Source organism: Mytilus galloprovincialis, chromosome 10 (assembly GCF_965363235.1).
Source record: "Mytilus galloprovincialis chromosome 10, xbMytGall1.hap1.1, whole genome shotgun sequence".
NCBI classification, from domain to species: Eukaryota; Metazoa; Mollusca; class Bivalvia; order Mytilida; family Mytilidae; genus Mytilus; species Mytilus galloprovincialis.
Genome location: NC_134847.1, coordinates 38,222,521 through 38,346,004, shown reverse-complemented (window position 1 = coordinate 38,346,004; position 123,484 = coordinate 38,222,521). Strand labels below are relative to the sequence as shown.

The following is a 123,484-nucleotide window of genomic DNA, read 5'->3' as shown; positions in this document are numbered from 1 at the left end:
CATCAGTGATAACAATGTTAGGTACTTACTTTGCCTGACTACATTCCTGGCTGATTCTGTTTACGTCCTTGAGATTGTAGATACCAGAGAATTTAATCGCCAGCATCAGTGATATCAAGGTTAGGTACTTACTTTGCCTGACTACAAGCCTGACTGATTCTGTATTATATGTCCTATCATTGTAGAACCAAGATCTCAGTGATATGGAGGTTAGATTCTTATTTTGCCTCACTACAAGCATATAATTCCCAGCGTTATGATTTTAATTAGTTCTTACAAGTTAAGGCATATAAACTGATTCTGTGTACGTCCTGTCATTGTATATACCAGAGAATATAATCTCCTGCATCAGTGATATCAAGGTTAGGTTCGTACTTTACCTGACTACAAGTTAAGGCCTATGAAATTGATCTAGTAATATTGATCTTCTCGTACCAGTTTTGAGGTTTGGACATTTGTTAGGCTGAGTACACGTGACAGCAGATTTTTTTTTATGTCCGGCTGCCATTGCAATACAATGGATTTTGCGATCGTGAAGATCAGAGTTTCATTTGTTATACCTATAATTGTATTTGCAGTACTGATATCAATTAATACAGTCTTAATATATAACATGAAGTGGTGATACTATTTAACTTTTTGTCAAATTACGATAAAATTATCTATAGACATAGCCTATAAGAAGATGTGGTATGAGTGCCAATGAGACAACTCTCCATCCAAGTCACAATTTGTAAAAGAAAAACCATTATAAGTCAAAGTACGGTCTTCAACACAGAGCCTTGGCTCACACAGAACAGAAAGCTAAAGGCAGCCTAAAAAAATACTAGTGTAGGGAAACCAACGGTCTAATCTATATAAAAAGAAACGAGAAACGAGAAGCAACATGTATTTGTGTGTACAACACATATCGCGTTCTTATAGACAGTAGTTACAAGTGGTACGAAGTCTTAACATATATACCCCTTATAGATTGCAGTACTGTCATTTATGAATCCATGGAGTAGGTTTTTGCATTGCATAAATGTGCCCATGCAGATTTTTCTATTAATTATGCATAAGATAAAGTCTAAGGATGACATGTAGTATGGTATGATATATTAGTTGATTTTTCATGCATTTTGATTTCAAACACCACATGATCCCTTTCCTATATTCATGTACATATATATAATGAAAACGAAAGAAAATACAAGTAGCGTTGTGATCAAAAGAAGAGTCTTCATTGTGAACATGATGAATAAAATTGAAAATGGAAATGTGTAATGAGACATTTCATGTCGAAAATGTATTAATATAATCTGAAAGTTTGCTCTGCTTTTGAGTTTTAATGCAACATTCAGTTCATTCCCCAACTCTAGAATATTAATTCAAGAAACTCTAGAATGTTATATAAAGAAAATCTAGAACGTTATATCAAGCAACTCTAGAATGTTATATCAAGCAACTCTAGAATGTTATATCAAGCAAATTTAGAATGTTATATCAAGCAACTTTAGAATGTTATATAAAGAAACTCTAGAACGTTATATCAAGCAACTCTAGAATGTTATATCAAGAAACTTTAGAATGTTATATCAAGCAAATTTATAATGTTATATCAAGCAACTTTAGAATGTTATATCAAGCAACTCTAGAATGTTATATCAAGAAACTCTAGAATGTTATATCAAGAAACTCTAGAATGTTATATCAAGCAACTTTAGAATGTTATATCAAGCAACTCTAGAATGTTATATCAAGCAACTCTAGAATGTTAATTCAAGCAACTCTAGAATGTTATATCAAGCAACTCTAGAATGTTATATCAAGCAACTCTAGAATGTTATATCAAGCAACTCTAGAATGTTAATTCAAGCAACTCTAGAATGTTATATCAAGCAACTCTAGAATGTTATATCAAGAAACTTTAGAATGTTATATCAAGAAACTTTAGAATGTTATATCAAGCAACTCTAGAATGTTAATTAAAGAAACTTTAGAATGTTATATCAAGCAACTCTAGAATGTTATATGAAGAAACTCTAGAATGTTATAACAAGAAACTCTAGAATGTTACTCTAGAATGTTAATTCAAGAAACTTTAGAATGTTATATCAAGCAACTCTAGAATGTTACTGTAGAATGTTAATTCAAGAAACTTTAGAATGTTATATCAAGCAACTCTAGAATGTTATATTAAGAAACTCTAGAATGTTATATCAAGAAACCCTAGAATGTTATATCAAGAAATTCTAGAATGTTATATCAAGAAACTCTAGAATGTTATATCAAGCAACTCTAGAATGTTATATCAAGAAACTCTAGAATGTTATATCAAGCAACTCTAGAATGTTACTCTAGAATGTTAATTCAAGAAACTTTAGAATGTTATATAAAGCAACTCTAGAATGTTATATTAAGAAACCCTAGAATGTTATATCAAGAAACTCTAGAATGTTATATCAAGCAACTTTAGAATGTTATATCAAGCAACTCTAGAATGTTATATCAAGAAACTCTAGAATGTTATATCAAGAAACTCTAGAATGTTATATCAAGCAACTTTAGAATGTTATATCAAGCAACTCTAGAATGTTATATCAAGCAACTCTAGAATGTTAATTCAAGCAACTCTAGAATGTTATATCAAGCAACTCTAGAATGTTATATCAAGCAACTCTAGAATGTTATATCAAGCAACTCTAGAATGTTAATTCAAGCAACTCTAGAATGTTATATCAAGCAACTCTAGAATGTTATATCAAGAAACTTTAGAATGTTATATCAAGAAACTTTAGAATGTTATATCAAGCAACTCTAGAATGTTAATTAAAGAAACTTTAGAATGTTATATCAAGCAACTCTAGAATGTTATATGAAGAAACTCTAGAATGTTATAACAAGAAACTCTAGAATGTTACTCTAGAATGTTAATTCAAGAAACTTTAGAATGTTATATCAAGCAACTCTAGAATGTTACTGTAGAATGTTAATTCAAGAAACTTTAGAATGTTATATCAAGCAACTCTAGAATGTTATATTAAGAAACTCTAGAATGTTATATCAAGAAACCCTAGAATGTTATATCAAGAAATTCTAGAATGTTATATCAAGAAACTCTAGAATGTTATATCAAGCAACTCTAGAATGTTATATCAAGAAACTCTAGAATGTTATATCAAGCAACTCTAGAATGTTACTCTAGAATGTTAATTCAAGAAACTTTAGAATGTTATATAAAGCAACTCTAGAATGTTATATTAAGAAACCCTAGAATGTTATATCAAGAAACCCTAGAATGTTATATCAAGAAACTCTAGAATGTTATATCAAGAAACTCTAGAATGTTATATCAAGAAACTCTAGAATGTTATATCAAGCAACCCTAGAATGTTATATCAAGAAACCCTAGAATGTTATATCAAGAAACTCTAGAATGTTATATCAAGAAACTCTAGAATGTTATATCAAGAAACTCTAGAATGTTATATCAAGCAACTCTAGAATGTTAATTCAAGAAACTTTAGAATGTTATATCAAGCAACTCTAGAATGTTATATTAAGAAACTCTAGAATGTTATATCAAGAAACTCTAGAATGTTATATCAAGCAAATCTAGAATGTTATATCAAGAAACTCTAGAATGTTATATCAAGAAACCCTAGAATGTTATATTAAGCAACTCTAGAATGTTATATCAAGAAACTCTAGAATGTTATATCAAGAAACCCTAGAATGTTATATCAAGAAACTCTAGAATGTTATATCAAGAAACCCTAGAATGTTATATCAAGAAACTCTAGAATGTTATATCAAGAAACTCTAGAATGTTAATTCAAGAAACTCTAGAATGTTATATCAAGCAACTCTAGAATGTTACTCTAGAATGTTAATTCAAGAAACTTTAGAATGTTATATCAAGCAACTCTAGAATGTTATATTAAGAAACTCTAGAAGATAAGATAAGATAATTTTATTAACCAATCATGGTGCCCAAAATTTGAGCTATACAATCAAATGAATTACAAAATAAAGCACAGAAAATGATTAGAATGATTAAAGTACATTTAAACAAAAAACCACATGAATACACATTTACACTAATTAACCTGATATAAATCAAGTTATTGACAAAACATAGTTATGGGTGCCACTGTGACCTGGAGAAATTACATAAATCTTTATAGTTCTAGGTCTATGGGAGACAACTCCTGATCAATTTTATTTCCTATATATATATATATATATCTATAAATATTTTTTCTTCTATTTTTTTTTTCTTTTTCAAACAACAATATTTTCTATAATTTTCTTTCGTTCTTCAAAAAGGGAGTGTAATAAATTAGATAAGTTTGAAGTAACAAACAAATCTTCAGATGAAAGAATCCAAACAAATTTCATTTCATCAGATAATCTTGAAAAATTTTTGAATTTTGAATTTAAATTAGATAGATGTTGAGATCGAGTATCTTTTAGAACAGGACATTTTAAAAGAAAATGTAGTTCGTCTTCAACTGCGTTCTTACATAGCTTACACTTTCTGTCTTCAGCTTTAATTCCAATATACCTCCCTCTTTCGATTTCAAGATCATGACAGCTAGTTCTAAATCTTGTGATTATTTGCCTGTCTTTTTTTGAATTCATTTTTAAATATGGTTCAAACATAAAAATATTTTTAAATTTTCTGTAAGTTCTTAATTTATTACCAGATTGTAAATTAGTACACTTCCCAGAATTGCTTTCTAAACTAGCTAACCAGCTTTCTTTAAATTTAATAGTTAAAGATGTTTTTACTTTTTTTAGAATATGGTTTTGTTTAAAGTTTGACTGGTTAACAAATAGATATTCTAAGTCTAGAAATTTAAATATATGTTTAATGCTTCCTATCCAAGATTCCTGGTTATGTTTGTCCATAGAATGAGATAGATTTATGGCTTCCCTTAGAATAATATTTGAAGGTTCAATATCTTTCATAAGATGGATCCAATATTTTACCATATTCATTATTACATAATACAGTGTAGGGAGTGAACCTAATTCTCCTCTACATGCCATATTTGATGTTTTTATATTAACTCCAAGTGAAAATTTACAAAGCTTAGTATGAATTTTCTCTAGTACAAGATAATCAGTTTCTTTTGATATAAAGTTATCCAAATGTATTTGTTTCTTATGTGGTATATAACCCCAAATTTCAGATCCATACAACAAGATTGGTCGGATTGTATGGTTATAGATGTGTAATAAAGTACTAGGTTTTGGGCTTTCCACTGAAAAGGTCTTCCTTAATTTGAAATATGCTTTCATTCCTTTGTTATAAAGTTCTTTCTTTGCTATTTGGAAACTCCCAGACGATGAAAAATTTATACCTAAGTATGTGTAGTTCTGTACACATTCTAAAGTCTGGTTTCCTAATGATATTTTAATATTTTTAAGTCTTCCTGATTTGTTAAATACAAGAACCTTGGTCTTTTTTGTGTTAACTGTCATTTTATAATCAACTGTAAATTTATTTAATTTGTTAACACAATTTTGAAGTCCTTGCTCTGATGATGATAAAAGAACTACATCATCAGCATACATTAAAATATTTAAGGGATGTGTATTTAATGGGATTGGGTCACATGTTTGGTCAAAATAGGTTGGCAAATCATTTAAATATATATTAAAGAGACAGGGACTGAGATTATCCCCTTGTCTTACTCCTATATTTGATTTAAAAAGGTTTGTCCTGTGTTGGTCTATTTTTACACAAGTTTCTGTGTTTTCATACATACATTTTATAATGTCATAAAATTTTGTTCCAACACCTATACATTTAAGTTTATAAAAAAGGTGGAGATGTGAAACTGAATCAAATGCACGCTTAAAATCTACAAAGCATGCATACACAGGCTTCGAATTATTTTTCACAAATTTTTGAATGATGGTATTTAACACATACATATGGTCTGTTGTGCGACATCCTTTAGTAAAACCAATTTGCTCACTTCTAATTATATTTCTAGTTTTTAAAAATTTTGTCAACCTGTTATTTAGAATTGAATTAAATAACTTGCCTATGTTATCTGCAATAGTAATGCCCCTGTAGTTTGATGGATCATGATTAGATCCAGACTTGTGAAGGGGGGTGATAAAGCCTTGGCCCCATAATTTTGGGTAAATACTACTTGAAAATACTAAGTTAAAGAGTTTTTGTATTAGAGGGATACAAACGGTTTGGCTATATTTTATCATTTCATTCGAGATCATGCTGAATCCACTCGATTTAGAATTCTTAAGACTTTTTATTGCTTTTTCTATTTCCTCAGGTGTTATCAAGTAGTCAAGTTCATTAAAAACATTTTCATTATGGAATGATTCAAGTTTCTTCTTAATCAAATCATCACTATATTGTTCATTCTTATTTAATTTTTGAAAGTATTCTTGCCATTCAGATGGGTCGATAGTATTCTCAGATTTGTTTTGACTATTATTTGAGATATTTTTAATTTTATCTAGTAGTTGCCAATAGGCTTTGGGATTTTGATCATATAAATTATCGAGTTTATTCATGATGTCTTGTTTGAATTTTCTTATTTTTGCTCTTCTTTGTTTTCGATACGATTTCAGGCATTTAAAAAAGGACCCTCGTACATAAGGATCTGTGTTGTGATTTTGCATTAATTTGTATTTTCGATATAAGTTTTGTTTTAGATTTATTATATCTTGATCTTGCCATTCTCTATTCTTTTTAATTTTCTTCTTCTTGCTTTTTTTTGGTTTTCTAATAATTTTCTTTAGTGATAAATCTGCGGCTTTTAGAAAAATCTTATTTAAATCTTCTGCGGCATTATTAATTGAATCTTGGTCATAAATTTTATCTTTATACTGTCTAATAAAATTTTTGATTTCATTTGAATTTATGGCATCTTGAAATGCTGAGACTGAGTTATCATCCCATATATATTTATCTGGCATTAAAGCTAGATTTAAGTTTCTTTCATAAATTTTTGTGTTGCATTTTAACATGCATGAGATCTGACAATGATCTGAGAAATCAGGTAAAAAATTATGAGTGTGAAAATATGTGAAATTTGGTAAGAGTTCCTCAGATGCTAAAAAATAATCGACAACACTACTTCCTAAAGGTTGGAAGCAAGTGTGTGCACCCATTAAATCACCCATTGTTCTGCCATTAAGGATACGCAATGATGAAGATATACATAGAGATAGGAGTTGTCTGCCCCTAGTGTTAATAGAACTATCTTTACTTTTTCTTTGAATTAGACTAGAATCACATTTGTAATTGTCAAATAATGGAATATGTTTGTCTGAATCCATTTGGATATGATCAATTTCACAAGCAGTTCTTGCATTTAAATCTCCTGCTATCATGATTTTTCCTGATTGGGAATATTTTACTATATCATTTTCAATCATTTCAAGAATATTATAATTCAATTTTCTATAGTAGGAAGAATTTTCAGGTGGATTGTATACAAAACAAATGTATAAATCTTCCTGAAACCCGAAGAATGTTCTGTCTAACTTTAACCATATAAAATCATTTGTGGCATGTTCTAAAAATTTAACACCCGGTCTTATTGTATTAAGTATATATACTGACAAGCCACCATGTCTTTTCCCACTAGGTTTGGTTCTAGGTCTTATAAGATGAACCGGTCTTTGAAAATTTGGAAGTTCTAAACAATTATCCAGATCACAGTGGGTTTCTTGCAAGCAAAAAATGTCTTGCTGTAAAAGATTGTCAACAAATATATCATCTTCAAATTTGTTAAATCCCTTACTAATATAACCATTGATATTCCATGTTGAAATTTTCAAGTTTTTTTTTGTATAAATCATGTGTGCTTACAATGATCAATAAAATAAGCATACACTAAAACCAGTAAATATAAGTCATAAAAATATGAGTTGCATGTAACTGTGTACTACAGAGATTTGTGATGTATAAAATAAAGTACATATACATTTGTTTATATTCATAAAAATTGTACATTTTCTTAGGAAATGTATACATATATCAGTTGTTGCATGTGTGTACATACATGTATTTCTATAATTTATAGACTCGCACAATATTTATGTCTGAAGATATTGTAGACAGACTCTCTCTGTAGAGGAGAAGAGTTAATAATAAAAATAAAAAAAAAAAAAAAAATTTACTTATGATTATATACATTTATAATATAATTATTTTTTTTTCTTTCTTTAAAATCTAGTTCTCATTCATGTATCTTTTAACATGTTTTACAAATAAAAAGTCAGTGTCATGATGATCTTTTTAACTAACTTTATCTGTCCTGATTTTAATATTTTTAACTTTTGTATTACCACATATCATTTGCACCAGTGTTTTGAGTCTTTAATCTCACATTAAAAAATTAAATAATAATCCATATACAGATCATAAAAACAGTGACCATGGTACTTAAATTCTTAACTAGAGAAGTACATGTATATGTAGGAAACTATAAGTATATAAACATCTATAATAGTGCAAAAATAATAAACAATTTAAAGTCTTGTTACATTTTTACATATATGTGCCTATTCAATCATATTATCTAAAGTATGGATAATTCCAGTCATAATTGTTTTGATCTGATATCCAACTACCTTGAGTGTTTCTATTTCTCTTAATATTAAGTGCTTTATATAATGCATATTTGAGGTTTGTGACAAACACTTTGGTTCCTTCAAAGTTGAGGTGTACCTTGTCAAAATTTAGAAATCTATAGTTTGCATTGCCTCTGTACCCCAAGGAAGAATTATCACAAAGGTGTATGTACTTTTTATGCATGAATATGTGCTGCAAGATTATATTGCATTCTTGTATTTTTTGGTTCAAGATATAAGAGTCTCCTCGACATATTCCCAATGAGACTACTATAGAAGCAGATGGCCATTTTACATGTATGCCATCAACTAGTGAAGCGAATTCTCCACAGGCGTTCTCCATGTTTTCTTTGTTTCTTACATCATTTGTGAAGAGGTGCAAGGCTATACAATCAAATACCTCAGTACAAGATTTAATATATGATTTGGTGTTTTCAATTGTGTAACATAACTGTTTTCTTACTGAGTAGCCTCTAATAAACTCATTTGTTCTAATTGGTCTTAGGTAAGAGTTTCCTAACAATAAAATCTTTTTTTGTGTGTTTTTTTTGTTGATGCTACCTCTTTTATTGGTTTGTCTATCTATACTCTGCCTTGTGTGATCAGGGTTTTTTGTTGTTTGACTACTTTGGCCTGAAATTCTGTTTTGTGTGTTGCCCTTTGGTGAATTACCTACAGAAGAATGTTATATCAAGAAACCCTAGAATGTTATATCAAGAAACCCTAGAATGTTATATCAAGAAACTCTAGAATGTTATATCAAGAAACCCTAGAATGTTATATTAAGCAACTCTAGAATGTTATATCAAGAAACTCTAGAATGTTATATCAAGAAACCCTAGAATGTTATATCAAGAAACTCTAGAATGTTATATCAAGCAACTCTAGAATGTTACTCTAGAATGTTAATTCAAGAAACTTTAGAATGTTATATCAAGCAACTCTAGAATGTTATATTAAGAAACTCTAGAATGTTATATCAAGAAACCCTAGAATGTTATATCAAGAAACCCTAGAATGTTATATCAAGAAACTCTAGAATGTTATATCAAGAAACCCTAGAATGTTATATTAAGCAACTCTAGAATGTTATATCAAGAAACTCTAGAATGTTATATCAAGAAACCCTAGAATGTTATATCAAGAAACTCTAGAATGTTATATCAAGAAACCCTAGAATGTTATATCAAGAAACTCTAGAATGTTATATCAAGAAACTCTAGAATGTTAATTCAAGAAACTCTAGAATGTTATATCAAGCAACTCTAGAATGTTACTCTAGAATGTTAATTCAAGAAACTTTAGAATGTTATATCAAGCAACTCTAGAATGTTATATTAAGAAACTCTAGAATGTTATATCAAGAAACCCTAGAATGTTATATCAAGAAACCCTAGAATGTTATATCAAGAAACTCTAGAATGTTATATCAAGAAACCCTAGAATGTTATATCAAGAAACTCTAGAATGTTATATCAAGAAACCCTAGAATGTTATATCAAGAAACTCTAGAATGTTATATCAAGAAACTCTAGAATGTTAATTCAAGAAACTCTAGAATGTTATATCAAGCAACTCTAGAATGTTACTCTAGAATGTTAATTCAAGAAACTTTAGAATGTTATATCAAGCAACTCTAGAATGTTATATTAAGAAACTCTAGAATGTTATATCAAGAAACCCTAGAATGTTATATCAAGAAACCCTAGAATGTTATATCAAGAAACTCTAGAATGTTATATCAAGAAACTCTAGAATGTTATATCAAGAAACTCTAGAATGTTAATTCAAGAAACTTTAGAATGTTATATCAAGCAACTCTAGAATGTTATATTAAGAAACTCTAGAATGTTATATCAAGAAACCCTAGAATGTTATATCAAGAAACCCTAGAATGTTATATCAAGAAACTCTAGAATGTTATATCAAGAAACTCTAGAATGTTATATCAAGAAACTCTAGAATGTTATATCAAGCAACTCTAGAATGTTACTCTAGAATGTTAATTCAAGAAACTTTAGAATGTTATATCAAGCAACTCTAGAATGTTATATTAAGAAACTCTAGAATGTTATATCAAGAAACCCTAGAATGTTATATCAAGAAACTCTAGAATGTTATATCAAGAAACTCTAGAATTTTATATCAAGAAACTCTAGAATGTTATATCAAGAAACTCTAGAATGTTAATTCAAGAAACTTTAGAATGTTATATCAAGCGGGTTCGACGACTTACAGAAAAGAGCGACGATTTACAGAAAAGAACCGAAAAGGACCGAAAAGGACCAAAAAGAACCGAAAAGGACCGAAAAGAACCGAAAAGAATATCGATTTTTTTTGTAATAGAAGGAAATAAGCAAATTGCATTTAATCATTAAAAACCTTATACTGTGACAGGACTAATTTTAACTCACATGTATTTGGAAACAACAGGTAGGGTCGGATGCCTATCTTATAGAATAGAAAAATAGAAAAGATTTTGTTTATTCACCAAATAAGGGCCTCTAGGAGGGCATATAGCATACAAACAATAACATATGCAATACACAGACAATAGATATGTAATATAAGTAATAAAAAAAAATACTGCAGGAAACACGCAACAAAATAATAGCAATATACTATAATTCAATTAATACTAGTCTTGACATTGACTAATGTGCTCCAGGTTTATTAGTGTATTTTACCTATATAAATGAAAAACATGAAGCATAAGTAGTTAGTGCTGAGAAATATATCTACACATATAAATACATTAAATTACACACCGTTTGTTTTTGAAATAAATTTACTGCACACATTGGCGTTTTATCGTAGTTGTCCTATCAGCCAGTTTCCTTTTCCTCTGACCTTTCTTCTTTCCTTTCGACCTAGCTTCATTGACCACTCGTCTGCCATCTGTTGACTTAACCAATTTGGTCTTCATACGGTATCGGCGGAACCTGGCAAAATATTTGTACCTTTCCATTAAAGTTTTGTTTGCCCAAACATGCCTGTCAATCTGAAAATGTTCGTGTGTGCTCGCAAGCGTATAAGGTCCTCTCCCTATCACTGCTCTCCGTAAATCTTTATAGTTTGCCTCTACCATGTCTGTCATCTTTATTACAAAGTCAACTAATGACTGAGGCTTCCAATCAACAGCTATCTTCAGAACATGATTGTACGATTCACTATTGTTGTTAGTCCACTCTCTTTCAATTCTTCCCGCATTTTGCGGCTCATATATTTTCCCTTTAAGGACTGGCTTCAAAACCGTTGAAAAGTAGCCTTTCAATGATGGAAATTTCTCCTTACAGAATTCTTCGACTTCTTCACACTTTTCTTCAAAAACGGCACTATCGTCTGCATTAGATATGCCATTTCTTCCAAAAATGCGTTGCTCGATATCTAATCTGTCCTTTCTGTGCATCCCAACTCCATTTTTCATCTTTTCTGAAAGGTTTAGTTTCAAATGCCGTGTACATAATACATCAGTGACATATTATATGGTTCTGTCTACATGTACATGTATTACCTTATAATATTGCAAGATAAAATTTTCATTGTCGATATACAAGTGAATAAGAAATATTAATTTATGACTGTCCAACAATTGTTCTACATGAATTATATTTTATAAATTATAAAACATGCACTGTTTTGTTCAATCTCGGTCGCTAATTTTATTAGTTGGAACATTTCAACAATTCCTTATAAAGTTTTGCGAATGAGTATATTTTTTTTTTTTTTTTTTTTTTATCTAAAATCCGATTTATTGCACTATTGCTGTTATAATTAATACCATGTCTACAGCATTTGACAGGGCATCCCTGAAGCGTTAGTTTTACTGAACAAACAGGGAGATTGTTCAGTAAATTATTAATAATAATAATAAATGGTTAGATTTACATGTTACAATATTGTGTATACAGATTATACAGATTACTACAGAAATTATTTTCCGGAAAAAAATACATTCGTGAACCGCTTTGACTCTGTATATATGCTAGTTGACCTGGTCATGACCTATTGATCAAGGATTACACGATGGAGGCAAATTAACAGTCGAAGCAGTTTGTTGTATATTAATTATGTAGGTGAACATACTTGGTTACGAATTGAAGTACATTATATAAGTATATTTATTTATGAGTATGTGATATATTAAATGAAGGATGCGTCAGAATAGTAGGGGTTTAATCTTTATCACTGATCATGATCATGACGAAGTCTACAACACGTGGTTTTAAGATTAACTAATATAGAGACACATGTATTGCTGAATAAATTAGCATATAGCATATATGCGAGAATAATAATTACATGTATAAGCTTATTTCTTTCAAAATTTTACCATGTTTACCACCTGAAAGTGTCGAAATATTTAAGTAGTTCAAAAAATCTTTTTTGAACAGGGCATACACATCAAAATTTGTAGTTTTATAATTTGAACTGTGAGTGCACTTGTGGATAGAAAATGTAATGAGTGTCACCAACAGATTTATATCATAATAATTGATATCACCGATTTTATATCCTATAATGAGATTTCTGTAGTTTAGGATATGATGACCTATTTTAACTTTATTTAATAGTATTTTGATCTTTTCCCAAAAAGTTTTAAAGTAACGACATTCTAGGAAAAAATGTTTATAATCTTCTGTTACATTACATAAGTCGCATTTACTGTCTTCTTTTATCTTCCATTGAAAAAGCAATTGTTTGCAAGGAAGGATATGATGCAGCAATTTCCATTTAAATATTTTTAATCTGTTATCTTTTAAATAAGTAAATATAAAGTTAAGCATTGATTTAATTGGAATTAACGAATCTAAATTTAGGACACGTTTCCATTTAAAGAAACCTGGAGGCGTGTCTTCATTTCCACTATTAATGTGTGTGTATATCTGTTTTGTTTCCATTACTTGTAAAATTATTATCTTATTTTTTTCTTTTGTATTGATGCAAAGGTTAAGTTTATTTTTTACTTTTGATTTTATTGATTTTTCTGATTTAAGTACCTTGAGCCATTCATTTGGTAAGGCATAATTAAGTTTTGAAATTTCAAACATTAAATTGGATTTTGAGGATATTTTATTAGATATTATTTCTTGAGAGATATTACCATTTTGGTCTATTATATCGTTAACGTATATAATACCTTCTTTTATCCAATTTATAAAAACTAAACACTTTCCTTGAAATTTTATCAGTTTGTTTCCCCATAAGATTTGTTGTCTAATGTTTTTAAAATTCATATTGAGTTTGGTATTATTTAAATTTTGTACTTTGAACCAAGACTTTACAATTTCTAAGTAGAATTTTGGTAAAGTTTTATGTAGGTTTTGTATTGAGTAAATGTTGTCTAGATTCATGTAAAGTAGCATGAAATTAGCACCAAATTTATTAAAGTAAAATGTCGGAATTACTTTCCAGTTAGCAAAATCATCTGCAGTAAGTCTTTTTATCCATGCTATTTGTAGTGCAGTTATATAATTGTCTATATCTGTCATTTTAAGCCCTCCCTCAGTAGTATTTTTGCTAAGGGTGGTTCGTTTGACCTTTTCTCGTTTACCATCCCATATAAAATTGTAGATAATAGTTTTAAACTGTTGAATAAATTCATGTGGTAGGTTTGTGACTGAAGCTAAATATGTAAGGTTAGGTATAAGAAGAGATTTTACAACTGTTATTTTACCTATCATTGTAAGATTTCTTTTTTTCCAATTACTTATTAATTTGTCACATTTCTGTATTATTTTTTCAGTATTCAGCTTATCACATTCAGCTCGATCTGTTCCAAAATAAACTCCTAGACTTTTTATTGGTCCTTTATTCCATGTTATATTTTCAAACTTATCTTTACAATGTTTTAATTTTCCTAACCAAATGCCCTCAGTTTTTGATCTATTTAATTTTAAACCTGATAGCGTTCCAAAGATTTCAATAATATTAAGAGTGTGACGTACTTCATCTTTTGATTTTAGAAAAAGTGTTGTGTCGTCAGCTAATTGAGAAATCTTTAAACTGTGTGTTTTAGTATCTAGCTTAATTTGAAAACCTTTGATGTTGTTGTCTTGTCTTATTCTGCAGGACAAAATTTCTACAGCAATAACAAAAATCAGGGAACTTAACGGGCAGCCTTGTCTAATACCGCGTTTAATGTTATATGGTGATGAGACCCACCCATTGTTTAACATACACCCCGTTATGTCTTTGTACAGAGTTTTAACCCATTTGATAAAAGGATTTGGAAGGCCGAATTTCTTGAGTGCTTCATACATAAATGGCCATTCCAATGAGTCAAAGGCCTTGGAAAAATCTATGAAGAGCAATGCTCCTTCAATATTAAAGTATTCTGCATGGTCTATTATGTCTTGAATTTGACGAATGTTGAAACCTATATATCTATTTTTTATGTAACCATTTTGGTCACTATGGATGATTTTAGTTAGTATTGGTTTAAGACGTTGTGCTAAAGAATATGCCATAAGCTTTGTATCAACATTGAGTAAAGTAATTGGTCTATAGTTGTCTAAAAGAAGTGGGTTTCCCTTTTTATATAATAAAGAGACTACTCCTATTTTTTGTAGTGTGCTCATTTCTTCCTTTTGATAGCATGTGTTAAAAACTTTAACAACAATTTCTTTTAAATTTGTCCAGAAGGTTTGATAAAATTCTACACTGATCCCGTCGATGCCCGGTGATTTATTTAATTTCATAGATTTAATAGCTTCTGTACATTCTTTTATGGTAAGCTCCCCTTCTAGATTTTGAGTTTCCTCATGAGAAAGAGTTTTATCTACTTTTGTTTCTGTTATATATTTTTTTATTTCATTTTCATTAGGATTTGTACTTTTATATAAATTTTCATAGAAGTTTTTTTCTAACTTTAAAATTTCAGATGAATCTGTTATAATTTCTCCTTTTTCATTCGTAAGTGCAGAAATATTTTTATGAGTTTGTCTGGATTTTTCAAGGCCTATAAAAAATTTTGTGTTTTTTTCTCCTTCTTCTGTCCATTTTACACGTGATCTAACCTGAGCTCCCTTTGCTTCATTTATGTAAAGGTTCTCTAGTTTTTTCTCAGCATTGTTTATTCTATTTTGAACATTATTATCCTGTAAGTTTTCTGCATTTTCGTTCAATTTTTTTAATGACAGTTCTAATTTAATTATTTCATTTTTATTTTCAGCTTGTTTTTGCCTACAGTATTTAATGGTTATGTCTCTTACTTCAGCTTTAAAAACGTCCCACTTAACTCGAGGATCTACAGCCGTAGTAAGTATTTTTTGTTTATAAGTTTGAATTAAGTTATTAATGAGATTTTGATATTTTGTGTCATTCAATATACTGTTATTAATTTTAAAGAAACCTCGGCCTCTACTGTGTGCTTTGTGTCTTAGCTTTAATGAAATTGCCTGATGATCAGTGTAAGAAATAGCAGCGGGTCTAATATCTGCTGCTGTAATATGTGGTCTTATATCAGAGCTAATAAGAAAATAATCTATTCTGCTTGCTATGTTAAAGTTATTTTTCCTTCTCCAGGTGAACTGTCTTTTGTTTGGGTTAATTTCTCTCCATATATCAACTAACTTATGTTTTTTTATTAATTGTTTCAAACTATTTACAGGTTTATTAAATTTTTGTGTACTTGTACTTTTTCTGTCGTTTTCAGTCAGACTTTCATTTATATCCCCTCCAAGTATTAAAATGCCTAATCTATTATTTTCAATTAAGTTGTTTATTTTTTTGAAGAAAGAATTTCTATTTCTTTGTATATTTGGTGCATAAACATTAACTAAAGTGAAGATGTTATTATCAAGTTCTACATTAATTAGAATAAACCTGCCCTCCTCATCTTTTATTTCATTTATTATTTTGTGATTTATGTTTTCTTTAATTAAAATTGAAACACCTCTGGATAGGGAATTGCCAAAGCTATGGTATATCTTACATTTAGTTTCACTATTTATTACATTTATGTTTTTATCGGTGAAATGGGACTCTTGAATAAACAAGATGTCACATTTTTGATTTTCACACCAAATATATAGTCTGTCTCGCTTTTCTTTTTTTCCTAGCCCTTGGCAGTTCAAGGAGCAAATATTTAAATTATTACTCATCTAAATAATGAACTATACATGTATTAGCAAAGATTACTACAGAGATATACATCATAACAAACTGTTTTAATTTGTTGTATACAATACAACTATGACTAAACGTATAATAGTAGTAATGCATGAGTATATATCATATATATGTATCATTATAATATGTGTTTTTTACAATAATACAGTTTTGTACTTGTGCCTGTATGTAAATGTATATAGGAGCTTGATTTTCAGAAATTACTTTTTCTATTTTCAGATATTTGAATTGTTCAATAAGGAGTGTTCGAGTGCTCAACAACATTATAACTGTGATCAAATGAAATATATTCTCAACAGTTTTTGATGACGTCTTAAATTTTCCATACATTTGAACCTGGAAATGATATCTTTTTGTGTAGAATTCTTTGGAGATTTTTAAATGTTCACTTAACGCTGCTGTACATGTGTGTATCATGTGTTTTAATAAGATATGGATCTGTACTTCAAGTGAATATACTGCGTCAAAATGATTAGCATAGCTGGTTGTGGAATATGTGTGTCTTGATAGTATGGTGCAAAAATATATGAGTGCAATTTGTTTCGTACTTCCTGTGTGTGATGCGGTATATGGTGATATACTACATATAGTTGCGTACCATATTTGCAATTTCGTAGGAATATGAAGTGGTTGGTATATTTTCCGATTATTCTTGTTTGAGTTGCAGAAAAAAGAAGATTTGTTTGTACAATCAGTGCTTACGTGTAATAAAAGCATTTTGGTGATGAACCGAATTAAACAAATGCAGCCTAATGACGTGGATAGTAGAACTAGTGATCGTTTCATTTTGTTAACTAGTGAATAAAAGTTTTTTCTTTTTGTTGGTTTAATGCTTGTATTAAAATTATCTGTTTCTTTCAGACATATGTTTTTGTTGGTATTTTGTGAATAAACATACATATAAGATAAATTACATATTACACTGTTTTCTATTTCTACATCATCATGATCATCAATTGAGAACATATGATCTAGTTTTGTGTCATATTTCTCTTTTTGATTGGTTAATATACATGTACTACTCTTATCAACACAAATACAATATACAATATGTATAGAGGATAAGTAGTTTTCATTTTCGATATCATTATTCAAACACATATAATCTAAATTATATCGTATTTTTTTTTTTTTTTTTTTTTTTTAACATAATGAATAAAAGTCATGAAAAAACATAAAATGAGAACATTGTTTATGTTTACCATAACATCAGTTGGACACATACAATCTATTATTACAAAGAGTTCTTTTTTTTGTTTGTATTTTACACTATAAATAAAAACACAGAAAAAAAGTAAATATATACAAATGTTCATGGAAATAGGTATATAATTTTACTATTTAATGCTTATAAAATTTATATACATTTAGTTGAGCTGGATGATAGTTAGGGTCCCTTTGGTTTCTGAATATTTGATGTTCGTTCGTGAATTTGGTCAGTTGATGTTGTTGCTGCGCGTTTGTCTTTGCGTCCATCAGGGGTTCCAACATTGTTGTTTCCTTGGAAGTGAAAGAACAATGTTGATTGATTAGGATTGTCCTCGTTGTCTTTATTAAGTTGTTGTGTACCGGTTTTTTTGCCAGACTTTTTTTTAGCTTTTGCCTTTTTAATTTCATTGTTATGTTTGGATGCTGAAATGCCTTGGTGTTCAGGTTCGTTCATAATGAGAGCTGCATCCTTTTTATTTGAAGCATTATAGCTGAAACTTGCGCTTGTCACATTGAAATTTTGCATAAAAGACGGAGACTGGTTGGTGGTTCCCATCTTTTCAGTATTTGTTTTAAGTTCAGATGTATTTTCATTTTCACTTGTTGAATCTTCAGATTCATGCATGCTAGCATTATTGACGTTGACTGGATGTTCTTGAGCGTGGGCAATAACAGTCTCGAAATTTGGACATTCAGCTTTCTTATGTCCTGGGTTGTTGCATGTTGTACATACCCACTCATTTGGGCATTCTCTGAGCACGTGCCCAGTTTGTAGACATTTGTTACATGTGAGCTGAGATAAATCAGTTTTCTGTTCTTTGTGTAACAAAACGGCCATATATTTACCAATTTTAAGAGTTCTAGGCAAGACCTTTTCCATGGGTTCACAGTATAATATCCTGTCTCCTGTTTGGCAGTTAGTGAGTAAACCGTCCACTCTGAGTCGCTCTCTGTCTAATGAGTGGACTGTCCCTCCAAGATTTTCTACTGCCCTCATAATCTGTCCATCCTCAGCAGAGCATGGGATGTTCTTGACCCTAACACGCCAGTGATGAGGATTGTCATGATCGTATACCTTTGAATTAGGATTGCGGGTATAGATTTTCAAAAGTTTTTTCCTTAAAACCAGTCCCTTTGTTATTAAGGTGTCTCTGTCAGTTTCAGAGTCGGGATAAATTCGCCACATCCCTTTTACCCTTTGCAAACCTCTGAGGTTCCTAGAATTAACAATATGATCAATGGATTTGTAAAGTTCAACATGGTTGAGAAACTGACCTATGCTTGGTTTGACATCACCAAACAGGTCTTTCTCTAGCAGGAAAACTGGCTTAACCGAACCAAGTATCTCGTGTGGGTTCATGGGATTTTCAACCTGATTGTTGGCCATCAGACCGTTTTTCACTGCGTTTTTGTATGACTCGGGTAGGTTTTTAATATGGCTGACATCAGCACTATTGATGTCCGAACTTGCCATCATCAAAATGGTTATTTGTCCGTATATTTGTGAAAAATATTGCAACAGATAGTTATAATACAAGTGTCTACCTAGTATGCACCTATTCAGTATACTTATACTCTGGATTACGTCTTTAAACTACTGATTTTACTTGGATTTGTAGGAGCGAAAAAATTTCCGTGGAATACCTTCGGCCCCTTACGTCCTAAGTATATGAGTATATTATATGTATATCACGTAAAATAGAAAATATCATATAAAACATGAAGAAAATTTAACAGGAATTATTGAATAAATACTAATAAGTTTGAGTACTTTGTTCTATTTGTTTGCCTTTGTTTGTGTTTTGTGTGTGTGTGTTACATGTTAAATTAATACACATTAATTATGACTTTGACACGTTAAACTTGTCTATGATTTGAAATCGTTAAAGAAAGGTCCCGTTATCTCCATGAACAAGCTTATCTATAATAGATACATGTAGCGCAGGCCAATATTTATCACCATCGGACATCGTTTCGCTAATCTACATATATCTGTTTTAAGTGGTTTATTAGATAAAATAAATAGAAATCAACAGGCCATTAATTTTTTCACACCCTTTATCTATACGCTAATTATAAGGTAAACAATTATTAATTATACCGAGAGCGGGTGCGCTTTTCATTTATTTATATTTCCTATGAAAGACGAAACGAAAAGACTATACAATACTACTGAATAATTGGGACTATTATACTAATTTAGTATCATAATCCGATCTAATAATGATGTCATTTTTTTTTATTAATAAATCTTCTTTTATCTAATGTAGCCCTTTATTTTATACGAATTAAGAAATTAAAACTAAACAAGAATCTCGTAAAGTTTGTCAAGTTTAACATGTAGCAGGACTTGAAATTTTCGTCCAATATTTTTATAATTCTATTTTCTAAATATTTACCTTAACAAGGACTGCTGGCAGTCAAAACTTTCCTGATCAAAACAGCAAAATTTGCAGTAAAATTTTAGTCCTCTCGTTGCCCATTGTTTTGTTAATTCTGATGACATTCCTTTGCCGACACAGCCACTGTGCACCCATTTTCCACACCCAAAGCAGAGGACGAATTCTGTGCATTCACAATCCTTACTACAGATACAGCAGGGGTACTGTTTTCGATATCGAGATTTACAACTACGTGCTCTCACCATTTTTTGTAATTTTGAAAACAAGTGAGGAAACAAGCCTTTTTATTTTTGTTAAAGTGACGATTATCGTGTTTAAATCACGTGCAACAAATATATTTGACATCTAACATCCGAGAGGAAATGGTGATGCTGACATGTATATTTTTTATATTACCATACCCAATGCCACTGGGCAATAAAACAAATATTTAAATGATAATTAAGATTAAAATTCTTGATGAAAAATAAATGATAATTAAGCATGCATGACTTGTATTAAAAATATATTTACTAAAAAAACATGTTAAATTGTTTCTTTTTTGTAAATTCACATATTCTTATAAATACACAATCTAAATTTTGAATTATGCATTCAATTTTATTATTACGAAGAATTGTTAACAATATACAAAAATCCGTGTATATATACATTGTTTTAACTTTATTTAATAAATATATATATATATCCTCTTTTCGGTTCTTTTCGGTCCTTTTCGGTTCTTATTGGTCCTTTTCGGTTCTTTTCGGTTCTTTTCTGTAAATCGTCGCTCTTTTCTGTAAATCGTTGGACCGTATCAAGCAACTCTAGAATGTTATATTAAGAAACTCTAGAATGTTATATCAAGAAACCCTAGAATGTTATATCAAGAAACCCTAGAATGTTATATCAAGCAACTCTAGAATGTTATATCAAGCAACTCTAGAATGTTATATCAAGCAACTCTAGAATGTTATATCAAGCAACTCTAGAATGTTATATCAAGCAACTCTAGAATGTTAATTCAAGCAACTCTAGAATGTTATATCAAGCAACTCTAGAATGTTAATTCAAGAAACTCTAGAATGTTATATCAAGCAACTCTAGAATGTTATATCAAGAAACTCTAGAATGTTATATCAAGAAACTCTAGAATGTTAATTCAAGAAACCCTAGAATGTTAATTCAAGCAACTCTAGAATGCTATATCAAGAAACTCTAGAATGTTATATCAAGAAACTCTAGAATGTTATATCAAGCAACTCTAGAATGTTAATTCAAGAAACTCTAGAATGTTAATTCAAGCAACTCTAGAATGTTATATCAAGCAATTCTAGAATGTTATATCAAGCAACTGTAAAATGTTATATCAAGCAACTCTAGAATGTTATATCAAGCAACTCTAGAATGTTATATCAAGCAACTCTAGAATGTTATATCAAGCAACTCTAGAATGTTAATTCAAGAAACTCTAGAATGTTAATTCAAGCAACTCTAGAATGTTATATCAAGCAACTCTATATGTTAATTCAAGCAACTCTAGAATGTAAATTCAAGAAACTCTAGAATGTTAATTCAAGCAACTCTAGAATGTTATATCAAGCAACTCTAGAATGTTAATTCAAGAAACTCTAGAATGTTAATTCAAGCAACTCTAGAATGTTATATCAAACAACTCTAGAATGTTATATCAAGCAACTCGAGAATGTTAATTCAAGAAACTCTAGAATGTTAATTCAAGCAACTCTAGAATGTTATATCAAGCAACTCTAGAATGTTATATCAAGCAACTCTAGAATGTTAATTCAAGAAACTCTAGAATGTTATACCAAGCAACTCTAGAATGTTATATCAAGCAACTCTAGAATGTTATATCAAGCAACTCTAGAATGTTATATCAAGCAACTCTAGAATGTTAATTCAAGAAACTCTAGAATGTTAATTCAAGCAACTCTAGAATGTTATATCAAGCAACTCTAGAATGTTAATTCAAGCAACTCTAGAATGTAAATTCAAGAAACTCTAGAATGTTAATTCAAGCAACTCTAGAATGTTATATCAAGCAACTCTAGAATGTTAATTCAAGAAACTCTAGAATGTTAATTCAAGCAACTCTAGAATGTTATATCAAACAACTCTAGAATGTTATATCAAGCAACTCGAGAATGTTAATTCAAGAAACTCTAGAATGTTAATTCAAGCAACTCTAGAATGTTATATCAAGCAACTCTAGAATGTTATATCAAGCAACTCTAGAATGTTAATTCAAGAAACTCTAGAATGTTAATTCAAGCAACTCTAGAATGTTATATCAAGCAATTCTAGAATGTTATATCAAGCAACTCTAGAATGTAAATTCAAGAAACTCTAGAATGTTAATTCAAGCAACTCTAGAATGTTATATCAAGCAATTCTAGAATGTTAATTCAAGCAACTCTAGAATGTTATATCAAGCAACTCTAGAATGTTAATTTAAGAAACTCTAGAATGTTATATCAAGCAACTCTAGAATGTTATATGAAGCAACTCTAGAATGTTAATTCAAGCAACTCTAGAATGTTATATCAAGCAACTCTAGAATGTTATATCAAGCAACTCTAGAATGTTAATTCAAGCAACTCTAGAATGTTATATCAAGCAACTCTAGAATGTTAATTCAAGAAACTCTAGAATGTTAATTCAAGAAACTCTAGAATGTTATATCAAGCAACTCTAGAATGTTATATCAAGCAACTCTAGAATGTTATATCAAGCAACTCTAGAATGTTATTATCGACTCCTAGGAGTCGATATTAAGAATTGAACGATGGACAGTCAGTGCGTGGATTTTTCTTGTTACCTGATTGGAAGATATGAAGAGACGTGAATAATCAAAGTTTATTGATTGGTTAGAACAATCCAAACCTAGTAAATTTCCTTCAATCCCGTAGAGTATCGGATTTGTCCTCTCTATTTTAGCAATTAGATTTTTCCTGGTCATTAATCATGCATATTCATGATATTGGTACACAGGTAACTTTTATCTATAAATAGTCGAATCTTCTGGAGTTTCGTAAACAACAACGTTAAACGATATATACTACTTCATAACGTGTGACCTCACGTGTGTGGTAAAATTTGTTGATTGATGCACGTGTTCTAGTATTCTAGTAAATGAATAAATCTACAAAGCGAGAGCACTTTCCATTTTCATCAGCTAAGAGTCGACTAGCCCTTTTTGAAAGGCTAATGCTTGTATCAAGATGCAATTGATCTGACTGTCTACCGTTACAAATATACTGAAGAGCAACACATATTTTTGTAATTTGTTCATGATTGATCCTCGTATAACTATTATTCATGCTTACCATAGTTCCTTATGGTTAGAAAATTCAATACGTGAATCATATGAGGTTATGGGACATACCGGAATATTGAAATCGCACGAATTTTTTGAAAAAGAAATTTGAAACCCATAAATGTTTTTTTTTTTTTTTTCTTTTTTTTTCTTTTTTTTTTTTTTGTGGACTTTCTTTCGAGAATACTCACAAAAAATATTGGACCTCTATATTGCCGAGAATAAGCAAGGAAAATCTGAATCTAATATCTGTAAGGTTATCAGTGACAGATATTACAAACCAAATTAACGACAAAATAGATGATTTCAGCTTCCCAATTGTGAACTTTCCATTCTATGTAGCAACATTCCAGCAGCGCCTGCATACGGAGTATATTTGCTAAAACACACTTTAATGCATGTGACAGAGGCAAATAAAGGCAACAGTAGTATACCGCTGTTCAAAACTCGTAAATCTATGGACAAAAAGCAAAATCGGGATAACAAACTAAAACTGAGGGAAACCCATTAAATATAAGAGAACAACGACACAACATTAAAATGTAACACACACAGCAACGAACTAAGCATTTTTATTTAGACAAAATCTGATGAGAATAACAAATATAACATCAAAACCAAATACATGAATTTTGGATAGAAAAGTACTGTGAAACGTCTTATAGTAATGTGAATTCACACTCAAATATAGGAGAAAACAAACGACACAACGGAAACACATCGTAAAAATGTAACACACACAGAAATGAACTATGATATAACAATGGCCATTTTCCTGACTTGGTACAGGACATTTTTAAAGAAAAAAATGGTGGGTTGAACCTGGTTTTGTGGCATGCCAAACCTCGCACTTTAATGGCATTGTTAAATATAACATTAAAATGACAACATAATATTACAGGACTACAATACAAATAAATAGGAGAACGTATTAGGCAAAGAAACACATGAATAATAGATAACAAAAGGCATCAGGTTTAAAATTCAATACGTCAAAAACGCGCCTCATCCACACAAGACTTACCAGTGACGCCCAGATATAAAATCAGAAGGTACTTAAAAATAAAAGAAAACGTGCCCAACATAATTGATCTCTCATCAGTGACGCTCGAAAACACAGTTTTCACAATTTATCTCACTCGCTGATAAATAGGTGTTCATGAATGTTGCGTCCGTCCGTTGTCTACGTAGTTTATGCAAAATTATAAATTGGTGTACGCTTACAGGTTACAAATCATAAATGTTATAATAAGTGCATAGTATTCACGGCCGACACTCGGCTAACCGAGAGATTGGTCGGTTAATCTATATTGAGTATGTGGCTATATGGGCGATTGGTCTGTTAATCGGGTTGGTTATACGTCTGTTAAGAGTAAAACGCACAATTTAATGTCAAACTCTATTTAATATACAGATTTTTGGCATATTATAAGAACCAAATCAAAAAAAGAAAAGTGTCTGACAAAATGATATCTATCATAGAACATTTTCCACCTGTAAAAATATTTCGTAGTCTGCGCAGTTTTCAGTAAAACTAAAAGGCGTCGCGCAAGTATGTTTTATTATGCTTATCCGCATAGCAATTTTTTTAATAAAAGGCGAAACAAACATTATTAGATATCATTTAAAGGACACAAAATAGTACTTTGGTTCTAAAAAATAAATTGACATTAGTAAATATTTCATAATTGTAATATAACGTGAATAATACCACGTTTTAGTGAAAATTATGGGAATAAAGTCTGTTAATGGGTTGGACAATTGAAATTGTGTCAGTTAAGAGTTATTTAGCCACGACAATAGTTTTGCTACCTTTATATTTTCCTATTGAAAAAGTTAAGAATGAGATGTTCTTGAGTAAAAAAAAATTGACACTGAATACGGTGCAACAGTATCCTTCTAGTAAGAGCATTTTTATTTTGACTTTCTTTGCATTTTATTGAAAGATGTGTCTATGGATTGATTGGCCGCTGGAATATGCATGCATTTATTATTAACGCTTTCAATCAGCCTTTTTTCTGTGTGTGTCTGTTCAGAGTAGCACGTTCTCAAATCCGACTGAAAGTGTCTTTCTAATACAGCATAGGGTACATATAACGTGTTGTCGTTCTCATATGCATTTGATATTTGTCACTAGACGTTAAATCCTAATTCGTCAGAATCATCCAATTGATTCTTTTCTTCTATTACTTAATCATATGTTGTTTACAAATCATTCTAAAGAAGTACATGGAAAGGAGCGAATGCAGCTGCATATGGTTATCTTAAGTTTTAACTCATTTCATTCCGTTTAGTTCCTTACAGTGCAGAGGAGAACTACACATGTAAACTTCTAGCATTTGTCACCAATATGAGTACATCGCAATCCGTTACTGTTTCAACACACAGGGGTTTCATGTCTGTATTCTTAAACAATTATTATTTGTTCTCTTTTTTTTTAGCAATGCATCAGTCTCTATTGTTCTTATCTATTATTCTATATTCTGCGTCTCCATCTATACTTTCGTGTATACCACGAGGATCCGGATCGGGGTGTTGTTTATTTCTGTGCTATTTAAATTGTTATGTCACTTTTCTTCCCATTTTATTTATCTTACTCATTATTCTTTCTCTATTCTTTTTATTTTAGCATCCCAATATATTTTACTTACTGATGTTGAGTTACATTTCGACGTTTATCTCTGATTTATATACTGGTTACCAATGTAGATGACAAATTGGTGGCATTCATGACAATTAAACAGAATCCACATCATATATGCGACCATTCTTGGATGAAATTACTATTACTACAATATTACACTTTTTGAAACCATTTTTATCAATTTTCAATTTCCATTGTCTAAATTGTTCATTGTTCATGTGTTGTTTCCGTATATTTTATGTTTCATTGCCCATGTGCTTTTTCCGTATATTTTAGCGGCTCGTCTCGAGCCTACCCATTTGATCCGATCACACCCAATATAGCAATAAAATTACACTTTATTGCCATTCATAACTCTTAACAGATCAATTAACAGACCGGGTTTTATACATCCGACCCATTAACAGACCAGATTTTAAATAAATATTGATTTATGTTACCAAAATACAGATTTTCGTGTAGATTTTTCACACAATGATATAAATATGGTTAACAAACATAATGCCTGCCTTTTTTCGATGTTCAAATTATTGCATGCAAGTAAATTCAACCAACGTGTCATTTTGTGTACTTTATGTGTGTGTAAAATGTGTATAAATTTATTGATGAGTAACCCGCCTTTTCATTTTATAGATCGTACATCGAAGCTAGAAAAATAATAATTACATCACTGCATTCAATACATTGAATTGTTTTGTTAGACATGAATAATTTTTATGATAACAATATATTTAAAAAGTTATACAATGAAACAAGCTGAACTTTCAATGATTTTCTCTATAACATCTGATTAACAGACTTTAGCCAACCCGATTAACAGACCAACCGCCGATATAGCCGCATACTCAATATAGATTAACCGACCAATCTCTCGGTTAGCCGAGTGTCGTTCGTGGTATTGCTTTTAGCTTTTTAATTTCATTGGAGAGGAAGTCGATGTAAACATGCGTGTTGATTTTTGATTCCTGGTATGTTAAAATGGTTTGTATATAGGGTTAACGATAAATTAAATGCATTTTCACTATGTCTACATGTGGTACTATGTTAGTAGTAAAGAAAGGGGGGGGGGATATACATAAATAGTAAACTGATATTGAGTTGAAAAAAATATCAAAATGTTCCAAATCAAAAAGTTTTTTTTTAAATAACGATTAAATGCCGGTGTAAATGGACACTAGCTTTCATATTTATGTTCATCGATTTGACTCAAATGTAAACCATTTATCCAAATTATGAAAAAGTCTAAAAAGAAAACAGTTAACAGGGCATGTGATGGATCATAATATGTAGCTTCGTTTTGTGTGTATTTTAGTCTTGATGCCATCTAATTAACTATCGAGTTGACCTCCGAAGACCTCCAATGGCAGTCATATAAGCGATATAAACATACCTCATATATTATAGATATAAAGAGAAAACGGACTCGTGCAATTGGACTTTTCTAGATCTTTTTAATTTCATATTAAAGATTAAAAAATATATGTTAATCATCATTTTTATCTGTATACGAATGATTTTTTTTTGGAATCGAATCAGTCAATCAAATGATTTACCTTTGTTTCACTTTCAATGATGACATTCTTTTCCTTTTAATAACCGAACACGCATAATGAATGCGTTATCCATCTCTAGCTAAGGGGTTAAATTGAAGTTCATATGAATACGGATACAATGAGGTCGAATCATTCACTTGCCAGTGAATATTTCATCGTCAATTATTCTAAGCTTAATTTGATAAAATTGAACCATACTGGCTGCTAAAAGCGAATTATCATTTCACTATTTCATTTTCATTAATGATTGAAAAAATCATACTTGAGATTTTTTAGATATCTCGTAGCTAGTGCCGCTTTAAAACTAGAGCTAAAATTAAAAAAAATGAGGCTCAAGTTGTGACAGTTTATTTTTCAATTACAATAGAAACTGTTTTGGCGTCAGAAGTACCCGGGCAACGTCATTTCAGAAACACCAGTTGCTGGTAATGAAATTTTGTTCAATCAGACAAATAGGGTATTTCTAAAAGACATTTATATGTATATGATTATGTTTTCCTGTTGGATAAAAAAAAAACTGAAAGAAAATTGGGCACATCTATCACAATGAAGAAAAACCCAAAGACAATTGTATTGATCTATGTATGTTTAATTGAATTTTCCACTTGCAATCAATATTCCTGAAAATACGTTATAAGGCTCTCCTACGTATATCTTCTTCCCGGGAGTTCCACTGGCCCACATCTGGTCTCCCCTTTTGAGTGGAAGGTTTAGCGTATGAGATGCTACTTCGCCTCTACCTCCGCCATGTGTCCAAAGCCTTGCAAGTTCCTGACCATTCTTACGGATCTTAACATGTATTGAGTTCCCATGAAGACCCATGATAGAGACAGATATACTGTAAAGTCCAGATACAGGCGCTGTGAATTTTCCTGTACTTGGGTTATAAGAATTGCCGACATTGGCAATTACTTTGTCAAACGGAATTGGGCTATTTGGAAGTCCACTTGAAAATGTAGACAATGCTGTAAATGCAGTAGGATGTTCTGGTGTATTTTCTGTAACATAAACAATTGTAGTAAACATGATAAACAGCAATACAATACTGCAAAATTCAGAAATTATTGCGTACATTTATTATTGCGATTTTTGAAGAATGAACATAAATGCGCGATAATTTATTGCGATTTAGGAAATACTACTTACATGTATACATCAAAAATCATAATGCCGATTCTTATTATTGCGAGACTCGTCACGACGCATGATTCGCATTAAGATACAAAAAATTAATACAACAATAATTTACAGCATACAAACAAGCTGATACAGTCAAATTATTCTTTGTTGCTGGATCCTAATTATTAACTAGTTATGTCTGTTTAGTTGCTCACACAATTCTGTCTATATAACTGAACTATATACGACTTCCATACAAGTGGGGGTTTAGCTCACAGGCACTTGTCTCAGAATTTTTTTCCTATACAATTAATTAAGGTATACAGGGAGGGGGACTCTAAGACAAGTGCCTGTGGATTTTACCCACCATTTTCTTTACAAGACCAGTCGTTCGTTTGGATTAGCTTATAATCCTTTTATTCCATCAAAGAGACACAGGTTATGTTCTCCTTATATATTTTATGATAGTAATTTTATGATAGTACAAGTGTGGACACAGATGAGTGAGGATAGTATGTTTGGATGTTTGACAGTGCCTTATGACAAAAGGGAGTTCTATGTTTTCCTATATGGTGTTATTAACTGTGTTGCACGATGTCAACCAACCTGAGCATTAGGAGTATTGTTTATTTAATATTTAGTTTTTATGTTCAAGACGGGCATGGAAGAGACTGTAATTACATTAGTTACCAAATGATTATGATAGAATATGTTCCACATCTTTGATTTTGGATACATTGTATAGTTAGGAGAGCAACACATAATAGGTTCATTTTTTCATGTGTTTTTTTTTTTCTAAACAGGAGATGATATATAGATTTGATAACATAATATAAGGAGCCTGTAATGCAGTGGCTGTCGTTTGTTTGTGTGTTACATATTCGCTTTTCGTTTATTTTTTGGACATAAATAAGGCCGTTAGTTTTCTCGTTTGAATTGTTTTACATTGTCATTTCGGGGCCTTTAATAACTGATAATGAGGTATTGGATTTGCTCATTGTTGATGGCCATATGGTGACCTGTAGTTGTTAATTTCTGTGTCATTTTGGTCTCTTGTGGAGAATTGTCTCATTGGCAATCATACCACATCTTTTCTATATGTATTTGCTTACTATTTGTATGGTTCTATTTATATTTTTTTTGTGGTGTATCATCAGTATCATTAGTAAAAAAAAATTGTTAAAATGTTCCTCAGATTAGAATACATTTATTGTTTATTTAGTAATGACAATGCCTGACATGATGATTGGGGCTAGATGATCTAGGAAGTAAACCTTTGTGAGCATTTTATAATAGTATGATACTAAACCCCTAACGGGTGGGACTGTGCCTGATATTCATATGATGAAGACATAATCTTTCAATCGTGTAATTGAGGTCTGGAGCTGGCATGTCAGTTAACTGCTAGTAGTCATTATTAGTTGTTATTTATGTATTATTGTCATTTTGTTTATTTTCTTTTGTTAAATCTTCTGACATCAGACTCGGACTTTTCTTGAACTGAATTTTAATGTGCGTATTGTTATGCGTTTACTTTTCTACATTGGCTAGAGGTATAGGGGAGGGTTGAGATCTCAGAAACATGTTTAACCCCGCCGCAATTTTGCGCCTGTCCCAAGTCAGGAGCCTCTAGCCTTTGTTTGGTTTGTATGATTTTTAATTTTAGTTTCTTGTGTATAATTCGGAGTTTAGTATGACGTCCATTATCACTGAACTAGTATAAAATTGAGAATGGAAATGGGGAATGTGAGACAATAAGCAGACAACAGCAGAAGGTCACCAACAGGTCTGCAATGCAAGGAGAAATTCCCGCACCGGGAGGCGTCCTTCAGCTGACCCCTAAACAAATATTGACTAGTTCAGTGATATATAATGAACGCCATACTAAACTCCGAATTATACACAAGAAACTAAAAATAAAAATCATATGGTATACATATTTTTTAAGGGGCCAGCTGCAGGACGCCTCCGGGTGGGTGGGGGTTTCTCGCTACATTGAAGACCCATTGGTGGCCTTCGGCTGTTGTCTGTTCTATGGTCAGGTTGTTGTCGCTTTGACACATTCCCCATTTCCTTTCCCAATTTTAATAGGGTTGGACACAAACTTTCATATTGATATTGTATTGTAATTTATTGTTATTCGGAGCGGACTTCATAAGTATGGGTTACTTGTGTCTAATCCATTTTACTTTGAGTAAATAAAATTTGTTTAAACTTAACAAAAAAATTTTAAAAGTCTTCTTCGCATAATAAAACAATTGGAATAACTCTACAGAGCACAGAGCATGACTAATTGGTGGCCTTCTGCTGTTTTTTTTCGCTCTTCTGTCGGGTTGTTGTCTCTTTGGCATTATCCCCATTTTCATTCTCAACTTTGTTTTTACAGTTGCGTAGATATAATACCTTTGGGTATTAGTAAATTGTGACAGTTACCCAGTGTGAAGAAAAAAACCGTACACAATTAAGAAAGGAATTCGGCTGTTTTGTTATTACACTTTTCCTTACAAGCAAGAGATAAACATGTAATTACAATGATGTTAACAAATATATCAATCAATTGATTACTCAATTTAAATATCATATGAATAACTTACCTTTGCACCCATAAGATTTATTTCTGAGTTTATCTAATTTCCCAGCAAGGTCTTCAATTTCAGTCATTGCATCGTCTAATGAAAGTATAAAATTTCGACCAAAATGTACGAATTAATACTTCCTATACAATCCAATTATATGCCACTTTGTTATAAGATAAGAAAAGATAATTTTATTAAAATGATTACTCTACAGTACATTAAAAAAAGCAAAGCAAAACAAAACAAAACAAAACAAAACACACACATGAATACACATTCACACTAATTTACCTGATATAAACCAAGTTATTGACAAAACGTATTTGTTATGAGTGCCAATGTCACTTGGAGAAATTACATAATTCTTAAAGTTCTAGGTCTATGGGAGACAACTCCTGATCAATTTTATTTCCTATATATATTAATATATATTTTTTTCTTCTATTTTCAAACAACAATGATATTTTCTATAATTTTCTTTCGTTCTTCAAAAAGGGAATGCAATAAATTAGATAAGTTTGAAGTAACAAACAAATCTTCAGCTGAAAGAATACAAACAAATTTCATTTCATCAGAAAATCTTGAAAAGTTTTTGAATTTAGAATTTAAATTAGACAGATGTTGAGATCGACCATCTTTTAGAACAGGACATTTTAAAAGAAAATGTAGTTCGTCTTCAACTGCGTTCTTACATAGATTACACTTTCTATCTTCAGCTTTAATTCCAATATACCTCCCTCTTTCGATTTCAAGATCATGACAGCTAGTTCTAAATCTTCCCAAACAAAAAAAATTGAGGAACAAATCATGGTAACAAATGATAAACAAATCGTATGATTTCTTTGTGATTTGAAAGTGATAAAAATTCACATGCAAATGAGCTAACAAATCACAATAACAAATTACGAACAAATTGCTTACAATTCATAAGCAAATCATAAACAAATTGTCAAGAAATTGTTTTGAAATCATTAACAAATTGTCAAGAAATTGTTTTGAAATCATTAACAAATCAGAGGTAATTGCTTTCGTACTTCAAGCAAATCACAAACAAATTGATTTCAAATCGTAAAGAAATTGTAAAGAAATTGCTAACAAATCTTTAACAAATCAGAAGTAAATCATATTCCTACCTCAAGCAAATCATAAACAAATTGCAATCGTAACTACTCGGCCATTCTCGCTACGCAGTACAATATTTCTTCGTGCAACCAGAAAGGCCGAGTTGTTCCGATTGAAACAAATTGTTTTCAAATTATTAAGAAATTATAAACAAATTGTTATCAAATCTTAAACAAATCAGAAGTAAATCATAAGCAAATCGTAAAAAATTGGCATCAATAAAAAATTCACAGATTAAATCATTTAAATCTAGATCAAAAATATGTTCTGCACCTGAAACCACTAAACTTTTACCTTAAATAGCTTTTCATCTAATTGTAAAAAGGAATACTATCTTTGGTTGCGATGAGGGACGAATTGTTCACTTTGTGTATGTTTCTCTTACTTCTCTCCCGAATTTGACTATAACGAAATTTGAAAAAAAAAAAACATGGGCAACCACGTGTTCTTAGTGGAATGGTGTCGAATAGATGATGGCTCTTAGTCTTGGTTCAATTCTGCTATATTGTAATATATAGCTTTGCCCATTTTGCCCGGGACCTGGTCAGTAAACATCATGCACAATTAAAAAATTAAACTTGCCAGTGTATTATGTCTGCTGTCTCTGGAAGCCAGTCCTTAAATGAATGTTTCGATCTGTTTACACATCTTATACACATTTTTATTTTGAAAATTAATCCTTACAGAACAAAATTATCATGATGATAATGAGATACTGAAATGCACAGTTTCTAAATTTTAAAGGTTAACGTTTGAATAGTATTAGTTGAATATGTGAAATTTTAAATATAGAGATTCCTTACCACCGTCATCTTTCATAAACTGAATAAAACTCCTCATCTTGCAACTTTCTTTGTTCAGTTAATATAGAACAGTATTTGAAATTTGAATTTGACCTCAACCGGAAGTTAGAGAGATAGATAAACAAAGAAAATTGAAATGCATTAACATTTTATTCATTGTAGCAAATCATCAATGAATCACACCATTCTAGCTAACAAAGTTAACAAATCATTTTCAAATCATTTCATATGATATTCAAAGTTAACAAATCATAATGAAATCACACCATTCTAGCTTAAAAAGTTAACAAATCTCTTTCAAATCATTTCATAAGATATTTTAAGTAAACAAATCATAAAGAAATCACACTAAAACAGAAACAAATTGCTTACAAATCATACAATAGAAAGAAATCGCAAAGAAATCAGTTTTAGGGAATTTGGAAAATTATGATTTGTTTATGATTTGTTTAATGAATCGCAAGCAAATGGTACTAACAAATCACACAATCACGATTTGAAAGAGATTTGGATACGATTTGAAAGCAATTTGTTCATTTATTTTTCTGTTTGGGTTGTGATTATTTGCCTGTCTTATTTTTAACTTGTTATATGAATAACAACATATAAACATATGTTATGTACAAGATGTAAGTTTGTACAAATTATAATTTGTACAGGATTTTTGTACAAATTATAAGTTTTATTTTACGTATACCTTCTTGCACCCGGTGATACAAGTTTATCTTTTAAAATACACCAGTTTAATGTCTTATATTCCAATTTATATACTTCAACCTAACATTTATTGCTATTATCTTTAATCCTTAATCTAGAAATGAGGACACCTAAATGGTTTGAATTCAAATTTTATTTTTCTCATTATACCAATTTGAAAATCAAATCCATTAAAAGTCTTTGTGTGTTCTTATATTCTTGTGTGTATCAATACTCAGTATAAGACTGTATCATGTAGTTGTGGAAATATGACAGAAATATGCGAAACAAAAGACTGTGTGCTTGAATCATTCTTTTGTGTTTAGCGGTCCATAAAACAGTGATAACTTGTAAAAAAATATGTACAAAGTATGATTAAAATTTTGTACAACATTACAACTTGTACACAATATATATACGTTGTTATTCATTTCCTGTTGTTTTTTGCTATTTTCGCAGACTGAAAAATATGTTTCAAATCTGATCGATATTTTGGGAATTTTGGGCGTAGATAGTAAGCGAAGGGACAGCACTCGTCAGTACTACTGTCGTAGATTTCTATCATTTTTTCCTTTTAGTAACCTGTGTACTTTTATATGGTGGAAGCTCGTGTCATCACGAATGTTACATTTCAATTTGAAATGAAGGTTGATTTCAGAATGACGCGAGATCTGAGCGCGAGATTGCTATTAGTCCAAACAAAATAGCGTATTATAATGAAATATACATACATACAACACATGTACAGTCAGTTTTTCTCTGACTGTTTATAACGTATTTATACTAAATTCATTGGATGTTGGATGTGTACTGATTGATAATTTGGTCTTAGATGCAAGGGACTTTTTATATTAGTTGTTAATAGTGGCTCAGCTTTGAACTAGCTGCCATGCATTAACTTCAAGCCGGTACTCCCAGATCTGTACTTAGTGTCTTTTTGTTGTTGGGGCATACAAGTACCATGCCACGTCCACTCTGTGTTTTTGTTAGATGTATTTTTGTTTGTATCCATCTGATGAGTTAACTTAAACCTTTTTAACTGGTTTTTATAGTTCGTTCTTATGTTGTATTGTTATACCACTGTTCCATGTTAGGGGAGGGTCGGGGCACATTCTGCATGTGTGTCCAAGTCAGGAGCCTGTAATTCAGTTTGTTGATGTGCTACATATTTGTTTTTCGTTCATTGTTTTGTACATAAATTAGGCCGTTGGTTTTCTCGTTTGTATTGTTTACATTTGTCTCGGGGCCTTTTATAGGCTAGCTGACTATGCGGTATGGGCTTTACTCATTGTCAAAGGCCCTACGTCGATCTATAGTTGTTTATTTCTGTGTCATCTGGGTCTCTTGTGGAGAGTTGTTTCATTGGCAATCATATGAGACATCTTCTTTTTTTTAATATTAATTGTAAATAGGTTACCATAATTTCGAAATTTTAATTTAAGTCATAAATGTTTTTTAAAAAAAAAGATATTTTAGAATCAATGCTCACCAAGTGTCCGATAACAGCATTGTTTTCCATCCAGTTGCTTATTTTCTCTCTTTATTAAGTCACATTTCACTTTGTAAATTATGTGTATAAGTCCTATGCAGAGATACACCAGGATTGTTCTGTACATTGTAGAGGTCGGTGGAATGAAGACGACAACTGGATTGCAACTTTATCATGTAATTATGTCCCAATAATATATTTCGTGGAAAAATCGATACATACAACATGTTACCAGCTAGGATTTCAAAATAATGCGTTAAATGATACGATGATATAATTAACATATTATGATTTGTTATGTTGCCTTCCTCCGCTCCTTGTATTTTTGATTACAAAAAAAATAAATATTAGTAGAACGAACATTAACAAATATCCTACCGACGATCATCACGTAGCATAACTCTGTATTTTTATTACAAAAAAAAAATAATTATGTAATAAATAGGGCGAAAATGAAAAAAAAATGCCCTTTCAGGGATCAACAGGTAGCACCGAGCTTCATCATGTTATGCTACGGAAGATAGTATAAATGCGGATAAAATTACATGTAGACTCGGTTGGTTGATACCAGTATATATTTTTGCAATCTTTGTAATTCAATTCGTATTACTTTTTTCCTTCTTCCTATAAATCTTGTTTACATGTATTTCATCATTGGCACCAAGAGTTGTACATGTTTTCTAGCAATGTGCTGTTAACTTTCAATTTCTTATTTATACTGAAAAAAAAAAGATCTACATGTCGCCATTATGAATGGGCTACACCTCAGTCTTGAAACACGTTTTATGTGACCATTCCCCTTAATTTATTTTTTTCATAAATGATTGTGGTTAATAAATGAACATGCAAAATACACTTGTCAAAAATAATAAGTCTCTGCAGAGATATTTCTCTCAAAAAATAAATTAAATGAATTCAACTAAGTCATACACTTTCTTGTACCTAAGTTATTTTTATAATTAATGGACAGAGATAACTGAGAAATTTGTATTAATAATAAAGAAAATACTTCATTCCAATTTCCTCTGTGTTTTGCAAATTCGGCAACATCTAAGTGATGCTGTCATGTAAAAGAAATCATTAAATCATGTAATGATTTCAATCTTCTTTTACTACTTTGTGTGAGTTATCTTTATAAACAGTCCGAGCTGAGTTTTAAAGACGGTCCGAGTTGACTCATTAGTCAGTCCGAGATGTCTACGGGCCGAGTTGTCCAGTATTCATGTGGTAGCCTCTTTATTTTGTTTATATTTTAATTGTAAAATAAAGATGTATAATTATGTTAATATTAAATAAACTTCATAAGATATTGTATCATATAAACTTTTATTACACTGAAATGTTTCCATACATTATTCATGATTACTTGGATTTGATTGGTTAGTTTAAAGTTTTACCGCTCAGTTTTTAGTTTCTTTGTTTTGAGTTAGAAGGACTAATGGAGTCAAAATGGACGGACGTATATGTCCAGTAGTCATTGAAGTGTTTGCGAATAAATAGTTTGGAAGTATATTGAATAGTCAGCATTGTATTGTATTGACAGACTTGACATTTTGACGTGAGTTTTCTTTATCTATTTCTTTATAACTATAACTAATATATTTTCATAGATTGAATGATTTTTGGTATGAAAGGTTATTTTTCTCTATGATCCCGAAAAGTATTATCGCAGCATAAAATGCATATATTATACACTTATTTTATTATATAAAGTACTGGTAGTCATTCGTTAGAGCTATATGTAAATCACTTTAGAAAGTACACACATTCCGATCGATACTTTGAGGTGTATTCGATAAGACTTTGTTATGAGTAGATTTTAAATACCACCGTGTATTATTTGTGTGAATTAGTCCGTACACAATAACATTGTTGATTGATTATAAATAGAAAACATAAACAAAATTGTATTAGATAGCGAACTACGTTTCTGCACATATGTAAAGTATTGTCTGAGTTATGTTTTATTTTATACACAAGGACATTATTTATATTGTATGTTTTATAATAAGGTCTATGTTTAAATACGGTTTCCTTAAATCCGTTATTTAACATTGTAATTTTGGTTTACAGAACTTGTAAGCTGTTATAAAGATATCACTGTGTGATAACCAGTATGTACATTTGAATTGGTTTGTGCCACAACAGTAACTACCTTGCTCCACAAGTTGGTAAGGATTAGTAATATGTTATTAGAATTATAATGTATTTCGTTTAAAAGGTTGAATTAACTATGGAGTATGTTAAGCACATAGTTTTGATAAAGAGTTATTTCCCTTGAGTTTAGATGCTTTTAATATTTGTTTAATTTATCAATGTTGTTAATCTGAACAACTGAATATTATATGTAAAGACATCAATACTATGATTTGATGATTAAACATAATATTTGATCTCATTATGTTCATAACTTAAATGTATTTTTAAAGTGTAATGTTTTGTATAATACCATTATATGTAATGAAAGAATATTATACTTATTACGTGTATTACTAATTTATTATTTGATCTGTAAAATTAGTATAACTTTATCATTGTTATTACAGGGTGTTTTACGTTACTGATTAATAAATATCCTGAACCCTAGCAAAGCGACTTTAGTTTTCCTTGAGGCCTAAAAGTCAGCTATTACATTTGGCGCCCACTACCGGTTTTGATGGCACAGATCACCCCTAGGAGCAATCTGATGAGTTTACCTACGATGTCACTAGTTACCACGTGTTACCGGAAGTATGGTTTGTTGTGATCACATGAGATGTCCACCACGTGTTGTTTATCAACAAAAGAACTACATGTGCGTGTTACCGGATGTTTACATTCTACACCGAAAGACAACAGTCCAGTTCATTATATATGTTCCGGAAATTACTTTAAATAGTAATCGAACTTTTAGATTTTCAATTTTGGAAATAGAACTTAGTTATTTTGTGATTGTGAATTTGAAATTTATTTGATTTTGATATCATTGTTTAACATTGATCTGAACTTAGTACTGTGGAATACTTAGTGCATATATATTAGCAGATTACATTGAAGGTAAATCATTTATATATTATTCCTGTATACATTTTAATGTTTTATTTCTGATTTAAACATTACACACACTTAGTTGAATTTAGTTTACACATACACTAGTATACATACAGTACTTAGTATTTGTTGATAGCATACATTGATACATTGATACTCGATTACACATACACATTAGCATTACACTACAGTTGATACCCGATTTAACTTACATTTCCGTGCAAACTTAGGTGCATCTGTACTTAGGTTCATTCATACTTGGGTACATTGGTACTTAGTTACATTCATACTTGTTTTCATTTGGACTTAGATATTTGGTTGATCTATTGCAATACACAACTTATACTATACACATAGAAGTTCATACTTGGAACTTAGTAGTTGTAGTTGTGCATTGGTGAAATAAAAACAGAACACTTGCATACACACTTAGGATTTTCATTTTTATTTTTTTGTATACAGTGATAGTATATTATATCTATGTTGGCTGACTCACAAGTAGCCATGAGGTTTTGAAATACAGAACCATGTCATATTATTGCATAATATGTGGTAATACTTAGATTTTGAATTTGAATATGTGATTTTGTATATTATATTTTTTTTTAAACATAGATGTGATTGTTCATGTTCACATGAGTACATACTGATGACTATTTTGTAAATTGTTTGTATACATACAGAGAATGTGATATAATATTGGTGTAGTATTATGATATAGCAATAATTTGTCATTAGTTTTATTTGATAACTATATTGTTATAATATCCCATGACTGATTGAGTATTTGAATATAAGTGATTAATTTGATACTAATATACTTATACTGATTTTCCTTTGACTTTACTTAGACATTCGACGTATACATTGATAGTTTATTGTAGTCGAGTGAGATATTTGTAGTTTGATTTGTTGTTTGTAGTTTCACTTTGGTCATTTGAGATTTGAAGAACTGTTGTTCATACTGTGCATTGTGTCAGATTTAGAGGTTAGTTTGTTCAACAAGGATTGAGCATACTAGGATTGTACTTAGTTGAGACTTGAAGTATCTTGGAACTTGAAAACGTTTTATTTTTTTTTTGGAAACTGAACTTGGCTTATTGATATACATATATATTGTTGAGCTATAGTGCATACATTACATTGATTGTGATTGATACATGTGATTATTGTGATTGTTTAAACATACTTACATTGTTACACTTGTATTGTTGTAATCTTTGTGTTGAGATTATAAACGTAAAAGTTTTATAATTCTCACATTCTTGTTTAGCTACATGAGATTCTATTAATAAAATTTTCTTTTTCAGATTTCATTAATCATATTTGTCATATATTACATTTACATTTCTTATTGATATACTGATTATATGCTTTGATTATTTTCATATAATTACTTTTGAATTTCAGGATCTTACTCTAATTACTTGAATTTAGTTTCAGATTTACTTATTAGTTCATACTTTATTGATTTATTCTTTTCACTTTGCACTGATTCTTATTATTTTTTGCAGATTTATATCTGATTTATTTAGATACTTTATTTGAATTCTGAAAGTTCTGAATAGAACATAGATTTATTACAGATTATTTCATTCACATTCAGACTTTGGTTTGATATTTTTACTTTCACATTTATTTAGATTAGTATGTCGAGTTCGGATTTTAAGCAGGAGTTGTTACGACTTGGACACGTCCTTGATAGATATGAAGAAGATCTCAACATATTTAACCAACAACCTAAAAAGAGACGATCACGTAGAAAGAAAAAACCGTATTGGTATGATCAGGAACATTATATAGCACAGCAACAGGAATTACCACATGAACCATGCATACCTTTTGACAATAGAAAGAAGCCTTTCATATGCTACAGATGTGGAAATGAAGGTCATATAGCTATAGGATGTCGAGTTATACTAGATCACTCTCGCAAGGCATACAACTTCCAACAGATTGGTGCTGAAGACCGCACTTATGCCTCTTATCAACAACAATCATCTAAAGAATCACCTGGCTTACTTGGAAGTCCAAATGAAGTTTCAGTAAAGATTAACGACATAACAACATCAGCTTTACTTGATACAGGATCAACCGTTAGTACAGTTAGCGAGACATTTTACAACAGATATCTTCAAGATCAGATTATTCAGCCATTGGACCTGATTATCAAGATAGAATGTGCTGATGGAAAAGATATGCCATACTTAGGATACATCACAGCTAGCATAGAGTTACCAGGAGCAGCAACAACTGGTAGTCGTCACCTTTGTTTATTTTTGGTTGTACCTGACAGCAATTACAACAGAGAAGTTCCACTACTGCTTGGTACTAACATCTTAAAGGAAATCATGGAAGATGTCAAGTTACGTTTTGGTCCAAAGTTTCTTCAAGATGCCAACATACATACCAACTGGTACCTTACCTTTCGATGTTTGCTACTGAGAGAGAAGGAATTACAGAAGAGGTCAAACAGATTAGGACTTGTAAAATCAGCTGAAGGAAAGACCATCAAGATTCTTCCGAACAGAGATGTAATTGTCCAAGGTTACACAGATCACGAGTTACCGTACCACACAGTATGTGCTATGCTACAACCAACTGAGAGAGCAGCTATTCCAACTGATTTAGATGTGGCTCCTACATTGTTGTCATACAGTTACAGAAACAACGGCACTATTCCAGTTCACATAAGCAACGTCACCACTAGAACAGTTACTATTTCGCCGAATGCCATCTTATGCGAGATACAGCCAGTTTCCGTAGCTGATATAGAGGTAAATGCTGAGTTAGATGACGATCCTACGCATCAAGTTACCATGCCAACGAACTTGACAGATGTACAATTACAGCAAGGAAAAGAATTGATCCAACAGTTCAGAGATGTTTTCAGCAAGAGCGACATAGACATTGGACATAGTACAGCAGTTCATCACCGTATTGATCTCATGGATGAAAGACCGTTCAAGCAGAGACATCGCCGTATTCCTCCAGCCATGATCAACGAAGTACGTGACCATCTTCAACAGTTGTTAGCCGCGGGGATTATCCGCCGATCTCATTCACCATGGTCGTCGAACGTTGTTTTATGCCGCAAGAAGGACGGAAAGCTGCGCATGTGCATAGATTATCGTCAATTGAACCAGAACACCTATAAAGACGCATACGCACTGCCAAGAAGCGAGGAAATACTTGATGCACTTGGAGGAAACAATTTTTACACAGTACTAGACATGAAGAGTGGATATCATCAGGTAGAGCTAGAAGAAACCCATAAACAACGGACAGCGTTCACCGTAGGACCCCTTGGATTTTATGAATTCAACAGACTGCCATTCGGACTTGTCAACAGTCCAGCCACTTATCAACGTTTGATGGAAGAAATCCTTGGAGACTTGCACCTGAACATCTGTTTCATCTACCTTGATGACCTGATCATCTTCTCTGATACCTACGAAGAACATCTAGATAGACTACAAAGAGTTCTACAGAGACTACGAGAGAGTGGACTCAAGCTTTCACCAAAGAAGTGCGCATTTTTCCAGGAAAAGGTGAAGTACATTGGTCATATTGTATCGAGAGATGGTATACAACCCGACCCAGCGAAGATAGAGAAAGTTGTCAACTGGCCACCTCCAACATCTGCAGATGAGGTTAGACAGTTCCTGGGATTCATTGGATATTACCGGAAGTTCATCAAAGACTTTTCGAAGATTGCCAGACCACTTACTGATCTTATGCCACCACCTAAGAAGACTAGAAAGCGCAAGACGAAACTACAACCAGCTAATACATCATGGATATGGGGAAAATCACAAGAAGATGCATTTCAACAACTGAAGTCAAAGCTCACATGCCACCCTATCCTTGGATTTCCATCGTACTCCAAGCCCTTTGAACTTCATACAGATGCATCGATGCTTGGACTAGGTGCTGTGTTGTACCAAGAACAGAATAAGAAGAAGATAGTCATTGCATATGCCAGTCGAGGTTTGAGTAAATCCGAGAAGAATTACCCTGTCCACAAACTGGAGTTCTTGGCTTTAAAGTGGGCAGTGACAGAAAAGTTCCATGACTACCTATTTGGAAATACCTTCACTGTAGTAACGGACAACAATCCTCTTACCTATGTCTTGACGTCAGCTAAACTAGATGCTACCGGACACAGATGGATAGCAGCTCTGTCATCTTACAACTTCAACATTGTATACAGACCAGGAAAGGCTAATGCAGATGCCGATGGATTATCTAGACTTCCAGGATTATCTAGATGTACTGAAACCATCCAACCAGAGTCAGTGAAGGCCATCTGTAACCTGCAACATGCTCAACCTCATCACCAGAGCTTATCGATAATTTCAGATGCATCTGTGGATCCATCATTACCATCTCAGAAGTTAGTTGATGTTAAAGCCGAACAACGCAGAGACAGATTCATCAAAGACTGGATATATTGGATAAACGAACATCGCAAACCAGATAAACAACAGCTGAGCTATTCACCACTCAACAACTGGTTCCTTAACAACTATGAGAAGCTGAAGATTATAGACGGAGTGTTGTACAGAGAGATAGAATCTGATGGTGAAACTTCAAGACAACTAGTTCTCCCAGATAACTGCATATCCACAGTTCTCACATCTTTACATGATGATATGGGCCACCAGGGAAGAGACAAGACCTTATCATTGGTACGTGATCGCTTCATCTGGTATGGTATGAACAGAGACATCGAGAACTGGATTACCAACTGCGAAAGATGTATTCGTCGAAAACAGCTTCCGAATGATAGAGCTCCACTTATCAGCATAGAAACAACACAACCTTTAGAACTGGTTTGCATGGATTACTTGAAACTTGAAAGATCAAAAGGTGGATATGAAAACATTTTGGTAATCACAGACCACTTCACCAGATATGCTTTAGCAGTTCCTACAAAGAACCAGACCGCACGAACCACAGCAGATGTGTTTTTCAACAACTTCATTGTACACTATGGATTGCCTAGTCGTATTCATTCAGATCAAGGAGCGAACTTTGAAAGCAAGATCATCAAAGAACTCTGCAACATTACAGGAATGGAAAAGTCCCGAACAACACCTTACCATCCTATGGGTAACGGACTTACAGAGAGATTCAACCGTACCTTGTTGAATATGCTTGGAACTCTACAGACTACGCAGAAGAAAGATTGGAAGTCCCACGTAGCTGGACTTGTACATGCGTACAACTGTACCAAACAGACAACCACTGGATTTTCTCCGTACTTCTTGATGTTTGGTAGACATCCACGTTTGCCTGTGGACATAGCATTTGGAATTGAAGATACTGGTACTAAGGAACCATCTACAAAGTATGCCGAAGCAACGAAGGAGCGTCTGAAGAAAGCATATGAACTTGCATCTCGTTCAGCAAAGACAGCACAAAGTCGACAGAAAGAAGGATACGATAAAAGAGCCCGTGGAGCCATTTTGCAACCTGGAGATCGTGTACTTGTTAAAGTAGTTGCCTTCGAAGGGAAGCATAAGATAGCGGATAAATGGGAAGAGGACACGTACAGGATTGTTAGACAGCCTAACATGGACATACCTGTTTATGTGGTCCAGAAGGAAAATGGAGAAGGACGCAAAAGAACACTGCATAGAAACCTCCTTCTACCAATTGGACATCTGCCCGGTTTGGAAAAGGCTGCAGAGCCTAAGAGAAACCCTGCACCAAGGAAACCGCCTATAAAGACAGTCCTTGAGGAAAAGAAGACGAACTCCGACAGTACCAAAGAGGAAACTGACATAGAATCGGACGAGGAGTCAGAGCAGGGTTATATTATTTATTTGCCAGAGGAAGACGCACAGAGCAACACTAACAGTGATGCTGTACCTGTGGTAGATGGGCAACAAGGAACCGTCAACTTGGCTGGTGACGATCAGTTATTGGTTGATGGTAGTCAAGAGAATGGTTTTGGACAAGACGTTATCCCTCCAGTACAGATATACACTGGTGAACCACCTCTTGGGGCTGATGTGACAACAGGTCAAGAAGCGACTGACCAGATTGACAGAGGTGATACTTCTGACAAACAGGATGAGCAGGATGGCAGTACGCTCCCAGACACATCAGGTGATACCGAGGCAGACACAGATAACACAACGGCTCAAGATAACACACAGCAACAACCAGCAAGGCTCAGACGACGTAGAATACTTCCTACACCACCAAGAGAATTACCATCAAGAACAAGAATTAGAAAACCACCTGCATATTTGAAAGATTATATCACTAAACAAGCTATTGGACAAACAACATCTTGGCTACAGAAAGTAGAATGGTTAAAGTTACAACTGAAAGAAGGAATGTTTAGAGGAATGGAGAATGACATCACACGTACCATCATTGAGATTGTGAGAGAAACATCATAGTAAAATACCAGTTAGAATGCCGAGAACGTCATTTCTTCGTCAGAGGGAGGAGGAGTCGTATGACGTGGAAGTCATTTTTTCCAACACAGGGGAGAATGTGGTAGCCTCTTTATTTTGTTTATATTTTAATTGTAAAATAAAGATGTATAATTATGTTAATATTAAATAAACTTCATAAGATATTGTATCATATAAACTTTTATTACACTGAAATGTTTCCATACATTATTCATGATTACTTGGATTTGATTGGTTAGTTTAAAGTTTTACCGCTCAGTTTTTAGTTTCTTTGTTTTGAGTTAGAAGGACTAATGGAGTCAAAATGGACGGACGTATATGTCCAGTAGTCATTGAAGTGTTTGCGAATAAATAGTTTGGAAGTATATTGAATAGTCAGCATTGTATTGTATTGACAGACTTGACATTTTGACGTGAGTTTTCTTTATCTATTTCTTTATAACTATAACTAATATATTTTCATAGATTGAATGATTTTTGGTATGAAAGGTTATTTTTCTCTATGATCCCGAAAAGTATTATCGCAGCATAAAATGCATATATTATACACTTATTTTATTATATAAAGTACTGGTAGTCATTCGTTAGAGCTATATGTAAATCACTTTAGAAAGTACACACATTCCGATCGATACTTTGAGGTGTATTCGATAAGACTTTGTTATGAGTAGATTTTAAATACCACCGTGTATTATTTGTGTGAATTAGTCCGTACACAATAACATTGTTGATTGATTATAAATAGAAAACATAAACAAAATTGTATTAGATAGCGAACTACGTTTCTGCACATATGTAAAGTATTGTCTGAGTTATGTTTTATTTTATACACAAGGACATTATTTATATTGTATGTTTTATAATAAGGTCTATGTTTAAATACGGTTTCCTTAAATCCGTTATTTAACATTGTAATTTTGGTTTACAGAACTTGTAAGCTGTTATAAAGATATCACTGTGTGATAACCAGTATGTACATTTGAATTGGTTTGTGCCACAACAGTAACTACCTTGCTCCACAAGTTGGTAAGGATTAGTAATATGTTATTAGAATTATAATGTATTTCGTTTAAAAGGTTGAATTAACTATGGAGTATGTTAAGCACATAGTTTTGATAAAGAGTTATTTCCCTTGAGTTTAGTTGCTTTTAATATTTGTTTAATTTATCAATGTTGTTAATCTGAACAACTGAATATTATATGTAAAGACATCAATACTATGATTTGATGATTAAACATAATATTTGATCTCATTATGTTCATAACTTAAATGTATTTTTAAAGTGTAATGTTTTGTATAATACCATTATATGTAATGAAAGAATATTATACTTATTACGTGTATTACTAATTTATTATTTGATCTGTAAAATTAGTATAACTTTATCATTGTTATTACAGGGTGTTTTACGTTACTGATTAATAAATATCCTGAACCCTAGCAAAGCGACTTTAGTTTTCCTTGAGGCCTAAAAGTCAGCTATTACATTCATATTTAGACCGTAATGGTCTTTTACATTTCAAACTTTACTATTGGTAAAAACACGTACCAAAATACCATAGTCTTTGAAAGTCTTTTAGAAAGCTTAATCAAGAAAACAAAATTAAAGCAAAAAATTGACCCCGAAGAAATGGAAAAACAAAAAAATATCAGTTCATCATCTGTACGTAGAAAGACATTTTTAACATATTTACTGTGAATTGGGGTTTAATTAGAGACAGGTGTTACCTGTGAAATGGTATGAAATCCAGAAAAATACACTGATTTTGTTAAATTAGAATTGCATTGCTTACAAATGGCTTACATCCACGTCATTTGGTGGGTAGTTTATATCTAATTGAAATTCATACCACAACTCCGTATTTTAATATGAGACATCAAGGTGTATTAGTTGGGTGTCGAATGTAATTTGAGAGCATGGTTATATTGCACAATCATATTGTCTACCCTAGGATTAGATCTTCGGACTGCTGTGTTTATACAAGGCAGAGCTTTAATCAACTGCTAAAGAAATACTGTCTTAGCTCAACCACTTATGGCTGACTAAGTTTCTCTAGTTAAGGGATGCAATCCTGTCACACCTGTATATAAATATCTATCAGTGTTCTCCCCAGGCCGATATGACGCTTCGGTGCCACAGCGCCTTCATAATATTTTCGTAGATCCCGCAGCGTCTTAATTGGCCGCTGTCCCTTAATACTTGATCCCGCAGCATGTTAATTTTCACATTTTCATTATAAATGTGGGTTAAAATTGTCAAGTTGCTGATCATCGCTGAGAGGTCGGTCAGTGTTACGCAATAACTGATAATTAGTTTTACCTGAGCCACGCTTATCTCAGCCTTATCGGACTATGTTATCATGTAATAGTGTAAATGATCATCAAGAAAATCGGTATTTTCAGAAGAGAATTAAAAAAATAAAAAATTTCAGTGCAGAAATTGAACATGTTGAAGAAATAGATTGCAAATACATTGTACAGTATTTACACGATTACTTGACCATTTAAATAACAAATTTTTTCATTGGTCGAGAAGAAGAATCTATTTATACATGACCAATGAATACATGTATATTGAATACACATGATAAATTTGAATACACATTACTAAAGATATTTACGATGAAAATTATGAATGAGAGTATTTGTAGTTGAAAAAATTAAAATAAACTTTGAATAAAGATAACGAGGAGTGATTTAAATTAATAGAAAATGAAAAAATGTTGATTGCAAGCTCAAATAGTCTCAAACTGTCATGTTTTTAGAAATAAAATGATCATTGAACATCGATCGCGAATCCGTCCGTCGGGAAATATGTGACAATCCAATCAACATGGGTAGAATCGCTGCAGCTTCTGTTTAATGTCATAAGTAAATAATTTCAATGGTCTTAACTTTAACGAATTTGTAAAGTTTCGTTTATATCTACCTGTCAAAGATAGGTTTTAACAATAATACACACGGAAGCGTAATGTCAAACTACGGAAACTGTTCAACTGTTCATTAAAATATTTGAATAAAGACTTTTTTATTTAAAAAGTTGTATACCAAATATCTAAACCATATTCGATTTTAATAATTCTGAATAAACATGTTCTCTGCAAATAACAAAGGGTGACTTTTAAGCAAAAGGCAGATGATGGAAGTAAAAGTTTTGTTTTTCAGACCAATGACTTCTAATGAAAAGGGGAATACGTATACAGCACCGTCAGTATTATAAGCAGATGGAATTGCTTCTCCCAATCCCAACCGAGCTTAAGTTATGGCAAGTGATAACAGCAAGCACCATGTTTCTGGTTTCAGTGACAAGTGGCTCACTGAGTTTTCATGGCTAAGAAATGTTAAAGGGGGTATAAGCAAAAGTTATTATGAGACGGGGTTTTCAACCCTAAAGAGGATAAAGACAATGTTGAGGAACAGATTGTCCAACAAAATAACACTATCTTGAACCAATAACCCTAGAAGGAGCAGAGAGTACAGAGATGAATATTTATATTTTGACTTCTTTAATTGACTTAATATAAATAACTTTTATGTTTAAAATCAATTTATTTCATATATTCTTGTAATTCATTAGTACTCTGCATTTTTAAACACATAACACAATGCATTAAAATTTATATTGCATGTCATGATTTATGACTAATTGCTTAAGATCACAAAAGTTCACTTTAAAAAAAGAGTTACATTGTACGTGCCCTTGAATTTTGCACCTTAAAAAAATCCTGGGGAGAACACTGTCTATTATTCATGAATGTTTACTTGATATTTGAAACCAAGTTGAAAATTAATATGGGGATGATGTCCCCAATAACGGTAGGAAAATCAATAAAAAAATCAAAAAAAAATCGGGAAAAAACAGGACAAATCGCCCTACTGGCAAAACTCCCCACACCAAATCGCCCAACTTTTTCACCAACTCGCCCCACTTTTAAAAGAATCTCCCCAAACTGGTTTACCAACTTGCCCCACTTTTAAAAAAATCGCCCCACTTGTGAAAAGGGTTAAATCCATTTAATTTTTCCCACTCGCCCCACTAATTGAAAAAAAAGGTAAAATCTTCTTCAATATATAATTTTCAAGTCTACCAAGTTCAACTAGCACCATTTAAATGAAAACTAATCTACATGGGTAATCCAATTAAGAGTCGATTGACTCATCACACGAATGTATCAAAATTAAAGTTGTGTGCTCTTTTAAAACTCTCGTGAGCCAGGGGATGTTCCATCTACTGGTGCATGTTTTCTGTGGTATATGCTCGTCCATGAGTGATGTAAGAAGGGTCTTAAATGTTTCCCAACAAGTTTCTATAGATTTATCATCTACAAAGAATACAAAAAAAACCCCGAAATTTATTAAATGATTATTTAATTTTTTTTAAATTAAATAATGTTTTAAACATTCTTAACATGCTTAAAATATAATTGCAAATACATTTTCGTACCCGTGCACTAAAACCAAAGTTTTTGACGGAAATGCATCAAACTCGAAAGTTGTCTATTGTATCATAATCATACAAATGATACAGTTGCAGGATTTCAATTAACAGCAATTTGATTTTATTGCACTTCACTAAGGTTTTCATAGGTATTGAAGTGGGACAGGGACATAACTATACAACAGGATCGATCTTTTTTCATAAGTGGTGCGAGTTGGCACTTATAAATCCATCGTTGTTTATCTATTTGTCATGAGTGGGGCGATATGGCAGACCTTATTTCAGTGGGATTTTAACCCTTTTCATAAGTGGGTTGAGTTTTCAGACCTTATTTCAGTGGGATTTTAACCCTTTTCATAAGTGGGGCATGTTATCCAACCTATTTGCAATGGGATTTTACCCTTTTTCATAAGTGGGGCGAGTTGGTAAACAAGAGTGGGGCAATTTTTTTAGAAAGTTGGGCGAGTTTGTGAAAAAGTGGGGCGATTTGCCAGTGGGGCAATTTGTCATGGATTCGTCTTAGAAGCTGGCTGCTTGTATCTATTTCACTGAGTCAGAATAAAACATAGATTTTTACTTTTCCAGATAATTGACCTTAAAGCTGAACTCTTTAGAAAGCAGGAAGAATTTAAACAACAGAAATTACAGAGCAGCAGTACCAGTTATGTCAAATCTAGACCTGTAGAAAAGGTAAAATGAACTATAGAAAAGGTATAGCTATGTCAAATCTAGACCTATAGAAAAGGTAGAGTTATGTCAAATCTAGACCTATAGAAAAGGTAAAATTATGTCAAATCTTAGAGTCCTAGACCTATAGTGCTAAAAGGTAAAATAGACAAACAGAAAAGGTAAAATTATGTTAATTCTAGACCAAAAGAAAAAGAAAAATTATGTCATATCTAAAGCTTGATTGGGCTTTATTGTCGAGCCTTCGACTTTAGTCGAAAAAGCGAGACTAAGCGATCCTACATTCCGTCGGCGTCGGCGTCGTCGTCGTCGGCGGCGTCCACAAATATTCACTCTGTGGTTAAAGTTTTTGAAAATTTAATAACTTTCTTAAACTATACTGAATTTCTACCAAACTTGGACAGAAGCTTGTTTATGATCATAAGAAAGTATCCAGAAGTAAATTTTGTAAAAATAAAATTCCATTTTTTCCGTATTTTACTTATAAATGGACTTAGTTTTTCTGCGAGGAAACATTACATTCACTCTGTGGTTAAAGTTTTTAAAATTTTAATAACTTTCATAAACTATCCTTGATTTGTACCAAACTTGGACAGAAGCTTGTTTATGATCATAAGATAGTATCAAGAAGAAAATTTTGTAAAAATAAATTTCCACTTTTCTGTATTTTACTTATAAATGGACTTAGTTTTTCTGCGAGGAAACATTACATTCACTCTGTGGTTAAAGTTTTTAAAATTTAAATAACTTTCATAAACTATCCTTGATTTGTACCAAACTTGGACAGAAGCTTGTTTATGATCATAAGATAGTATCTAGAAGAAAATTTTGTAAAAATAAATTTCCACTTTTCTGTATTTTACTTATAAATGGACTTAGTTTTTTTGCCAGAAACAAAACATTCACTCTGTGGTTTAAGTTTTTAAAATTTTTATAATTTTCTAAAACTATCCTGGATCTCTACCAAACTTAGACAAAAGCTTGTTTCTGAACATAAGATATTATACAGAAGTAAATTTTGTAAAAAAAAAATTCATTTTTTCCGTATTTTACTTATAAATGGACTTAGTTTTTCTTCCAGTTAACATTACATACAGTCTGCAGTTAAAGTTTATAAAACATTTATTAGATTCATAAACTATCCTGGATTTTTAACAAACTTGGAAGCTTCTTTCAATCAAAAGACAGTATCGAGAGGGAAATTTTTATTGATGTTTTTCCTCATTTTTGTTGAGTCTGCGATTAACAGCAAAAGTAGGCGAGACACTGGGTTCCGTGGAACCCTTACGAATTTTTAGTGTGATTCAGCTAACATATTATCTTCCAAGACTATTTTTAAAAACTTGGAACTACATCATGTAGTTGTACATGGTCATGATGGTTTAAACTATAGAGGTATTATGAGTGGAGTTGAATATTTCTATGTAAAAAGTTAATTTTATCACATGAGTTTTGGGGATTTATACCATATATCGTTTTTTTTCTCGTGTGTTTAATTTTCACTTTGTTAGCTTTAGCTAAAGAACGTGAAAATTTGACCCGGCATAAATTTCCCTACATATTCCAAGATTTATCAAAATTTTGAAAGTTTTATATATCATACTATTAATTATAGTCTTTTGTTTGTTTCAACGGATCACAAGAATGAGCAAACCTAGTTAAACCTCTGTTCACAATAATTAAATCAGCTCAATATGCCTGTTACACCTTTTGACAACACAACAGGCAGATGCTAATTAGTGATGAGCTGTTGTATTGAGGCCTGTGTCATAATCCAAACAATAGGCATTTAATGTAAAAATATAAAAATAATCACTTTTACAAGGATGTTAATTTGTATATTTGTATTCAATGGTCAAAACTGTCAACTTTTAGCATGCCCCTATGTGCATAAAATTAATTTGCATTCCTTAAAAGTTCTGTGCTCTTGTTTGGGTTACTCATATATATACTTTAACTGTCAGTAAAACAATGTTGTGTTACTTTTATTTATAACAATGCGATACATTTATATTTTCAGGTGTATTTTCTCATTCAGCGAAAATTATACACAGTGAAAATTTAACATGCCCATTTTCATTGATTTTGTCATGAAATCATGAAAAAAAGCAGATTCGAAAAAAACCCCAATATACAGTATATTTTTTTTTTCAAGATAAATAAAATTTATTGCTAAATCGTATTCAGCCGTATAGATGATTATAACCACAAAGTTCACAATTTTACAAATAATAATTAAGAAACTGAACTTTCATAAAATTAATTTTATGGTAGATAAGTTTTTATACCACAATTGAGCATATATCAGTAAAGTCAGAATAAGTACACATAAATAAATCGTTAAATTAGATGCAATTTATGTACATGTAGAAATCAACAGTATGGAGCAAACAAAATGTAGGAGTTTTACAAAGAGCACAGAAAGATTTAGAGAGTAAAGCAGAGGATGAGAATGAATATGAAAAATCAAGGTTTGTTTGTCAGCAATGTTACTTAACCCATGTAAAATAATTATTACGAGATAACTTGCAGCTTATGTTACTCAGCAACCAACAGCAACCACTGAATTACAGACTCCTGACTTGAGACATACATAATGCGTGGGAGTTAAACTAGTTTGAAGGGCTAAGTCACCCCCTCAATTAACCTGAGACAGTGTTGTTACAGCATTTGTACAAAGCAACATAAGAACAAACTATAAAAATCAGTTGGAAAAATGCTGAACTCATCTGATGGATAAAAATAGAAATACATGTAATCAAAACAGGAGTGGACGTGTATGTGGACATGTTATTGAATATCCCAACAAAAATAAAGTCCAGATCTGAGAGTATGTGTAGATGATGACAGCTAGTTTATAGCAAATAGAAATAATATGTAAAGCCTATAAATAGGGTTTTAATTTTGTTGGAATTGAATATAACTGAGGATTACAAAACACTGAATACAAACAGTTGATCATTACCATGATAACTAAGATTACCTAGTCTGCTTCAGATTAATTAGATGCATAGGCGGATCCAGGGGGGCCATGAGAGGCCCTTTCGTGGGAAAAATTTGGTTGATTATATAGGGAATCATTGAAGCATGACTGGAGCCGTGAACCATAAATTTCAAACTTCAGTGCAGTACAACTAGTCTTTGGCTTGTATGTAGACTTTTATTAAACCAAGCAATTTTAGATATTCTCAAAAAAATATTTTTTCCTTAATCCATTAAAGTTTGTTCCAATGAAAGTAATTGAATCCACAGCACTCGATACACAAATATCATACATGTGATTGAACAAATTTAAATTACAGGAAAGCTCTAGAGAAAAAGTCCAAAATATATGAGCAGATATCTAAAGGAAGAGGAATCCCAGGTATTTAATACAGTGAATGATTCTTTTGTTAACATTTGTTTTTAAAAATATCATTCATAATTCATAGCAGCATAGTATTTCCAACAGGACGTAGACAAACGTTACATGCGTTAACATGCAATAATATATAGTCATATAGTCTTTGTATAAGGTCAATACTAAGTAATAAATACATGTTATATGGTTAGCTACTGACCCCTTAGTACCCAAAGAGGGTTAGTAAAATCCATAGGGGTTGAGGCCCAAGGCCTAATTTCCTATGGATTTTTTCCATTTTATACCATCTGTGGTCCGTAATTCCCTAAAACTGAAAAAATATAATTTAATTGGCTAATCAATATTGATTTAAATGTTTATGCCCAAGAAAGAAAATATGCAGAAGTCCTGTAGCAGTTTGTCTATGTTTTGTTATAGGAAAATGAGTGTCACATGGATGTTTTTATGCCCAATTTATTGGCATTATGCTTTCTGGTCTGTGCGTTTGTTCTTTCATCTGTTTGTCTGTCCCACTTCAGGTTAAAGTTTTGGTTAAAGTTTTTGGTCAAGGTAGATTTTGATGAAGTTGAAGTCCAATCAATTTGAAACTTAGTACACATGTTTCCTATGATATGATCTTTCTAATTTTAATGCCAAACTAGAGATTTTCCCCCCATGTTCACGGTCCACTAAACATAGAAAATTTTAGTTCAGTTGGGGCATCTGTGTACTGGGGATACATTCTTGTTCCATGTTGTGTTGAACTTCATACTTTATACAACACCTTTCAAGAAGACAATAAATGTTTGAATATAGTTTGCTGGCATACATCTTATTTTGTACAAGCTAAGCCATTTGACTTTCATCACATGATAATCATATTCTTATGTAATAAGAGAAAGATTTTATTTTTCCTTGTCATTAGAGGAAGATGGGAGCAAAGTATTTCTGGTTGATTTCCAAAAGAAAGTAATTGACAACCTACTGGAAGAAAGGAATAAACAGAAAGAAGTTGAACAGATCTGTGATGCTGACATACCAGTCGCTAAGGATGAAGGAGAAGAATGGTTAGTAAAAATCAATTACTATGGATTCATTTTTTATTTGTTAGATACTAATTTTTGTGGGTTTTGTGGGTAGTCCTTTAAGAAATAAGGATCTGATTTTTATATTTAGCCACAGAACAGCCTGCATTAACCTTTAATTTAAATGATTTATGTTAGACAATATTATAGTAATAAATCAATAAATTGCATTGGCTTTCATAAAAAAGTAAAATAGCAAAACTCAAAGGAAAATTCAAAATGGAAGGTTTTTTATCAAATGGCAAAAGCTCAAAACACAGTACATCAACCATGTCAACACATTGTTCTTATTTTATTTTATTTTTTTATAACTTATAAATATTTGCAATTTATTTTAAAATTATGATCATTGAATCTTGTTCTTTCACCATTGGGCATAACCATTTCCAGCTCGACATCTATAGGTAATACTTTGTCCAGTATATGTTAAGATAAATGTATAATTTCAGGGTAGATTATACTGATTCACTAGGAAGATCTCGAAGATGTATGAAGAAAGACCTGGGTATATTAAAGGAAAGAGATAAAGACATTCAAGGCAAACAAGACAGGTAATGAGAAAAACCCATAACATAAAGTCTGCTACAAAAAAAGACCCCAACATGAAAAATGGCCATACAATAAAACAATTTACCAATCAAGTATGAATTTTGGTGGCAACACTTTTACAATTTTAGAGTTATGCCCATAAAAGGCAAAATTGGTGAATTTTTTGTTCCCATTCTTTAACTTAATTTTGCCTCATTCAAATGTTATGTTACACTTGCTTTTTACTACAAAATATGGATCAAATTAAAATTTTGGTGTCACTTTTACCTTTCTAAATGTTATGCCCTTTACTACATATTTGAAAAATGACTGAATTTTTGGCTTTTCGTTCTCACTTAAGTTTGTCTAAACCAAAGGTTATGAAACTTATACACAGTGCTTATTACTACAAAATACAGTTCAAGTATGATTTTGGGAAGCATCACTTTTAACATTCTTGAGTTATGTCCCTTTATTATGTTCTATGCAAGAGGGGGCATTTTTTATTCCTCATTTATTTTTAATTAATATTAAGTGGTGAGTAAGATATCAATCTACATGAATAACTTTTCATTGAAATGGACTATCCTTCTGTAATTCCGCAGACTAGGACTGAATTTGATTTATAATGTATTTAGATTTCTTCCGTCAATTTAACAATTAATGGCAAATATTATTCTTTTGTAAAAAATTTGAAGGATTGAGGACAAAGAAAAAGATAATGCCTTACCAACCCTGATGTCTGATGATATGAGAAGAGAATTGCTGAGACAGAAATGGGAGAAGGAAGAGTTAGAAGCAATGAATGGACCTATACATTACTCTAATGTCAGATTTGATGGTAAAATATAAAGTGTAATTGAAAAAAAGAAGTATTGGGCATATGGTTGTTATTTTTATATGACCTCAAAAAAATTTTGCCTTCGTATAATGGTATGATGTTGTTGTCTGCGTCGTCGGCTGAAGACACATTTGGTGTCCGGACAATAACTTCAGTTTAAGTTAATGGATCTCTATGAAATTTTTTAAAAAGGTTCAATACCTCAAAAGGAAGGTTTGGATGGATTTTGGGGATGATGGTCCGTACCGTTTTGGAATTAGGGGCCCAAAAAGGGCCCAAAACAAGCATTTTTCTACTTTCAGGATATCAACTTGTGTATAAGCATTTCAATTGCTCTGAAATTGTACCACAATGTTTAATACCACAGGTAGAAGGTTGAGATTTATTTTAAGGGGTTATAGGGCAAACAGTCTAGAAATTAAGGGCCAAAAAGGGGCCAAAAACAAGCATTTTTCTAGTTTCAAGACAATAACTTGTGTGTAACTGTATGGATCTCTCTGACACTGTACCAGTTTTGGGTTAATTTTTCCAAATAAATAGGAATAAGGGACCAAAAAGAAGCAATTTTCTAGTTTACAGACAATAACTTGTGTTTAAGTGTATGGATCTCTCTAAATTTTTACAAGAAGGTTCAATACCACTAAAGGACAGTTGGGATTGATTTTTGGGGTTATGGTCTCAACAGTTTATGAATAAGGGGCCGAAAAGGGGCCCAAAATAATCATGTTTGTAGTTTTCAAACAATAACTTATGTTTAAGTGTATGAATCTCTCTGAAATTAAACCACAAGTGTCCATACCATGAAGGGATGGTTAGTATTGACTTTGGGGGATAATGGCTCAAAATATTTCGGAATTAGGGGCAAAAAAAGGGGGAAAGCTAGGTATTTCTGGTCAATGGACAATTTAAAAGCAGTGTAAGGGAGGTAGTTCTAAAATATTTAACATACAATGTTGGGTATGTTTTTGGATTTACCTCCCTTACACTACTTGTATAATATGTATAAAGAAATGTCAGGCTTTGGACTAATTGCCAAAAAAAGGGGGTGGTAGTTGTTTTCAATTTTTTCTTCAAATTTCTGAAAAGTTAAAATAAGAAATCTTTAATTGCACAATATTGCACAATAGATTTGTAAAATCTTGGCATTTGTTTTGTGTCAGAAACTCATTTATGTCAAAAATTTGATCGCAATCCAAATTCAGAGCTGTATCAAGCTTGAATGATGTGTCAATACTTGCCCCAACTGTTCAGGGTTCGACTTCTGTGCTCGTATAAAGTTGTGCCCTGCGGAGCACCTGGTTTTAATAAGGAAATGGGGAGATGAAAATAATTATATAAATATTTTTTTTTCAGCATAGTGTATTGCTCAATAGCAAAAAAAAAATGTTTAAGTTCATTAGACCACATTCATTCTGTGTCAAAAAACTATGATGTGTCAACTACTTAATCACAATCCAAATTCAGAGCTGCTTAAGCTTGAATGTTGTGTCCATACTTGCCCCAACTGGTCAGGGTTCGACCACTGCCATTGTATAAAGCTGCGCCCTGCGGAGCATCTGGTTTGATAAGTCGAAAATCTATGAATAGTCTGTGAAAGTCCAAAAAAAAACAGAGAAGATAAAGAAAATATAGGATATATGCCTTATATCATCCACTGAATTTTGAATTATTCTATGTTATTGTGGTAAACATTTTAGTCTTTATGATTAAAACATCACGGGACTCATGATTTGCTTGAAAAACAAAACTGAAAATGGTTGACAAGACATTCATACATCTGTTTTATTTTTTCCTACTTTTATGTAGCGTTTACAGCAGTTTATTAGCGTTTGGATCAAGATTAAATATTTTTTTAAGTAATGTGAAGGTAATTAAACTTTAATACTTTAAATGTAATAATATTATAATTTAATTAATTTTTAGAAAAGAGATCTCATGGTGTGGGTTTCTTCGAGTTTGACAAAACTGAAGCAGGACGTCAGGAACAGTTAGATACTTTAAATCAATTAAGAAAACAGGTTTGATATTTACTTTGATAATTAATTTCTATTTCCCCCTTCCCAGTCATTCTTTCATCTTCTCTTCTAAAATCCAAGAGCTTGCCAAGATTTTTTTGCCCCTGCCTTATGGACACATTTCCCATTTATTTTTGTTATGTCAGCCAATATTGATTTCATTTTTGAATCATTAGTGTTTAACTATCTTTATGATTACTTTTGCACTGCTTTTGGTTAGAACTACTTTGAAGTATTACAGCCCTTGGACATAAACATTAAACTTATTCATATGTTTTTTTAGAATTCATCAGATCTTGAGCTGATCTTTTTAAGAACTTAAGGGTCTAGTGATGACATGCAGATCAAGCATTTGTCAAGTTTGGATTTAATCTGGTTTACTGACTTTTTTTGTATAATAAGGGTCCTCATATCTTATATCTCACCCTGACTTTTTTTCATAATAATAAAAAAATTATGAAATTTATCATACACAACTGTTTTATTGTCTATTTAAATGTGATGAACCAGGAAAGAATTAACACAGTAGAAATTAAACTGGCAAACTACTTTATACACAACCTGATATAAAAATAACTGGTTATATGTTTTCGGTAATATATTTGTTTTTAGGTTGACAAAATGATCGAAAAAGGATACAAACACATTTGATTTTATGATTTTCATTTTAGGTCCTTTTTTGGTCCTATGGTAAATTTGTTATCTTCTTTTTCAACTTTCTTGTAGACACAAGATGAAAGATCAAAAAAGGAAAAATTAAAAGAAAAAAGGAAAGCTATGCTAGATGCTAGATTGGCAAAGGTTAAACAAAGAAAGCTCATAAGAGAAGGAGGATCTATAGTGCCAGATGTTCTTCTAAGTATGTAAACATAAAATAACATTCGATTTAATCTTTTACAATGTTTTTTATGTTAACAAAATAATTGACTTAAGGATGTACTTAGGTGAGGTTGGGTGAAAATTAATAAATTAAGAAGTTAGAATTGAGACTATAAGCTGGTAGAGCATCAATTGAGGATAAAAATAAGCTAAAAATATTGATAGGTCATGGACCTCCTTTTGAGATATTTGAGATTTAAAATATGGCAGGAAAAGGCTGACTCAGACTTTTACCTTATATTTGCATTGGTATTATTAGGTCTCAAAACAAAAGAAAGAAAATTATGAATCTTTTAAAATTTTGGTAAAGGACCTTTCATGAGCTATTAAGTCGTATATGAAAAAATAAATGGGTGTTATGGGGCAAAATATTTTACATTGTATTGTATGGAAAAACACCAAGGAGTCCGAACATTTGACACAAATTCCAAAACCTCACCTAAGTACATCCTTAATATGCTATATGAAAAGAGGTTAACGATACCAAAGGAACAACTAAAGACTAAGTTGAAAAAGAATATGACAATACCCTGACAAAAAAGATCAATGATTGAATGTCGAAAGACAGTCTACAAAACACAACACAGAAAACTAAACTTAGCAACACCTTTTAACTATTAACAGCAGAGATTGACAATTTTGATAGTGCATTAAAATTTTATTTGTAAAACTGCTTGTTGACCATGTCCTTAAAATTCTGACCTTCATTTTACATGGAGTTCACCATCCTCTCACTTTGAAGCATTTAATATGTTTCTTTAAAAATGAATTACTGTGGTGACTTATTTGTAAAACATTTTCTTAATACAATGTAAATACAATTAACATGTAGGCTGAAACTATTACATGTACAACAAGTCTAGGCTTTTGAAATTTTCAGCTTAATTCTTCAAATATCTTTACCAAAGTGTTGAATTTTTCAAATAAATTAATTCCATGATTTGGTTTTATAGAGGATGACGAAGACACTGATATTGGTCCAAAGTTAGAAGAAATGGTCCCTGCTCCAAAGTTGGAAGAAATGGTCCCTGTAGGAATCACCAAACCAGAACAACTGACCAGAGATGAAAGTTTGAGGCACAAGCAACCTACGAGAGAATGGGACAAAGGCAAAGAAAGTAAGGAATATTGGAGGAAAAGTCCATAGTGAATAGCTATAGTTTATAATAGACCATTTTCATATATCAGAATTTGACTCCTGAGTTTATATTTTTCTGACAGGTTACCTTTTCTTTATTAGAACATCCTGGTACTCAGTCATGTAAGAGCAACTAAAAGAAGTAAAATCAAGCTGACAACCAGTGCAATTTTTTTGTTTGGGGGGGGGGGGAGATGTCAGTTGGAGAACTTATTTGTTCACTGTCACAAAATTATTGGAAAACAGTTAAATTTTTCACTAAATTGCACAGATTATATGTTTGGTTTTACTTCTTTTGGTCGTTTATCTTGACTTACCGGTAGTACCAGTATATCCTACCACAGTGTAGGTAACATGTCAAAATTATAATATCCAGAGTCAAAAGTCTGCAGTTGTATGAAAATTTTCCATTTTTTATACGACCGCAAAAATTGAAAATTTTTTGGTCGTATATTGGTATGATGTTGGCGTCTGCGTCGTCGTCGTCGTCGTCCGAATACTTTTAGTTTTCGCACTCTAACTTTATTAAAAGTGAATAGAAATCTATGAAATTTTATCACAAGGTTTATGACCACAAAAGGAAGGTTGGGATTGATTTTGGGAGTTTTGGTCCCAACATTTTAGGAAATAGGGCCAAAGAAGGGCCCAAATTAGCATTATTCTTGGTTTTCGCACAATAACTTTAGTGTAAGTAAATAGAAATCAATGAAATTTTGACACAAGGTTTATGACCACAAAGGAAGGTTGAAATTGATTTTGGGAGGTGAGGTCCCAACAGTTTAGGAATTAGGGGCCAAAAAAGGGGCCCAAATAAGCATTATTCTTGGTTTTCACACCATAACTTTAGTATAAGTAAATAGAAATCTATGAAATTTAAACACAAGGTTTATAACCATAAAAAGAAGGTTGGCTTTGATTTTTGGAGTTTTGGTCCCAACAGTTTAGGAATGAGGGGTCCAAAGGGTCCAAAATTGAACTTTGTTTGATTTCATCAAAAATTGAATAATTGGGGTTCTTTGATATGCCGAATCTAACTGTGTATGTAGATTCTTAATTTTTGGTCCTGTTTTCAAATTGGTCTACATTAAGGTCCAAAGGGTCCAAAATTAAACTTAGTTTGATTTTAACAAAAATTGAATCCTTGGGGTTCTTTGATATGCTGAATCTAAAAATGTACTTAGATTTTTGATTATTGGCCCAGTTTTCAAGTTGGTCCAAATCGGGGTCCAAAATTAAACTTTGTTTGATTTCATCAAAAATTGAATAATTGGGGTTCTTTGATATGCCAAATCTAACTGTGTATGTAGATTCTTAATTTTTGGTCCCGTTTTCAAATTGGTCTACATTAAAGTCCAAAGGGTCCAATATTAAACTAAGTTTGATTTTAACAAAAATTTAATTCTTGGGCTTTTTTGATAAGCTGAATCTAAACATGTACTTAGATTTTTGATTATGGGCCCAGTTTTCAAGTTGGTTCAAATCAGGATCCAAAATTATTATATAAAGTATTGTGCAATAGCAAGAAATTTTCAATTTCACAGTATTCAGGAATAGCAAGAAATCTTCAATTGCACAGTATTGTGCAATAGCAAGAAATTTTCAATTCCCACTATTGCGCAATAGCAAGAAATCTTCAATTGCACAGTATTGTGCAATAGCAAATATTTTCAATTGCACAGTATTGCACAATAGCATGAAATATCTAATTGCACAATATTGTGCAATAGCAAGAAATTTTCAATTGGAGTTATCTTTCTTTGTCCAGAATAGTAGTTGAATCAACTTAAATCATTGTTTTATACAATATACAATGTAATTCACTTTTACTACCAACTGATAAATTAAAACAATCTTTACCATTCAGTGATAACAAGCACTTTATTTTACATTTTAATATTTTATGATGTATTTAAATGAGTAGTTATTGTTGCAAACTCCATTAGAGATTTGAATTGAGAACAGTTTTAGAAAAAGGGAAAGGGGGATGTGAAAAAAAAATGGGGGGGGGGGGGTTAAATTTTTCTTATTTCAGATTTCATAAATAAAAAGAAAATTTCTTCAAACAATTTTTCAACAGCATAGTGAATTGCTCAAAGGCAAAACTTGGTGCTCCGCAGGGCGCAGCTTTATACGACCGCAGAGGTCGATCCCTGAACAGTTGGGGCAGGTATGGACAAAACATTTAAGCGTGATACAGCTCTGAATTTGGATTGTGATCAAATTTTTGACATTATATGGGTTTTTTTACACAAAACAAATGTCAAGATTTTACAAATCAATTAAAGATTTCTTCTTCAAACTTATTTAAATCTAAAATTAAATAGTTGACACAGCATAGGTTTCTGACACAGAATGAATGTGGTCTAATGAACTTAAAATTTTTTTTGCCTTTGAGCAATTCATTATGCTGTTGAATATTAATCCTGTCAAAAAAATGTTTGAAGAAATTTTCTTTTTATTTATGAAATCTGAAATGAGAACAAGTATGGACACAACTTTTAAGTTTGATACAGCTATAAATGTGGATTGTGATTAAATAGTTGACACAACATAGGTTTATGTCACATTATGAATTTGGTTTAAGAAATGAAAATTAGAATTTAAAGTTTTTAAATTTAATATTAAACTATTATGGTTCAATATCCAAAATATAAATAGTCATGTCTGGCAAATGTCCAACATACATTATCTAAAAACATTTTAGATAAGATAAGGAAAAAAAGCTTCATCAGCAACATTTTATATTGGCAAATTTCCAATGAAGTTATTTACATAAAGTTATTGGCAAATAAAAATAGAAAATGACATCATAGTCATGTCTGGCAAATTTCCAACATATATAATCAACTACTATTCTATACAAAGAAAGATAACTCCAATTGAAAATTAATTGCTATTGCACAATATTGTGCAATTAGATATTTCTTGCTATTGTGCAATACTGTGCAATTGAAAATTTTTTGCTATTGCACAATACTTGATATGGAATCCTGATTTGGACCAACTTGAAAACTGGGCCCATAATCAAAAATCAAAGTACATGTTTAGATAACGCATATCAAATAAGCCCAAGAATTTAATTTTTGTTAAAATCAAACTTAGTTTAATTTTGGACCCTTTGGACCTTAATGTAGACCAATTTGAAAACTGGGCCAAAAATTAAGAATCTACATACACAGTTAGATTTGGCATATCAAAGAACCCATTTATTCAATTTTTGATGAAATCAAACAAAGTTTAATTTTGGACCCCCATTTGGACCAACTTGAAAACTAGGCCAAAAATTAAAAATCGAAGTACATTTTTAAATTCAGCATATCAAAGAACCCCAAGGATTCAATTTTTGTTAAAATCAAACTAAGTTTAATTTTGGACCCTTTGGACCTTAATGTAGACCAATTTGAAAACGGGACCAAAAATTAAGAATCTACATACATTGTTAGATTCGGCATATCAAAGAACCCCACTTATTCAATTTTTGATGAAATCACACAAAGTTCAATTTTGGACCCTTTGTGCCCCTTATTCCTAAACTGTTGGGACCAAAACTCCCAAAATCAAACCCAACCTTCCTTTTATGGTCATAAACCTTGTGTTTAAATTTCATAGATTTCTATTCACTTAAACTAAAGTTATAGTGCGAAAACCAAGAAAATGCTTATTTGGGCCCTTTTTTGGCCCTTAATTCCTAAACTGTTGGAACCAAAACTCCCAAAATCAATCCCAACCGTCCTTTTGTGGTCATAAACCTTGTGTCAAAATTTCATAGATTTCTATTCACTTAAACTAAAGTTATAGTGCGAAAACCAAGAAAATGCTTATTTGGGCCCTTTTTGGCCCCTAATTCCTAAAATGTTGGGACCAAAACTCCCAAAATCAATCCCAACCTTCCTTTTGTGGTCATAAACCTTGTGTTAAAATTTCATTGATTTCTATTCACTTTTACTAAAGTTAGAGTGCGAAAACTAAAAGTATTCGGACGACGACAACGACGACGACGAAGACGCAGGACGACGACGCCAACGTGATAGCAATATACGACCAAAAAATTAAAATTTTTGCGGTCGTATAAAAAAGATTTTAAGTTCATTAGACCACATTCATTCTGTGTCAGAAACCTATGCTGTGTCAACTATTTAATCACAATCCAAATTTAGATCTGAATCCAGCTTGAATGTTGTGTCCATACTTGCCCCAACCGTTCAGGGTTCAACCTCTGCGGTCGTATAAAGCTGTGCCCTGGGGAGCATCTGGTTAATGGTTTGAAGGTTTAGAATTCTATACTAAAATATAGCCAGATTTATGGTGCTTGGGATCAAAATAATTGAAAATGCAAATAAAGCTGATAAAACCAAAAGGAACAAAAGTATAGTCAAACCTGGTCCAGGAATCAGACTATGCATGAGAGAGATACTGTGGAATCATTATTCTCTAGTTAACACTCTAGATTTTTGTTTTTTATAGATTATTCCAAACTTTAGATGTTCAATGAAAAACTAACATAAATAGCCTGTATACAGAATCTACCAAAACTACCAATTAAGTACAAATGTATTAGGATAAATATAATTTTTCCTTCACCTACAATAAAATAAATTAATCCACACATCTTATTTTAAAATAATTTCATTTAGTGCTCTGAAATTATTATGCACTTTTCTTCATTTGAGATAAAAATATTGTTTTACTGATATAATGATAAACTCTGTAGTGTTTTAATTTACACTAAACCTTCGATTTATTTCTCTTTTTGTAGAACTATTTCCACCAACAAGTGAGGAGAAATACTTTGAGGACAGGAGACAAGAAAGAAATCAAGACTTTGCCCCTCCAATGTCTTTATATGCAGATGATAAGAATAAATCTGGTTTTCAAAACAAAAAACAAACAGTACACACTAGCCAAACAACTGAAACTTCTAAATTTGTAATACTAAAGAGGGATCCATTAACATCAAATAAGAAAAAAGAAAGAATCCACCCTGATACATCTTTAGGCATAGATAACTTATCAAGCATTCCTCTACCTTCTGATGTTAAAGGTGTTGGTTCCCATGAATCCGTGAATGATACAATAGATTTCAATGTTCCATTATTTGACGTCTCAGTGCCGCCACCAAATATAGTCACATTACAAAATAATCAACAGAACTATAGTCAACCAAATTATCAATATCCTGAATTTCCATTTCAACCTCCAGCAAATGTTAATTACCAAACTCCTGTTTCATCTGAACAATCACATGCTTATGTAGGACATGATGTAAGCAATGATACCAGTCAGCCAAATTATCAGAATCCAGAAATTTCGTTTCAACCTCCGCTAAATGTAAATTATAATACTTCTGTTTCTAATGAACAATCACTTGCTTATGTCGGACAGAATGTAAGCAATGTTACCAAAGATTATACACAGCAGTTTTCAAATTCTGGAAATCAGCAAGTTACGGAAAATTTTAGTCAGCATCCTGACAATTTGAACAATTATAGCTCTGATCAAGTGAATTTAACATCCTCAGCTGGTTATTCAAATGAAATTGCAAGTGTACAGGCAACATCCTTTACACCCGTGTCACAACCACCCAAACCTAAGCTGAACATTATTGATCCACGCTATATTCAGAATAAGGATGTACTATCACAGAACCCTGGAAATTTGTCAATTCAACAAGATAGTAAATCATGTTTGCAGAATTCTAATGACACAGACTCTCAAGCTAGTCTAGAACAGGAATCAAACTCATATTCTGGGAAACCTGTTGCTTATGAATAAATTATTTATCATTATTTGTAATTTTGTAGTTTTGGTTTATAGCCAGATGCTGTTGTCACAGAAAGTAATTAAAATTCTGTAGCTATAACGAGAAGGTATGATACAGTCTCCCTTTTGTAAACCCTTAATTTGATAATCTAACACAACAATTGACATGTAACACATGTAACATAAACTAAGGAATGAACTACCCAAAAATGTGTGTTATTATAAAGATAATGCTCATTAGTCATGTATGTGATATTTTGCTTCCAAGTTTTAAGTAAACCGGTAGTTGAAAATGCTGTACACTAGTATATTGCAAAACATGTTCATGTGAAACCTTATTACACATTTCTGGAAGCTCTGATTTGTATTTCCTAAAAAATTTCAGGAAGTGTTGAGAACTTATATGCATATGTTCCAGGATTAAAAGAGTAACAGCAGTACACACTGTTGAAATATGTACAGATATAATTACAGATCATGATTGAATTGATGTTTTTAAATGTCTTTCAGATAAAGGTTGTACATGTACTACAAATGTCACTTAAACTTAACATTATAAATCATCTATTTAATGAGGTCAAGTTCAGATGAATTATGCCAGCAGCCAGACAGACCTTATTGTTTTAGTTTTTCAAAGCTATCATTTTTTTTCTCTCAATATTTAACCATAAGGCGTGGGGGGAATCTGGATTCAGAACTTTTTTTTTGTCATCTGCTTGGCCAGATTTTCCCCCTTATCAAATTGGGGATCAGCATATTTTTTTCTCTCAAAAATAACTATAACCCCTTGAAGTTAAATGGTTGTTCCATAAATAAAGACTACAGTAGTATATTGTTGTTCAATACTCATAAATCGATTTAAAAGATAAAACAATTCCAGGTATAAACAAACCAAATCAGAGGGAAACACAACAACAGTAAGAGGAAAACAATGGAACAACAGTAACACTGAACTACAACAAAAACAAATGGCAACATATATAGAAATGAGCTATTTGATAACAACTGTAATATTCCTGACTTGGTACAGGAACACACCTACATGTATATTGCAGGAGTTGAACAAAGATTTCTAGCATGCTGATTCATTGATCATGTCTTGCTGATAATTTTTGCCATTTCTTGAATTCTTTGAGTCTCTATCTATAATTCTTTATATTTTTTCAATATAAAAGGTAACAAGAATGTGTCCATAGTACACGGATGCCCCACTCACACTAATATTTTCTATGTTTAGTGGACCGTGAAATTGGGGTAAAAACTCTAATTTGGCATTAAAATTTATAGAAAGATCATGTCATAGGACATGTGTTCTAAGTTTCAAGTTGATAGGACTTCAACTTCATCAAAAACTACCTTGACCAAAAACTTTAACCTGAAACTTGAACCATCATTTTCTATGTTCAGTGGACTGTGAAATTGGGGTCAAAACTCTAATTTGGCATAAAAATTAGAAAGATCATATAGGGTACATGTGTTCTAAGTTTTAAGATGATTGGACTCCCAACTTCATCAAAAACTACCTTGACCAAAAACGTTAACCTGAATTGGGCCGAACGGACAGACAGACCAGAAAACACAATGCCCCTCTACTATCGTAGGCGGGGGCATAAGATTAAAGAGATTAGTAACAATCATCAATAAAGGTACAATTTTTGTCAAGATTAATGGATGACGATGGACACCAAGTAATAAGAAAAGTTCAATTGAACCTTTGAGGTTTCACATACAAAAGACCATTTCTGTCTATATTTTCTGCAGACAACAGTTGACATATTAGTAGAATTTCTCTTCTTTTTTTTTATTACTGCATTTGGGTGCAAACAATTAAATTTCCTATAATTCTTTAGATTCTGAAATTGCTATTTGCTAGTGTTGAGTATATCAAAATCTGCTTTCAAATTTTCTTTACTTGTACTGTATCTTATCTTATGGAAAAACAACAAGGAGTCCTAACACCTGACACAAATTCCCAAACCTCACCTAAGTATATCCTTAGGTGTTTTTTTGTTGTTGGGATTCAGCCACATCCCCTCTGTGCTTTTGATTGATGTATTTCTATTTGTATCCATCTGACATAGAGTTAAACCTTCTTCAACTTTTATAGTTCATTTTAATGTTGTACTATTTATACAACACTGTTTAAGGTTGGAGTGTTTACATGTTTAACCCCATCACATTTTGTATGTATTTGCCTGTCCTTAAGTCGGGAGTCTGTTATTCAGTGGTCATTTGTTACCATGTTACACTTGTTTTAGTGCAATTTTTTGTTGTACATAAATCAAGTTGTTAGTTTTATCATTTGAATTGTTTTACATTTGTCAGTACACTGCCTTTGATAGCTGACTATGTGGTATGGGCTTTGCTTATTGTTGACCTATAATTTCTGTGTCACTTGGTCTCTTGTGAAGTGTTGTCTCATTGGCAATCATACCACATCTTTTTTATAACCATATTTTAACAACAATATCAATTTGTGAACACAATTTAATAATTTTCTATAATATGATAAATACAGCAAGTTGACAGGCTGGTATTGATGGCTTTCTTTTTGACAATGACAGAAATATCTGCATAAATTATCTATGAATCAAACAACCATGCAAAATGTGTTAATTGGTTTAAAAATCTACACTTTACCACACTTGTTTGTTCAAAATAAATAACTAATTCGTTAGTACTAAATGATCAAATAAGTACAAAGCATGTAAAATATCACAGAACAAAACAAATAAACAAATAATAATTTTTTTTGATAAATTAACATGTACAAATATTTGTATTTTGTAGGAAGAGCTCATAAATATTGCAGATATGAAAATAAAAAAAATCTCAAGCAGATTACTTTTTAGGCTCTAATTTGTTCAAATTACACAGAGAGTATGAAAGTCAAAATGTTTCCTCAAAATTAATGGAAAGAATGTTTTAGGAAATAATCTGACATCAAATTGGAATGTTCTGCTTTGTCAGCTGGTACACCAACATCCCATGATAATATAATAAATGCTCCTCTTCCATAAATAAAATCCTTGTTTACATTATATACATAGATGTTTAACAGTCAAATTGTTCAATGTTGTCACAAGGTGATTAGATCGTCAGTCCAAATACTGATACTATACAGTACATTGTCTTGTTTTCCCATCTTACTGTACAGCTTCCTAAAAAACAAAGATGGAATTATGTTATATATAATTATGTCAGAGACTAGATTTTATACACATACAAATAATTGATATTAAGGTGGTACCCAACACTTCAACTAAAATTAATTTGGCTTGTTTAATTTTCTTGAAATTTTGACAAAGTATTTTTATTAGAAAAATTACACTGGTTATATAGCAGTTTGACAAACACTTATTTTGATCATTGAGAAGCTTAATATTCCCTTAACAACACAACGTAATTAAAACGTTTAGCTGATTTTACAGAGTTATCTCCCTGTAGTGTTAGGTACCACCTCAATTTCATGTACATCCAATATCAATTTTAAAATTCAGTTGACTCTCTTCTACTGTGGGTTCATTCATTTTCATGGGTACCAATTTTTGTGGAGTGAGCAAAATTTGCATTTTCATGGATATTTGATTTCGTGGTTTTGCCACAAAACCTATATAAAATGTGTAATTCATTGAACATTTGAATTCTTGGTGCCTCTGTACCCACGGAATCTGTGAAAAACTGGTATTCAACAAATAAAAATGAATTCACAGTACACAATAATAATTGAAATTAATTAATTTACATTCTATATCAATTTTACATATCCGAAAAAAATGATTTTAAATTCTGTAGACTCTGTTCTACATAATTATTAATTAAGCAGTAAATTTTCATGTCAGATGTTATAGGATATAGCATGTCACCAACATAAAATTGAGAATGGAAATGGGGAATGTGTCAAAGAGACAACAACCCAACCACAGAAACTAGAGGCTCTAAAGAGCCTGTGTCGCTCACCTTGGTCTATGTGACTATTAAACAAAGGAAGCAGATGGATTCATGACAAAATTGTATTTTGGTGATGGTGATGTGTTTGTACATCTTACTTTACTGAACATCCTTGCTGCTTACAATTATCTCTATCTATAATGAACTTGGCCCAGTAGTTTCAGTGGAAAATGTTAGTAAAAATTTACAAATTTTATAAAAATTGTTGAAAATTGACTATAAAGGACAATAACTCCTTAGGGGGTCAACTGACCATTTCGTTCATGTTGACTTATTTGTAAATCTTACTTTGCTGAACATTATTGCTGTTTACAGTTTATCTCTATCTATAATAATATTCAAGACAATAACCAAAAACAGCAAAATTTCCTTAAAATTACCAATTCAGGGGCAGCAACCCAACAACGGGTTGTCCGATTCATCTGAAAATTTCGGGGCAGATAGATCTTGACCTGATAAATAGTTTAACCCCATGTCAGATTTGCTCTTAATGCTTTGGTTTTTGAGTTATAAGCCAAAAACTGCATTTTACCCCTATGTTCTATTTTTAGCCATGGTGGCCATCTTGGTTGAATGGCCAGGTCATCGGACACATTTTTTAAACTAGATACCCCAAAGATGATTGTGGATAAGTTTGGATTAATTTGGCCCAGTAGTTTCAGAGGAGAAGATTTTTGTAAAAGATTACTAAGATTTACGAAAAATGGTTAAAAATTGACTATAAAGGGCAATAACTCCTAAAGGGGTCAACTGACCATTTCGGTCGTGTTGACTTATTTGTAAATCTTACTTTGCTGAACATAATGGCTGTTTACAGTTTATCTCTATCTATAATAATATACAAGATAATAACCAAAAACAGCAAAATTTCCTTAAAATTACCTATTCAGGGGCAGCAACCCAACAACAGGTTGTCAGATTCATCTGAAAATTTCAGGGTAGATAGATCTTGACCTGATAAACAATTTTACAAATGTCAGATTTGCTCTAAATGCTTTGGTTTTTAAGTTATAAGCCAAAAACTGCATTTTACCCCTATGTTCTATTTTTAGCCGTGGCGGCCATCTTGGTTGGTTGGCCGGGTCACCGGACACATTTTTTAAACAAAATACCCCAAAGATAATTGTGGCCAAGTTTGGATAAATTTGGCCCAGTAGTTTCAGAGGAGAAGATTTTTGTAAAAGATTACTAAGATTTACGAAAAATGGTTAAAAATTGACTATAAAGGGCAATAACTCCTAAAGTGGTCAATTGACCATTTCGGTCATGTTGACTTATTTGTAAATCTTACTTTGATGAACATTATTGCTGTTTACAGTTTATCTCTATCTATAATAATATTCAAGATAATAAGCAAAAACTGCAAAATTTCCATAAAATAACTAATTCAGGGGCAGCAACCCAACAACGGGTTGTCCGATTTGTCTGAAAATTTCAGGGCAGATAGATCTTGACCTGATAAACAGTTTTACCCCCATGTCAGATTTGCTCTAGATGCTTTGGTTTTTGAGTTATAAGCCAAAAACTGCATTTTACCCCTATGTTCTATTTTTAGCCATGGCGGCCATCTTGGTTGGTTGGCCGGGTCACCGGACACAATTTTTAAACTAGATACCCCAATGATGATTGTAACCAAGTTTGGTTGAAATTAGCCCAGTAGTTTCAGAGGAGAAGATTTTTGTAAAAGTTAACGACGGACGACGGACGCCAAGTGATGAGAAAAGCTCACTTGGCCCTTCGGGCCAGGTGAGCTAAAAACAACAGCAGAAGGTCACCAACAGGTCTTCAATGTAGCAAGAAACATGTACATTTTGTAATATTTGGAAATAAGCAAGATCAAGATATATTAAGAATTTCACAAGCTTTTAGTGCTATTTAATTTTAGTCACAATTTCTTCAATAATATACAAATGTACAACTTTGTCATGAAAACAAAAAAGATATCTGCTGAATTTAGATTTTTTATACATGTTTACTTTCATGAAACATTTTACATGTGCAAAGCCGAATAAAACAAGAAAATAATTAAAGAAAAGCTTTATTATAGCTTTTAAGCTATTAATATAATCTCACAAAACATAAACTTGTTTTAGTGTAAATGTGCACATGTAATTTCCCAATGCAAAAAAAATAAGAATAAAGGAATTTTTACCAAAAATATAATTTTGACCCTGACTGGTTGTCATCACTTATGAAATATTTTTTTATTGACTAAACACATCATACTTTAATTTAAGAACATGTATGGTAAATTTACACTAATGTTTTGGTCAAATAATGACTATAATAACTATTCCTTTGTTTAAGTATCTATCATGGGAAAGATCATATTTTATAAACACATCTCTTTATCTTGAACATGTAGAGTAGAGAAATATCCGATCCCACTTAATCATGCATTAATACATGTAGGTAGAATTTATAAACATAAAACAAATACAAGATTCTCAGACTTGAGGGAATAGTAAATGACAATGATATAAAAATAAATGACTGTAAAAAATTAAACCATACCACTAAAAGTAATTAACATGCTAATTCAGATTCATGATGGCACTCAATAAAATAATAATATTTTTATCTTTTTTTAACAGATTATTGACTTATATGTTTAGCCAAACAGTATTTAACCATGCATTGAATACAGGAATTTTCAGACCCATATTGTTAACTGCAACCACCATAACTTTTATAATCGTAATGCTTAAGTTAGTTCTTTTTTTTATTTCTCACTAATCACTGCTAATTGCAAATAAAATTCATAAAAGACATAACTCTTATTATGTTAAGATGTAAATTCAATCAGCCACATTTTTTTTGCCATCTTGAATCTGGTTCCTTTAATTTATGAAAACTAACCATCTGTCGAGTTATCCCAGAAACAGGAACTTGCAGTATGTAAACCAGCACCATTCTTCTGCATAATAACACAGGTTACTGCAAGCAAAATAACAAGCTACATGTATAAGGAGTATAAGGAATAGGGAGAAGAAAATAAACCCAATACATTTGTATAGCCATCCATACATTGTACCATTGTTTGGTTTTGCCTGAACTGGCAAACTTTGTACTGGACATAGGAATCGTGTCAAAGTTTTTTTTCTTTCCAAAAGACTGAAAATCAGACTAGTCATGCTAGTACACAAATCAATTTTCTGAAGCCTTTTTTTTCAATCTTAAAAAATTGACAATGGATTTGTTTAATATGTATTTACAAAGACTAAAGGCTCTAATAACAACTGATAGTACTAGATGAACTGGTACAATGTATATATGTTAATATGTATACAAATGCATTTCATTCTATATATATGTCAAAGGTTTATATTCCATATTATCCCAATAACAAAATAAATCTGAACAAATGTTGAGCATGTTGAGGTATACACATCTGTATTAACTGACCATCAGCCTGGTTGTCCCACAAACAGGAAGAAGCCACATGTAGTCCACTTCCTGTCTTTTGCATGAGGACACATGTTACTAAATGAAAATCAACATATAATTATATGACTCTAACATTGAGCTAACAGCTATTTTTACTTGACTAACTTAACTTTTAATTAAAATATAATATCTTTAATATGCAAGTAAGGAAACTTTATATCACAATTTTTAAAATTAATATTGAATTTGGTTGAAACTTTCAGTGTAATCCTTTCCTAGTACAACATGTTCAAATATTGACACTATGAGTGACCACACTTGTTTAACATCCGAAACACATCAAGACAACTAATGCAATTTCACACATCATCACATGATTTAAAAAAGCTTATATTACTTTGCTGAAATTTAAACTATATCTCAGCCAATTATACATACATGACATATATGAAAGAAAGCAAACCTGGTTTCACTATTTGTATGTTTTATTTTTATCAAATGAATAAGATTGGAAAATACATCTTCATGTATTTTTCCAAAAGGATATTTATTTGTCAACTTGATCGTTACAATACACTGTACAATGTACATGTGTATTTTGAAAAGTCTAGCCTTTTTCTTTTACAATTTATTTGACTTGATGACATTAAAAAGATATTGTAAACTAGTTTTTTTTAATCCTTACTCAAGTTACTGTCATGATGATATCCATTATCCAGTCACATACTTACCAATATATTTAAATGGTTTGCCCAATTTGGTCAGTTGATTCAAGCACTGTTCTACAACATTTGATGTCCATTGGTTCACTTTATTATGTTGATATGAGTTTCCTCCAATGGCACCTTCTATGGACTAAAATGAAAATTTCATTATTACTGAATCTTTTGATATTGAGCATGATATTTAATAAAAAGCTGATTATATTTGTTTTCCAATTAGTCTGAAGCTTAAACATATATTTAATAGAAAAATACCTTGTAGAAAGAAATCATTTAAGGTAGTTAAGTTATGATATAATAGAACATATGAGGACGGGACCAAATAAGGACTGCATCAAAGAAAAATTCATTATAAACTTTTTAGTCAAATTTGACAGTTCCTTTTTTAATTTGAATATTGATACATTTAATTGAATTAATATTTTTTTGACCTTTTTGATTTTTCAAATTAAATGGACTTTTCTTATCCTACATTATCAGACTATTAGTGGAACACTGAACTCATAAGAAGAGTATGAGATGTTAGACTGTGAAGGGTTTCTTAATACATTGTGTGTAGAATGTATGATATTTACAGTTGAATACATGTATCTGCTGATGATTAACAATTTTGTGAAAAGTTATTATGTTAATCAATGACACTAAACTGACTAAAGAAACATACCTCCTTAATTATGGTTGTCACTTCATCTACAACAAAGGCGGTCTGAAAAATAAAATCAATAAATATCATATACACAGAATAAACATAACAAGAATGTGTCCTCAGTACACGAATGCCCCACTTGCACTATCATTTCTATGTTCAGTGGACCGTGAAATTGGGGTAAAATCTCTAATTTGGCATTAAAATTAGAAAGATCATATCATAGGGAACATGTGTACCAAGTTAGAAGTCGATTGGACTTCAACTTCATCAAAAACTACCTCGACCAAAAACTTTAACCTGAAGCGGGACAGACGGACGGACGCACAGACCAGAAAACATAATGCCCCTCTACTATCGTAGGTGGGGCATAATAAAAGAAATTGAAGTTTGCATAAGAGTGAGTATAGTTGACGTTGCCATGGATTCACTTTACCTAGGCTACATATACAATTCTATATTTTACTCTTTTGGTTATGATACATGTATGCATTATAAACATGATAAAACAATAATGTGTTGCAAGTTTGTTTGTTGATTCTTGATACTGAAGAAGAACTAGAAGTTTCTAAGCTAGAATCGAACAACAAATTGAATCAAATTTAAACAATAATAATGCAAACTTGACAAATTTTTCATTGTACTAACATGACTAATGAACTCAAAATCGTTCAATTTTTGTTTGTCGCGTTTTTTGATTTTCGGATCTGCGCAGAACACATAAATCTACTTCCTTCTTCCGGTCTTGTTATCAGAGACTTTGATTAGTCTAGTAAAATATAGGAACTCAAGGAACACAATACCAATATTTCATTTTTAATCATTCTTTGTCTTTGGTATGAATAAATGTTACCTGATGCATTGCGTTTCTTTGTTTACATTGAAAATGACGTCATAACTTAAAATAACGTCACAAGTAAAATCCATAACAACAGAACCAAAATCGGAAACGTGATGGTTTTTCCGTTTCTTTATTTAACAAATAGTTCAGTTACAAAAAAATTAATTTAAACAAACTTCGTCCCCATTCACAGGTAATGCCTGCCTCATATTATAAATAAATCAGTTATAGTCAACACGGACAATTAATCTCAACCAGCAACATCTATTCATTGAAAAGCACTCTAAATTGGTCTAAGTGGTACTGCCACTGGCAAGATTCGAGTAGATCTATATAATACATACAAGTAACTATACATGTATAATTGTATGACAAGTAGAGCAGCTGTTACCTTGGAAAGGAACGAATATTTGGCTAGTGCCGGTCAATGATCAACAATACATAATTAACCCACTTGATAAATATGATCATAATATCACTTCTGATTTGATAGAAATTGATCCATCGACCAAAGTTCCTTGTTTAGTATATGTTTACGTGCATAATGAGTCATTGCTAATCAATTACTTTTAACCATCTTAAATGTAAATGCTTTCGTTGTTTAATTAAGTGGTAACTTACATCCTCTCCTGTTTGAAATTCATCCATTCTTGTCGTCTGTGTTGAGGTGAAATATTTATTTGACCAACTTGTCTGGGCAGTATCGTTGACAACAAACCAACGCAAATTCTCGCGAGAAGTACCGACCGAGGTACTCCTAATAACCAACGGCATAATTATATCAATAGATCACCTGCACGGCTTTACATAAAAGTCCATAATAATGTTACTAATCAGTGGACGAGAAAAGATTCTTAAAAATAACATTTACATTATTATATATGCTATAATGATTTCTGTTAAACTTGCTATTTACATAGTGATTTTATTACCCGCCTCCTTATAATAATTACTATACTATATATAAAAATATTAATTTTCGCGAACCATTTAGGTCACGGAAATTCCAAAATATGGCATCAGTATAAAGGAGAGTTGTACAAACAATGTAAATACACAGAACCCCATCTAAACTTGCTTTAACTAATAGTATTCCTCTTTTTCTATTTTATATGTACTAACAACATTCCATTTTTCTATAATTTCGATTAAAAAATTCCAAAATCTGAGTTAAAATAGGTCGAATGCCTCAAATAAACGTTGTCTGATTGGTTGAAGTATTGTGGCGTCGATGATACATGTGATAAGCATAGAAAGCCTCGATGTAAAGCACACGCTTCACAGGAATAAGGAGAGTTTTACAAATAATGTGAATACACAGATCCTCCATCCTATTTATGTTTTGCTGAAAATGTTGCAGTGTTCATCATTTCTGTTTTGATTCAGCTAACAACATTCCATTTTTTCTATAATTTCGATTTAAAGATGTGGAAACCCGTAATAAAAATAGATGGCCTCAACCAACAACAACAAAGGAAGTTTTTAACGACCTTGTTCATTGACTAAAAAACTTTTGCATAGTTAATAATTTTGACTAATTTATTTTATAATTTCTTTATTTTTAATATGATCTTAGTTTTGATTACTTTTATTAAACGAACCAGAATGAAGAATGCGGCAATCGTTTGTAAAGCGACCTGTTCATTACAATGTCACTATACCATGTATACATTTAAGTTTCATTTTCAGATTGCACTTAATTGAATAAAAGGAAATGTAAACACAAGGCCATGTTTTCCTGCCCGATAGACGTCTTTACTTTTTCAAAATACATTGGATGTTATCTGAATGATGTTTTAGTCTTAAACGCATGACTGTTTCATTAGTTGTTTTGGGTTTTGGAAGGCTTCAGTGTAGTATAAACTACGATTACTCTCAGATCTATACTGTTTGTCTATAATTGTGATTTTGTTAATTGGTTTGACTTTTTGTATAGATTTAACGAGCAAAGTCACTTTGAACTGTTTATTTCGTTGGTTCTTTTGTTGTTCTATTACACCACTGTCCCAGGTTAGGTGGCGGATTGTTTGGCGCCAGCAAATACGTCCAACCCAGGCAACGTTTTATTTTTCTCGTTTTTAAACTCTTTCGCATTTGTCATTTTTGGGCCTTTAATATTTGACTGTATGCGGTATGGGTTTTGTTCCTTGTCGAGGACCCCAGTGGTTAGCTATAACTGGTATCTTCTACGTTAATTGGTTTCCGGCGGAGGGTTGTCTTTTTAATGATTTTATTTTGTACACAAGAATAAATAAACGATTTATTGATTGTCGTTAATTGTTAATTGGAGGCGACTGTATTTGTACATTATAAAAAGTCGCTGCATTGAAATTTTTTTGATCATGGCCCATGTCAAGGACTAGTTGTTGCCTTAATTAAAATTGTCGAGGAACAAATAGTCATTGCAACCTTCCTTCACAAGGACTCGGATAGCAGATTTAAACACAATAAATTAAAGGTGAAATTTTGTTAATCTATGTTTTTTCATTATTTGTTTCTCAGGATTTCCTGTCTATTTGTATTACACTATTAACATATCAAGTGTTAGCATAATTTTTTTTTTTTTTAGAAATGAGCAATTTACTACCCATATCCGTATACTGAAAAATTCTTCTCCATCATCACTGGAGTAAATGTGATCTCCGTAACTGCAGTTACGTATATCCAAAGATGGCGGACCATGTTTCTGGTCAATATTTCTTTGTCAATTGTTTAATAATTCTGTATTATTCTTGGATATTTCGTGTCTTATTTGAAGTATTACTAAGTTTGAAACTTAAATGCAAAGCTTCTTTTCATAGTTCAACTGCTTAATGGAGAAATCATCATTTTAAAAAATCCCAAAGATATGGGTAACTGTCACAGGCACTTGTTTCTATCCATAGGAAGGTCGACTATCCACAGGCACTTGTTTCTATCCATAGGAAGGTCGACTATCCATATTTATATGGATAGAAACAAGACGAATTTATATGGATAGTCGACCTTCCTATGGATAGAAACAAGTGCCTGTGGTAACTGTATAGACTGATATCCGTAACTGTAATACACGTTTAGAGAAGGATGCCCGTAACTGTTGAATTGTGTTGTTTCTGATTCATTCATTATCCTCGATTTAATAGTTCGGACCATCATTTATTTCGGAAATAAAACTGTCATAAATTCGTCAAAATATATGAGATCATCGAGATCAAAAATAATATGCCCACAATGCTATAACAACATAAAAAATCCACTGTTTACAGTCACGGTAGACTTCTTCACACTTAATCCTTTGGATGTTGGATATGTAATAACTGATAAATTAGTCTTAGATGCATGATATTTTATTAGGTTTTTAGTTTGGCTTTGAACTGGCTTTTATTACTTGTGACTACTACCAGATCTTTATTTAGTGTCGTTGTTTTTAGGATGTACAAGTACCCTCGCACGTTCACACTTTTTTTGGTGTAAAATTTATTTTTATTTGTATCCACCTGATGAGTCTTTTCAACTGATTTTTTAGTCTGTTACTGAGTCTTTTTAAAATTGTTTGACAAAAGAAAGAAAATTTGTAGCTGTCCTTAATTGTTACATTGGATTTGTCTGTAAGCGTCTTTGTTGGTGGTTCTTGTGATGGACTGATTCTTTTGTAATAAATTTGGGAAGGAATGGCAATATTTTCGTCTGTAATTTTGTGAAACATTATTAGCCTTGTTTGTAGCCGGCGTTCTTGTAATGTTTGCCATTTCATGGTGTCTAGCATCTCAGATACACTGCTGGTATTGTGATCTCTGATTCATGCATGCCTTGCCGCTCGTCTCTGTACCTTTTTCTAATGGTCGTATGTTGTCGCTTGTATAGCATGTATAGGGGTCCCATACAGTTCAACAGTATTCTAATTTGGGTCTTATGATGGGTTGGTATGCTATATCTTTTATTTTTTATGACTGGACTTTTAAGATTTCTTCTGATAAAACATAAAGATTTGTTTGTTTTGGCGGCTGTTTGAAAGTGGGTGTTCCATTTTAAGTATGAAGAAATTGTGATACCTAAATATTTAGCATGTTTTACTGACTCTAATATGTGCCCATACATGTTGTAGTAGAAGTGGATAGGAACTCTCTTTATTGTTATGTTCATTATGTTGCATTTGTCTGGGTGGAAAGACATGAACCAGTCTTGCTCCCATTGTCTGACGGCTTCTAGATCTTCTTGAAGCTTAAGGTAGTCGTTTTGAGATTTAATTTGCCTGTAAATTATACTGTCATCTGAGGAGAGTCTGATTTTGCTATGTTTGATGTATTCTGGAAAGTCATTTATGTAAACAAGGAAGAGTATAGGTCCTAGCACTGTACCCTGTGGCACACCTGAAATGACTGGTATTTATGAAGATGACATGTTTTCAAAAAGTACTGTTTGAGTTTTGTTTGAAAGAAAGGATTCGACCAAGTTTATGATTTGATCTGATATGCCAAATTATTTCATTTTATATAGTAATCGTTTGTGTGGTACCTTGTCAAAAGCCTTAGCAAAATCCACGATTATGAGATCTGTTTGTATGTTTTTGTCATTGTTTTCGAATAATTCATACATCAGTGAGATAACTTGAGACTCACATGATCGCTTTGCCCTACACCCATGTTGTAAATCATACAGTGTGTCATTTGTTTCGAGATGTTGCATCATGCTACTTGCAAAGATGTGTTCAAGTAATTTTCAAGCTATGCATTTTAGTTTCTTGTGTACAATTTGGAAATTAGTATGGAGTGCATTATCACTGAACTAGTATTTGTATAGGAGCCAGCTGAAGGACGCCTCCGGGTGCGATAATTTCTCGGTACATTGAAGACCTGTTTGTGACCTTCTGCTGTTGTTTTTTTTCTATGGTCGGGTTGTTGTCTCTTTGACACATTCCCCATTTCCATTCTCAATTTTATGTTAAGGATATATGTCTGTAGTTACCTCGGTTGTGTTTATCCCCTTTTTTGAATACAGGTGACGTTCGCTTGGTTCCAGTCATATGGTTCTTTTCCTGTTTCTTATGATCTGGTGAATATTAATGTGAGGATGTCTGTACATATCTCAATGTTTTGTTTGAGTACTTTGCTTGCGATGGTATCAGGACCAGTGGCTTTATTAGGGTTTAAATTATGTTTTTGATAAGTTTATAAACACCATCCCTAGATATTGTTATGGTTGTCATTTTGGGATGAATACTAGGACCTTTATCTAGAATGTCAGTATTTGTTTCAGATGTAAAAGCTGACCGAAATTGTTTATTCAGTATGTTCGCTTTTTCAGATGGATTTGAGTGCAATGTACTTTCACTTCTTAGAGGAGCTATGCCGGTATTTTCATTTTCTGGCTTTTAATATAGGATTATAGCTTTTTTTTTTATGTATTTTTGAAGCATGGTTGGTTTGGTTCCTTTACTTCAATGTCAAAGATCATATTTTCCTTATATTGCCGGTAAAAGTTTCTCATTTCTATTTGGAGCTTGATTTTAATTTCTTGATATTGTTTTTTGTACTTGGGATTTCCTTTTTTCTTTTTGTAGAGTTTGTTTTTTCTTGTTAATCAGTTTTTTTAGTTGGTTATTTACCTAAGGTATAAGGAATATTCTTATAGATAGACTTTGGATGTTTGTCTTGAAAGTATTCCATAGTTCATCGAGACTCATGTTATTTTGATCTTGTTGTAACTGATTCTATGTTTCAGTGAGGTCTTTTGTTATTTGGTCCAATTTGCCTTTTAGTAGTTTTATATTTTGTGAGCCTGTTGTTATTTTGAGGCAGTGCTAAATTTTTTTCACTGTAAACAATGTCATGGTCGTTCGCTCCAATTGGTGGTAATGTTTCGACTCGATTGACAAATGAATGATTGGTCATACACTCCAGGTCTAGTGTTGTGTCGTTTCTGGTGTTCTTGTTTACTACATGTGTTAAGTTGTTGTCATTTAATATGTCAAGGAGTTGTTGGTGTAGTGAAGCGTCAGGTTTACGAGGTATGACTGCTGGTGTCTTCCAGTCTATGTGGTCAAAATTGAAATCGCCACTTACCCAGATATTTTGGTCCGTTTTCTTGCATAAGACTCTATATTTAGTGAGATACCAAGTTGGTCTAAGGATTCTTCTCTATCGGATGGTGATCGATAGTAGGAAAATAGGTATAGTGATTTGTTTCCTTCTTATGCAATTTTCGCCCCCACATTTTCACAATTTGTATCGAGGTCTAGGTCGATACTCGTATTTGTGATTTGTGTAGATGTGAGCTGGTTTGAGATAGCCAGTAACACTCCCCTATAGTCATCTTTTTTTTTTTTAGTACAGATGTTGTATTTGGAGGCTGGGATGTATTCATATGGAGAGGTGTCATTGGAGAGCCATGTTTCAGTTCCAAATATGATGCTTGGTTTAAAAGAGTCAATGATAAGTTCTACTTCAGGTTTTTGCTCTTTATTGACTGAAAATTTAAAGTAAGTACTCTTAGTGGTTCGGAGTTTTTGGCTATACGATTGATCTTTTTTTGATTGATGATGAAGAATGTGTTGGTAATCCAATATCAATAATTTCATTGTCAGAATCAATGCTTGTTTCTAATTCTGAGTAAGTATTTGACAATTCAGGTAAAGTACTATTGAAGAATGTGGTGGAGAAGTTTGGCATACCACAGTTTATACATTCCCATGATAGATTGCTTTTGTCAGGTATTTTGTACATTTTATTTTCGAAACCTTGACAATTTATATGGTACCATTGATCACAGCTGTCACAGCATACAGCTTTATGTTTCCAAGTGCATGCTTTATTGCATGATCCACATGGGTATGTTGGTGGGCCAGGGTTTGGCTCTGGTGCATATGAGTTAGTTAGCAGAATGTTACATAGATATGTCAGTACCAGTCTATCATATTTGATGGTCTTAGTTTTCTTGTAAGTACAATCATAGATGTTGTGTATATATTAGACTTACATGTCTCTTGGTTTGGTATTGTCATTGACCAAGATTTATCTGGTGCTTTCTTATTTGTATCAAAGATACACAAAAAGGCATATAGACAAAGTTCATTAGCAAAAATGAAAGACAAGTGTACTAAATGTTTTGCAATAGCACAATGTTGAATAACACAATGACAGGATGTGTAAGCACAGAGCCACGTCATATATATCAAAGAATCACATAAAGGCGTATAGACAAGGCACACTAGCAAAAACGAAAGACAAGAGTGAAAAATGTTTTAGATTTACTAGTATAGTACAATAACACAATGTCGGGATGCATAAGTACAGAGCCACGTTACATGTATCAAAGAAACCCAAAAATGCATATACAGACAAAGAACATTAGCAAAAATGAAAGACAAGGATACAAAACTTATCATAGAACAATAACATAATGATAGGATGTATAAGTACACAGTGACGTCATATGTACCAAACAGACTAAACAGTAAAAGTAATATTCATAAAAAAACAAATAAAGGAATACTATAACACGTTAGGCAGCAAGCATTTGATATTTGATTTTTTGATGGGGGGAGGGGGCTATGGATTTTTTTCTGACAATTTTTTTTCGCCTTTGGCCTTTGGCGAAAAACTATCTATTTTTTTCGCGACATGTCGAAAACAATTTTTTTCTTTCAATTTTAGCTTTACATATAGTTGCAGCTGAGGGTGAAACAAAAATTATTTTTTTCTTCAAAAACTTGAAACAAAACTTTTTTTTCAAAAAAAAAAAACATAGCCCCCCAGAAAATCAAATGGTTGCTGCCTTATTACGATGATAAACAACGCCAGAAACCATAGTCTATATACTAGAAGACCATCGTGTATCATTTATGAAGTTGATACGGATTATTTATGAACAAGGTCTTATTACCTTCCGATGGACTTTTTTTTAAAAGGACGAGACGTTCCTTGTCTTGCCCCTGGTTTATCAACTTTCTGCCTAGACACTGGTGACGTCTTGCAAAGTCTGAGTAGGAGATGCAAGCTCTTGAATACCGAATAAGTTGGTAAATGTATATTCCATACGGAGGTGAAGTTGGTATATTGCTACTTCGGTGGGGGAAAATGATAATTTCAAAATTAAAATCGTCTCGTTTGTTATAGATTTTTTTACTGAGATGACCGTTAAAATCTACTGACGATTTTTTCTAAATCTACGTATTTGTAGATCTTCACTTGCTGATGCTTGTTGCTATTTAAAATGTCTTTGGCCTATTTTAAATAATTTCAAGATATTGGCAATTACAGTTTTAATCAGAAGGTGAGTACATATAAAAAGATGTGGTATGATTGCTAATACTTCTGTAGCCATGTGAAATACGTAATTTTCAGACTGCAGTTGTATCAAAACATTAAAGATAATGAATAATAGTGATGCGCCATTTTGTACATATACCTAGTGCAAACTTCCTGCAAAGCGTTAGCATTTATTGTTTCATTCCATTTAATACAAAAATGGGATTTTGTGGCAAATAAAACCAAGATTTTTGTAGAATATCCACAGACTGAAAAACAGAGAATTTTGCTATAAAATTGAAAACAAAGATTACCGTTTGTTTTTCTATGATGTGGTAGCGTTTATTGTTTGCAAAAAAACTAAACAATCTTTAAATTCCAAAACCTCGTGCTAAGTCATGAAAGTCGAGCGCACCCTAGAAGGTGTACTTCAATTGGTTCATATTTATACCCCACGCAACGAGTTGCGGAGGGTATAATGTTTTTGACCCGTCCGTCCGTCCGTCTGTCCTGTTTCTTGTCATCGCAACTCCTCTCAAACCACACAACAGAATTTCACGAAACCTTTTCAGATAATAAGGACATACTATGTAGTTGTGCATATCGACGGGAAATTGCGATTCAATTTTTGTTCTAGGAGTTACGCCCCTTTGAACTTATTTACTTTAATGTACTACTGCAACAGTTTGTCATCGCAACTCCTTTGAAACCAGACAACAGAATTTCATGAAACTTTGTAGATAATAAGGACATGCTATGTAGATGTGCATATTGATAGGAAATAACGATTTGTTTTTCTTTCTAGGAGTTATGCTCCTTTGAACTTATTTGCTTCAATGTACTTCTGCAACAGTTTGTAATTGCAACTCCTCTGAAACCACAAAACAGAATTTCATGAAACTTTGTAGATAATAAGGACATACTATGTAGATGTGCATATTAACAGAAAATTATGATTCAATTTTTTTTTCTTATACAATTTTCTTTTCTTACACTTATTTCATTTCTCCAATGACAATGTGGGGACGGTGGGGTATGTGAGTGCGCTCACTAAGGTTCTTTAATTATATTTGTTTTCACCTTTATCTAATTTATAAACTTATTTAAAGGAAATCATTGCAAATAAACTCATCATAGATAAATGCATTCAAATTTTATATACACGCCAGACGCGCATTTCGTCTACAAAAGACTCGTCAGTGACGCTCTAATAAAAAAATGTTTAAAAGGCCAAATAAAGTACTAAGTTGAAGAGCATTGAGGACCGAAAATTCCTAAACTTTTTGCCAAATACAGCTAAGGTAATCTAATCCTGAGGTAGAAAAGCCTTAGTTTTTCAAAAAATCGAAGTTTTGTTAAGGTTTATGATCCCTTCTATAGCCATTTTTGTACGAAATTTTCAAACTTCAATTGTACCAAACTATAGATATAATTAATAATAGAGATGGGTCATTTTGTACATATACCGAGGAGAAACTTGATGCAAAGCATTATTCTTTACTGTTTCATTGCATTTTAAAATAGAAAAAGAGTACTTTGTGGCAAATAAACCTAGATTTTTATAGAAAATCCACAGCCTTTATTACAGAGATTTTTGTTATAAAATTTAAAACATAGATTACTCACTTGCTTTTCTAAGATGTGCTAGTGTTTATTTTTTACAAAAAGTTCTAACCAACCTGTAAATTCCAAAATACCTCGTGCTGAGTCACTAATGTCGAGCACACCCTAAAAGGTGTACTTGATTTGGCCCATATTTATGTTTGTTTTAACCAATAACTACATTAATAAACTTGTTATAAGGAAATCAATGCTAGCACTGCTGCGGTGCATGCAATAATCCTATATGTATCAGTCATCAAATTGCCAAATATGAGATTACAAGGATGAAGGCTGTGGATTTTCTATAAAATTTCCATATGTTTAACATTGAATCAACACAAGGGTACATAATCCTTAACAGATCATAATTTATAATTATGAACATATCAATGATAACTCAAGTCAACACAGAAGTGCTGACTTCTGGGCTGGTGATCAGAACTGCATGCAATAAAACTCTATCAATCATCGAACTGCAAAACATGAGAGTACAAATTAGAAGCATATCTTCCAGATTAGAAAGAAAATAAATATCTGAGGGCCAAATTAAACCCTTCGTAAACCTAATCCATTGTATTTGCCTAATAAAAAAAGTTTGCTTTCTTATTTGATATAGATAATCATTAATTAAACCAATAAACTATCTGCTATATCTTGTTATTGGATATTGTCTCAGGTTTGTTGCTACGCATTCTCCTCATTGCTATAGATATTTCTTCAGCTCTACTTCCTCTTTCAATTCATCTCTCACTTTGGTCAATGCTTTTCCAAGTAAATTTTGCCCTTTCCATGTTTTGCAATCCCATGCCAAGGGGTCATTTTCTTCCAGCCCAATACCTAAAATTGAGTCGTATGGACTTACTTGTACAATAGTCTTGGGATAAGTTTCCAGAATTGTTGCCTTAAGACTTTCATCTTGAGAAAACTAAAAATGAAAATCGAATAGAATATAAAATGTATTTTTAGTAAGTCACTGATATACTTGTTAATTTTATATACCATCTCTTGCGGCTAAAAGATTGAATAAAATGGTTCATTACATTTGCGCGGATTGCCATTACTTTTTCGCCTAAAAATCGAATATGTTTTGCTTGTGATTCGTTTTGCGCTTATCAATTTTACATGTAAAAATAGATAAACACATAACAATTAATCTTATTTATTTTTATTTACAAGAACCCCTTACGTAAGTCCGTGCTCACCTGCAAGGAGATGGACGTTGAGTTAAGCTATAATTATTCAGTTTTAAAAATAAGACAACATAATGCTATTCACTGTTCAATATTTGCAAGTTACATTAATGACTTTAAACGCTTACGGGATTTCTCATGATAAGTAAATGTTTTTTTTTAGAATTCGATATTTAACATGAAACGTATATCATTTATTTTTATAAATATGTTCAACATTATAACTATCTACATATTTATTATGAATTATCGTTGTATTTACCAGTGTGACCTGTTAAATGAATGTGCGCAAATGCAATGTAAAAAGCTGAACGAAAACGTATTAAATTATTCCACAAATGCGCGTAAAAATAATGCTGAATACCACTACATATGAAAGCATATTGCGATGTGTCGTAATAAATCGTTTGATGTCAATTGAAACAAGAAAAGACATAAATATTCAAATAAGAAATGCATTAACCAGAGAATTTGGATTGAAATATACATCCTTTAAATTCCAATAGAATTTTCACGTAAAGTTACCTTTGCTTTGATTCCACGTTCAACAATTGGTAAAAAAGTTGCATCCCATAACTCTTGATCGAAGTTTCTCACAAGTCGCCCAAATTTCGTTTGTTCGAGAGGATCCTGTTCCACTAGTACTTTATACGCAATGTCTTCATCTTCAAATAGCACTGCAAAAAGAAATACAATATTGTCTCCATTGTTTATATCTGATACGTACATGGAGAATAAAACATGGTAAAATTCGTATCAGCGTGATTCAGGGAATGACACCGAGTTCTTGATTTTCCATCTTTATCAAATATTCGAATTCGCAGTAATATGTACTGAATATATAATATATGATATATCTTGACTTACTTGCTTTGCTGTACATGGTGAACTGTTCTGCAGAATTAAATACGAGCCCTTCGACAGCGAACTCACTTAAGTATAACTGACTGTAAGGAGAATCTGGTTTCCAAAAGAATACAAATTGTTCTAAAGCCTTTTGCTTTAATTCGTGGCAATTGTTCTCTGATAAAACGTTGTTGTCATCCTCCTGTACAAAGTCATTATTCGAAACATTCTCTTTAAATCTATTTCTTCTGTCTATCATAGGATTTAAGACATTATAGTCATCCATCTGTACAAAGTCATTATTCGAAGCATTATCTTTAAATCTATTTCTTCTGTCTATCACAGGATTTAAGACATTATAGTCATCCATCTGTACAAAGTCATTATTCGAAGCATTCTCTTTAAATCTATTTTTTCTGTCTATTTTAGGTTTGTTGTTTTTGTCATCTACTTTATGTTTCCCTGAAAAGTCATTTGAGTCTTTCTCTGATAAACTTGTATCATCCATGGATCAGAAGTTGTCTCCTTTTTAATCTATGTTTTCTATGTTCTATATATATGTTTCAATTCCTCTGTTGTTATCTGATAAAGATAATGATTTATCGATGTTTAAACAATAAGGAAGTATTTTATGAACTGTAAATAATATATACATATTAAGTATTCTGCCCTAAGTCAGGAATCTAATGTTCAGTGGTTGTAGTTTGTTGATGTGATTCATAAGTGTTTCTCGTTTTATTTATATAGATTAGACCGTTGGTTTTCCTGTTTTAATGGTTTTACTTTTGGGGACCTGACCTTTACAGATTGCTGTACGGTGTTAGCAAAGACTTCGCGAAGAAGACCGTACTTTGACCTATAATGGTTTATATGCATAGATTTTCTTATTGGCATTCGATTATACAAGAACCGGACATCTGCTTAAACGTATTATCCCTATCGTAGAATATTAGAGACAAAAGGCCGATAAAAGGATCTGTTTTCAGATAAAGTTAACTTACAGTTTGCATGTGATCTCAGGATCACGGAAGTAAATCGTCGAATACGAAAACTTATCTACCTAACAAAAATTGGGTACCTGTAATCTTCGAACCTGCATAACAATGGAAAGGAAAGAAACGAAATTTGCCAAAACGAAATGAAACAAAAATACTAACAAAAAGAAAGGGAATGAACAAATCATAAAAAGTAAACATAATAAAAAAATAATCACGAGGCTAAATTGTTAGTTCGTCATAGTGGAGCAGCAAATGTTGAAAAAGTCGCTTGGTTAACGATTTTAAATTACATAAATACCTCCTAGAATTTTAAGGTCTTGAATTGTCCATCGATTATTCAGCTTTAGAAAAATGTTTGTCGTAAATATCAAATGTGGTACAAAGGACGTTAAAAATAGCCTAACTGACGTTACCTAATTTGCATCGAGTACCCCACTGCTGATTCGGTAGACAAATTTCATAACAAACCTGTCCTAAAAAATTTATTTGTGAACGATATTGGTAAGTACAGTTATTCTTGAACATCATACAATATAAGGGCATTTCCAAATAGTCATAAATGTAAAGCACAATGCATCTGAAAATGGTTGAAAATAACACTGAAAAATCGTCGTTTTTCTTCACCTAGCATTATTTGCACGTGCAGTGTATGTGTATTTTAAAGGCACGACAGTAAAGCCGCCTTATAATACTTCAAACGACCCGATTTACTTTTTGTTCCTAGTTAATTCCTAATAAAATAGATATTTGGCCCAATATCTGCTTTTTAATCCATATTTCAAGTCCGAATATTTGTCACAGATTGACCGACATTTTTGTGGTTTGTAGTTATAGTCCCACATTCAACAATTTAGCGAAGGTCATTTGTAATCATTTTCAAGCATATTTCTTATTCATTTTATAATTTCCGAAGCCTTGTGATACATAATGTTGTTTGGTATTTTTGTTTATTCGTTTTTGTTGAATTTAACTGAGAAAGTGAATATCATTTTTGGGTTTGTTTGGTTTTCAGGTGTGTTCGATTTGTTTTTTATTCAATCAAATGGACAATTAACAGTCTCGTTGAAACTGGTCCCGCCAGATGTCAAAACAAAGAGAGTGAATGTTGGTGTTGACAAATGTATTATCTGCGATTCTGCTGTTGAAGAAATTTTAATTACATCAACAGAATCTGGAAAAAAAGGTATGATAAATGCTGCAACAAAGAGACGTGATGATTTTTTCGGTTATTTGAATGAATTCTGAAATGAAACAGCAAGCGAATTACCCGTATTTAGGTATCATAGGTCATGTTATAAAAGCTAAACAAGTAGAGTGGGGTGCTCATTTTCGCCGGGGACACAATTTCGCCGTTTAAGGATTTTGAGGTGTAAAAACTTCAAAGGATGGCGAAAATGGAAGAAATGTACCCGTAAAGTATATTTTTATAACAAATATAATATTTTTTTAAACTGAGACAAAATTGCGGCTCCTACCGAAAATGACCGAAAAACGGACAACGATTTTCGGACAATTTCCTGAATAAAAAACACGATTTCAAAGAAGTATTTCTAAGTAAATATTTGACTGAATGCCCTAATTTTGAATTCTTTATACCTTTGAAATGTCTGCTATTCATCTATAATGCAATTGATTTGATAAAAATTGTTAAAAGCTGCGGTTATTTGGTTTTAAATAGATGTGTAAAAACGGCGAATATGTGTCCCCCATTGACAAAACAAACGGAAATTTCAAACACCCTTTAATCTAACTTTTCAGATGATTTTCTTAAAACAAACCGGTTTTCAAGCTTTAGTATATTTTGCATTTGAAGTTATCTTCATATAGAAATATCAGTATACTTCAAAAACATTTAGACCTGAACATAAACTGTAGAAAACATGGAAAGATGTGGCGAAAATGAGCACCTCACTCTAAGCAGAATTTAAAAATCAGTATCATGTTTTTCAGCTGAAAAGGTAACACTAGATATAAATTCCGATTCATCTAATTCTTTGGTGTCTGAAAATATTGATCACAATACATCAAAATGTATTATTTGCAAAAAAATGTCTCATAAAAGGGTGAAAACATTACATACAATTTCATCTGCTGAAAGGTTAGTCAATCTTAAAGAGGATGCTGTTAGAATATGCGACGTTGAAATGATTAATCGAATAGAGCAAGATAATTTGCTCTCAATAATGCAGTGTATCATGCAGCATGTCTGACCACATACTTGGCATATAGACCAAAAATCCACTGATAAAAAATCTGCGTATTAGGCATTTAAAAGAGTAGTTGAAATTATAGACAGAGACCTTATTCGTGACAAAAAGTCTCTTGTATTGTCATCACTTTTGACAATGACCCAGTCTTTTTTACCTGATAAAGTAAATTAGACATACTGTAATTCCTCTAAACTTAAGGCAAAACTTGAGAAGCACTACAGGGATACCATTGTATTTTTTGCTCAAGAAGCTTAAGGACAAGGTAAATCTAGCATTGTATTTGATAGCGATATTTCCATTCGAGACGCTGTTAAAGCAGCGAATAACATCTAACAGTCATTCCCAAAAAATGGGTACAATTCGAATGTAGACACTGTTAAAAAATAAATTTCAACTGAGCAGAGAGAGAGTGATGTTTTCTTCTGTGTCTATATCTAGTCTGTCATTTTTTTAATTTTTACTTACACCATTTTAGTTGTTTTCTAGTTTTAGCATTTTTTGTAATACAAGGTAAGTATGAACGTATCGGAGGTTAGTGTTGTATAAAGTCATCTTAAAAATTGCATTAGAGAAAAACACAAGATTTAAATCCAGGCTCATGTGAAATGGGTTACATTTACCACCATAGCAAACTGATTTATACGTATTATTCTGTATATATTGAAAGCAAATACCAATTTTAAGGTCTGAATTAATATAGTGTTTAAAAAATAATTCAAATAAGTAGTTTTCACAACTTATTTAGTAATAAATTTAAACTAATGAAATGTTATGCTGTATAATATTTTAGTTTCATAATACAGCTTTCCAGGAAAAACCCTATTATTTATGTTTTGAATCACTTGTATGTATTTTTTATGCTTGCATTAATCCACACCCCCATCTTTGTTACGGAGGTTGCTATCAAACCAGTATCTGAATGCTGATACATAGTAACACTTAACTCTTTAATGCTAGCTTTTCTAAACAATGTATTGACATTACAAACTTAAAAACTGTTTTCTATCAAGTTATATGTTTCTTTTAGTCAAATTGACTTGTTCGTGTCAAAATCTCCGTAATGATTCATGAACTTTCACTCAAAAATATGTTTTACCTAACCCGAATACTGTTCAACTTAATTTTATTAGCTCTATATAGATAATGTCATCTTCCTTCACACCATAATGTATGTATTATACTCAACTATGAAGTTTTGGAGTCAAAATAGTTTCATTTCGAAAATTTCTATCCTCCGTAACGACATTTAAAACCTCCATAACGGACAATTCCAGTTCTTACCAACAGCAAACATATAAATGAATGTAAATATTGGAATTAAATGACAAACAAGACAACAGAATTAAACATTTTTCTTAGTAAATCGTTATCTAAAAAGAGTAAAGTCATGTTAGAGAATAAAAACTTTTTTTCCTTAAATTTCTATCCTCCGTAACGTAAATCAATGATGTCGTCTATGATTGACATCACCTTTTGATTTTTATTAGTGATAATTGATGAATTGATTTGGTATCTATAACAATGTACAAGAATTTCAATTGGTATGATCGTGTTTACATGCATCTTTAGATTTTTTTTATTTGCATAACCTCCGTTACATTGATGAGTCCTAAATAATCTTGAAAATGTTTGCCATAAACCGCTGTTAAAGTTATGATTGTCGTCGTAATTACACAAGTTGTGTTGTAGACTATTTTAAATCTGAGAAAATGGCTGATATAACGTTTATTAAACGTTTATTAAACGTTATAATGTTGCTCACATAATAGGGAAAAAACAAGTTAACCTACTTTTCTCAAAACAATATTTTTTTTCTCAAAATCTGTATTTTGTTTGTCTGTTTTCTTTATAATAAATGATATCTGCTACAAAAATGACTTTCGGCAGTGTCGGCAGCCGCCGATACTGATAAAAATAGTCTGACAACTTAACTGTAAATAACTGCGTCACGGAGGTTATTTAAACGGAGGTTAGTTTTATTTACATTATACATGGAAATATGTAACAATATTGTTGAGTTGCTTTCTTAAAACTGATTATTGAGAAGCTTTATGGGTGCTTTCAATGAAATAATCTTCATTTTGATTTGTTCTTGGTTAGTGCGTTCCAAAATACGCGTTACGTAGGTTGGATTCTTATATGCGACAATCGAAAAAAAGAGAAAGAGAATACTTTTTTTTTATTTTTCGTTTTATTGCAATAAAAGTTAAAGGCAGGATTTTAAAATTTGATGTATCAACTTTGCTTAAAGTCACTTTGGGCATGATTTCCAATCATATAAATATGTTTTGACTGTACCTAAAGATACGTTACGGTAGGTTATACGTTTATCGGCGACATTGGTTTAATGGGTAAATCAAAGTGTATATTATAACTTTTGATTCTAAAATATTTTTGTGGATAAAAATCAATATAGTGTCAAATAAAAAAAGCAAATCTAATCATGATTTAGATGAAATAAAGTATTTTAATTCACACCGATATTTGGAGTTTTTCTAGGCGACATTCGGAATTCGTGTGATTTCCGTATATTGAATAGAAAATCACACAAATATAGTTACGATATACATCACAGAAGAATATAATTTTATTTTAGTATACATATTAATCACTTAGAACACGAAAAAGATTATCTGTGACATATGTTCAGCTTGCATTTTGTGGTTATTTGCCGGCGACACTGAAATTTTGTAATTGTACCCATTTTTTGGGAATGACTGCTAAGCAGAATTAGAAATGCTTGAGATAAAAGCCTACTTAAGTACATGTAGCTCCACCAAAATCAACGAACGAACCGATATGCATGTACTTTATAAGCAACCTCAATTTTAAGCCAAAAAATGAAAAATGTTCATATATCTTATTATTATCCTGCAAATGAGGAAGTATCGTAAGGGTTGTAAATGTCAGAAGCAATGGTACCACCGTGTTTGATAAGTTTTGTTACTTGGCTTTTGAAACATTTTCTTCAGTATCAATGGATATTTCGCATGAAATTCGAAGAAAATGTGCTGCTCTCGCAGAGTGCCTGGTGTCAAATTGTAAAAACATAACTACTCCATTTAGTCTAATTTTGCAGTACAGTTGTATCATGAGTTCGGATCGACGTCTTTGATTGAAAATGAAATGCACATAGTTTCTGTGTCTAGTATAACGAGCTTCGGAGGTTTTTGACTAGTGTAGCGAATGCTGAAATAATAAAAATACAAGGTGGTTGTTATGTCCCATTCGGTATAGCTAGCTGTGATTCCTTAATCCAAGAAGGTGTGGACAATATTGACATTAATACCGAAACGAATGGCGGTAAAACACATTTCCCTCGATTGCGCGTGCTATATTCCAAAATTCAGTTCTACATGGAACACTCGTATTTAGTATCATGAATTGTCTAGTAATTGTACCGAACAACTTGTTCTATTTTGACTAATTTAGACAACCCAAAATAATAATGGCTCCCCATGTGCTTTTGGTTGGAAAACTGCGCAAAATGACAAGTTAGAGTCGGTTTTCTTTGAGGGACAAATTTCATCAGACTTTCTACAACATCTAATTTGTTCCTGTAAGGGTGAAAAAGCATGCCAGGCAGCATGTGTTTGCAAGGACCAGGGCCTTCCTTGTACTGATTTATGATTTTGTTAAAAGTTTAGGTAGTTGTATCAATGTCCAGGCAGAATCAGCTGACATAGCTGATGACACAGATGAAATAACATGAAACTATTTGCTATATTTTATTCGACATTTCGTTTGGTATAAAACTAAACCCATCATGATACCAAAACGGTCATGTCGCAATTTTGACTTTGTTCTACAGCACGCTTGCACACATTGAGTAATATATCACTCCAATAACTATATTATATGAAAAGTTATCTTGTATTGAGATAGTTGGGATTCATTTTAAGAAATCACAGTGACATGTCGAATACTTGAAAACTGAAAGGAATTTTTACATGACTGCACAATTTGTTAAATAGTTAAATAAAACGTTGTTTTGTTTTGTGCAAATATGAAAAAGATTTTGTATGAACTAACGCATTTCTACATAATACTACTCGTATAATTTATTGAATAGATTATTAATTTTGAAAAATATTATACTTAATGGTAATGGTTCTCTAGATGAAAATAGGAATTTTCTAAGTGATGACCTTTGACCTTGATTTTCGGTATAATTGTACCAGATTTTATATTTACGACACATATTTTCAAAATCTACACGATCTGAGCTTTCCAATGAGCTATTAAATTTCCATGAGGTATTTAGGTAATTTAAATTTCTAAAATTGTCCTCTTCGCCGCTCCACTATCAGGGGAAAACAGATATATTTCTTTAAATCTGAAAATCGATTATGACACACTTTGAGTATCTAAATTAATCATATGCGTCAAAAAATGAAAATAAGGATACAAGATATTCGCTTTTAGTATTAGGGGATAGTTCAGTATGAGTTATTTGACATTAAATTTTTGGCTCATAATACGAAAATCGTCTATGAGGAATAAGCAAATCATAAATGAGCTAACTCGACATGATAAAAAGAGAAATCGAATGAATATAACATGTCACCTCTATGGAAAGGGCACATTACGCATTCGTCACAAGCATTATTTTTACTCAAAGCTACAAATATTTGGTCTTATTTTCTTATGCTGCATTTATAACGGTTGGTCAATGTAAAGGAGATTCCAATATCAAGTGATTTAATTTGATCTAACTGGAATCGAATCAAATAATTCCAACATTCGAGGCGAACATAACATTGCGACGCCATTGCTTCAGTATTTCACCTACCCACCAATGCTTACACTTGCAGCTAACAATAAAAGGTAATACATGATCGTCATACAATCGATAAAAGACTTAATTGATTGTTAACAATGTACGTTCAAAAATTCTATATGCCGACATGATTCAGATATAGTTGGAAGCCGTAAAAATGCCAAATTGGAAGGTCACAAGTTTAGAATGCTCAGTAAGATATAACAATTCATATCTTTATTCATTGTTATTTTTTTAAAGACAGATTTTAAATGCTTATATGCACGAAAAGACAATAGTTTGAGTGTACATGTGACACGAGAGGACCGCTCGACCACATAGGTGTGAAATAATAAGCATACTTAAGGGAAATCCTAACATGCTTAGCACTTTTTTGAACACTCAGAAAATTGCTGACCCGAAGGATCTTTCGACTTTGTATGTTCATGATTTTTTCCATTTTTTTCCATTTTTTTATAACTAATCTCCATTTATCTCGATAAACACTGAAAAAAAACCCATCGTATTTTTTTATGTTTATTTCTAATAACACATTTTAACAAAAAAAAAGTTACAATTATAATTTTTAGAAATAAATTTTGATCAGTATAGTCACCGGTATTGTATAATTATTGACTTGTGTGTTTGTTCAGTGGATATCCCACTGGTCTTATGTTCTGTATTTACACCATTCTCTGTTTGCCTGGCAGTGTTTTTCCTCGATTTGCATCGCAATATTTTCTATCCAGTCTGAAAAAGCAAGAATTTGAATTTGATTAACAATAAACTACAATACACACATATCACTTGTAACGACTATTTCGTCATTTATTTCATATATTTGCAACAGAGGAACAGCATATCATGCACGTGAGATAAATGCATGTCAATAAAATTTAAAGAAATCGTTATCATATATTAGTTTGAAATTCGAATTCAAATTGATTTTCTCATCTGGCTGCTAATAACTAACTGAACATATAGACAAAAGTTGCATAATATTCACGTTTTGTTTGTACTATACTCTGAAACATTTAAAATGTTAAAAGGATAAACTTTGCTTTTATACTTGTTTTGGATTTCCTTAATTTGAATTGAAGAAAATCATTCGGTCACCAATTTTTAATATGTTTACCTATTGTGTCTGTTTGTACTATTCATACGTCCTTGTCAATAAAATGAAATGTTTTGAGACTGTCATACAAGTGAGTGGTTTTGCTAGCTATAACATCAGGTTTAAACATAAGAAAATGTTGTACCATGTCAGGTTGTTATGCATTCGTTTGATGTGTCTGAGCTTTTGATTTTGCTATTTGATAACGGACTTCTCGTTTTGAATTTTCCTCGGAGTCCGGAATTTTTGATATTTTACTTTTCATAGGAACTTAATAGTGATCGTCCTAACGCGTATTATCAATATAAACCAAAAGTTATCATACCTGCTCTTGGTATATCTTCGAAGAAAGAAGCCAATGATGACAATTAAAACAAGACACATACAATCTGGGTAATTAACGTAGGTACCAAAAACAAAGGTTTCAAATTTAAGGTTTTTTCTTATGCTCAGTCTTTAGTTTTTTATGTTGTGTTTTTTAATACTTTTGGTAAATTTTTCTTTTTTAACACTTCTCTTCTACTTCTAAATACCATGTGGCAAAACGTACCGTTTTAATGACGATTAAACTGAAAGCTTATATTGCAAACACTCCTATAGGTTGCATTTCTGTTTATATTGACAATGCAATTTCCTATAAGAACTCCTTTTACGGCTAAAACTGTACCACTTTTACTATGAAGTTTGGAAAAAATCGTATCCTAGAATTGAAAGTTCATATGCACCACAATTTTTTTCAAAGGTCAAAATATAGGGCTGTGCGGCATATTTTCAACGTTTATATGCCCTGAACTTCTCAGAGTTTAAACTAAGATTAATTTTCTTAACTACCCCTACCTCGAATGAAAGGTTACCACATATTTCAATGTAAACAATATGCACATGTTTATTTACTGGTAACATTCACAAGTTTATGTCTCTGTGAGATGGAACACAGAGAGCATAGCTGGGAACCAGTATGTAAACAAAATTAATTTTCTATGAATATTCAAGATCTCCCCAAAAGAGGCGTGTTTTGAGAAACAGCTGTATTTACAAAGTGCAACCTATACTATATCTAGGGTTATACATAGTATTAAGAAAATATTCGAAAATCTATGTACGAACTAAAATGAGTTTGTTATTACATATAATTAAAGTCTTTACAATATCGTTTTAGTATAAACACAACTGATAAAAACTCTTGATTTGACATTCATAGGCAACATAAAGACCGTACACTTTTTTTGTCCGTTTAAGATTTCTACTCTTTCATTAAATTGAAATGTCTAGTACTCAATAATTAAATTTTTGTTTTAAACAGTTTCTTGGTGTCTGCTCACAATTAGGAAAACTCGCAAGAAAGCCCCGACAAAACAAATTATCAGTTTAATTTCTTCCCTTTGTTTATTTAAAAATGTTCATCAGTATTTCCTATATATAAAGTTGTATATTGCAAAGAGTTTAATCGGATCAAGTTTTTTCTTTTGGTAACAGTATTGTTAATATTAAAATCAAACCAAACATTGAAAGAGTTGAAAGCCGGAATTTCACTATCTTTGTAAATACCAATTTGGTGTTTTCCACCAAAAAAAAAAACACGACAACTCTCACCAGGTAGCAGGCTCAAACAATTGTAAGCAAGAAACGCGTTTTTCTACAAAAGTCTAAGTGACGCTTGTATAAAAAGAAACACAAAGGCCAAAATAAAGTACGAACAATAATCACTCAAAATATCGGAGGGTTTCAAAATGCGTTTTATGCTTAATATCAATAATCAGACAGAAAAATGTCATTTAAGCATGCAAACTTAGGAACACATAAAAAATTTAAAAAATAGCTTCTGAATTCGACTCTACAAAATCATATGATTGAGTGTGATTAATAAAATAAACATCTAGAAATCGCCTTTAAAGCATTTCGTTGCATATTTAATATCACAGATACCACCAATTAGTTTGCATTAACAATAACAGACAGCTGAGTCCTGGTTCAACTATTTTTGACGGAATGAAGTCGTTATTACCTGTTGTTTTTTTCGTTGGCAACGTCGTTTGAGAAATATTTCTATGAACTGAAATAGTTGATAAATTTTCTGTTGAGATCAAACTTGTCTCTTTCGTTGTAGCCGGAACAAGCAAGGATGTTTTTATCTCTTTTGTTGTCCTCTTTACATCAGTTGTGTGGGGTGCTTTCTTTGTGTTGTGTGGGTTCATTGACGTTTCTATAGATGTAGACGTCACTGCATGAAATGTAGTTTTTTCAGTTGAAATGATTGATTCAGTAGAAAAAAACTCTGTTGGTGAAATATTTTCGCTCGAAACTTTGACCTTTATTCCTGTTGTAGCTAAAGAGATAAAAAAATAAGAACATAAAAGAACAATTTCAATAAGTTTGAGTGCAATTTCATATGATTAAATATCTATGACAATACACACAAATGGATTTTTACGAAAGCGAAGGTGCATTGGTTGCATTAAAGTGGTCTTAGTATTTTATCTAAAGTAGCAAATAGCCTATTACTCTAAGTTCGAACCGTATTCTGTCTGTGTCTTTTTTTTGTATAGGATAGAAAGAACATGATTTGTTAAAAAGGTGACCTACCTGTAATTTTGCTAAAAATACAATTTAATTTTTATGATAAATACAAATACTGGTTTCCTTTTTTCAATGTACTGAAAAGTTTAAAAGAAAGTACATATACAACATGTAAAATAGAAAAAAGTTATCGCCTTGATGTATGAAAATATTTACCTGAATTTATGCTAAAAGGACACAAAAACAGCACAAAAAGTGCTAAGTTTGTAATGCCACATTAAAAAAAAGTTCCCATCTCACGTTAAGCCTTTGCAGTCGCAATTGGTAAATAAGATGTATAACAAACACAGGATCCCTTAAAGGACGATATAGATATTTTATATTCACTAACATATTTATTTTCTTTTTATTTAAGGTTATCTCGGGACATAGTCTCCTGACCTAATATCTACGATGACTCTATTTATAGTTATAATCGATCAATTACGTGTCTATATCTTTTATTGATATGTGGAAATCACTTGTAAAATGTGGAAATCACTTGTAAAATGTGAAAATCACTTGAAAAATGTGAAAATCACTTGAAAAATGTGGAAATCACTTGAAAAAAAGTTCATGTTACAAGAACACTTTATATTCTTATATACGAATATTTACATTATTTATTGACAACGCTGAAACCATCTTGTTTTGCCATAAACCTCTCAACCGTCATGATATGAGGTAAAAAAAGTTCCAGTTCTTTCGGTAGTATTCATAATGAATATAGAACAGACCTATGATTATTCAGGTTGTCTTTAATAAGTGTCACGGGGTTATATGCAATGTATTTGTAATCAGGAAGTTTGGATTTAAATCATAGATACCTTAACATACCGACAGTAGCTGATTCGTTCCTTATTTGAAAATATTAATTAACAGTAAAATGCTACTATAAGTATAATTTTCACAGAAATGGGTGAACAACATTTACCGAACTGGTGTTTTAAGGAATATAATGATCTTTTGTGTACACAGCATTTAGCCATGTCCTGAATTTTCACAACTGACAAACTGAATTTATAATTAAAACGTTAACATGTTTGAAGTAGACATAATCAATTTCACAAGACAAACTGAAATAAAAAATGCATTATTATTTGCTTCTCTTTGCGACCGGTTAGCCAAAGAACATACTATTTTTTTCTTTATAAATTGATAGATAACTATTTACACATGATACATGTATTTTATACCACTATTTTGTGTTGTGTTGTTACACCATTGTCACACATTATAGTATGGTTAAGCGCTCGCAAATAGTTTTAACACAGCCCTTTTCTTTAAGTGTCTGTTACTAGTGAGGATCATGTATTACAATTCAATAGTTATTGTTAGTGTTTGTCTATCCTATTTGCTTTTCGTACATTGTACTGCTGTAAATTAGGACGTTAGAATTTAAATAATACAAATTATGCCACCAAAAGCATGGAGGGTCGAAAAATATATGAAATTTGAAATCTATAGGTGAAAAAACATGCTTTTAGTTTGTTCTTCAATAACATTTTGAATACAATAGAAGACATAGAACAGCTCAATGGTTATTCAGGATTCTTCTTCTTGAAAAAAAATACTTTTATTTGAAAAACAAAATGCAAAGGTCTTGCTAAGAATTTATGAGGTTTAATTTTCGTCCAGACTATACACATTTGCAGTTTATTAACCACTATCTATGACTGACTCTTATGTTGTTACAACAGACGTTTTAAATTTCAATATGTAGTACGATAAGTATTTCGTCACTACTATGTGTGGTAAAACGGTCACATGGCAGATAATGAAAATAGTGATTCTAATATTACAAATTTTTGATAGATAATGAACTAAACAAGATTACCAGTTTATAAATAAACAATAATGGTTTATATAAAAAACAAATTAGAGTTCCGTCACAGCTACGGTAAAAACTGGCACGTGACAGATAATGAAAATTGCAAATGTTTATTATGAATGTAATATTACAATATTACACATTACACATATGACAATAAACTGCATGAGTTATCAGTTTATCTTCAACACATATTGTTGATACTGAGGGAATGGATTTCTTTCTGTAAGTTCTGCAGCAGAATTTGCGAGAACTTTATCTTTCAACCAAAACGAAGATAATTTTAATCAGATTGTTCTTATTTATTTGTCTTTTCCTATATTTGTTTCGAAAAATCGATTGGAATAGACGCAGGAAATAAAATCACAAAATACTGAGCTCCGAGGAAAATTAAAAACATTAAGTCCCTTATCAAGCTCAAACACATCAAACGAATGAAACACAACTGTCAGTTTTCTCACTTGGTACAGGTTTTTTTTTTGTATGTAGAAATAGTTATCAAAGGTACCAGGATTATAACTTAATTCGCCAGACTCGCGTTTCGTCTACATAAACCTCATTAGTGAAGCTCATATCAAAATAGTTAGAAATAGGACCCAAAGTTCCTAAAAGTAGGATTGAACTTGTTTTTTTTAGCTAGGTTATCTTCTCAGTTGTATGACAGTCGCATCAAATTCCATTTTATTGACAAAACAAACGAGTTTAGAATGACGTTCATTATCACTGATATATATTTGTTTAGGGGCCAGCTGAAGGACGCCTCCGGGTGCGGGAATTTCTCGCTACTTTGTAGACCTGTTGGTGACCTTCTGCTGTTGTTTTCTCTATGGTCGGGTTGTTGTCTCTTTGACACATTCCCCATTTCCATTCTCAATTTTATACATAAAAGGTAAAAATGTCAAAATATTTTGACAATTCTATGGGAAAAAGTCATCTAAGTCACTTGACATCTCTCTCCTTAGCATACAATCATACAACCTTTAGTTTTTGTTGTTCACCCAAAAAATATCAATTTCACTCCAAGCTGTCATCATTTTGTTTGACAGTTAGAAGCTACAGTATACTGATTATGATATAGAGGACATTTTCCAATTATTGTGTTCACAATTTGACGAAATTGACAAAGGACAAAATACGTGTTAAGCAACCGTTGAAATGAAAAAGCAGAAAAAGGTTGTGCATCTGTAACTATATCTTAGATTATATATGTTTGCTGTCATTTGTGAAAAAATATTAAATTTAGAAACTTTTGACTGTGTGAACCATGTGAACACTATCTGGTTTTCGCACTTTGATAGTAGTATCTGACATTGACTAAATAAACAGAACAAAACTGCATTCATCTGGATATATCAAGACCGTGATGATACATATCTCGTATCAACTTCAATATTACATGATAGTCTTGAAATAAAGATTATAGGTACTGACATGGTTTATAATCTTAATTACCGGTGTAAGTGCTCTTTTTTGTCTGTGTTAATTATCAACTTTTACTAATCAGTCCATGTTTTGTAATATCCTTAAGTGTGGCCTTGTACTTATGCATTCCGCCAAATGTGGTGTTGTGCTGGGGTAATTTTGTGTATTTCTGATTTGAATTTTTGCTGTTGTGCTTTGTATATATGCCATTGTTCTTTGTCACATTTGTTTGTTTTTATAGTGATTTAGAATATAGTACAATGTTGACTTCTGTTCCCCTGTTTTTGACATTTTTACCTATTATGTATGCTTGTTATGTTGTTGTCAATATAATTAATTTTATTCGACTGTCATACAAGTGAGAGGTAAATTAAGCTATCTATAACACCAAGTTTAATCCACTTTTTATACAGAAGGAAATGCCTGTACCAAGTTAGGAATATGATAGTTGTTTTGATGTGTTTGAGCGTCTGATATTACCATTTGTTTGTAGGGAGTTTCCGTTTCGAATTTTCCTCAGAGTTCGTTTTTATTTGTTATTTTTACTTTTTTACTGCAATACAATTTAAATAGACTCATTGATCTTTTAAACTAGGTTTGGATAAGATTATTACAAAAACAGAAAGCGCTTTCTCTGTTTCACATAGAATATTTTCTCCGTATGTCCATGATTGACTCTGTCGGGGATATCATAAGCGGCATCACTTGTAAAATAGTTAAATACGTCTATTTAAACTTGCAAAACGTATCAGCTAGGCAGGGACTTTCTGATTTGAATTTTTCAAGAAGATCAGTATTTTTGTGATTTTACTCTTTTAGAATGCCAGTGAAACAACTTTCCACCAAATAACGAAGCAGATTGCAACCAAAAGTCACTTTAAGGCCTCTATCTGGAGCAATATATCCATTTCTCTTTTTACACGTTAACATTAGGGATTATAACCAACTTTTAGCGAATACGCTTTGAGGGTCTTGAAAGGCATGTTACAAGATATGGTTATTGGGAAGTTTTTATCTAGGCGCAATAAACAATAGGTAAGCAAACTGCATGAATCTGTAAAATGCACAGCATGATCCCAAATTTCAGATATGTATTTACTGGAAAAAATTGTCTAGCATAATGTAGTTCAGTGGATGTCGTTCGTTTCTCTAGGTATCATATTTGTTTTTCGTTAATTGTAATAAAAAAATCGGCCGCTGGTTTCTAGTTTGAACTGTTCTACAAATGACATATCAAAAGTCTTTTATAGCTGACAATACGGTATGGGATTTGTTGATTGTTGAAAGTGGAACGTTAACCTATATCTGTTAATTTCTGTGTCATTTGGTATCTTGTTAAGAGTCGTATCATAAGAAATCATATCAAATCTTCTTAGTTTGTATATTAAAACATTTTAATACTATATCAGTCATAACAAGGCCCAAGTGTATATATAAGACATTTTGGAATTTTAAAAATGCCAGATAATACATACACATAAGAAGTCATATCATTAATATTGTTAAAATGATTCTCTATGTCGTTTATATTTTCCTACGAAAAATAGTTTCCAATATCAATTAGTATGTTTTGATCAATCCTAGAATGTTCTTGTGGATTTGATTTCAAATTAGTCACTTTAAACCTCTTTACTCCGTGACGATCAAATAAAGCTTATCCTATTGCCACAGTTATCTCAATTTACAACAGATGACATATCGTCTAACTTAAAAACGTGAACATAACCGGCTAAAGTGTAAGGGGAAAGCATAAATATGTGTTCTGTCCGAAAGATCAAATCATTGATAACTATGATAATGATTTAAAAAGAGAAAAGTATATTTATTACACATATACAAAACAATTGAATATTATTTGCCGGCTTTTTTATACGCATGTATGGTATATTCATAAAATATTGATTTGCGTGGATTAGAGAAAACTTGCATTCTCAAGGATATCTAATTTTGTGGTTTTGCTTCAGTCTGCATACATTCCTATTGTAATTTGTTGAACATTTAAATCGTGGTTCCCTGTTACCCAAGCAAATAGGCATTCTACGTATAACTATGAATCCACAGTGCACACAATGCTTATTAAGGTGGTACCCTACACCTTTCCGAATATTAATTTCATAAAATTTCGCAAAATGTTTCACTGAACTTTTGACAAAATGTAAAAAATTCAAAATATTTGAACCAACCACTTTATCAGACAAAATTCGTTGGTCATATAGCACTTTTTCAAACACTAATTTTTTTCATTGAGCTGCCTAATATTTCTTTAACAAAACAACGTGATTAAAACGTTTAGCAGAATTTTACAGAGTTATCGCCCTGTAGTGTTGTGTACCACCTTAACCGTTTTGAGTTATATCATATAGCATAGTGCCGTTCTAGTTTGTCTTAGTATTTCAGCGATTGATATACTTAATCCCAGCACATTTTGTTTTAATTAATGCATATTGTTACTATGTATTTAATATAAAAAAGCGAAAATACACAAATTGATAGAATGCACTAAAATATAAAATGTAAAGATTAAGCCTCTGTTTGATAACTGTCAAAGTTCATCTTCTTCTGCCCAACTTGTAGCATGTGTCATCATATCTCTTATACTTTCATCAACGTCATTAGTAGAGGACAATGATCTGAGTCTATAAGCGCTTGTCATTCCGTTTACAACAGCTTCATCTACGTACGGATTGATATTTTGTTCATCAAAGTAAGCATCACTCTCTAGTTTTGAAGGGGTATTAAGTCGCGGATAAAGCAAGATATTTTGTTGAGGCGAGTTGGAACTAGTTCCCGAGTTATTGACCTCCACTTTATCATAATGACCATCTAAAGAATGTACGATTGGTCGACAATGATCATAGATACCAGTTTTGTTATGGCGATAATTATTTTCTTCTGATGTGGAAAATCCTTTATTGTTTAAGTGATCATAGTTATCAGATATCTGATCACTTCCTCTTTTTTTCTGAACTTCGCTATAAGGAGTTTCGTCTTCTTTAATTGTAGGCGATGTGTTGTCTTCACTTTGGCTCGTTGGACGTTGTGACGTTTGAAGTTCCTGATGTATGTAGACATTTTCTTTTGCTATTGTTTTTCTCTCTTTACTATAATCAGACTGTTTTTTGCCTAGTCTAAAACAGAAAATATCTGTTATGTCAATTTTAAATAGGAGAATAATTACAGCAGTATAACTTCGGCTTTGTGTTATGCATCTAAAACTTATTTCAGAAAAATATTCATAGATGAAAAAGTATTGAACATTAACTTCATTTATATACTTTTAATATCGTACAATAGGAGTAAACAATCATTGTGCATACTTGATATAACTGCTTGTAATGCATTTGTACCCCTTGTGACAATCATCAGGGCTTTAATACACATGTGGTTTTAAGCAGAGGTAATGTCACATCAACACAGTATATGCATTTTGTTTCTGAGTGATTTAATTTCAATAAAAAAAAGGAGAGTAAAGAAACCTAAAAATAATCTATAGGATTACATTTTTTCTCTCTCTAATTTTGACATGTAGATCGATGTTGATTTCCAAGTATTTCTGAACATGAGAAATGGCTCTGATTAAGAGATTCAGACATTGACACCAAAATCAGACGGAACACATGCCAGTTCTAGACAAAATCATCCTATAACTTGAAATGTGCCACCAAACTTGATAAAATGATTGAGTGTTAAATTATTTAGAACAAACTAATGGAACGGGATTTGGTAAAATAGAATCACTCGTTGCTTGAAGTAAGGAACATACTTGTTGACAATGAAAAGACTGATTTTGATACTGATACCAATTGCATAAATGACTACTGTATATGAAACTATAATGATTTTTTTAGCATTATTCATGTGTACAATGTATGCTGTTGGCTAAAGGCGCAACACGATCTATTAATTTTGAGTATCCGAGCATGAAATAAATAAACGAACAGTATCATCTATCGAAATGATATGTCATTCGTTGCGAAAAATAATCAAAATGTATCAAGGCTTCCTATTTTCGTATTATAATACCTTTTGTTGGCGTACTTTACTCTTCCAATGACAATACCGATAGTTATTAAGACGAGTGTCAAGAAACCAGTGAGTACCAAGACTATTATTGCAGGATCTATGTCTTCATCTGAAACAAGATTAACATGCACTGTACAAGGGACTGAAACAAGGATATATAACCACTATTCACTTTTATTTTAAAACATATATTTGCACTTTCTAAAACATGTATTTTGTTTTTAAAGAAATGAATAGGATAATATTGATATATCTCTAAAGCATCACGAACATGTCAAAATATACCTACTATCCTGATATTGTTTTCTTTAAGATTAATTATAAACATATGCAACAGTTTTTCCAAAAAAACTGATTTAATTTATTAAACCTTCATATAAGTGCATTAGTACAACACTATGTCTTAAAGTGTAGGACTGTTTCTCATATTTAAATTACGGGAGTGTTGAACGGTCTTGTCTACAAATAAGTGTCACGCACGGTCGGTCAAGAAGTTTTTTTCTGATTGTGTCTCCATTCATCAGGAAGTCAAAAGGATAGAAGCAAATATGAAAGACAAAATATGGAGGAAGTATGTACACTAATATTTTAGAGACCAACGTATATAGATATATGACAGATATTTTAACTTTTGGTTTTCGAATTCTAAATTTGTCTGGTTTAATCGGAGGTGATTAAGACATCAATTTTCGATCCTAAAGACGTATTTGTTTTATGCCAGTACCAAAATATCTATACAATACGTCGGGCTTCAAGTCCACCAGTGATGGAGAAATTTTAACATTAAATCGTAATCGATTGTTATGCGTAACATTTTCCTAAGTAATCGACAGTAATCTGTAATTGACGAAGGAGTATGTTCAAAAAGGCCCTAAAATTGAACATATTCCTTTCTATTAGGATTCACTGCCAAATATCACCATGAAACATAGTTAATATAAAGACTTTTTGTTGAAAAGTTACTTACATCCGTTCTAACCATAACGTCAATACTCATTTTGATTTCCACGAAAATAGATAAAAAAACGGACAAATGTTCATTACTTATAAAAAGAAAGAAACATAGAGCGCAAGTATCAACAAAACAATTCTCTAAACATAATTTTTGTTATGAAATTAGACATAAATAATGGAACTTTCTTGAACGTTTGATTTGTCGACGTATGCGCTCCATGTTTCGTTTGGGGATTTAAAATCGACGCTTTAGAATAAAACGTTGACTTTTCACATAAATATCCGTTATGTATCAATAACAGAAGTTATTCTTATCCCCTTGATATAGCAAATTGAACTTTCATATTAACAGTGAAGAAAAAGTGAAATAACGAAGATACCGGTACCGAACTCCGAGGAACATTCTACAAAATGGCAAAAGCTCAATGTCATATTCTTGACTTCGAAGAAGCTTTTTCTTATGTAGAAAATGACGGATTAAACAATGTTTATTCGAACGGTTTTGACAGAAAATAACAAACAATCCATGAACTCGGTGTGAACTGTAGGTAGGGGAAATAAATTTTCGATGACCTTGTCCCTTTTGCGTCGAGCAGTAATGAAAAGTGATTCTTATTTGTTGATGTCAATACACCTGGGACTAGACAACATATAAAAATAATATTTCTATTTTTCCAAACATAAGAATTGTTGACTCCAACTATTGAAACTAGAAATAATCTTTTTGTATGCGATGTGGTGAACTCAAAATAGGATCATTTGTTGAATGGTATATTCCCACTACAATAGAATGGTTAGACTGGTTCAAGTGTTTAAAGGCAATCTTTACATACCGTGCATTCCTATCTACTACTGTCTCACAGAATTAAACAGTACTTGCATTTTAAACTTCAATATGTCATCATAAGAAAGGATAAATCAGAGAAAAATGTTTGGTTACCAAGGCCTACCTCTTTATACCAACTGTTAATTTACAGTAAGGGTCATAAAGCTCAATTTTTATTCTTTCATCATTTGTCGTTTTGTTGCTTTTGTATATTTTCATGATAAACTAATGATTTAATATTTTTCGCTTTTCATTTTCAACTAAAAATATACTTATCATTTTTCAATTGAAATAATATTATTTGGAAAGGATTGATTTTGTATTTAACGACGATTTCATAAAAAAAACAACACCGGCCTTATGACGAAAAAAAAACCTGTCAGTACTGGTCAAGCAAGATTTGAATCGAACGCATAGTTACTGAAAGAATTGTAGAACTAAACATATATGTACAGCCAATATAGCTCACACACGATGATAAATATTAATTATCATAAATATAGCAGTAGTTGCTCCGTATAGGAATGCGTGTGAAGTCATACAACCCTACTTCAATAACAATTTTCCTTTTCGATTATATATTACCTTTCATTCTGGATACCGATTCTTCTATCTTATGGTACTTTGTCACATCTGTTGGCTGAATATTTTGATTGCTACTTGCTTGTTCTGTGTGTGGTGCTGTCGTTGTCAGATTGACCACTTCTACATATGTTGATGTTTCCAGGTGGATCTTTTCTGGATTCATAAATGTTGATAAAAAGTTCGAAATTCAGGAGTTTTAATGAGTTTAAATCGCATCTTTACACTAACACACACAGTCAAACAAGAAGTTTTAGGAGACCACTTGTTTGCTTGGAACACGTAGATCTAAAAATATCATCAATCTACCAAATGATAGCCTTCAGATGTTCACAAGACTGTGTGTGCCATAGATCAGCATTTATATTTTGACTTTTACATTATTGAATTGTGTCTTATGTTTATGTCGTAGAACTTTAATTTTTGGCATTTCATATAAGACTGCAAAATATATCAAAATAAAACCGCGTAGTTTGGGAAAACCTTAGAAATACATATAGTTCTCATAGTGGCTGTATATCGTAAAATGCAAAAAACGATTTGGAAACTCAAATTGAATTAACAATGAACTTATTCAAATGTATCTATATACAATGTGTAAACTTTATTACAAAAAAAAAACATTTATGTAAAACAATATAGTATACACTGTATGATAAACACAAATGAAAAAAAAATATCAGTAGATTTCAGGTTCAAGAATGCATACGTTTTCATCAACCCTATTTCAAACATAGTTTTTCTTTTTATATATATACAATGTATACATTACCTTTCATTTCAGATACCGACTCTGCTATCTTTTGATATTTTGTAACGTCGGTAGGCTGAATATTGCTATCTGTACTTGTTTGTTCCGTATGTGATGCTGTCGTCCGATTAATCACTTCTAAATTTGTAAATGTCGGATTAACAATCTTTGAATGAGTGAATGTGGTTGAATTCGTTTCTTTCAAATTTGCTGATGTCGTCAAACTGATACCTTCTGAATTTGAAGAGGTCAATCCATATGACAATGTTGTGTCGATGTCAATAATATCACATACGACACTCACATTTGCTCCTGAAGTTGCTGAATAGAAACCATACACTTTTAATATGAATCGAAGAAAAATACCAAAAAAATACCAAAAAAAAAATGATTTTCAAGATATTTCACACTGGATGTTAAGGTTTGTCAAATGAAAAGTTATGCTCTGGATTTTAGTGCGAGACAGGTCCGGGCATTTAAGTTCATAGAACATGTCATACTAATGAATAATCAATATAACGCAAAATATACCAGAGTAACCTTATTACAGATTTCATATTTAATTCATAACATCCTAAAACGTATATCCAAAAGGAAAAAAACCTTTAAAATGAACAATTTATAAGGCATGGGTTCGATAGATGTATCATAGTTTCGTGTGTATTTTAGTCTAGACGCCCACTAATTCACTATCGACTTGACATCCGAAGACTGCCGATGGTCATATAAGCGATTTAAACATAACTGGATATATAACTAGACAACAAAGTCGTGCAATTAGTTTATTTTTTTTAGGTTTGTTTAATTTAAAACTACAGGTTAATTAGACTATTTACCGGATTTGTAATCACATAAGCAACACGAAGGGTGCCACATGTGGAGCAGCATCTGCTTACCCTTCCGGAGCACCTGAGATCACCCCTAGTTTTTGGTGGGGTTCCTGTTGTTTATTATTTAGTTTTCTATGTTGTGTCATGTGTACTATTGTTTTTCTGTTTGTCTTTTTCATTTTTAGCCATGGCGTTGTCAGTTTGTTTTAGATTTATGAGTTTGACTGTCCCTTTGGTATCTTTCGTCCCTCTTTTAAACATATATGTTAATCATCGTTTGTTCCTGTTTAATTTTTTTTAAAAGAATGAGTTTTTGTGGATCGAATCAGTCAATCAAATAATTTACCTCTATTTCACTTTCAATTTTGACATTCTTTTCCTTTTTAATAACTGAACACGAATAACTCATGCGTTACCTATCTCTAGCGAAGGTGTTTTAAAAATAGAAGGTTACATGAACATGGATTCAATGAAGTCCAATCATACACTTGCAAGTGGATAATTCATCATCGTTGTTTCTTAGAATATTTTAATAAAATTGAACCATAGTGGCCGCTAAATATTGATTTTTTTTAAATATATTTCAATATTTAAGTTGTCTCGTAGCTAGTGCCCGTTTAATAGTGTGAAACTTATTAAACAGTAACATTGTGGAATTAGATTCCATTCACTGATGCTAAATTAGGTTTTATGATACAGGATATCGATACAAAACATTTCGAGCTTAAAATGCAAATGTAACTTAGTGGGGGAAATGAATGATTATTTTGCCATTCCAACATATAAATTCTATTCATATCTTAAATGAACTCGTTTAAACATAATGAGCTTATCCTTTGTGTTAATGTACGTATGGTAACTTGTTATAAGGTAAATGTATTCACTGTACCACTTCGAAGGAAGATTCACGTAGTACAATTAGAAGAAAGTACTAAAAGTGCCAGTTATAATCATTACTTTGGATCAAGACTATATAGATAATATTCTTATGGGTCCTTGTTCGGATAGTGTTAAATGGACATTGGAATGTGACGATGAATAATGTCTTCAGTAGCGTTTAAGATAACAGTTAATTTATTCATCGGATCGAAAACCTTTCTTGATATTCTTAAAACAGTTATATTGAAAAATAAATACATACAATATGCTGCAAATTATTTTTGGATTAAGCTATACCTATTAACGACAGACGAGAGATACCAAAGGAAAACTCATAAGTCGAAAATAAACTGGCAACGCAAACAAAGCAAAAAATGCAATACGAACCTCACCAGAAAGTGGGCGTGATCTCAGGTGCTCTGGAATGGTAAGCAGATCCAGCTGATCCACCTGTGTTAAATCTTATTATTTTAAACTAAAATAAAATAAAATGAAAACACATCGATGTGTTACCTAATATAGCAATCCAAACAATTGGAGGACCTCCGTCCAAATGAAGTACGAGATCCATGCTTGATTTAGTAGAGTTGAAAATTGTTTCATAACCACCAATTAACTGCTCATCTTTACATTTAATAGATATAGACTGGTTTCCAGAATCAAACTCTAGGTATGAATTTTGGTTATGCCCACATTTTCCGGATTTACCATTTTGAAATCGAATATCAATTGCCTGAATTTGTAAGGTTCCTGATGTTGTAGAAGCTTTACATATACAATTTCGTTTGGAAGAAACCAATGTAGAAAAACCATACTGCAAGTGCACACTTGGTCCTTCTGTCTTGATAATGTCACAAAAGTTTCTTATATGACTTTCTGAAAATAGCAAAGATATTTGCTTAATATTTGTTCAATTTTATCTTTAGATATATATCGAACGTACGCATTTATGAAAATATATATCGTATGTGTGTTATTTTTTTTAGAGTATTCTCTCTTTTACCAAAACATCCCAATTGCGTTATTTCAATATGTGTTATTTCGATAGTTTTTATTGACATAAGTGCATTATATCAAAGATATATGAACCATTTTACAAGCTGATATTATTTTGATATTTTAAAATTATTGTGTAAGCTAGTAAACGTTTCGTACGTCGAGGAGATTACCAATGAAGTAGTTAACACTCAGTTGTTGAAATGAAATATTATTGACATGGGCATTTCTTGTCCATATTCCGTTAATGAAATGTTGAATACGGTTTCAACTCCAAGCATAAATAGGCGTACTAGCATTTAACACAATTATTTGGATATGTTGGGTTTCAGTGTTCTCTAACTTCGTATTTGAATTAGCCTTTTACTTGTTTTTATTTGGGCACTACAGATGAGTATTTTATAGAAAAGACGCATGTCTGTTGAATGTTGGTAATTCTTATGAGTTGATGTAAACAATCATCGAGTAGATACTATCTTAAGGTACATTTGTTATATACTGTGAAATGTATCAGATATTCCAAAGCTGATTTTTTCTTACTTTGAAAACTTTCAAAGATGGATTAATCATCATCAATGATTTTTTTTATCTTTTGATTAGGGTTAAGACTTCAAATACCAGTTAATTAGAATAGTATGTAATACATTATGCTCATTTTGCGACTCCTATAAAACGTATTTTAATTGTTTTTTTATCTTCTTGTGCAAACCTATCACACAACAAGGTATTTGTCACGCTTGGGTTATATCTTCTAAAAATAGTTTACGTTTCTGCCAATTGTTCGGTATTATTAATTGTCTAATATAACGGTAATTGGTATTCAAGAATGTATTGTTAGGTTAAATATTATGTCTTTTAAAAAGAATGATGTTTGTTATTTTTAAAACATTATGTTTTTTTAATTTTAAAATATTATGTTTTTTATTTCTAAATTTTATGTTTCTTTTAAATAACATATTTTTAATCAAGTACCACTGGCACAATTTTCTGTGAATTTAAATGCACTCGAAGAAAATATAAAGTTGATTTAATGAACCCACCGCTTATGCATTCATATTGTAGATGCGCTAGGTTTGTGTATAGCTGTGTCTCGTGTTTGCACTTCACCCTCTCACTTGTGATGAAATTTTCATGTAGTCCATATACTGCTTCGTAATAACGGTTATTTGTCCATGAACCAGGCATCTTAAATTCCGCACATTTGGACTGCTGATTGTAGATACAATTGCATCTGCTAGTACAATTTCGTTCGAATGATATATCACGAATAGCTATCCTATAAGTTTCATTACATTGAACGAGTCGGCGTTTTCCATAACAGAAATCTACAGCTCCTACAAATATAAGTGACACTATTTTTTGAATTCATCACATTATATATGATTTTTCATCATTACTACATAAGTAAGATTAGTTTTTTGAACATACGTTCACATTTATACTGCCTCTTTTTCATTGTTTTCCAAACTATGTCAGAGGCCTGTTACACCAATCGATACTTTATGGTATCAATCTGCTGGGTATTGATGAAAAAAATCAAATTGTATAAACATACAGAATTTATAGCTCTTTTCGTACACATATTTGCATAAGACAATAACAATCAAAACCAAGTAAACAAAGACTCACAAAACCAAGGGACATTTACATCAACAGTTATAAATAATAAATAAGAATCAACACAAACTCCACTAAATACCGGGAGTGAAATCAGGTGCTTCGGAAGGGTAAGCAATAAAGATGATAGACCATTTTCATATTACAGACTTTTAAGGTTCACATCGAGATGATAATGTTTCGAAAGGGTACATAAAATGTGATTTGACATGAGTAAGAGAAACTTACTTGATAGATATTGTAAATATGTTACATATTTTCCTTACAACAACAATCACGAATTAAATCGCACTGATGAGAACACAAACTGGAACATTATTCGCGATATTCAAAACTATAAAAAGTATTGTGATAACCATATTTAATATAAATATTTGGTGCATTTTCAGCCTTACTTTGTTACTCTTTTATGCACAGTGTGGACCAAATTTATAACTTTTCAATACACACACATATATATATATATATACGTCTTAACATGTCACAACTTTATGACAGTCATTATCCATCGGATAACACATGGTTATACAGGGCTTACACCATATATATATAATTCGGTTCAAATTTAGCCAATATATGTTAGATCTTCGAATTTGCTAAATGTTTGTTTCATCAGCGGGATTCGGACCCTTTCGTCTGTGACATAGTAGCAACACTGCACGCATCGTTTCTAGTGCCATATAACACTCCACCACCTTAGCTACATAAAAATATAAATAAGGAAAAACGAAAGAGGAAGAAAACAATGAGTCATCCAACGTTCGGTTTCCGGCAATTTAATTATAATAAGAAACGGAAAACGTTATTTTTTAGTGTTTTAGCGCTGTTTTCCGTACTGAAACGAACGTATTCCGTGTTCCTATACACAAGAATACGGACAAAATTAAATTCTCCAGCAGGTGGTTGGGCTACTGTCAGATAATATGAATCTAATGCTATCAATTCTGAAAAAAACCCATTAAATCCATATTATGTAAATAAGTAGGAACTCTTTTTCAGTCGACAAAGGGTGTGGTGAACATGCATAAAAGAAAGGAATAAGATACCAAACTAATCATTCGAAAATAAACTAACAATGTAATGGTAAAAAAGACACAACAGTATACAAAATACAACATAAAAAACTAAATGTTGGCATGATACGGGTTATGTTCTTCTCATTTTAAGATGGTATAATGCTTAACCCCTAACGGGAGAGATTGTGCTTGATTATTTTTATATGATGAAGACATAATCGTTCAATCAGTTTAATTGAGGTCTTGATCTGGTATGTCAGTAACTGCTTGTAGTCCTTTGATAATTTATGTATCGTTGTAATTTTTCTTAGTTTCCTTTTTTGCTACTTATTCTGACATTAGACTCGAACTGGATATTACTGTGCATTTTGCTGTGTGTTTTTTCTTCTACATTAGCTAGAGATATAGGGGAAGAATTGAGATCTCACTTAACATGTTTAACCTCGCTAATGTTTGCGCCTGCCCCAAGTCAGGAGTTTAGTATGACTTTCATTTGCAACTAACTAGTACACATTTATGTTTAGGGACAAGTTGAAGCCGGCTTCCTGGTGCGGGATTTACTTTTTGTGTTAAAGACCTATTGCTGGCATTCAGTTGTGTTGTTTTCTCTTTGATACATTCCCTAAGTTCACTCTCAAACTTGAAGTCTGAGCAACACGAACCCCAATTAATTTGGGGTGATCTCAAGTCCTCCGGAATGCTAAGCAGATCCTGCTCCATATGTATTACCTTTTGTGTTGCTTATTTAGGTAAAACCTGTTCAAAAACTAATCAGGTAGGTCACATTCGGGGTATCGAAGGGATGAATTGGATTGTGGTTACGAAGGGATGATTTCAACCTCACAACTTGGAAACGTGGTATTAATGCTTCCATGTGAGCAGCAACCCTCCAACAAGGGAATCAAGATATAACATGACCTGTGCCATGCCTGGAAGCAAATTTAGTAAGTAGTTTCATTTTGTACTGATATGTATTGTGAAAATTCTTTTAATAATGATATCTGTCTATTCGAGCACTTTAAAAGAATTGAAGCATAAAATGAATGTATGCAAAAAAGAAGGTTCAATTACTTGAACATATTGGTACAAGCCTTTATTTAACATAAATTGAAAACGGGTCTTATATTATTTATTGATCCTCCTTCAAACAATCCAAAAAGTCTTGTACGCCAAACTGTCAATTTTGTTCTTTAAAATTGCGTTATTGAGATACCATTTATATTTAAAATTGTAGCTGGAAGGACGTACAAAGATGCCTCACTAATAGATATCAGCATTTGAAATTTCGGTGAAAAAGAAAATATTATGTTTGAAGATAGAAAAACGGTTATGGAATATTTTCAGAAATACGAGTTTAATCGATTTAAAAATTGCGCGTTGTCAAATGTCTACACTTGCACACATATTAGTTTTTAAATTACAGATATTTTTCTATTGTTTTACTTAATTTTAGCATTTGGTTTACATGTTACAATGAGATCTTTGGTAAATTATAAGAGTAACAGCGGTATGAACATATTTCTATTTCTAGGTTTTTGTAAGAATTAAGAAATTAATCTGAAGATGAAGATGCAGAATTTGTGAAACAATCACCTTTGAATGTAAGATATTCTACTAAGGACAAAAATAATGATTTACTCTATATAGTTCGGCTTAAAGAGTGTATTATTAAAGATTCTAGTAGATTCTCATTAAGCATTCCCTAAAGACGTTATGCATTCTATTCACACTTACTTCCATAGTATTTCTGCAGGAAATTTTGCCCAAGAAATGGGTATAATTTTTAGTATGTCTCGCTTGAAAGGCCTATGTCAACAATCAATATAATGTGTCATGTTTATTGAAAGTGAATATCATGGTACAGCTATTTAGTTTTATAGAATAAAAAGCTTTGTAATAGAAAAAATAAACTTTTGATTTAATAACAAATTTTAAAACATCAAATGAAGACAGCATATTCGGTGTGATGATCACCGACATTGTGGAAGATCAGCTGCTTTTGAAGAATATATGTTTTAGTGTTTTATGTCCGTGTTTTGACTTTATCTTCAGATTATGAGAAAATACAATTTTGAAATAAAGGCGAATCAAATTTTCGCAAAGTTTAGTCCTATAATCCAAGACATCATTTCGGAATAAAACGTAGTTAAATGTCTTTCAGAGCAAATGCTTCCTGTAATTTATCAACAAATTCATATATTTGCTTGACCTTCTCTGATACAGAAATTAACGTATAAGCTTAGTCTGTTAGAATATATGTGGTAAATACTTATTGCAAAAAACATCTAAATGCAGGTAAAACGAGTCCTCTGTGTAGTGAGTTTCAAATTTCAAACGAACGAATCCTGTCGAATTGATATAAACAAGCAAATTCATGCTATAGATATCAACTTGTCTTGTTGACACATCGATGCTTCTTTTCAAATCAAATCTCTGTTGTGCTTCTTGAAGTCTTATCTTCTTGGACATTTCGTTGCTGAATATGATTTTATTATCACACATGTAACACATCTTCACAGTATGTTTCGTACAATATGTCGATTAGTGAGTATCCAAAATGTATCCTAAACGAGATCTCGTATCATGTTGTCGGCATATTAATACTAAAAATATCCGATGCTATTCACATAACGAAGCTTTTAGTCGAGTACAAGCTAATAATATGACGAGTTAAATAGCTATATACATTGCCATTGCAATAGAGAAGGCGCTTTATACTCCTGTTGATCGTCCAGATTTTTTGTAGTTTAAACAATGTTTAAATCTACATTTCACTGTTTTTATATACTTTCTACAGTTTTAATTGATTCTCATAGTTGCAATTACTGATGACGCACAAGAAGTTATGCGTAAGTCTTTTTAAGGTCAAGGAACAGTAAATGGGCTATGTCGCAGATTTTGCTAAGATTTTGCATGCAACCTTGGCTCAGTGAACTACAACTGAAAATCAAAAAAATAATGCATTTATCTCTTTAATTATCTGAAACATTGCAGATTGATTTCGTTTAATATTGGTGAACATTTGAATAGAATGCACATAAACTCGACGAAATATTATATACAATCTGTCTTAAAATCGCCAAATCTCTAATTCTACTCCATAGATTTTTCTTCTAAAACTATATGTTGTTGCCACATACATTTCTGTTTTAATGATATAAAAAAGTCATATGGTCACCGACTTAGTTTTTTGTCTAAAAATCAATGTGTTACCTTGTTGGTAGTGAAAAATGTCAAAAATCAACGGTTTACGGCCTGCATCGCGTCGACGTTACGATTATTTCGACGTTTTATTGGATTTTTTCACAAAGAACACAACTTTGAATGATTTATACCGTAAAAAACGAAGTTGGTGACCCTACCTTTATTTTGTATCGTTGTAACGGAAATTTATGTATCAGCAACATATAGTTTTAATTAAAAAAAATCTATGGAGCAGAAATAGAAATTTGGCGATTCAAAGACAAATTTTAGAAGATTTTATGCAGATTTAATGTGCTTTCTATACAAATGTTCACCAATTTTGTAGAAATTCAATCAGTAATATTTTAAAGGATAAATGAGATAAATGCATTATTTTTTCGATTTTCAGTTGAAGTTTATCGAGCCAGAAATGTATGCAAGATTTTACTGAAATCTGTGACATAGCCCATTTACTGTAACTTGACCTTTATTTAAACCCGTCTCATTTTCGCCGGTACATATTCATCAACCCTTGTTAGCCTTATGTGTTTCAAACAAATATCATTTTGTATAAATCGGAGTGTGGTATTGCGTGTATTTCGCTAAATTAAAGTGTACAGTATTGATTTTAGCGGACTGTTGAAGACCCATTTTTTTCGTTGCATTGATAACCCAACAGAGGCTATGTGCTGTTTTCCGTTCTTTGGTCGGGTTGTTATCCCACTAGTTAGTTATCGCAATGGTGATCACTTAGTTTTGCCATCACGAACCTTCTAGTATTCCGTTACAAAGGAGTGCTACCACACAATACGTCTGTAGCGTCCCAAAATAGTTGAAAATGTTTTCCGTATAGACCATACATCATATCCGGCCAGTATTAAGTATCTATGCAAATCAGCTTCTTTCACGTGTCCAATGTCATTTGCAAGATCCATCCATGATTAAGATATATATATGTATATATATATTGAAACATTTAGGTTAAAAAAGCCTTTGTTTTCAATCTAATCCTCTTAAGTTCTAGACAATTGCTAAGTGCAATCTCATTTAAACCCGTCTCATTTTCGCCGGTACATAGGCATGAACCCTTGTTAGTCTTATGTGTTTTAAAACAAGAATCATTTTTGTAAAACGGAGTTTGGTATGGCGTGTATTTCGCTAAATTAAAATGTACAGTATTTATTTTAGCGGACTGTTGAAGACCCATTTTTTTTGTTGCATTGATAACCCAACAAAAGCTTTGTGCTGTTTTCCGCTCTTTGGTCGGGTTGTTATCCCACTAGTTAGTTATCGCAATGGTGATCACTTTGTTTTGACAGCACGAACCTTCTAATATTCCGTAACAAAGGATTGCTACCAAACAATGCGTCTGTAGCGTCCCAAAATAGTTGAAAATGTTTTCAGTGTAGACCATACATCATATCCGGCAAGTATTAAAGTATCTATGCAAATCAGCTTCTTTCACGTGTCCAATGTCATTTGCAAGATCCATCTATGATTAATATATATATATAATTTAAAACCTTAGGTTAAAAAAGCCTTTGTTTCCAATCTAATCCTCTTAAGTTCTAGACAATTGCTAAGTGCAATCTCATGTTTGTTGATTAGTTGTGAAAAAGAAGTTTAAGTTGCTGGTCTTAGATTAAAAAAGTTTGTTTAACTGTTCCATTGCATTCCTTATAATTTTGTTCCTTCGTCTTTGTCTCAAAAGTTTACAGCTAAAGTTAACAATCAGTCTTTTTGTCTTTTTTTATGGGTTAAAAATTGATGATGTTGAAATGAATCTAGTTATTCGTGCTATTTTGAAATGGAAAAGTGTGTCTTCTTCTGTAATTAAGATAGAAAATAAGTTGCCGAAAATACGCATTTTGGTTTGTTTTAAATGCTTACAGACAGTCGTTGCGATGATCTTTGTGTAAAACAGAAAACATTCGATGTCGATCACGTTAAATACTGAGACGAAATATTTCTTTCTGGATGTTTTTTTTTATTCCAGAGATAGAGGCAACATTTTGTTGTAACTTGCTGTAAATGCACTAAACAGTTATTTCCACAGGAGGAGACATGCATATTCAATATTTATTCTGCCTACGAACAGATCGTATTATTTATTATAGATAAAATGGTTGGCTGTAATGAAGTCATCAGACATTCACGTTTTATCACTTTGTGTACAGTTCTTTCCACATGAGATGCTCACAAAGAGGCTTTTAAACAAAGCGTTTCAAGTGATGAAGTTGAAATTATCGAAAATTTTACGGACGTCATCACGAGTTGATTGACATTTATGGAATATCTATTTCAAAAATAACGACAACTTCATTCCAATAGTTGTACCACAATCCAATCATCCTTTTCCTTTGAATGTAACCCTACCGAATTAGACTCATCACCTGGTTTGAGCTTATATAAGCAACTGTTCGGGTGCCACATTTTGAGCAGATTCTGTTAACCCTTCCAGAGCACCTGAGATCACAACCGTTTTTTAGGGTTTGTAATGCTCAGTCATAAGTTTTCTATTTTGTTCATGTGGTTTTTTGGAAACGATTATTTGTCTTTTGTCTTTTTTTTTCGCCATGGCGTTGACAGTTTGTTTTCGACTTGTTCCATTGGTACTATCTTTAGAGTCTATTGTAGTTCCAGAATGGTTGCCTTTTCCAGGCAAGGACAAACAACGATTTGAACCGGCTTGGCAGAAAGTGCATTTTGTATGGTGCTGAATCTAATCCCGTATATATACAGGTTTCCAAATTTGTCAAATCTAGCCGTTTCAGATATTGTCACGTCGTCTGTTTAATTGTTTATACAATTCATTGCTGAACTGTAAGACTCAAAGACAGAATTCAATCTTTTATCGTCTCTCTTGTTGAGTTCCTAAATAATTCTGTTTTTTTACTACAATTTTAATATCGATTTGCGAGTATGATGTTTCACAGTGTTCTATCTATTAAATTTGTTTACAGGTCTATAAAATATGTATTATGACAAGATACTTTTTGTAGATATAAAACGCTGATATTATCGGCCGTATTCGGCAGTATATCCTGATAATTTATGAAATGATTTTATAAATAGTAAAATAATTTATAAAAACGTAATTAATGGAACTAACTAGATATAGGAAGATATGCTATGAGTGCCAATGAGACAACTATCCATCCAAATAACAATTTATAAAAGTAAACTATTATAGGTTTAGGTACGGCCTTCAACACGGAGCTTTGGCTCAAACCGAACAGCAAGCTATAAAGGCACAAAAAATTACTAATGTAACACCATTCAAACGGGAAAACCAAAGGTCTAATCTATATGAAAAATTTGATGGAATGCAGGTTGAATGCAAGTATATTCGTCATATTCATGTATGTCACCAGGAGTGAAAAAGTATTAATAAAAAGTTATTACCTGAATATACAGTCAAAATGTTGCAAAGAACCGTTATTATCACTAAATATGTCCAAAAATAGGTGAAATACTGTTTCATTATCGCTTCCTTCACATGTTAACACTCTTGTCGGTGTTGTATTTTTGTCTATTTATATAGTGTCAAAGTCTGTTTATGAGATAATATTACAAGTATTAGCCCTATCTGTCACTCATATGATATGATTTATCTTTTTTTCAAAATAGAAACAAGCAATTTGATGAAGTAGTATATTTACAAGAACCATTTTTTCTAATTGTTCCGAAAAGGGAAATAAAGTCATATTATTTTTAAAACGATTGTGATCTACTTTAATTTTACATTATAAAAAAATTGACACTGTCCTCCTTAAGGAACAGAGCAAAGTGACATTTAACTGTACTACTTATCTGTGAGCACAAGATATTTTTATTTTTATCTCGTAATTGTTTGATTAATGCAGTTATACAAGGTTACAGTGACATGTTAAATATTCGAATAACGAGCTTTAGAAGCCAGAATCGAAGATAGGTTCACCCGATTTTTCTTGTTTTATATCGATACAAACTAAGTTGATATTTTCTGGTTTTTGAAATTGTCCAGATAATGAGTAGAAAAAATGCCTGCTTTTTCGCTCTTCATCTTTTAAAAAGCAATTGTTAAATATTCGATGTCATTGTTGGAGAAGTATTATTTTGACAGAAAAAACACCGAGCAAACATTTTGTAGGTGTGTTTTTTCAGATCAAAAAGTTCAATTTGTAAATATATAAATTAATCAATGCTTAATCTTAGAAAAGATATGTTAGGATTATGTCCCGCTACACTGTTCTAATGTTTTCCTATCAAAATCAATTGACCAATTAAAAAAACGTTTGAAAATAATGTACGATATAGGCAAGGATTTGTATAGTAAGTACTATACAAATCCTTGATATAGATAGTAGTATTGCACTGATATTCAAATCTCATAACTCTATTAAGAAGACAAATAAAATAACAAATGAAAGATTTCAGGAATCGCGAGGCTTTCAAAAGAAACTGAATTTATTTTTGTTCGCGTACATATTTTGAAGTATGCAGTTCAATTTTGCTAGCGCAAATATGATAACCTAAACTAGTGAATTCTCAACCTGCTATTAAACCGATAAATGATGCATATTAAGAATTTAATCTTGCCAAAAGGTTATCAACTTTTTGGAATCATTGAGTCATTCTCTGTAAGCATCAAAATCATGTGGAAATGACATGACACAGAATTGGTTAAAAATTTGTAAAAATGTTCTAACAGTTGAGATATACTGAAAAATACAACCAGTTTCATGTAAAATTATGTGGTTGCTATGGTAACGACTTGAACACTTTTTGGTCAATTTTGGTAACGAAAAAAGGCTAAAAATGTGCAATTTCATTTAGATGAATACACCCTTTATGAGAATAAAAAAGAAAATTGTGTTTGTTATTATGAATAAGTATGGTTACGACATATTTAAAAATTGCATTAAAAAAAATATATTATATAACAGTGATGTCAGGAACCTAGCTCTAAAAAGGGTCCATGTGTATTAAAAACCCAATTTTACCCTGTTTTGAAAGTTTCGAAAATTTTCAACCCAGATTTTCCCAATATGGCTGAAATAATTTTTAAATAGTTTAATCATTGCTAAATCAAAATACAAAAAATTGGGAAGGGTATATTTGAAAATTTTGCAAAATTCAATTTTTCTAAAACATGGTTTTTCGAAATTACTGTTTTTGGTACTGTAACAAAAAGAACATTGAAATTGACAAGAATGCTTTATTTGTCTGCAAATACTTAATCTTGATCTCAGAAAAAATAAATGTTATCAAAATTAAATATAACAACTGATAAACTCTAAAATCTCAATTTAAAGCCCATTTTAGTTACCCCTGTGTAGCAGGAGTAGCTTCCCCTGAATTACTCTTCAAACAAGAAGACACAAACGGTTTTGTTTATCTACAGAAAACAATTCCATGACAAATGTATTTCGAAGTACTATAAACACAATATAATGTGTTTTGTTTACCGCTCGAGGTTTAACCACACATAAGACTGTTGAAAACATCCCCAGTGCTCTACTGAACTTGTGAAAATGAAATTATTCCATCAATTGGTCATTGTGATAAATTATTTTAGTTGAAATTTTACAAATGAATTTTTTGTAATGTTTAACACATTCCCAACAATTGCTCATGCAAAATGCCATTTAATGGAGAAAGGAAAAGGTAAACTTTGTGCCTGGTGTTGAGCGAAATTGGAAC

General features: G+C 31.8%; 5 protein-coding genes and 3 long non-coding RNA genes across 10 annotated transcripts; 3 read left to right on the top strand and 5 right to left on the bottom strand.

The window, feature by feature from the left end:
• The first annotated feature begins 12,454 nt into the window (after window positions 1–12,454).
• LOC143047506 (uncharacterized) lies at window positions 12,455–17,556 on the top strand. The gene is made up of 3 exons (XR_012969586.1): window positions 12,455–12,676; window positions 15,779–15,864; window positions 16,957–17,556. It is a non-coding gene; the product is annotated as an uncharacterized LOC143047506 (long non-coding RNA).
• Window positions 17,557–28,416: 10,860 nt separating this feature from the next.
• On the bottom strand, window positions 28,417–35,827 carry LOC143049142 (complement C1q and tumor necrosis factor-related protein 9B-like). The gene is made up of 3 exons (XM_076222891.1): window positions 35,667–35,827; window positions 31,575–31,649; window positions 28,417–28,859 (listed from the first exon to the last, which is right to left on the bottom strand). Exons 1-3 carry the CDS (start codon window positions 35,791–35,793, stop codon window positions 28,450–28,452), a joined length of 612 nt encoding a protein of 203 aa, XP_076079006.1. The 5' UTR covers window positions 35,794–35,827; the 3' UTR covers window positions 28,417–28,449.
• Window positions 35,828–36,892: 1,065 nt separating this feature from the next.
• On the top strand, window positions 36,893–38,996 carry LOC143049141 (uncharacterized). Its single transcript, XR_012970084.1, has 3 exons — window positions 36,893–37,224; window positions 37,740–37,837; window positions 38,213–38,996. It is a non-coding gene; the product is annotated as an uncharacterized LOC143049141 (long non-coding RNA).
• A 7,684-nt stretch (window positions 38,997–46,680) lies between these two features.
• LOC143047505 (coiled-coil domain-containing protein 174-like) lies at window positions 46,681–65,868 on the top strand. Of its 2 annotated transcripts, none has more exons than XM_076220560.1 (11): window positions 46,681–46,794; window positions 50,155–50,259; window positions 52,627–52,727; window positions 53,559–53,620; window positions 54,522–54,663; window positions 55,131–55,232; window positions 55,908–56,050; window positions 57,974–58,068; window positions 58,792–58,924; window positions 59,898–60,062; window positions 64,839–65,868. In XM_076220560.1, exons 1-11 carry the CDS (start codon window positions 46,762–46,764, stop codon window positions 65,852–65,854), a joined length of 2,097 nt encoding a protein of 698 aa, XP_076076675.1. In that variant the 5' UTR covers window positions 46,681–46,761; the 3' UTR covers window positions 65,855–65,868. The 2 variants fall into 2 exon arrangements, with proteins under 2 accessions (XP_076076675.1, XP_076076676.1); XM_076220561.1 differs by having other exon boundaries at window positions 46,765–46,869.
• Window positions 65,869–68,311: 2,443 nt separating this feature from the next.
• LOC143047511 (dynein light chain Tctex-type 1) lies at window positions 68,312–76,165 on the bottom strand. 2 transcript variants are annotated; one of them, XM_076220566.1, is made up of 5 exons: window positions 76,011–76,165; window positions 74,567–74,608; window positions 73,912–74,035; window positions 73,199–73,276; window positions 68,312–69,003 (listed from the first exon to the last, which is right to left on the bottom strand). In XM_076220566.1, the coding sequence occupies exons 1-5, from the start codon at window positions 76,161–76,163 to the stop codon at window positions 68,933–68,935; spliced, it is 468 nt and encodes a 155-aa protein (XP_076076681.1). In that variant the 5' UTR covers window positions 76,164–76,165; the 3' UTR covers window positions 68,312–68,932. The 2 variants fall into 2 exon arrangements, with proteins under 2 accessions (XP_076076681.1, XP_076076680.1); XM_076220565.1 differs by lacking the exon at window positions 73,199–73,276 and adding an exon at window positions 72,653–72,730 and having other exon boundaries at window positions 76,011–76,163.
• Window positions 76,166–83,930: 7,765 nt separating this feature from the next.
• LOC143047504 (protein irg-1-like) lies at window positions 83,931–87,828 on the bottom strand. The gene is made up of 3 exons (XM_076220559.1): window positions 87,274–87,828; window positions 86,932–87,083; window positions 83,931–86,141 (listed from the first exon to the last, which is right to left on the bottom strand). The coding sequence occupies exons 1-3, from the start codon at window positions 87,758–87,760 to the stop codon at window positions 85,920–85,922; spliced, it is 861 nt and encodes a 286-aa protein (XP_076076674.1). The 5' UTR covers window positions 87,761–87,828; the 3' UTR covers window positions 83,931–85,919.
• An 8,022-nt stretch (window positions 87,829–95,850) lies between these two features.
• LOC143049139 (uncharacterized) lies at window positions 95,851–99,208 on the bottom strand. Its single transcript, XR_012970081.1, has 3 exons — window positions 99,067–99,208; window positions 98,339–98,659; window positions 95,851–95,969 (listed from the first exon to the last, which is right to left on the bottom strand). It is a non-coding gene; the product is annotated as an uncharacterized LOC143049139 (long non-coding RNA).
• Window positions 99,209–104,567: 5,359 nt separating this feature from the next.
• On the bottom strand, window positions 104,568–121,326 carry LOC143047503 (uncharacterized). The gene is made up of 7 exons (XM_076220558.1): window positions 121,205–121,326; window positions 113,024–113,317; window positions 111,501–111,863; window positions 109,300–109,599; window positions 108,531–108,683; window positions 106,166–106,274; window positions 104,568–105,270 (listed from the first exon to the last, which is right to left on the bottom strand). Exons 1-7 carry the CDS (start codon window positions 121,281–121,283, stop codon window positions 104,685–104,687), a joined length of 1,884 nt encoding a protein of 627 aa, XP_076076673.1. The 5' UTR covers window positions 121,284–121,326; the 3' UTR covers window positions 104,568–104,684.
• Window positions 121,327–123,484: the final 2,158 nt, after the last annotated feature.

Bases quoted from the DNA above. Each gene is read 5' to 3' on its own strand.
- LOC143047504 (XM_076220559.1), bottom strand. From the start codon at position 87,760: ATGGATGATACAAGTTTATCAGAGAAAGACTCAAATGACTTTTCAGGG. The intron at 87,084-87,273 runs GTAAGTCAAGAT...TTCTTTTTGCAG, and splicing joins CACCATGTACAGCAAAGCAA to TGCTATTTGAAGATGAAGAC. The intron at 86,142-86,931 runs GTAACTTTACGT...TTTCATTTTTAG, and splicing joins AACGTGGAATCAAAGCAAAG to TTTTCTCAAGATGAAAGTCT.
- LOC143047503 (XM_076220558.1), bottom strand. From the start codon at position 121,283: ATGAAACAGTATTTCACCTATTTTTGGACATATTTAGTGATAATAACG. The intron at 111,864-113,023 runs GTGGGTTCATTA...TGCTATTTTCAG, and splicing joins ACAATATGAATGCATAAGCG to AAAGTCATATAAGAAACTTT. The intron at 108,684-109,299 runs GTAATGTATACA...TTATGAATCCAG, and splicing joins GTCGGTATCTGAAATGAAAG to AAAAGATCCACCTGGAAACA.
- LOC143047505 (XM_076220560.1), top strand. From the start codon at position 46,762: ATGGAAAAACAAAAAAATATCAGTTCATCATCT. The intron at 46,795-50,154 runs GTACGTAGAAAG...TTACTTTTCCAG, and splicing joins AAAATATCAGTTCATCATCT to ATAATTGACCTTAAAGCTGA. The intron at 60,063-64,838 runs GTAAGGAATATT...CTCTTTTTGTAG, and splicing joins ATGGGACAAAGGCAAAGAAA to AACTATTTCCACCAACAAGT.
- LOC143047511 (XM_076220566.1), bottom strand. From the start codon at position 76,163: ATGCCGTTGGTTATTAGGAGTACCTCGGTCGGTACTTCTCGCGAGAAT. The intron at 73,277-73,911 runs GTAAGTATGTGA...ATTTTCATTTAG, and splicing joins CAAACCATTTAAATATATTG to TAACATGTGTCCTCATGCAA. The intron at 69,004-73,198 runs GTCAGTTAATAC...TTTGTTTTTTAG, and splicing joins GTGGGACAACCAGGCTGATG to GAAGCTGTACAGTAAGATGG.
- LOC143049142 (XM_076222891.1), bottom strand. From the start codon at position 35,793: ATGTACAGAACAATCCTGGTGTATCTCTGCATAGGACTTATACACATA. The intron at 31,650-35,666 runs GTGAGCATTGAT...TACTTTCATTAG, and splicing joins ATGCTGTTATCGGACACTTG to ACGATGCAATGACTGAAATT. The intron at 28,860-31,574 runs GTAAGTTATTCA...TTTATGTTACAG, and splicing joins TAAATCTTATGGGTGCAAAG to AAAATACACCAGAACATCCT.